General features: G+C 43.6%; 6 protein-coding genes, 1 long non-coding RNA gene and 1 pseudogene across 11 annotated transcripts in view; all 8 read left to right on the forward strand.

Moving 5' to 3' along the window:
- Positions 1-10,039: 10,039 nt before the first annotated feature.
- Positions 10,040-15,838, forward strand: LOC116502454 (annotated as a pseudogene).
- A 7,348-nt stretch (positions 15,839-23,186) lies between these two features.
- Positions 23,187-33,861, forward strand: LOC116502455 (zinc finger protein 135-like). The gene is made up of 5 exons (XM_032208343.1): positions 23,187-23,223; positions 26,641-27,920; positions 28,196-28,215; positions 33,218-33,325; positions 33,691-33,861. The coding sequence occupies exons 2-5, from the start codon at positions 27,152-27,154 to the stop codon at positions 33,859-33,861; spliced, it is 1,068 nt and encodes a 355-aa protein (XP_032064234.1). The 5' UTR covers positions 23,187-23,223; positions 26,641-27,151.
- A 7,082-nt stretch (positions 33,862-40,943) lies between these two features.
- Positions 40,944-44,406, forward strand: LOC116523858. The gene is made up of 2 exons (XR_004257161.1): positions 40,944-41,031; positions 44,343-44,406. It is a non-coding gene; the product is annotated as an uncharacterized LOC116523858 (long non-coding RNA).
- A 213-nt stretch (positions 44,407-44,619) lies between these two features.
- On the forward strand, positions 44,620-55,683 carry LOC116523848 (zinc finger protein 180-like). The gene is made up of 2 exons (XM_032238937.1): positions 44,620-45,705; positions 55,050-55,683. The coding sequence occupies exons 1-2, from the start codon at positions 45,019-45,021 to the stop codon at positions 55,440-55,442; spliced, it is 1,080 nt and encodes a 359-aa protein (XP_032094828.1). The 5' UTR covers positions 44,620-45,018; the 3' UTR covers positions 55,443-55,683.
- On the forward strand, positions 49,011-69,842 carry LOC116523840 (zinc finger protein 84-like). Of its 4 annotated transcripts, none has more exons than XR_004257157.1 (2): positions 49,011-49,096; positions 53,984-54,112. XR_004257157.1 is itself a non-coding variant. In XM_032238927.1 (2 exons), exon 2 carries the CDS (start codon positions 67,036-67,038, stop codon positions 68,407-68,409), a length of 1,374 nt encoding a protein of 457 aa, XP_032094818.1. In that variant the 5' UTR covers positions 49,011-49,096; positions 66,524-67,035; the 3' UTR covers positions 68,410-69,842. The 4 variants fall into 4 exon arrangements, 3 of the variants coding, with proteins under 3 accessions (XP_032094818.1, XP_032094819.1, XP_032094820.1); XM_032238927.1 differs by lacking the exon at positions 53,984-54,112 and adding an exon at positions 66,524-69,842; XM_032238928.1 differs by lacking the exon at positions 53,984-54,112 and adding an exon at positions 66,524-69,842 and having other exon boundaries at positions 49,011-49,092.
- Positions 69,843-74,159: 4,317 nt separating this feature from the next.
- LOC116502456 (gastrula zinc finger protein XlCGF17.1-like) lies at positions 74,160-80,654 on the forward strand (the record flags this gene model as incomplete). Its single annotated transcript, XM_032208345.1, has 2 exons — positions 74,160-74,244; positions 79,217-80,654. A coding segment is annotated over exon 2 (1,101 nt), but the record flags the coding sequence as incomplete, so codon positions are not given.
- Positions 80,655-90,821: 10,167 nt separating this feature from the next.
- On the forward strand, positions 90,822-101,565 carry LOC116502457 (zinc finger protein 391-like). The gene is made up of 6 exons (XM_032208346.1): positions 90,822-90,903; positions 93,955-95,195; positions 98,509-98,614; positions 98,686-98,777; positions 100,801-100,876; positions 101,154-101,565. The coding sequence occupies exons 2-6, from the start codon at positions 94,346-94,348 to the stop codon at positions 101,563-101,565; spliced, it is 1,536 nt and encodes a 511-aa protein (XP_032064237.1). The 5' UTR covers positions 90,822-90,903; positions 93,955-94,345.
- Positions 90,827-110,513, forward strand: part of LOC116523850 (zinc finger protein 239-like) — a 21,225-nt gene continuing 1,538 nt past the window's right edge. The window contains exons 1-2 of one of the 2 annotated variants that reach the window (XM_032238939.1): positions 90,827-90,907; positions 109,319-110,513. The exon at positions 109,319-110,513 is cut by the window's right edge and continues 1,538 nt beyond it. In XM_032238939.1, coding sequence (XP_032094830.1) covers positions 109,968-110,513 — 546 coding nt within the window. In that variant the 5' untranslated portion in view covers positions 90,827-90,907; positions 109,319-109,967. Of the gene's footprint in view, positions 90,908-105,080; positions 105,170-109,318 lie in introns of those variants that run through there. The other variant, XM_032238940.1, reaches the window with a different exon arrangement.

A 110,513-nucleotide genomic window follows, 5' to 3' on the forward strand; every position in this document is an offset into this window, starting at 1 on the left:
ATTCCAACTTGTATATTTGTGGATAGGGTCACGATAATTGAATAATATTATTTGACCATAATTCCATCAGTCTGGCCTCCCCACCTTTCTTTTCTTAAAAAGGTTCCTGGAGAGACACCCAAGAGGAAGATGATTAAAATCAACAGTAGCTTTAACCTTATCATACCATAAAGAGCTTTGCCATCAAATGCTTTATTCATGCCTGTCAAACTCAAGGAAGCTCTTATTTTGGAGAGTCACTCAATCTTTTTGCCACAAAACACAACAAGCATCAAAGTACAATTTCAAATCTGATCAACTCAAACCTCTATCCTTATCACCTTGCAATAATTTATGTTTAATTTTTGGTTTTTTCCCTTGCCATATAAACCTAGAGATGTCCATCTGCCATTGTTTAAATTGAATTTCAGTTATAATATTTAAAGTGTTAAAGAGAAATAGCATATTTGATAAAACATTTATCTGAATTACAGAGATGCTATCCAATAATTGCAGTATGAAGAATTTGTGATGGACCCAAACAACAAGGGTATTTTATGATTCAATGTATTTGAACTTGGATTTCAGTAATCTTCCATGTGTCACTGAATCATAATTAACATTAGAAGATATTTCAGCATTGTGGCCTGTTTGCTTTTTATTTGTAATGTATACTTTTTCAAGTCTTCTGCAACCATTTTATAATGATTGTAAACTTATACTTTTATTTAAATCTTACAGGTGAAGAGGATACTAATAAGAGCACTCTGGACAACTAGGAATAACCAGCAACTTTGAAAATGAAAGTAAATTGAGCCTTTAGAAAAGCACACAATTCTTCTCTTTCCCCAGCTGGTGAGAGAAAATGGGGAGAAAATCCAGAAGAGATTTCGAAGTGGAAAAAGTAGAGTATGCAGAACTCAACAACAGATTACATGAAAAGATCAAAGAGATTATTATTTCCATTTAGAACAAGAAGGAAATATCTAGACGTGACTGAGGAGGAAAAGACAATTGGATAGCCACAAAAGGTAGACAGTAGTCAGGCCTTGCCCGATGAGGGAAAAATAGTAGCTTGAATAAAAGCTCCATGCAACAAAAGATCACACGTATTTTTGAACCCGTCAAGAACCTCAAGGGTGGAAAAGCTCCATAGATGTGCCTGTTGTGGGAAAAGCATACATAGCAAATCACATATTATGCATAAGAGGATCCACTCTGGAGGAAAGCCATACAAATTATTCGTATGTGAGAAAAGATTTAGTTAGATCATCTGCCTTGTGGTTCATGAAAGGACCCACACAGGAGAGAAGCCCTATAATTACTCCCAATGCAGTAAACGCTTTTGCAAGCATGGCAACTTGATGATACCTCAAAGGATTCACACGAAGGGAAAACAATTGAATGTGCTGATTGCTTGAAAACATTCACTCAGAATTCCAACCTGGTGGTATATTACAGAATGCACACAGGAAAGAAATCATATCACTGTCCTGATTGTGGTAAAAGTTTCATTACAAATTCCCAGCTGGTGATACACCAGAGGACTCACACAGGAGAGAAACTCTTTGAATGCTCTGATTGTGGGAAAGGTTTTGGTCAGAATTCCAACCTGTTGGAACACCAGAGGACTCACACAGGAGCAAAACCCTTCAAATGTCCTGATTGTGGGAAAGATTTTAGTCTGAGTTCCAGCCTTGTGAGACCAGAGGACTCACACAGAGGAGAAACACTTTGAATGCGCTGATTGTGGGAAACATTTCAGTCAGAATTGAGCTGATGAACCACCAGAGGACTCACACAGGAGAGAAACCATTTGAATGTCCTGATTGTGGGATAGGTTTCAGTCATAATTCCAGCTTGGTGAATCATCAGAGCATTCACACAGGAGAGAAACCCTTTGAATGTTCTGATTGTGGGAAATGTTTCACTCGGAATTCAAGCCTGGCAACACAAACAACTCACACAGGAGAGAAACCCTTTGAATGTCCTGATTGTGGGAAATGTTTCAGTCAGAATTCTAGGCTGGTGGAACACCAGACTCACACAGGAGAGAAACCCTATGAATGTCCTGATTGTGGGAAACGTTTCAGTCAGAACTATGAGCTGATGAACCACCAGAGGACTCACACAAGAGAGAAACCCTTTGAATGTCCTGATTGTGGGAAACGTTTCAGTCAGAATTATCGGCTGGTGAATCACCAGAGGATTCACACAGGAGAGAAACCCTTTGAATGTCCTGATTGTGGGAAACATTTCAGTCAGAATTCCAACATGGTGAACCACCAGAGGACACACTCTGGGGAGAAACCCTTTGAATGTCCTGTTTGTGGGAAAAGTTTCAGTCATAATTCAAATCTCGTGATTCATCAGAGGACTCACACAGGAGAGAAACCTTATGAATGTCCTGATTGTGGAAAATGTTTCAGTCGGAATTATCAGCTGGTGAACCACCAGAGGACTCATACAGGAGAGAGACCCTTTGAATGTCCTGTTTGTGGGGAAAGTTTCATTCAGAATTCCTACCTGTTGGAACACCAGAGGATTCACACAGGAGAGAAACCCTTTGAATGTCCTGATTGTGGGAAATGTTTCAGTCATAATTACAGCTTGGTGAACCACCAGAGGACTCACACAGGAGAGAAACCCTTTGAATGTCCTGTTTGTGGGAAAAGTTTCAGTCATAATTCAAACCTGGTGATTCATCAGAGGACTCACACAGGAGAGAAACCCTATCAATGTCCTGATTGTGGGAAACGTTTCAGTCAGAATTATCAGCTGGTGAAACACCAGATGACTCACACAGGGGAGAAACCCTTTGAATGTCCTGATTGTGGGAAACATTTCAGACAGAATTATGACCTGGTGAACCACCAGAGGACACTCACAGGAAAGAAACCCTTTGAATGTCCTGATTGTTGTAAACGTTTCAATTGGTTCTGCAGCCTGGTAAACCACCAGACTCACACAGGTGAGAAACTATTTGAATGTCCTGTTTGTGGGGAAAAATTCTGTGAGAAGGCCAAACTGGTGAAACACCAGAGGACTCACATGAGAGAAACAATATGAATGTCAAGATTGTTGAAAACTTTCAGTCGGAATTCTGATGTACTTATACACCAGAGGACTTATACAGGAGTGAAGCCATACTGATAATCACCAGAGGACTCATGCAAGGGAGAAACCCTTTGAATGTCCACAATGTGGGAAAAGTTTCAGTCAGAATTTCAACCTGGTGAACCATGAAAAACCCACACAGGAGAGAAACTCTTTGAATGTTCAGATTGTGGGAAGAGGTTTGGTCATAATTCACAGTTGTTGATACACCAGATGACTCATACAGGAGAAAAGCCATACCAGTGTCCAGATTGTGGGGAAAGTGGCAGTCGGATTTCCAACCTGGTGATACACTACAGAACTAACACAGGAGAGGAAGCCTTTGAATGTCTGGGTTGTGTGAAAAGTCACAGTTTTAACCTTGTGAGACACCAGAGCATACATAACATACAAGAAAGAAACTATACAAATGACCTATAAGTAATGTAGGTTTAAATACAAGAGAGAAGTTAAGGAAATAGACATTAGGCAAAAGTTGATAAGTTTAGAGAAGGCTTAAATTTCACTTTTGATCTCTCATTGGAAGTGTAGAAATTGACTGTTTAAGTTCTTCCCTGATTCATTTTACTGAAGGATATCTCAGAAGTAGACCTTTGGTTGGAGAGAGAAAATGGAAAATATAAATATGATAAAGATGTATTGTGTGAAGGTTTTTTAGGGGGGTTATCAAGCTTTTTCCTCTCAACAGGATCCCTCCAAGCTTTGCCCACTCCACAGAGTCCATATAGGCATTTCTTTCCTCACAGAGTCCCACAGGTCTTTCTTGCGCCCATAGAATCCCCACAGGCCTTCTCCTCTCACTCAGTCCTCACACACCTGCTCGCCACAGGCCTTTCCCCACCCATAGAGTCCCCAAAGGCTTTTTTTCCTCTCCTGCTGCATCCCCTTTTTAGGCATGACCCACACCCTACCAGGCCTCACAACCTCCTCCTCCATACTCTTTGAAGGTCTCTGAACCTCAAGTTGGTGAATAAGGCCCGGACACGCATCCTAGGGCCACATGGCTATGTCCTGGAAGCAGCCATTTTTTCAGTGTGCCTGGGATTTAACCCTGGGCCATGTGATGGGCTTTTGTGAGCAACTGCCATTTTGTCACACCCTGCCTCTGGGCCAAATGGCGATTGCTTCTGTCTCATTTTCACACAGGAAAGGGAGAAACTACTCTGTTTCGCTAACTTTACAGTGTGCAAACTACATTAAGGGATTGTGAGTGCACTGAATATGATAGCTGCCTCCAGGAGGTCTCTAAAAGGTAAGCGTTTGATGGGTGAGGGGTGTTAGGGAATAGGCCCAAGGCCCAATGAAAAAAGCAATGTAAATTTCCAAATGAAAAGGCTATTCTGCCTTGCAGGTGAACCTGATGGAGAAGAACTGTAAGAATATTGAGTTGAATAGAAAAGGGATTGTGGCTTTTGTTAAGTCCTCGTGGTTACGATCGTGGGGCATCAATCAAAGAAGGAACCGTTCCTATTGGTTCCGACACCTGTGCTGGCCAGCGGGAGAATTGCAGCCATCAGATTGCTTAACCATCTGACAGCTATGGTATAAATAGCTGTCAGATGGAAGGAGAGTTGTTCTAAGCTGTTATTGTGGTTGTCAATAAACACGTTAATGGTTCAAACGTCTCTGTTTCCCTCAGTTGCTCAGTACTGAGCACTGGTGACGAGGGTGTGATCTCCCTAGAACTGCACACCTCCCACTCATTCAACACAAGTTGAATTAGATCAAGAAGATAATCACCTCAGGCTCGTTGCTATGGCGGCTATTAACCATTTCCCTGCATTAGTACCAGGACAGGAATCCTAGGATGTCTTTCATTGAGAGGTTTGAATACTTCCTGCAGGCGAATGACTTTGCAGGCAATCGGATGACAGAAAATGGGGCTATTTTTTAAGCTCCTGTGGGCCAGAGATGTTCTCAACAGCCTGAGCTGTCAGTTCCTGCTCCAATGCACGCTATATTGTGGGATGTCTTGCTGAGGAAATTGAAGGGACACTACGCACCAGCACTGTTGTGCATAGCAAGGTTGCATGCATTCCACCAGTGCACACAGCGTGAGGGCAAAACCGTCAGCCAATATACCGCATCTCTGTGAAATGCCGCTATACAATGAGAATTCCAGGATCTGGATGAGGCGCTGCTATAACAGTTGGTTTGCGGGGTAAGGGATCTGCACCTTCAACGCTGCCTCTAGCCCACTAGCCCACTCGGAGTTCACGCTGTAGGTTGCCATGGATGAGACTCGCGCGACGGAGCTGTCAGACCGGTCCATGGCTGAAATCCAAAGATACTACACAGCTCACAGCCAAGCCTCAATTTCAGCCTTGGTTCACCAGCAAGAGACCGAGGATGACAAGTCGGGGGAGGATGAAAAAGTGAGGGGCTATCACCTTAAGATCTCTGCAGACTGGCTGCTTGAGGTGTGGTGGGAAACACCTGAGGTCTACCTGCAAGTTCAAGGCGGCCACCTAGCTTACATCTGCAAGGCCAACCTCCCCTCAGCAGACCAGCCAGGGACTTGCTTCCTCTACAGACAACATGATGGATGACCCCCCACAGACCCCAAGAGGACTGTTATGCCATTACTGGCAGCCAGGATCAGCCTGAGTGATCACTCCACTACTTTGGATGCTACAGTTTGAGCCGTGCAGTGCTTGTTCACTACCCATGGTCTGCTGGACACTAGAGTGTCCAACAATGGTCCACAGCTGACCTTGGCTTTGTTTCAATCATTCCTAGCAGGATTGGAAATTAGGCATGCACTAGTACCACCCTACCACCCAGCCAGTAATGGATGGGCCAAGCGAGCAGTTTGCTTGGCCAAGGAAGTCTTGGGACAGATAAGTCCCAGAAACGTGGCGGGGAAAATTACACTTTATTTATTCACACAACACATAACTCCCTGCCTAGTGTCCAGCAAAAGTCCAGCAGTTGCTGATGGGCTGGTGACTGAGAACCATTCTAGACAGACTACATCCAACATATGCAGCAGACTGTTCACAGGGGTTGCCAGGGAATGCCCAGCAGTTTCAACCTGGGGACTGGGTATATGCGAAAAACTCCATTTGGAACCCAAATGGATACCTGGGCAAATTACACAGGTAATTAGACTCTGTTCTTAATAGCTCCGGTTAAAAGAAGGTCAAATACGATGGCGACACATAGATCAGATGCAGCGCCATGACCAGCCAACAAGCACAGACGCAGGGCCACTGCCCCCAGACACAATTCCACCAGATGCCAGAAGCCGCCTATCGGCCCGACTGCATTTCTCCAAGTGAGGCTACAATGCCGTCGCGCAATGTGTTCTCGTCAGAAAACTCACCTGCTAATTCCGGAAGGCCTACGAGGGAAGAATCTCCAGCCATGGTTAACGTGCAGGTCCCTGTAGTAGAAGGAGAGCCAGGATATGCTTTTCCGGCACCCGCCCAGGAACTGAGACGCTCTGGGCAGAGGCGCTGTCGGCCCGCCTACTTACGGGACTACTCCTGTGCAATCTGGGGGAAGGAGTGTTAAGTCCTCATGGTTATGACCATCATGGGTGTCAATCAAAGAAGGAACCATTCCTATTGGTTCCGACACGCATGCCAGTCGGTGGGAGAATTGCAGCCATCAGATTGCTTAACCATCTGACAGCTATGCTATAAATAGCTGTCAGATGGAAAGAGAATTGTTCTAAGCTTTTATTGTGGTTGTCAATAAACGCTTTCAAAGCTCAGTACGAAACAACTTTGATGACAGGATCTCCACATTTATTAGCAACTCCTGCTGTGATCTGGTTTTCTTGGAGGTGCCTGCTTTTTCCCTTTGATGGCTGCTGGGTGATAGCAGCATCCTGACATATCTATTGTATCCCCTTGGTGGTGGCGATGTGAGAAAAAAATTGAATGGAAGAAAATCTTTTAATTTTAATAATTGTTTTTGTAATGTAAGAACAATCAATAGCTTTTGGCAAGGAAAAAATTGGGTAGCTTCAGTGCTGCTATGATTGTTAGGGCAAAGCCAGGCACTCAGAATGGCCTCTAACTGCCAGATGTGCAGTGAAGAAGTTTAATAATAAACTTTAAAAAATTGTAACATAAAACACTTTTCTCAATTATTCTTCAGTGGTGAGGTCTCCACACATACAGTGGGTTTCTAATACTCTACAATTGTTAATCTACCTGTAATCTGTCTCTTTGGCATTCTGCACATCCATAACCAATCTGTCTTCATTTCCCTCATAATAAATTTAAATTTTCAGTTTCAATGGTACCTCCATCCTGCCACTCTGTGCCTCTGATGTGTGATGTAATTAGGCTTCTCCCTCTTAATTTGTTGCATTGCTATTTACCTCAGTCCTAAACTCTATGAAAGAATGGCATTTCTTTGCAGAGTTAAAAATTAGAATGTCTAAACTGGATCTGTTTTGATTGGCATTCTTCTCAGATTCTACTGCTATATTCAGGGATGGTCTTCTCCACCATTGCCAGTCTGGGAGATCAACATTAGGAGGTTTCAAACAGGACAACTAGGATAGGTTTCCCTTGTAACTTTACAACCCCTAAAGCAGCCATTGGATGTGCCAGTTTTGTGTAGCTTTTGAAACACATAATATTACAGAGGATCTGTCCGACTTCCCTAATGATTCTCCCAGTTCTGAACCGGATCCAACAAACATTATGAAAGTCGAAGTCCACGTGGATGGAGACAGAGCCAATAGATGAAATGGCAACTATTAAAAATCTTACGTTATTAAATCTGCATTAAAATGGCAGTGCAGGATACTGTTCAAAAAACATTAACATGGTGTCCAATCCGCCTGGTGCTTTGGCGGAAATTCTATTGGTTCTTTTTACAAATATTTCTTTTAAAAATATCTTCTGCCATTAGCCCTCTTTTTTAGACCCTATTTTGAAGGCCCTGCTGCATATTGGTCTCTCTCTGTGACCAGGATTCTATTCCCTACTATCCTTTCAGAACTGAAGAGGCTTCTTGGAGAAGGGAAACATCTTCAAAGAAAAAACAAGTAAGAAAGTCGAATTGCCTTCTGAAAAAGCGCCTTTGACACATCTAAGGACAGGACATAATAGGATTAACCAACCACCATTAGAATAGCAAAAGACACACAGCTCACTACATTGCACAACCCCAGCAGCATCACAGAAACCTATAAAGATCCATCCGCCCATTCAACCAGTAGGTCAGCTGCCCTGGAACACAGGTTGGTTCTGCTCATCAATAAACGGATCCCCTTTCTTAAACAGCCTCCATTTTATTCCCGGCTTGGGACTAGGCATGGATTTTCCTTCTAACAGGAGGTAGAGAAGTTTGTTGTTTTTTTTTTATAAATCTGGACTGAGATTCACTAAAAAATCAGGAATCTCTAGATCAGCTTTTTACAAAGTAGCGCCTCCAAGGGTTTTGCCCAAGGTATCTGCCTCGGAATAATCAAAGGGAAAATCTACCTCCTCTGGAAATTGGGAAGGTTGCTCAGAGCAATTCTTTAGGCTCTGCAAGAATGAAGATAAAAAGATACAAAAGGTAATCCTTGACATACAACCACCATAAGAACTACATGAATGTTTAGGGCTCAGCCTGTAGCTAATCTTCACAAGTGTCACCTTTCACTATTTCACTTGCATCGGTTGCAAAGGTCGGTTGGTAGGAGTGGAAAATGACTTGATGGCATGTAATCCGTGCAAACCTCTTGCAAACGCCTTCATAGGCAGAGACGGGACGAGCCTGTTTTACCCCCTCCCATCGGGAGATGGCGGTCAGATGGGCAACATTGGCGCCTAGAAATCTGTGGAGGCATCTGGGGTTGAGCTTTAGGGAGTTAAAACCATCGAGCTGCATTGCTAGAAAGGAGGGGAGAGAAGTGCAGGATCTACAGGATCGGTGACGGGAGGAATAAAAGCGGGGCAACTTCTGTCGAAGCAGCAGCAACCGGTGGGTGAGTTGAGGACAGGTTGGAGGACAAAACAAGGCACTACGAATGGGCTCTAACTGCCATATGTGTAGTGAACAAGTTTAATAATAAACTTTAAAAAATTATACACAAAACCCATTTCTCAATTCTTTAGTGGCGAGGTCTCCACACATACAGTGAGTTTCTAATACTCTACAATTGTTAATCTACCTGTAATCTGTCTCTTTGGCATTCGGCACCTCTATAACCAATCTGTCTCCTTCAGCTTCATTTCTCTCCCCATTATAAATTTAAATTTTCAGGTCCAATGGTACCTCCATCCAGCCACTCTCTGCCTGTGATGTGAGATGTAATTAGGCTTCTCCCTCTTAATTTGTTGCATTGCTATTTACCTCAGTCCTAAATTCCACAGTTAATCCTTGACATGCAACCATATTTGAGCTGGGCTCAAACAGAAAAGAAAGGGGGAGGACGCCTATTCTTGAAAGCTCCTGAGAGCAGGGCAAGAAGGAACAGAGGGAGACACATCAGAAAGGGATCCAACCTGGAATTAAGGAGAAACTTCCTGTCAGTGAGAACATTGATCAGTGGAAATGCTTTGTCTCCAGAAGTCTCGGCTCCTCCATCGGGGAGCTTTTTAAGAGAGACTGGAGAGCCATTTGTGCGGAGTAGCACAGGGATCCCTGCTTGGAGAATTGATCCCTTCCGACTCTTCTGCTGTAAGAACTTCATGAAGGTTTAGGGCTCAACCTGTAGATAATCTTTACAAGTGTCACCTTTCAATATTTCACTTGCATCGGTTGCAAAGGTCGGTTGGTAGGAGTGGAAAATGACTTGATGGCATGTAATCAGTGCAAACCTCTTGCAAACGCCTTCATAGGCAGAGACGGGACGAGCGGGTTTTACCTCCTCCTATCGGGAGATGGCAGTCAAATGGGCAACGTTGGGGTTGAGCTTTAAGGAGTTAAAACCATCAAGTGCTGCATTGCTAGAAAGGAAGGGAGAAACGTACAGGATCTAGAGGATCCGTGGCGGGAGGAAGAGAAGCCGAGTGATTTCTGGGCTCCTGCAAGAGTCGAAGCAGCAGCAGCTGGTGGGTGAGTTGAGGACAGGTTGGAGGAGAGGCTGGGAGCAAGAAAGGCTGCTTGATTTTCTCCGCAGCGTAGAAGCAGAGAAGCAACTGAAGAAAGACAAAGGCAGTTGGATGTGACCTTGGCGATCATGCAGTCCGACCCGCTGCTCAAGCATGAGAACTGAGACCATTTCAGCAAATGGCTCTCCAGTATCTCCTTCTAAGCTTCCAGGGAGGAGCACCCACAACTTGGGCATGGAAGCCGTTCCATTGGTCGCTGTCATGAGATTTATTCTTGAGGGCGAAAAATGGGTGCATCACACGGCAAAGCAAGCAAGAGGGAGGTCGGGGGTTGTGCTCATAGAATTATGGGTGTGGCCATGGTCACTCACGACCCGCTTGAACTCCCCTGAGTTTTGGCAGATGATGGAAAAAATGTTAGCCATCAGTGGTCTAGAGTCTAGATCTAGAAGATCTCCAAGATCCCCTCCAACTCTGTTGTTCTGTTATGGACCTCCTGGTGTTTTGCAATAATATTGGAAATCCCCAGAAATCATTGGGGATTTTTGCTTTTTTGTTTCCATGCTAGCCAATAAGGGTGGCATTTGCCTATTGGTGCCTCATTCATGTATTAATCTGGATCAACTGTGTTTAAACCAGCACTTTAAAAAATGGTTTCAGAACCTTTGGGATGTTCAGCTGTATAAGTAGTCCTCACCTTCCCAGCTAGACCCTTGTTAAGCAAAATCAGTGCGGATGCCAGCAGAAAGTTGCAAGCTATAAGGTGAACTTGCCTTTAAAAGCCCACAGTGATTTGCTTAACAACTGCAGAGGAACAGATGTAAGTTGGAACGTCCTATGATATCATCTTCCTGCTCAGGCTGCTTAGTGACAGAGATGCCTTTCCCAAATGCAGTCAGTAAGTGAGGACTGCTTCAATAGGAATGTCACCAGAGTGGTTGTGGACAGTATTTTCTGCCCTTTCTTGGAACTGAGGATTTCCATGACAAAACTGGTGCTTCAAATCAAGCAGAATCTTTAGGCATCATTTATCAATTAAAGCCCCCACATCTCTAAAATTAGCACAGACGGTTTGACTGAAACCATTATGGGATTTGGGTAGCAGATGGATTTTCCACAGCTTTATATTTGGTATAGAGCTTTGTGCTTGAGCAGGGGTTTGGACTAGAAGACCTCCAAGGTCCCTTCCATCTGTAATTCTGCTATATCCTTCCATTGTTCAAGTATTATATTACATCCAAAGTTCTTTGCCCACTGAATTGTACAATGCTTTACTTACTCATTCTGCAAGCTCAATGTCAGGGTTCCCAGTAAAATCTTCAACCAATGAAGACTCCAAGGTAGGCAATTCCTCAAAGTTCCAATCTATTGAAGATGTCATATTGGCTCATCTGGGAAAACCCAAATCTGTAAGCTTCTGGTTTTCCACATTCAAAAAAAGTCAGAGTTCCTTCCCCTGCACCCACATGTCCATCACACGATCCAATCACTCCACCTACCCAAGTGGAGACATCCCCAAGTCATGCCTATCCATGTGCAGGCTGAACATCCTTGACTCCCAGAGAAAGATGCTGTTATGGCTATAATTCTCAACCATCTCACAATCCCCCCTCGATTGTCCAGGCACTAAATGTGGCAGCCCTAAAGATCCAAAAGAAAAGAAGGGCCCCAGGGCTGACATTCAATTTCAATAGCAGTTTATAAATCTTAGTAATAATATGTTCAACCATTCATTTCCATTTCATTTTTCATGAAATTCCATCCATTGCTCTTTTTGTCTAGTTCAAATTTTTCTTTCAATTGTAAATATAGAAATCAATGGCAAACATCCTTCTGATTCCAACTTGTAGATTTGTGGATAGGGGCACGATAATTGAACAATATTATTTAACCATAAATCAACCAGTCTGGTTTTGCCAGCCTTTCTTTTCTTAAAAAAGTTCCTGGGGAGACACCAAAGAGGAAAGAATGATGACTACAATCAACAGTTGCTTTAACCTTATCATACCATAAAAAGCTTTGCCATCAAATGCTTTATTCATGCCTGTCAATCTCAAGGAAGCTTTTATTTTGGAGAGTCATTCACTCTTTTTGCCAAAAAACAACAAGCATCAAAGTACAATTTCAAATCTTGTCAATTCAAACTTCTATCCTTATCACCTTGCCATAATTTATGTTTAATTTTGGTTTTTTCCCTTGCCATATAAACCTAGAGATGTCCATTAAAGTGTTAAAGATAAATAGCATATTTAGTAAAACATTTATTTGAATTACAGAAATGCTATCCAATAATTGCAGTATGAAGAATTTGTGATAGACTCAAATCAACAAGTATATTTTATGATTCAATGTATATTTGAACTTTGATTTCAGTAATCTCCAATGTGTCAAATGAATCATAATTAACATTAGAAGCTATTTCAGCCTTTTGGCCTATTTTGTTTTTACTTGTAATGTATACTTTGTTCACATCTTCTGCAACCATTTTATAATGATTTTAAACTTACACGTTTATTTAAATCTTACAGATGAAGAGGATACTAATAAGAGCACTCCGGACAACTAAGAATAACCAGCAACTTTGAAAATGGAAGCAAATTGAGCCAAAAAGTAGACAGTAATGCAGGCCTTGCCCAGTGAGGGAGAAAACAGTAGCTTGAATCAAAGCTCCATGCAACAAAAGATCACACATATTTTTGAGCCCTTCAAGAACCTCAGAGGTGGAAAAGCTCCATGAATGTGCCTGTTGTGGGAAAAGCGTACATAGCAAATCACATATTATGCATACCAGGATCCACTCTGGAGGAAAGCCATACAAATTACCTGAATGTGGGAAAATATTTAGTTAGATCAGCTGCCTTGTGGTTCATCAAAGGACCCACACAGGAGACAAGCCCTATAACTACTCCCAATGCAGTAAACGCTTTTGCAAGCAGGACAACTTGATGATACATTGGAGGATTCACACGGGAAAACAATTGAATGTGCTGATTGTTTCAAAACTTTGCGTCAGAATTCCAACTTGGTGGTACACTGGAGGATGCACACTGCAAAGAAATCAGATAACTGTCTTGATTGTGATAAAGGTTTCATTACAAATTCCCAGCTGGTGATACACCAGAGGACTCACACAGGAGAGAAACCCTTTGAATGTCCTGATTGTGGCAAACGTTTCAGTTGGAATTCCGCTTTGGTTGAACACCAGAGGACTCACACAGGAGAAAAACCATTTGAATGTCCTGATTGTGGGATAGGTTTCAGTCAAAATTCAAGCCTGGTGAATCATCAGAGCATTCACACAGGAGAGAAACCCTTTGAATGTTCTGATTGTGGGAAATGTTTCAGTCGGAATTCAAGCCTGGCAACACACAAAATGACTCACACAGGAGAGAAACCTTTTGAATGTCCTGATTGTGGGAAACAATTCAATCAGAATTCCAGGCTGGTGGAACACCAGAGGACTCACACAGGAGAGAAACCCTATGAATGTCCTGATTGTGAGAAACGTTTCAGTCAGAACTATGAGCTAATGAACCACCAGAGGACTCACACAGGAGAGAAACCCTTCGAATGTCCTGATTGTGGGAAATGTTTCAGTCAGAATTATCGGCTGGTGAACCACCAGAGGACTCACACAGGAGAGAAACCCTTTGAATGTCCTGATTGTGGGAAACGTTTCTGTCAGAATTCCAGCTTGGTGAACCACCAGAGGACACACTCAGGGGAGAAATCCTTTGAATGTCCTCTTTGTGGGAAATGTTTCAGTCATAATTCAAACCTGGTGATTCATCTGAGGACTCACACAGGAGAGAAACCCTATCAATGTCCTGATTGTGGGAAACGTTTCAGTCGGAATTATCAGCTGGTGAACCACCAGAGGGCTCATACAGGAGAGAAACCCTTTGAATGTCCTGTTTGTGGGGAAAGTTTCATTCAGAATTCCTACCTGTTGGAACACCAGAGGACTCACACAGGAGAAAAACCCTTTGAATGTCCTGATTGTGGGAAATGTTTCAGTCATAATTCCAGCTTGGTGAACCACCAGAGGACTCACACAGGAGAGAAACCCTTTGAATGTCCTTATTGTGGAAAGCGTTTCAGTCAGAATTCCAGCTTGCTGAAACACCAAAGGACCCACACAGGAGAGAAACCCTTTGAATGTCCTGATTGTGGCAAACAATTCAGTTGGAATTCCGCTTTGGTTGAACACCAGAGGACTCACACAGGGGAGAAACCCTTTGAATGTCCTGATTGTGGGAAAAGTTTCAGTCTAAATTCAAGCCTGGTGGACCACCAGAGGACTCACACAGGAGAGAAACCCTTTGAATGTCCTGATTGTGGGAAACGTTTCAGTCATAATTCCAGCTTGGTGAAACACCAGAGGACTCACACAGTCACGGGAGAAACCATATGAATGTCTACAGTGTGGGAAACATTTCAGTGAGAATTCCAAATTGGTGAAACACCAGTGGGCTCACATGAGAGAAACGATGTGAATATTCAGATTGTAGAAAACATTTCAGTCGGAATTCTGATCTACTGATAACACCAGAGGACTGATACAGGAGTGAAGCCATATGAGTTGTCCAGATTGTGGAAATAGTTTCACTTACTGTTCTGACCTAGTGAAACACCAGAGAGGTCACACAGGAGAGAAATTTTATGAATGTCCAGTGTGTGAAAAGTTTCAGTCCTAATTTCAACCTGGTGAATCACCAAAGGACACACACAGGAGATACATCCTTTGAATGTCCTGATTGTGGGAACAGTTTTAGTCAGAATTCACACTTGGTGGTACATCAGATGACTCATACAGGAGAAAAGGCATATCAGTGTCCAGATTGTGAGAAAAGTATCAGTCGGCTGTCCAACCTGGTGATATACTAGAGAACTCAAACAGGAGAGAAACCCTTTGGATGTCTGAATTGTGCAAAAAGTCACTGTTTTAACCTGGTAAGACACCATACGATACATACAGGAGGGAAACCATATAAATGACCTATCTTTAATGTAGGTTTACACACAGGAGAGAAAGTCAAGGAAATCCACATTAGGCAAGAATTGATGAATTTAGAGAAGACTTAAATTTCATTTCTGATCTGCCATTGGAAGTGAAGGTGAAAAAATTACTATTTAAGTTCTGTCCTTATTCATTTTTTTGAAAAATATCTCAGAGGTACATCTGGGAGGGGGCGGAGCTACAACTAGTGCAGCCGGAGCATGTTACAGTAGCGCCTCCCAGTTTTATTTTATCAATTTTTAGTACTCCCATTGGATCCTTTTTTATTTAATTAACATTTTTTGATGGAGATAAACAGCGTAGACCATAAAACAGACAAAAGTTTTTGTTGCTGCCATGATTTAAAAACAACAAGGAATTGAGGAGCACTTTGTTGGCAAGAGATCTGAAAGTAAAACTAACCTCCCCCCCTTCCCAACAATCTGGAGAGATTAGAATGGGACCTGCAAAAAGACTAGACTTTCCCGACCTTAGGGAGGTGGGCAAACTGAAAGGCAGCTCTTCTCACAAACAACTAATCCAATTACATCTTCCATACAGGATGTATGGAGTTTGAGTTAAAGGCTAAAAAGGCAAAGAACAACCAGATAATTCAGAGTATGGAGAGTTTACTTTGGGAAAATTCACCGGAGTTTATGGCAAAGCAATGCCTTCTCTCAGCGCAAACGGTGGTTTCAATATTCGAACAACTAATTGCCATCCAACACGATTTTGAGAATAGACTTTTTTGGAGTATAAGATGCACCGGAGTATAAGCGTACCAAGATTTCGAAGAGGCAAATAAAAAAAAAGTAGGTAGGTAGATAAAGGGATATAGATGATAGATATATAGATAGATAGATAGATAGATAGATAGATAGATAGATAGATAGATAGATAGATAGATTATAGACAGACAGACAGACAGACAGACAGACAGATAGATAGATGGAGAGAGAGAGGTAGGTAGGTAGGTAGGTAGAGGGAGGAAGGAGAGAGAAATACAATAGGTTTAAAGGCTAAAAAGGCAAAGAACAACCAGATAATTCAGAGTATGGAGAGTTTACTTTGGGAAAATTCAAACGGAGTTTATGGCAAAGCAATGCCTCTCTCAGCACAAATGGTGGTTTTTTCATATTCGAACAACTAATTGCCATCCACACGATTTTGAGACATTAAAAAAAGACTTTTTGGAGTATAAGACGCACCGGAGTATAAGCGCACCAAGGTTTCGAAGAGGCAAATAAAAAAAAAGTAGGTAGGTAGATAAAGGGATATAGATAGATAGATATATGATAGATAGATAGATAGATAGATAGATAGATAGAGAGAGAGAGAGAGAGAGAGAGAGAGAGAGAGAGGGAGGGAGATACAGTAGGGAAGTAGGGAAAGAGAGAGTGTAGGTAGGTAGGTTGGTAGGTATGTAGGTAGAGGGATAGAGAGAAATAGAAAGAGAGATACAGTAGATAGGTAGGAGAGAGAGAGAGAGTAGGTAGGTAGGTAGATAGAGGGATAGAGAGAGAGGGAGGGAGAAAATAGTAGGTAGGTAGGTAGAGGGAGGAAGAGAGAGAAATACAATAGGGAGGGAGGGAGGGAGAGAGATAGGTAGGTAGGTAGATGTTTCCAGGTATAACTTATCCATGTGCTGACAATCTGCAGCACCTAACTTTGTTCCTGCTGGCACAGCATTTGATCACATAATTCTCATCAATCAGTTAAAGAGCTTTCCAAACCGGGAGGGGGGGGGAGTTTTTGCACTTTGGAAACCTCCCCAAAACGGCCCATTTTTCGCAAAAATGGGCCTGTTTTTTTTCAAATAAAAGGCATAAATAGCCTAGGTGGGCTTGCAGAGTGCTGGGTGGGGGGGACTAGCAAAAAAATGTCCCATTTTCACAAAAATGGGCCCATTTTTTGTAAAAGTAATTGCATGCATAGTCTTAGGAGGCTTAAAGAGTGCTGCTGGAGGGGGGGGAGTAATGCACATTTTTGGCTCATTTCTGCCCTCCCAGCTCCCAGGAGGTCTCTGAAAGCATTCATAAGGATATACACAGCCATTTTGGTGAGGGGCAGGGCTCCAGGAAGGCAAAAAATGCTGTATTCAATGCATAAGGCGCACCCACATTTTCAGCCTCTTTTTTGAGGAAAAAAAGATGCGACTTATACTCCGAAAAATACGGTAGCTGTTTTCTTCAAGTACAATATCGGGCCCCAGGCACCCGCACTAAAGTTCTTACAGAAGACTTGGTTAACTCCCAAATGCAGAATAAGGAAGAGGAAAGAGCAAAGAGCCAGAAAAAAACAGTTAGTGTCACATAAAAAGTGGCAGTCCATTCAGAACAACATTTCCTTCCCAGACAAGGCAACGAGAGGGAAATGTAACAATAGAGAAGCCGCATGAGAAGTCAGGAAGGCATTCCCCCCTCCCCCCCAAATTACAAAATCACATCGCTCACTACAACCCAACGGACTTAATTACGGATGTTAGATACCAGAAGTGCAATACTAATTCCCTAAGGCAGCTTCTTCACTGTCACAGGGGTCTGATTGATCTCCATGCTGTCGAGTGGCTCCCTGAGGCCCCAAATTGGAAGCGGATTCTCCTGTCTTTCAAACAGCCCACCATACCACAGATGCTATTCAAGATGAAGGCACAATTTAGCCTCCTTTCAAATCTTTCCCATCAGAATATTCGGTGAGGAAAGGGTTACTCCGTTAATTGTTAACATGAGAGCTCCGAGGGTGGCTGTCTCCTCCTCATTTTCAACCTTGGGAAAGGGAGAGAAAGACAGTGGGACTCAACCAGCCTTGTCCGGTGAAGAGATTCTTAACAGCACAGAAACTGGTCTCATTAATGCTTTTGGTGCTCTCCCAAGGAAAGAACAGACAATAATATTATTCAACTTAGAAAATTTAAAGAAATCTTTATGGTCACAATAGACACAGCAGAGCCCCTTATAGATCTTGTCCCCCCAGTAATTGAGCCTCTCACTTCTCTCACACTCGGCTATTGCAGGCAAAACAAGCTGGTCCTTAACTTTGATAATTCAAAAAATTTAGTTTTTGCTAAAAGGCCTAGCCAATACCCCTGGAAAATATAAGGACATCGTTTGGAACAGGTTAGAACATTTAGATACCTTGGGGTGGTTTTCCACTCGCAAAGGACATGGATTCACACCTGGATCATACATTGCAAGCAACCAATAGGTCCTCAAACGCAATTAAACACATTTTTTACACAGGCGGAGGTCATTTAGTACCTGCTGCCTTAAAACTTTTGAGACCAAAACATTGGCACAAATTCTGTATGGGGCACAAACAGGAATCCTTGCAGAGAAAGACTGCTAGAAACCATGCAAACCAAATTCCTGGAGCCATCTTAGCTGCACCCAAAGGAACTCAAATGCCCAGTTAAGAATTGAGCCAGGCATGCCTCAAATTCAGGTAAGAGCGTGGAAGGATGATGATCGTTCATTGGCTTAAAATGCATTTCTTTCCAGAGGGACTGTCCCCCACTAGTGTTGACTGACATCCTCCCCTCCCCCTGGAAACAGGCAATTGATCACAAGCAGGGCTCTTATGGGCTGTCACTAGTATTCTTAATGTCTCTAGGCTTTGATCAAGCAAAGCAGTATGTTGAATGTTTGAATGTTTATTTTATTTATATGCTGCCCTTTTCCCCCGAAGGGGGACTCAGGGCGGCTCACAACTCAAACCAGGGAAGGGGGGGATACAGACAAATTAAGAACAACACAAAAACAATACATGATTTAAAAACACGCAACAATCATACCATTCGAAATGGGGGCAATGGTTCTTTAGCCCCAGGCCTGTCGGAAAAGCCAAGTTTTAAGGGCTTTGCGGAAGGCCTGGAGGTGGTGAGGGTGCGACTCTCCACGGGGAGTTTGTTCCAGAGGGTCGGAGCAGCCACAGAGAAGGTTCTGCGTATCATCCGCATACTGGGTGGTATTTTATCCCGTGCCGTCGAATGATCTCATGGTTTCAGGTAGATACTAAACAGGAGAGGGGACAGGACCAAACCCTGCGATACCCCATAAGTCAGGGGCCTAGGGGGTTGATCTCTGCCCTCCGACCAACACCGACTGCGACCTGTCCGAGAGGTAAGAGGAGAACCACCGTAGGACAGTGCCTCCCATCCCCACCTCCCGCAGTCGTCGCAGAAGGATACCATGGTCGATGGTATCGAAAGCCACTGAGAGGTCAAGGAGCACTAGGACGGAGGCATAACCTCCATCCCTGGCTCTCCAGAGATCATCGATCAAGTAGTAATCAATAGAATGAAGGACATGGAATTCCAAGAAGAACTAAATAGGTTGCCTCTCCACAGCAGGGACAGAATCAAACAGAGTGTTTGGGAATCTGCAAGATATCTAAATGACCTGATCTCCCAAAACAAAGAATAGGATTAGGATTAGGATTTATTCATTTATATGCCGCCCTTTTCCCCGAAGGGGACTCAGGGCGGCTCACAACTCAGTCAAGGGAAAGGAGGTACAAACAGGGATAAAAAGACAAACAAACAATACATAATTTAAAACAACAACCATACCATTCGAGAAGGGGGGCAGAAGCTCTTAGCCCCAGGCCTGCCAGAATAGCCAGGTTTTAAGGGCTTTGCGGAAGGCCTGGAGGGTGGTGAGGGTTCGAATTTCCATGGGGAGTTCGTTCCAGAGGGTCAGAGCAGCCACAGAGAAGGCTCTCCTCCGGGTAGTCACCAGTTGGCATTTGCCGGCAGATGGAATTTGGAGGAGGCCTAATATGTGGGATCTGATCGGTCTATTGGAGGTGATTGGCAGCGGGCGGTCTCTCAAGTACCCAGGTCCAATACCATGAAGGGCTTTATAAGTGATGACTAGCGCCTTGAAGCGTATCCGAAGACCAATAGGCAGCCAGTGCAGCTCGCGGAGGATAGGTGTTACGTGGGTGAACCAAGGTGCACCCACGATCACTCGCGTGGCTGCATTCTGGACAAGCTGAAGTCGCCGAATGCTCTTCAAGGGCTGCCCCATGTAGAGCACATTGCAGTAGTCCAGTCTAGAGGTCACAAGGGCACGAGTGACTGTTGTGAGGGGCCTCCCGGTTCAGGTAGGGATGCAACTGGCACACCAGGAGAACCTGGCAAATGCCCCCTGGTCACAGCCAACAGATGGTGTTCGAGAGTCAGCTGTGGGTCCAGGAGGACTCCCAAATTGCGAACCCTGTCTGAGGGGCGTACTGTTGACCCCCCAGCCTGAGAGATGGAAAACTTGGCCAATTAGTAGGAGGGAAACACACCAGCCACTCGGTCTTATCCGGATTGAGTACAAACTTGTTAACCCCCATCCAGACCCTAACAGCCTTGAGGCACTGGCACATCACGTCAACTGCTTCACTGAGTTGGCACGGGGCGGACAGATACAACTGTGTATCGTGTACTGTGTTCTGTGTACTGAATAGCTTTCTTCAGAGCCAGATTTAACATTCTTCCTTCAGCACTCCTCCAGGGCAGGTATGAGAGAACACCAATAGCAGACAGCTTTGTATATGTGGTAAAGAAGTTGAAGATACTCATATTTTCTATTACACTGTGAGCTATTCAGAGTTTGTAGGTCTGCACATGTTCTCCCCTTATTAGAGAGATTGCCAGGGAGGGCAGACAATTTTTATGTAGGCTTTCACCTCCAGGACACAAACCCGGCTACCAAGTATACTGTGGCAAAATTCTGTGATGCTGCAATGTCCACACGAATTACAGTTGTCATCTTGTACCAATTATTTGGACATATCTCTAACAATTTCTGGACCATTGTTTTTACTCCCATACTTATCGGGTTTTCACCCAGGTAAACCTGGGAGTGACCCGACGATTTGAGAACATGTATGTTATTGTCCACCTTTAACATCAATACTTTTTAATTATATTTAATGTCAGTAGTTTTTAACATATTGTAAAAAGTAATGTTGTATGCTGGTCTTTGACCATAATAAAGATTTATACTTATACAGGTGTGATTGGACAAAGAAATGGAAAACATAAATTTGATAAAGATGTACTCTGTGTGTGTGTGTGTGTGTGTGTGTGGTTTTTTTTTTTTTTTTTGGTTCTCAAGTCTTTTCTCTCCACAGGATCCCTCCGACCTTTGACTCTCCCATAGGGTCCATATAGGCATTTCTTTCCTCCACAAAGTCCCACCGGCCTTTCCCTCCCCACAAGGTCCCCACAGGCCTTCTCCTCCCTCACAGGTTCCCCAGAGGCCTTTCCCCACCCACAAGTTCCCAAAGGCTTCCCCTCCCGCAGCATCCCCGCAGACCTTACATCTGACTTCCACCCCACCAAGCCTCACAGCCTCCTCTTCCAAGGAGAATTGCAGCCATCAGATTGCTTAACCATCTGACAGCTATGCTACAAATAGCTGTCAGATGGAAAGAGAATTGTTCTAAGCTTTTATTGTGGTTGTCAATAAACATGTTAATGATTCAAACGTCGCTGTTTCCGTGATTTCGCTCAGTACGAAGCAGCTGACAGGATCTCCACATTTATTAGCAACTCCTGCTGTGATCTGGTTTTCTTGGAAGTCATTTCATTTTTATTTTTTTTCATTTTAATTTATTTGTATGCCGCCCTTTTCCCTGAAGGGACTCAGGGCGGCTCACAACTCAAAGGGAGGGGAAAAAACAAACAAGTTACAAAAACATAAAACCATACAGAGTTAAAAACACAACAATCATGTTGTGCCTGCTTTTTTCCCTTTGATGGCTGCTCGGTGATAGCAGCATGCTGACATATCTATTGTATCCCCCAAATTGGGTAGCTTCAGTGCTGCTACGATTGTTGGGGCAAAGCAAGGCACTCAGAATGGCTTCTAATTGCCAGATGTGCAGTGAACAAGTTTAATAATAAACTTTAAAAAATTGTAACACAAAACCCTTTTCTCAATTCTTCAGTGGCGAGGTCTCCACACATACAGTGGGTTTATAATACCCCATAATTGTTAGTCTACCTGTAATCTGTCTCTTTGGCATTTGGCACCTCATTAAGAAGACTGGGTGAGGCTATTCACAAATAAAAGACCTTCATCTCCAGCAATGGGATTAAAATTTACATTCTCCACCACCCAAGAACAGGAGTCTTTACAGATTCTCAGTCATCCAGACCATGGTTGTCCCAAAGGTGCTTTTTCGGGAGGGAATTGGGCTTTCTTGTTTATCTTTTTCTTTTGAAAATGTTTCCTTTCTCATCCAGGAAGCTGCTTCAGCTCTGACAGGATTATATTCCCCACTATCCTGTCAGAGCTGAAGAAGCTTCTTGGATGAGAAGGGAAACATCTTCAAAAGAAAAAACAAAGCAAAAGTCCACCTGCCTTCTGAAAAAACACCTTTGGCACATCTAAGAACAGGACATGAACTTTTAGGACATAATAGGATAACCCACCACCATTAGAATAGCAAAAGAGACAGAGCTCACTACATTGCACAACCCCAAACAGAAAGGAAAGAGGGAGGACGGCTATTCTTGAAAGAGAATAGCCGTCTGAGAGCAGGACAAGAAGGAACAGAGAGAGACACATCAGAAAGGGATCCAACCTGGAATTAAGGAGAAACTTCCTTTCAGTGGAGAACGATTGATCAGTTGAAATGATTTGTCTCCAGAAGTGTCGGCTGCTCCATTGGAGCAGTTTTTTAAGAGGAGACTGGAGAGCCTTTTGTGCGGAGTAGCACAGGGATCCCTGCTTGGAGAATTGATGGCTTCCGACTCTTATGCTGTAAGAACTTCATGAAGGTTTAGGGCTCAGCCTGTAGATAATCTTCACAAGTGTCACCTTTCACTATTTCACTTGCATCGGTTGCAAAGGTCGGTTGGTAGGAGTGGAAAATGACTTCATGGCATGTAATCAGTGCAAACGCCTTCATAGGCAGAGACGGGACGAGCCTGTTTTACCCCCTCCCATCGGGAAATGGCAGTCAAATGGGCAAAATTGGGGTTGAGCTTTAAGGGGTTAAAACCATCAAGTGCTGCATTGCTAGATCGGAAGGGAGGGAAGTGCAGAATCTACGGGATCGGTGGCGGAAGGAAGAAAAGCCGAATGGTTTTCTGGGCTCCTGCAAGAGTCGAAGCAGCAGCAGCTGGTGGGTGAATTGAGGGCAGGTTGCGGGAGAGGCTGGGAGCAAGAAAGGGTGGTTATAGTTTATAGTTTATTTATTTGTATGCTGCCCTTTTCCCTGAGGGGACTCAGGCAGCTCACAAGTTAGGGGAAGGGGAGGACAAACCAAGTTATAACATAAACATAAACAATACATTGTTAAAAAGAACACAAACAATCATACCATTCGGGTGGGGTTAGGGTCTTTAGCCCCAGGCCTGCTGGGACAGCCAGATTTTAAGGGCAGTGCGGAAGGTCTGGAGGGTGGTGAGGGTACGAATCTCCACGGGGAGTTCATTCCAGAGGGTCAGAGCAGCCACCGAGAAGGCTCTCCTCCGGGTACTTGCCAGATGACATTGGCTCGTTGATGGAATTTGGAGGAGGCCTAATCTATGCGATCTGATCGGTCTAGTGGAGGTAATTGGCAGTAGGCGGTTCTCTCAAGTACCCAGACCAAATACCATGAAGGGCTTTGTAGGTGACAAGTAGCACCTTGAAGTGCACCCGGAGAACAACAGGCAGCCAGTGCAGCTCGCGGAGGATAGGTGTTACGTGGGTGAAGCGAAGTGCACCCACGATCACTCGCGTAGCCACATTCTGGACCAGCTGAAGTCGCCGGATACTCTTCAAGGGCAGCCCCATGTAGAGCACATTGCAGTACTCCAGCCTAGAGGTCACAAGGGCACGAGTGACTGTTGTGAGGGCCCTCCCGGTTCAGGTAGGGGCCCAACTGGAGCACCAGACGAATCTGGGCAAATGCCCCCCTGGTCACAGCCGACAAGTGATGCTCAAAGGTCAGCTGTGGATCCAGGAGGACTCCCAAGTTGCGGACCCTATCTGAGGGGCATATAATTTGACCCCCCAGCCTGAGAGATGGTTGATTTCCTCCGCAGCGTAGAAGCAGAGAAGCAACTGGAATGAAGACAAACGCAGTTGGATGTGACCTTGGCGATCATGCAGTCCAACCCACTGCTCAAGCATGAGAACGTAGACCATTTCAGCAAATGCTCTCCAGTATCTCCTTCCAGGCCTCCAGGGAGGAGCACCCACAACTTGGAAGGGAAGCCGTTCCACTGGTCGCTGTCAGGAGATTTCTTCCTATTTCTAGGATGCTTCTCTCCTTCCTTGGTTTCCATCCATTGCTTCTTCTTTTGCCTTCTGGGGCTTGCAAAAGAAGTTCATCTTCTCTTCCTTGTGGCTGCACTTCAAGTATTGGAACATGTCACCTCTAATCCTTCTTTTGACCAGACTGGACCTACCCAAATCCTACAACTGTTCTTCATGTGTTTTTCACATCAAGCCCCGGGTCATGTTTGTTGCTCTTTCGTGTCGTCTCTTCAAACGTACCTTCCTGTTCATAAGTATTAAATCCAGTATAGCTGAGCCTCTAATTATCTCTTGCATGACAGAGTTGTCAGGTTCCTCAGAAACCTCTAAGAAGCAACTGCACAGCCATTTATCCAGAATGGTATGGGCTCTCCTGGCCTAGCAGTGAATTAGCCTAGGCCCGTGATGGTGAACCTATGGCACACGTGTCACAGGTTGCATGCAGAGCCGTTTGTTAGGGCACATGAGGCGTTGTCCTGTCAGCTTACTTCAGCCTGGTGGGGGATAGTGAAATCTCCTGAGGGCAAACAAACACTGAAAATAAAGCCTCAGAGAGGAGTGGAGGGCATTTTCGCCATCCTCAGGTTCCGAGAAAGCCTCTGGAGCCTGGGGGGGGGGGGGGGGGGGCAAAAAATGGGTGCATCACATGGCAAAAGCAAGAGGAAGGTCGGGGGTCGTGCTCATAGAATTATGTGTGTGGCCATGGCCCCTCACGACCCCTTTGAACTCCCCTGAGTTTTGTCACATGATGGGAAAAATGTTAGCCATCACTGGTCTAGTGTCTAGATCTAGAAAATCTCCAAGATCCCTTGCAACTCTGTTGTTCTGATATGGACCCACTGGTTTTTTGGCAGTAATATTGGAAATCCCCAGAAATCACTGGGAATTTTTGCTTTTTTGTTTTTGTTTCCATGTCTAGCCAACAAGGGTGGCATTTGCCTATTGGTGCCTCATCAATGTATAAAACTGGATTAACTGTGTTTAAAACAGCATTTTTTTTTAAAAAAATGGTTTTCAGAACCTTTGAGATGTTCACCTGTATAGGTAGTCCTTACTACTTGTTCCCTGAGCCTTCAATGGCACTGTTACAATGGCACATATACATCTGCTCCACAAATTAGTGCTGATTGTAGCGCTTGTTCAGTGACCTCAACAAGTCAGCAGTTCCTGTGGTTATGAAGGTGCAAGAACAATTTGGGTTCTGTCAACTGATGCACATTTATGATGGTTTCAGCATCCCACACTTGGGATCCCCATTTGTGACCGTCTCAGCTAGGCCCTTGTTAAGCAAAATCACTAGTGATGCCAGCAGGAAGTTGCCAGTCACAGTCAGGTGAAATTGTCTTTAATAACCCATAGTGATTCACTTAACAACTGCAGAGGAACAGATGTAAGTTGGCACTGTCCTATGATATCATGCTTCCTGATCTGGCTGCTTAGTGTCCATCACATGATCTAATCACTCCACCTACCCAAGTGGAGACATCCCCCCGTCACGCATATCCATGTGCAAGCTGAACATCCTTGACCCCCAGAGAAAAGATGCTGTTATGGCTATAATTCTTAACCATCTCACAATCTCCCTCTCGATTGTCCAGGCACTAAATGTGGCAGCCCTAAAGATCCAAAAGAAAAGAAGGGCCCCAGGGCTGACATTCAATTTCAATAGCAGTTTATAAATCTTAGTAATAATATGTTCAACCATTCACTTCCATTTCATTTTTTCACAAAATTCCATCTTTCTTTCAATTGTAAATATAGAAATCAATGGCAAACATCCTTCTGATCCAACTTGCAGATTTGCGGATAGGGGCACGATAATTGAACAATATTATTTAATCATAAGTCAACCAGTCTGGTTTTGCCACCCTTTCTTTTCTTAAAAAAGTTCCTGGGGAGACACCAAAGAGTAAAGAATGATGACTACAATCAATAGTTGCTTTAAGCTTATCATACCATAAAAAGCTTTGCCATCAAATGCTTTATTCATGCCTGTCAAGCTCAAGGAAGCTTTTATTTTGGAGAGTCCCTCACTCTTTTTGCCACAAAACAACAAGCATCACAGTACAATTTCAAATCTGGTCAAGTCAAACCACTATCCTTATCACCTTGCAATAATTTATGTTTAATTTTGGGTTTTCCCCCTTGCCATATAAACCTAGAGATGTCTATCAGCCATTGTTTAAATTGAGTTTCAGTTATAATATTTAAAGTGTATTTTATGTATACTTTTTTCACATCTTCTGCAACCATTTTATAATGATTTTAAACTTACACTTTTATTTAAATCTTACAGATGAAGAGGATACTAATAAGAGCACTCCGGACAACTAGGAATAACCAGCAACTTTGAAAATTAGAGCAAATTGAGCCAAAAAGTAGATAGTAATGCAGGCCATGCCCAGTGAGGAAGAAAACAGTAGCTTGAATCAAAGCTTCATGGAACAAAAGATCACACATATTTTTGAACCCTTTGAGAACCTCAAGGGTGGAAAAGCTCCATAGATGTGCCTGTTGTGGGAAAAGCGTACATAGCAAATCACATATTACGCATAAGAGGATCCACACTGGAGGAAAGCCATACAAATTAACTGAATGTGGGAAAATATTTAGTTAGATCAGCTGCCTTGTGGTTCATCGAAGGACCCACACAGGAGAGAAGCCCTATAACTACTCCCAATGCAGTAAACGCTTTTGCAAGCATGACAACTTGATGATACATCGGAGGATTCACACGGGAAACAATTGAATGTGCTGATTGTTTGAAAACTTTCCGTCAGAATTCCAACCTAGTGGTACACTGGAGGATGCACACAGGAAAGAAATCATATCACTGTCCTGATTGTGGTAAAAGTTTCATTACAAATTCTCAGCTGGTGATACACCAGAGGACTCACACAGGAGAGAAACCCTTTGAATGTCCTGATTGTGGGAAATGTTTCACTTGGAATTCCCACCTGGTGATACACCAGAGGACTCACACAGGGGAGAAACCCTTTGAATGTCCTGTTTGTGGGATAGGGTTCAATCATACTTCCACCTTGGTGGATCATCAAACTATTCACACAGGAGAGAAACCCTTTGAATGTTCAGATTGTGGGAAATGTTTCACTCGGAATTCTAGGCTGGTGGCACACAAGAGGACTCACACAGGAGAGAAACTCTTTGAATGTCCTGATTGTGGGAAACGATTCAGTTACAATTACAGGCTGGTGGAACACCAGAGGACTCACACAGGAGAAAAACCCTTTGAATGTCCTGATTGTGGGAAACGTTTCAGTCATAATTCCAGCTTGGTGGATCATCAAACTATTCACACAGGAGAGAAACCCTTTGAATGTTCAGATTGTGGGAAATTTTTCACTCGGAATTCTAGGCTGGTGGCACACAAGAGGACTCACACAGGAGAGAAACTCTTTGAATGTCCTGATTGTGGGAAACGATTCAGTTACAATTACAGGCTGGTGGAACACCAGAGGACTCACACAGGAGAAAAACCCTTTGAATGTCCTGATTGTGGGAAACGATTCAGTTACAATTACAAGCTGGTGGAACACCAGAGGACTCACACAGGAGAAAAACCCTTTGAATGTCCTGATTGTGGGAAACGTTTCAGTCATAATTCCAGCTTGGTGAAACACCAGAGGACTCACACACTCAGGGGAGAAACCATATGAATGTCTACAGTGTAAAAAATGAAAAAATGGTTTGATAAAGATTGCATACAATTAAAAAGGATATATAATATGGAGTACAGGAAAAGTAAAAATGCCCCTTTTGAGGATCACACTCACTACTTAAAGCAGCTGAAAGCACAATATAAGAATTTTTATGTTGGCTTTCTCCCCCAGGCCACAAACCCGGCTACCATGTATCCAGTGGCAAAATTCTGTGATGCTGCAATGTTCACAAGAAAAAAAATTGGTTATCGAAGTATAGTTGTCGTACCAATTATTTGGACATATCTCTATCAATTTCTGGACCATTATATTTACTCCCATACTTATCAGCTTTTCACCCAGGTAAACCAGGGCGTGACCGAAACAATTTGAGAACATGTATGTTATTATCCACTTTTAAGGTTAAAACAGAGAGGACTCACGCAGGAGAGAAAACCTTTGAATGTCCTATTTTTGGGAAAGGTTTCAGTCAGAATTCCTGCCTAATGAAATACCAGAGGACTCACACAGGAGAGAAATCAGTTAAGTGTCCTGATTGTGGGAAATGTTTCAGTCGGAATTCCCACCTGGTGGTACACCAGAGGACTCACACAGGAGAGAAACCCTTTGTCAGCATGACTTCATTCAGTAATCAGGAAAAAAACCACTCGACTTCATTTGAATTGAAATCAAGTGTACTTTTACTAATTAATAATGAACAGTTGCGAAGCAAAGCTGAGTCTGGTTAATTAGGCGCGAAAGCTAATAATATAATGTATAATGCATTCCCCTCCCCTTGGCATCCCTGTGCACAGTCCAATCATATTGCCCGCAAATGTCAGGTGTGAGATAACTTCGAAAGGCATCATCAGGATGGAATACTGGACCGTTGGCCTTGGCGGAAAACTCCCTTCCTCCACATGCGCAGTAAGGTGGTCAGTTCAGCGTCTAGCAACTTTCTCCAGCACATCAATGATTCCCCTCCCAAATACCATGCCCCACTCCCCGTTTCAACGGCAGCCGAAGCAGCAGCAAAGCAGAGGCTGACATCCGACCCTCCTCCAGAAAAGGGTGGTCAGACCTGCAGAAACAAAAAAAAACACAAACAAACAGATGAGCAACATGAGACAAAAGGGGAAAAGGGGAGAGGAAGAGAGAGAGAAGAGAGAAGAAAGGTTTTTTTTTAGGATAATGGTCAAATCAGGGCTTATCAGGATAAGTAGAGTAGAACTTGTGGAGTAGACGAGGTGCCCGAATATGGGACCCGTCAACCCATTCGGTGTGAGAAGGAGGAAAATGCTTCCAAGCCACCAGGTATTGGATACGGTTCCGGCGTTGACGAGAGTCCAAAATCTCGCGAAGTTCGAAGTGTTGCTCACCCTCAATCAAAAGCGGAGCGGGTGGAGGAGGGATAGGTGGATGCAATGACGAAGTGCAGACAGGTTTCAGGAGGTTAACATGAAAAACAGGGTAAACCCGGTTGAGGAGCCGAGGTGGCGCAGTGGTTAAATGCAGCACTGCAGGCTACTTCAGCTTACTGCAGTTCTGCAGTTCGGCTGTTCAAATCTCACCGGCTCAAGGTTGACTCAGCCTTCCATCCTTCCGAGGTGGGTAAAATGAGGACCCGGATTGTTGGGGGCAATATGCTGACTCTGTAAACCGCTTAGAGAGGGCTGAAAACCCTATGAAGCGGTATATAAGTCTAACTGCAAGTCTAACTGCAAGGTGTTTGGGCAGCTGCAGCCGAACAGAAACAGGGTTAATGACCTTGACAATGGGAAACAGGCAAACATACTTAGGCCCCAATTTCTTCGACTTCTGTGGAGTTTGAAGAAATTTGGTGGACAAATAAACTTGATCACCAACTTTGTAGTCATACGGCTTAGTCCGTTTCTTATCAGCCTGTTTCTTATGAGCGTGGTGCGCAGCATCCAGAGTTTGGAGAGCTAAAGGCCAAAAGCGCCGAAGGCGGTCACTCCACTCCGACAGTGATGACACTTGGGGCTGCTCAGGAGGAACCTCAGGAATGGGTACAAAATCCTGGCCAAATACTACCCGGAATGGGGTGAACCCAGTGCTGCTATACACAGAATTATTGTAAGCCACCTCCGCATGCGGCAACAAATCCACCCAATCATCTTGCTGGTAGTTGATGAAACAACGTAAATATTTTTCTAGTACAGAATTAGTCCTCTCACAAGCCCCATTAGTCTGAGGGTGGTGGACGGAGCTTAATATGCTTCCCTTAAGTCCAACTTAGTGAAGATGCGTCCCTTCCCCAATTGGGCCAGCATGTCCTTCATCAGTGGCAACGGGTAGAGGTTCTGAGATGATATCGCGTTCAAGTTTTTAAAATTCACACACAATCTCAGGGCGCCATCTTTCTTCTCTCTGAACAGTACAGGAGCCGCTACCTTGGGTCTCGCCGGTTCAATGAACCCCCTCTCCAAATTCTTATTGATGAAGTTTCTCATTTCCTCCATTTCCCTAGGGGACCTTGAATATACTTGGGGCTTTGGAAGCTTCACCCCAGGTAAAATTTCAATGGTGCAATCAGTGGGCCTGTGGGGGGGTAGTTTATCAGAAGATTTTTCACTAAAAACTCCTCTAAGATCCCAGTACTCTTTTGGTATTCTTTCCTCCCCTTCGATTCTCTCCTGCCCCCTGGCTGCCAATGTGGGGCTAGTAGCGGCAGAATCTGGAGTCTCAACCTCCTGTTCAGGGGGTATGTCTGTGCGAATGTGCAGCCAACCCTTTCTCCAGTTAATTCGACGGTTCCATTTACGAAGCCAGGGGAGTTCCAAAATAAGGGGCCGGTCCATACCAGGTGCCACAATAAAAGTTATTAACTCCTGATGGGTCTCCATTTTCATCTCCATGGGCTCAGTAGAAAAATGAGCAGGGTCGCCTCCCGCAATAGAACCATCAATTTGGTAAAAAACAATAGGGGTTTTCAAAGTCCTCAATCTTAAGCCTAGTTTCTCCACCATTTCTGGACTTATCATGCAGCGGGAACGTCCCGAATCAAGGAGAGCTAAAAGTTTTTCAGTTATGCCAGAAGATGGCACTCTCATCTCAATTGGGATAAGCATGGGCCCTGTTCTGGAACTTACCCAGTGATGAGATTCCTCCTCATCCGATTCGTCAGACGAGCTGGGGCTCACGCTTCCCTCCTCCTCCAGCTGGAAGTGCTGGGGAACATTCTCAGCAACAAACGCAGCCTCCCTTCTCTTTCCTGGCGGTTTCACTGCTTTCCCCTCTCTCCGGGAAGGTGCGGCAGTGTGAGCCGATTTTACACGGCAATTTACAGGCCTTCCTTCCCACAGCGGAAACAAGTGAAAGGCTTGGCTTTGCCTGCGAAACCTCTTCTTCCCTCACTCCTGGGGTGGAGGGTTTTTTTGGGGCTGCTGGGGGTGGGGATTTCTCCACATCTCCCTCTTTCATGCATTGAAGCCTGGCTAAATCCAACTCCACATCTGCAGCATGCTCATACCAAACGGTTATACAACGGGGAAGGCGTCTGTTTATGCACTGTTGGTATATCTTTTCATTCAATCCCTCACCAAATTAATCCAACAACACCTCTTCCGACCACCCACTCATATAAGCTGACAACTCCTGAAATTCCTGGACATAATCTGGCACAGTTTTATTTCCCTGCTTCAGAGCCATAAATTTCAGGCGCCCGCGTCTCTCAGTCAAAGGGTCATCAAACCTCCTTCTCATGGCTGCCATAAAGTCATTAAAAATTCCTCAGGAGAGGGGAATTGCCTTTGTGGAGGCCGACCATCCATTCGGCTGCCTTTTTCTCTAAGGACATTAGCACCATCCTCACTTTCATCTGTCTCTAAATCAGGTCCATAGATTTCCATATAATTCCAGACCTGAATTACCCCAAGTCCATCTGGGACGAACAACAGGGTCTTCCACTCTTGTTCAGCCAGTCTTTTGGCTAATGATGGTCCCGCCATTGCCCCCTCCTCTTCCTCTTGGTCATGCAAAGACATTTCTTTTCCTTCTTGTGAGGGCACCCTCCTCGGTAGGTTTTAGCTAGGAGACTCAGCTTACTGTCAGCATGACTTCATTCAGTAATCAGGAAAGAAAGGACTCACACAGGAGAGAAACTCTTTGAATGTCCTGATTGTGGGAAACGATTCAGTTACAATTACAGGCTGGTGGAACACCAGAGCACGCACACAGGAGAAAAACCCTTTGAATGTCCTGATTGTGGGAAACGTTTCAGTCATAATTCCAGCTTGGTGGAATGAACAGTTGCGAAGCAAAGCTGAGTCTGGTTAATTAGGCACGAAAGCTAATGTATAATGCATAATGCATTCCCCTCCCCTTGGCATCCCTGTGCACAGTCCAATAATATTGCCCACAAATGCCAGGTGTGAGATAACTTCGAAAGGCATCACCAGGATGGAATGCTGGACCGTTGGCCTTGGCGGGAAACTCCCTTCCTCCACATGGGCAGTAAGGTGGTCAGTTCAGCGTCTAGCAACTTCCTCCAGCACATCAATGATTCCCCTCCCAAATACCATGCCCCCCCTCCCCGTTTCAATGGCAGCCGAAGTAGCAGCAAAGCAGAGGCTGACACCCTTTGAATGTCCTAATAGTGGGAAATGATTCAATCAGAATTCCAGGCTGGTGGCACACCAGAGGACTCACACAGGAGAGAAACCCTATGAATGTCCTGATTGTGAGAAAAGTTTCAGTCAGAATTATGAGCTAATGAACCACCAGAGGACTCACACAGAAGAGAAACCCTTTGAATGTCCTGATTGTGGGAAATGTTTCAGTCAGAATTATCGGCTGGTGAACCACCAGAGGACTCACACAGGAGAGAAACCCTTCGAATGTCCTGATTGTGGGAAATGTTTCAGTCAGAATTATTGGCTGGTGAACCACCAGAGGACTCACACAGGAGAGAAACCCTTTGAATGTCCTATTTGTGGGAAAGGTTTCAGTGAGAATTCCTGCCTAGTGAAACACCAGCGGACTCACACAGGAGAGAAAACCTTTGAATGTCCTATTTGTGGGAAAGGTTTCAGTCAGAATTCCTGCCTAATGAAACACCAGAGGACTCACACAGGAGAGAAACCCGTTGAGTGTCCTGATTGTGGGAAATGTTTCAGTCGGAATTCCCACCTGGTGGTACACCAGATGACTCACACAGGAGAGAAACCCTTTAAATGTCCTATTTGTGGGTAGGGTTTCAGTTGGAATAATGACCTGATGTACCATCAGAGGATGCGCACAGGAGAGAAACCATTTGAATGTCCTGATTGTGGGATAGTGTTCAGTCATAATTCCAGCTTGGTGAACCACCAGAGGACTCACACAGGAGAAAAACTGTTTGAATGTCCTGATTGCAGAAAATGTTTCAGTCAGAATTCAGTCCTGGTGATTCATCAGAGGACTCACACAGGAGAGAAACCCTTTGAATGTCCTGTTTGTGGGAAAATGTTTCAGTCATAATTCCAGCTTAGTGAACCACCAGAGGACTCACACGGGAGAGAAACCTTTGGAATGTCCTGTTTGTGGGAAAATTTTCAGTCATAATTCCAGCTTGGTGAAACATCAGAGGACACACTCAGGGGAGAAAACATTTGAATGTCTACAGTGTGGCAAACATTTCAGTGAGAATTCCAAATTGGTGAAACACCAGTGGGCTCACACAAGAGGAACAATATGAATATTCAGATTGTAGAAAACATTTCAGTCAAAATTCTGATCTACTGATACACCAGAGGACTGATACAGGAGTGACACCATACGAGTGTCCAGATTGTGGAAATAGTTTCACTTACACACAGGAGAGAGATTCAAGGAAATCCACATTAGGCAAGAATTGATGAGTTTAGAGAAAGCTTAAATTTCATTTCTGATCTGTCATTGGAAGTGAAGGTGAAAAAATGACTATTAAGTTCTGTCCTTATTCATATTGAAAAATATCTCAGAGATACAGCTGGGAGGGGGCGGAGGTACAACTAGTGCAGCCGGAGCGTGTTTGCAGTAAAGCCTCCCGGTTTTATTTTATTTTATCAATTTTCAGTACTCCCATTGGATCCTTTTTTATTTAATTAACATTTTTTGGTGGAGATAACAGCGTAGACCATAGCACAGACAAAAGCTTTTGTTGCTGCCGTGGATTAAAAAGGCATGGGAAGAAGAAAGAAACACCATGGCATCAGCCGAGATCTCTCCTTCCAGTGAAAACAGCAAAACAACCAGGAATTGAGGAGCACTTTGTTGGCAAGAAATCTGTAAGTAAAAGTAACCTGCCCCCCATTCCCAACAATCTGGAGATATTAGAACGGGATCTGCAAAAAGACTTGGGAAAACAGCAGTTACTAGACTTTCCCGACCTTCGGGAGGGGGGAACAAACTGAAAGGCAGCTCTTCTCCCAAACAACTAATCCAATTACATCCTGTATGGAGTTTGAGTTAAAGGCTAAAAAGGCAAAGAACAACCAGATAATTCAGAGTATGGAGAGTTTACTTTGGGAAAATTCAACAGAGTTTATGGCAAAGCAATGCCTTCTCTCAGCGCAAACGGTGGTTTCAATATTTGAACAACTAATTGCCATCCAACACAATTTTGAGACATTAAAAAAAGACTTTTTCAGAGTATACGACGCACCAGAGTATAAGCACTCAAAGGTTTTGAAGAGGCAAATTAAAAAAAAGTAGGTAGGTAGATAAAGGGATAGAGAGAGAAAGAGAGAGAGAGAGAGAGAGACGGTAGGTAGGTTGGTAGGTAGGTATCTAGAGGGCTAGAGAGAAATGGAGAGATACAGTAGATAGGGAGAGAGAGTAGGTAGGTAGGTAGATAGAGGAATAGAGAGAGAGGGAGGGAGAAATATAGTAAGGTAGGTAGGTAGGTAGGTAGGTAGAGGGATAGAGAGAGAGAAATACAGTAGATAGGGAGAGAGAGAGAGTAGTTAGGTAAGTAGGTAGATATAGGGGTAGAGAGGGATAGAGAAATACAGTATGTAGGGAGAGAGAGAGAGAGAGAATAGGTAGGTAAGTATATGTTTCCAGGTGTCCTTATCCATGTGCTGACAATCTGCAGCACCTAACTTTGTTCCTGCTGGCAAATCATTTGATCCACATAATTCTAATCAATCAGTTAAAAGAGTTTTCCAAAAGGGGGAAAAAGGGTTTTGCACTTTGGAAACCTCCCAAAACGGCCCATTTTTGGCAAAAATGAGCCCGCTTTTTTTTAAAATAAAAGGCATAAATAGCCTAGGGGGGGCTTGCAGAGTGCTCCTAGGGGGCTGGCGGGGGGGAAACTAGCAAAAAGTCCCATTTTTCACAAAAAATGTGACTGTTTTTTTTGGTAAAAAGAAATAGCATGCATAGCCTTCTGGAGGCTTATAGAGTGATGCTGGAGGCTGGGGGGGGCAAAAACGGCCCATTTTTTGCTCATTTCTGCCCTCCCCAGCCCCCAGGAGGTCCCAGAAAGCATCCATAAGGGTATTCACAGCCATTTTGCTGTATTCAGTGCATAAGGCACAGCCACATTTTCAGCCTCTTTTTTGAGGAAAAAAAGATGTGTCTTATACTCCGAAAAATACGGTAGCTGTTTTCTTCAAGTACAATATCGGGCCCCAGGCACCCGCACTAAAGTTCTTACAGAAGACTTGGTTAACTCCCAAATGCAGAATAAGGAAGAGGAAAGGAGCAAAGAGCCAAAAAAAAACCAGTTAAAGTCACATAAAAAGTGGCAGTCCATTCAGAACAACATTTCCTTCCCAGACAAGGCAACGAGAGGGAAATGTAACAATAGAGAAGCCGCATGAAAAGTCAGGAAGGCATTCCCCCCTCCCCCCCCAATTACAACAATCACATCGCTCACTACAAACCCAATGGATTGTTTTTAGAATTCATATGAACAGACTTAATTACGGATGTTGGAATACCAGAAGTGCAATACTAAATTCCCTAAGCCAGCTTCTTCACTGTCACAGGGGTCTGATTGATCTCCATGCTGTCGAGTGGCTCCCTGAGGCCCCAAATTGGAAGCGGATTCTCCTGTTTTTCAAACAACCCACCATACCACAGATGCTATTCAAGATGAAGGCACATTTAGCCTCCTTTCAAATCTTTCCCATCAGAATATTCGTTGAGGAAAGGGTTACTCCGTTAATTGTTAACATGAGAGCTCCCAAGGTGGCTGTCTCATCCTTATTTTCAACCTTGGGAAAGGGAGAGAAAGACAGTGGGACTCAACCAGCCTTGTCCGGTGAAGAGATTCTTAACAGCACAGAAACTGGTCTCATTAATGCTTTTGGTGCTCTCCCAAGGAAAGAACAAGACAATATATTATTCAAGTTAGAAAATTTAAAGAAATCTTTATTGGTCACAATGGACACAGCAGAGCCGCTTATAGATCTTGTCCCCCCAATAATTGAGCCTCTCACTTCTCTCACACTCGGCTATTGCAGGCAAAACAAGCTGGTCCTTAACTTTGATAAATCAAAAAAATTAGTTTTTGCTAAAAGGCCTAGCCAATACCCCTGGAAAATAGAAGGAAATCGTTTGGAACAGGTTAGAACATTAGATACCTTGGGGTAGTTTTCCACTGCAAAGGACATGGAAGGCACACCTGGATCATACATTGCAAGCAACCAATAGGTCCTCAAATGCAATTAAACACTTCTTTTGCACAGGCGGAGGTCATTTAGTACCTGCTGCCTTAAAACTTTTGAGACCAAAACATTGGCACAAATTCTGTATGGGGCACAAACAGGAATCCTTGCAGAGAAAGACTTGCTAGAAACCATACAAACCAAATTCCTGGGAGCCATCTTAGCTGCACCCAAAGGAACTCCAAATGCCCAGTTAAGAATTGAGCCAGGCATGCCTCAAATTCAGGTAAGAGCGTGGAAGATGATGATCATTCATTGGCTTAAAATGCATTTCTTTCCAGAGGGACTGTCCCCCACTAGTTTGAGATTTGAGAAGTTTATTTATATGCCGCCCTTTTCCCTGGGGGGACTCAGGGCGGCTTACAACTCGAAAAAAGGGGGGGGGAAACAAACATTTAACACGTAGGACAGTACGTCATTAAAAAAAAACACAACATTCATACCATTCGGGTGGGTTACAGTCTTTAGCCCCAGGCCTGACGGGCTAGCCAGTTTTTGAGGGCTGTGTGGAAGGTCTGGAGGGTGGTGAGGGTGCAAATCTCCACGGGGAGATCGTTCCATAGGGTTGGAGCTGCCACCGAGAAGGCTCTCCTCCGAATGGTTGCCAGTCGACATTGACCTGCAGATGGAACTCGGAGGAGGCCTAATCTATGGGATCTAATAGGTCGAGTGGAGGTGATTGGCAGTAGGCGGTCTCTCAAGTACCCAGATCCACTACCATGAAGGGCTTTATGGGTGACAAGTAGCACCTAGTGTTGACTGACATCCTCCCCTCCCCCTGTAAATAGGCAATTGATCACAAGCAGGGCTCTTATGGGCTGTCACTAGTATTCTTAATGTCTCTAGGCTTTGATCAAACAAAGCAAGTAGTAATCAATAGAATGAAGGACATGGAATTCCAAGAACTAAATAGGCTGTCTTTCCACAGTAGGGACAGAATCAAACAGGGTGTGAGGGAATTTGCAAGATATCTAAATGACCTGATCTGCCCAAAACAAAGAATAGCTTTCTTCAGAGCCAGATTTACCATTCTTCCTTGAGCACTTCTCCAGGGCAGGTATAAGAGAACACCAATAGCAGAACAGCTTTGTATATGTGGTAAAGAAGTTGAAGATATCTCATATTTTCTATTACACTGTGAGCTATTCTGAGTTTGTAGGTCTGCATATGTTCTCCCCTTATTAGAGAGATTGCCAGGGAGGGCGGACAATTTTTATGTAGGCTTTCGCCTCCAGGACACAAACCCGGCTACCACGTATGCCGTGGCAAAATTCTGTGATGCTGAAATGTCCACAAGAATTTGAGTTGTCATCTTGTACCAATTATTTGGACATATCTAACAATTTCTGGACCATTGTTTTTACTCCCATACTTATCGGCTTTTCACCCAGGTAAACCAGGGAGCGACCCGAACGATTTGAGAACATGTATGTTATTGTCCACTTTTAACATCAATACTTTTTAATTATATTTTAATGTCAGTAGTTTTTAACATATTGTAAAAAGCAATGCGTATTGCTGGTCTTTGACCATAATAAAGATTTATACTTATACAGGTGTGATTGGACAAAGAAAATGGAAAATATAAATTTGATAAAGATGTACTGTGTTTGTGTGTGTGTGGTTTTTTTTGTTTTGTTTTTGGTTCTCAAGTCTTTTTCTCTCCACAGGATCCCTCCGACCTTTGACCTCTCCCATAGGGTCCATATAGGCATTTCTTTCCTCCACAAAGTCCCACCGGCCTTTCCCTCCCCACAAGGTCCCCACAGGCCTTCTCCTCCCTCACAGGTACCCCAGAGGCCTTTTCCTCACCCACAGGTACCCCAAAGGCTTCTCTCTCCCGCAGCATCCCCGCAGACCTTAGGTCTGACTTCCACCCCACCAAGCCTCACAGCCTCCTCTTCCAAGGTCTCCGAAACTCAAGTTGGTGAAGAAGGCCAGGAGACGGATCCCAGGGCCACATGGCTATGACCTGGAAGCAGCCATTTTTTCAGTGTGCCTGGGATTTAACCCTGAGCCATGTGATGGGCTTTTGTAAGCAACTGCCATTTTGTCACACCTGCCTCTGGACCAAAATGGCAGTTGCTTCTGTGTCATTTTCACACAGGAGAGGGAGAATACTTTATCTCAAGCTACTGAGGAACAACAGGAGGCTCATTCGCAATAACTATTTATTTAAACATTAACAATTAAATTGACAGCATGAACGGGGCTTCCTCTGTCTGACAGCTATTTATACCTCCAGCTGTCCGACAGATAGCCAATCGGAAGCCTGCGATTCTACAGCAGCCTGCCGGTGCATCAGAGCCAATAGCATTTCTCCCGGCTCTTTTATAGCTGTGCGGTCACGCCCCCAAAGACTTAAGAGAGAAACTACTCTGTTTCGCTAATTTTATACTGTGCAAACTACATTAAGGGATATTGGATGCACTGAAAATGATGGCTGCCTCCCGGAGCTCTCCAAAAGGTAAGTGTTTGATGGGTGAGGGGTGTGTAGGGAATAGGCCCAAGGCCCAATTAAAAAAAGCAATGCAAAGTTTCAAATGAAAAGGCTATTCTGCCTTACAGGTGAACCTGATGGAGAAGAACTGTAGGAATATTGATTTGAATAGAAAAGGGATTGTGGCTTTTGTTAAGCCCTTGTGGTTATGACCACGGGGCGTCAATCAAGGAAAAAAACAGTTTCTATTAGTTCCGACAAGAGTGCTGTCTGGCGGGAGAATTGCAGCCATCAGATTGCTTAACCATCTGACCGCTATGCTACAAATAGCTGTCAGATGGAAAGAGAATTGTTCTAAGCTTTTATTGTGGTTGTCAATAAATGCGTTAACGGTTCAATCATCTCTGTTTCCCTCATTCGCTCAGTACGAAGCAGCTTTGATGACAGGATCTCCACGTTTATCTCCACGTTTATTAGCAACTCCTGCTGTGATCTCGTTTTCTTGGAAGTGCCTGCTTTTTCCCTTTGATGGCTGCTGGGTGATAGCAGCAGCCTGACATATCTATTGTATCCCCCAAAAATGGGTAGCTTCAGTGCTGCTACGATTGTTGGGGCAAAGCAAGGGACTCAGAATGGCCTCTTAACTGCCAGATGTGCAGTGAACAAGTTTAATAATAAACTTTAAAAAATTGTAACACAAAACCCTTTTCTCAATTCTTCAGTGGCGAGGTCTCCACACATACAGTGGGTTTCTAATACCCCATAATTGTTAGTCTACCTGTAATCTGTCTACCTGTAATCTGTCTCTTTGGCATTCGGCACCTCATTAAGAAAGACTGGGTGAGGCTATTCACAAGTAAAAGACCTTCATCTCCAGCAATGGGATTAAAATTTACATACTCCACCACCCAAGAACAAGAGTCTACACAGATTCTCAGCCATCCAGACCATGGTTGTCCCAAAGGTGCTTTTACGGGAGGGAATTGGGCTTTCTTGTTTATCTTTTTCTTTTGAAAATGTTTCCTTTCTCATCCAGGAAGCTGCTTCAGCTCTGACAGGATTATATTCCCCACAATCCTCTCAGAGCTGAAGAAGCTTCTTGGATGAGAAGGGAGACATCTTCAAAAGAAAACAAATAAAAAAGTCCACTTGCCTCCTGAAAAAGCACCTTTGGCACATCTAAGAACAGGACATGACCTTTTAGGACATAATAGGATTAACCCACCAGCATTAGAATAGCAAAAGAGACAGCTCACTACATTGCACAACCCCAAACAGAAAGGAAAGGGGGGAGGACGCCTATTCTTGAAAGCTCCTGAGAGCAGGACAAGAAGGAACAGAGGGAGACACATCAGAAAGGGATCCAACCTGGAATTAAGGAGAAACTTCCTGTCAGTGAGAACAATTGATCAGTGGAAATGCTTTGTCTCCAGAAGTCTCGGCTGCTCCATCCGAGGAGCTTTTTAAGAAGAGACTGGAGAGCCTTTTTTGCGGAGTAGCACAGGGATCCCTGCTTGGAGAATTGATCCCTTCCGACTCTTCTGCTGTAAGAATTTCATGAAGGTTTAGGGCTCAGCCTGCAGATAATCTTCACAAGTGTCACCTTTCACTATTTCACTTGCATCGGTTGCAAAGGTGGGTTGGTACTTGGTAGGAGTGGAAAATGACTTGATGGCATGTAATCCGTGCAAACCTCTTGCAAACGCCTTCATAGGCAGAGACGGGACGAGCCTGTTTTATCCCCTCCCATCGGGAGATGGCAGTCAAATGGGCAAAATTGGGGTTGAGCTTTAAGGGGTTAAAACCATCAAGTGCTGCATTGCTAGATAGGAAGGGAGAGAAGTGCAGGATCTAGAGGATCCGTGGCGGGAGGAAGAGAAGCCGAGTGGTTTCTGGGCTCCTGCAAGAGTCGAAGCAGCAGCAGCTGGTGGGTGAGTTGAGGACAGTTTGCGGGAGAGGCTGGGAGCAAGAAAGGCTGCTTGATTTCCTCCGCAGCGTAGAAGCAGAGAAGCAACTGGAAGGAAGACAAACGCAGTTGGATGTGACCTTGGCGATCATGCAGTCCAACCCCCTGCTCAAGCATGAGAACGTAGACCATTTCAGCAAATGGCTCTCCAGTATTTCCTTCCAGGCCTCGAGGAAGGAGCACCCACAACTTGGGAAGGGAAGCCGTTCCTCTGGTCGCTGTCAGATTTCCTCTTATTTCTAGGATGCTTCTCTCCTTCCTTGGTTTCCATCCATTGCTTCTTCTTTTGCCTTCTGGGGCTTTGCAAAAGAAGTTCATCTTCTCTTCCTTGTGGCAGCACTTCAAGTATTGGAACATGTCACCTCTAGATCTTCTTTTGACCAGACTGGACCTACCCAATTCCTACAACTGTTCTTCATGTGTTTTCACATCAAGCCCCGGGTCATGTTTGTTGCTCTTTCCTGTCTTCTCTTCAAAGGAACCTTCCTGTTCATAAGTATTAAATCCAGGATAGCTGAGCCTCTAATTATCTCTTGCATGACAGAGTTGTCAGGTTCCTCAGAAACCTCTAAGAAGCAACTGCACAGCCATTTATCCAGAATGGTATGGGCTCTCCTGACCTAGCAGTGAATTAGTCTAGGGCCGTGATAGTGAACTTATGGCACGCGTGTCACAGGTTGCATGCGGAGCCATTTGTTAGGGCACACGAGGCGTTGTCCTGTCAGCTGACTTCAGCCTGGTGGGGGATAGTAAAATCTCCTAAGGGCAAAAAACCACCGAAAATAAAGCCTCAGGGAGGAGTGGAGGCCATTTTCGCCCTCCCCAGGTCCTGAGAAAGCCTCTGGAGCCTGGGGGGGGGGGAGGGTGAAAAATGGGTGCATCACACGGCAAAAGCAAGAGGGAGATCGGGGGTTGTGCTCATAGAATTATGCGTGTGGCCATGGCCACTCACGACCCCCTTGAACTCCCCTGACCTTTGTCACATGATGGGAAAAATGTTAGCCATCACTGGTCTAGTGTCTAGATCTGGAAGATCTCCAAGATCCCTTGCAACTCTGTTGTTCTGATATGGACCTGCTGGTTTTTTGGCAGTAATATTGGAAATCCCCAGAAATCACTGGGGATTTTCCCTTTTTTGTTTTTGTTTCCATGCCTAGCCAACAAGGGTGGCATTTGCCTATTGGTGCCTCATCCATGTATAAATCTGGATCAACTGTGTTTAAAACAGCACTTTTAAAAAAAAATGGTTTCAGAACCTTTGTGAGGTAGTCCTCACTTACCATTTGTTCCCTGAGCCTTCAGTGGCACTGTTGCAATGGCACATATACATCTGCTCCACAAATTAGTGCTGATTGTAGCGCTTGTTCAGTGACCTCAACAAGTCAGCAGTTCCTGTGGTTATGAAGGTTCAAGAACAATTTGGGTTCTGTCAACTGATGCACATTTATGATGGTTTCAGCATCCCACACTTGGGATCCCCATTTGTGACCTTCTCAGCTAGGCCCCTGTCAAGCAAAATAAGTAGTGATGCCAGCAGGAAGTTGCCAGTCAAAGTCAGGTGAAATTGTCTTTAACAACCCACAGTGATTCGCTTAACAACTGCAGAGGAAGAGATGTAAGTTGGCACTGTCCTATGATATCATGCTTCCTGATCAGGCTGCGTAGTGACAGAGATACCTTTCCCAAATGGAATCAGTAAGTGAGGACTGCTTCAATAGGAATGTCACCAGTGTGGTTGTGGACAGTATTTTCTGCCCTTACTTGGAACTGAGGACTTCCGTGGCAAAACTGGTGCTTCAAATCATGCAGAATCTTTAGGCATCATTTTATCAATTAAAGCCCCCACATCTCTAAAATTAGCACCGAAGGTTTGCCTGTAACCATTTTGGGATTTGGGCAGCTTTCAGGTAAAAAACAGATGGATTTTCCACAGCTCTATATTTGGTATAGAGCTTGGTGCTTGAGCAGGGGGTTGGACTAGAAGATCTCCAAAGTCCCTTCCATCTGTAATTCTGTTATATCCTTCCATTGTTCAAGTATTATATTACATCCAAAGTTCTTTGCCCACTGAATTGTACAATGCTTTACTTACTCATTCTGCAAGTTCAATGTCAGGGTTCCAAGTAAAACCTTCAACCAATGAAGACTCCAATGCAGGCAATTCCTCAAAGTTCCAATCTATTGAAGATGTCATATTGGCACATCTGGGAAAACCCGAATCTGTAAGCTTCTGGTTTTCCACATTCAAAAAAAATCAGAGTTCCACCCCCTGCACCCACATGTCCATCACACGATCCAATCACTCCACCTACCCAAGTGGAGACATCCCCAAGTCACGCCTATCCATGTGCAGGCTGAACGTCCTTGAGTCCCAGAGAAAAGATGCTGTTATGGCTATAATTCTCAACCATCTCACAATCCCCCGCTCGATTGTCCAGGCACTAAATGTGGCAGCCCTAAAGATCCAAAAGAAAAGAAGGGCCCCAGGGCTGACATTCAATTTCAATAGCAGTTTATAAATCTTAGTAATAATATGTTCAACCATTCACTTCCATTTCATTTTTCACGAAATTCCATCCATTGCTCTTTTTGTCTAGTTCAAATCTTTCTTTCAATTGTAAATATAGAAATCAATGGCAAACATCCTTCTGATTCCAACTTGTAGATTTGCAGATAGGGGCACGATAATTGAACAATATTATTTAACCATAAGTCAAACAGTCTGGTTTTGCCACCCTTTCTTTTCTTAAAAAAGTTCCTGGGGAGACACCAAAGAGTAAAGAATGATGACTACAATCAACAGTTGCTTTAACCTTATCATACCATAAAAAGCTTTGCTATCAAATGCTTTATTCATGCCCGTCAAGCTCAAGGAAGCTCTTATTCTGGAGAGTCCCTCACTCTTTTTGCCACAAAACAACAAGCATCAAAGTACAATTTCAAATCTGGTCAACTCAAACCACTATCCTTATCACCTTGCAATAATCTATGTTTAATTTTGTGTTTTTCCTCTTGCCATATAAACCTAGAGATGTCCATCAGCCATTGTTTAAATTGAGTTTCAGTTATAATATTTAAAGTGCATTTTATGATTCAATGTATATTTGAACTTGTATCACTGTAATCTCCAATGTGTCAAATGAATCATAACTAACATTAGAAGCTATTTCAGCCTTTTGGTACATTGGCTTTTTACTTGTAATGTATACTTTGTTCACATCTTCTGCAAACATTTTATAATGATTTTAAACTTACACTTTTATTTAAATCTTACAGATGAAGAGGATACTAATAAGAGCACTCCGGACAACTAGGAATAACCAGCAACTTTGAAAATTAACTACTCCCAATGCAGTAAATGCTTTTGCAAGCAGGACAACTTGATGATACATCGGAGAATTCACACAGGAAAACAATTGAATGTGCTGATTGTTTGAAAACTTTCCGTCAGAATTCCAACCTAGTGGTACATTGGAGGATGCACACAGGAAAGAAATCAGATAACTGTCTTGATTGTGGTAAAAGTTTCATTAAAAATTCTCAGCTGGTGATACACCAGAGGACTCACACAGAAGAGAAACCCTTTGAATGTCCTGTTTGTGGGATAGAGTTCCGTCATAAATCCAGCTTGGTGAATCATCAGACTATTCACACAGGAGAGAAACCCTTTGAATGTCCTGATTGTGGGAAATGTTTCAGTCGGAATTCTAAGCTGGTGGCACACCAGAGGACTCACACAGGAGAGAAACCCTTTGAATGTCCTGATTGTGGGAAACGATTCAGTCAGAATTACAGGCTGGTGGCACACCAGAGGACTCACACAGGAGAGAAACCCTTTGAATGTCCTGATTGTGGGAAACGATTCAGTCAGAATTACAGGCTGGTGGAACACCAGAGGACTCACACAGGAGAAAAACCCTTTGAATGTCCTGATTGTGGGAAATATTTTAGTATGAGTTCCAGCCTTCTGAAACACCAGAGGACTCATACAGAGGAGAAACACTTTGAATGCACTTATTGTGGGAAACGTTTCAGTCAGAATTGTGATCTGATGACCCACCAGAGGACTCACACAGGAGAGAAACCCTTTGAATGTCCTGATTGTGGGAAATGTTTCAGTCGGAATTCCCACCTGGTGATACACCAGAGGACTCACACAGGAGAGAAACCCTATGAATGTCCTGATTGTGAGAAATGTTTCAGTCAAAATTATGATCTAATGAACCACCAGAGGACTCACACAGGAGAGAAACCCTTTGAATGTCCTGATTGTGGGAAATGTTTCAATCTGAGTTCCAACCTTCGGAGACACCAGAGGACTCACACAAGAGATAAATTTTTTGAATGTCCTGATTGTGGGAAACGTTTCTGTCATAATTCCAGCTTGGTGAACCACCAGAGGACTCACACAGGAGAGAAACCCTTTGAATGTCCTGATTGTGGGAAGCGTTTCAGTCAGAATTCCAGCTTGCTGAAACACCAAAGGACCCACACAGGAGAGAAACCCTTTGAATGTTCTGATTGTGGCAAACGATTCAGTTGGAATTCTGCTTTGGTTCAACACCAAAGGACTAACACAGGAGAGAAACCCTTTGAATGTCCTGATTGTGGGAAATGTTTCAGTCATAATTCCAGCTTGGTGAAACACTAGAGGACTCACACACTCACGGGAGAAACCATATGAATGTCTACAGTGTGGGAAACATTTCAGTGAGAATTCCAAATTGGTGAAACACCAGTGGGCTCACATGAGAGAAACGATGTGAATATTCAGATTGTAGAAAACATTTCAGTCGGAATTCTGATCTACTGATAACACCAGAGGACTGATACAGGAGTGAAGCCATATGAGTGTCCAGATTGTGGAAATAGTTTCACTTACTGTTCTGACCTAGTGAAACACCAGAGAGGTCACACAGGAGAGAAATTTTATGAATGTCCACAGTGTGTGAAAAGTTTCAGTCCTAATTTCAACCTGGTGAACCACCAAAGGACACACACACAGGAGATACACCCTTTGAATGCCCTGATTGTGGGAACAGTTTTAGTCAGAATTCACACTTGGTGGTACATCAGATGACTCATACACGAGAATAGCCATATCAGTGTCCAGATTGTGACAAAAGTATCAGTCAGCTATCCAACCTGGTGATATACTAGAGAACTCAAACAGGAGAGAAACCCTTTGGATGTCTGAATTGTGCAAAAAGTCACTGTTTTAACCTGGTGAGACAGCAGAGGATACATACAGGAGAGAAACCGTACAAATGACCTATCTTTAATGTAGTTTTACACACAGGAGAGAAAGTCAAGGAAATCCACATTAGGCAAGAATTGGTGAGTTTAGAGAAGATTTAAATTTCATTTCTGATCTGTCATTGGAAGTAAAGGTGAAAAAATTACTATTTAAGTTCTGTCCTTACTCATTTTATTGAAAAATATCTCAGAGGTACATCTGGGAGGGGGCGGAGCTACAACTAGTGCAGCCGGAGCGTGTTTACAGTAGCGCCTCCCAGTTTTATTTTATTTTATCAATTTTTAGTACTCCCATTGGATTTTTTAAAATTTAATTAACATTTTTTGATGGAGATAAACAGCGTAGACCATAACACAGACAAAAGTTTTTGTTGCTGCCATGGATTAAAAACAAGGAATTGAGGAGCACTTTGTTGGCAAGAGATCTGAAAGTAAAACTAACCTCCCCCCCCCCTTCCCAACAATCTGGAGAGATTAGAATGGGACCTGCAAAAAGACTTGGCAAAACAGCAGTTACTAAACTTTCCCGACCTTTGGGAGGGGGGGGACAAACTGAAAGCCAGCTCTTCTCACAAACAACTAGTCCAATTACATCCTATATGGAGTCTGAGTTAAAGGCTAAAAAGGCAAAGAACAACCAGATAATTCAGAGTATGGAGAGTTTACTTTGAGAAAATTCAAGAATTGCAGCCATCAGATTGCTTAACCATCTGACAGCTATGCTACAAATAGCTGTCAGATGGAAAGAGAATTGTTCTAAGCTTTTATTGTGGTTGTCAATAAATGCGTTAACGGTTCAATCATCTCTGTTTCCCTCATTCGCTCAGTACGAAGCAGCTTTGATGACAGGATCTCCAGGTTTATCTCCACCTTTATTAGCAATTCCTGCTGTGATCTCTTTTTCTTGGAAGTCCCTGCTTTTTCCCTTTGATGGCTGCTGGGTGATAGCAGCATCCTGACATATCTAGTGTATCCCCCCAAAATGGGTAGCTTCAGTGCTGCTACGATTGTTAGGACAAAGCAAGGCATTCAGAATGGCCTCTAACTGCCAGATGTGCAGTGAACAAGTTTAATAATAAACTTTAAAAAATTGTAACACAAAACCCTTTTCTCAATTCTTCAGTGGCGAGGTCTCCACACATACAGTGGGTTTCTAATACCCCATAATTGTTAGTCTACCTGTAATCTGTCTCTTTGGCATTCGGCACCTCATTAAGAAAGACTGGGTGAGGCTATTCACAAGTAAAAGACCTTCATTTCCAGCAATGGGATTAAAATTTACATTCTCCACCACCCAAGAACAGGAGAATTTACAGATTCTCAGTCATCCAGACCATGGTTGTCCCAAAGGTGCTTTTACGGGAGGGAATTGGGCTTTCTTGTTTATCTTTTTCTTTTGAAAATGTTTCCTTTCTCATCCAGGAAGCTGCTTCAGCTCTGACAGGATTATATTCCCCACAATCCTCTCAGAGCTGAAGAAGCTTCTTGGATGAGAAGGGAGACATCTTCAAAAGAAAACAAAGAAGAAAGTCTACTTGCCTCCTGAAAAAGCACCTTTGGCACATCTAAGAACAGGACATGACCTTTTAGGACATAATAGGATTAACCCACCAGCATTAGAATAGCAAAAGAGACAGAGCTCACTACGTTGCACAACCCCAGCAGCATCACAGAAACCTATAAATATACATCCGCCCATTCAACCAGTCGGTCAACTCCCTTGGAACCAGAGGCTGGTTCTGCTCATCAATCAATTTTTTTTAGTTTACTTTAAAATATGATTGTTAAAGATTTATATTCTGTATTTGCTCTGGGAAGTTGGGGAGGGGGGGGATGGGTTCGGGTGGGGGAGGGGAGGTAAATATTTGTAAAAGCTTTTTAAATTTTCAATTTAAAAACAAAAAAGAACTAGGCCTGGATTTTCCTTCTAACAGGATGTAGAGCAGGGTTTTTTTTAAAATCTCCACCGAGATTCAAGCTAAAAGAGATCAGGAATCTCTAGACCAGCTTCTTACAAAGTAGCGCCCTCCAAGGGATTTGCCCAAGGTGTCTGCCTCGGAATAAACAAGATACCACAGGTAATCCTTGACATGCAACCATATTTGAGCTGGGCTCAAACAGAAAGGAAAGAGGGGAGGACGGCTATTCTTGAAAGCTCCTGAGAGCAGGGCAAGAAGGAACAGAGGGAGACACATCAGAAAGGGATCCAACTTGGAATTAAGGAGAAACTTCCTGTCAGTGAGAACAATTGATCAGTGGAAATGCTTTGTCTCCAGAAGTCTCGGCTGCTCCATCGGAGGAGCTTTTGAAGAGGAGACTGGAGAGACATTTGTGCGGAGTAGCACAGGGATCCCTGCTTGGAGAACTGATCCCTTCCGTCTCTTATGCTGTAAGAACTTCATGAAGGTTTAGGGCTCAGCCTGCAGATAATCTTCACAAGTGTCACCTTTCACTATTTCACTTGCATCGGTTGCAAAGGTGGGTTGGTACTTGGTAGGAGTGGAAAATGACTTGATGGCATGTAATCCGTGCAAACTTCTTGCAAACGCCTTCATAGGCAGAGACGGGACGAGCCTGTTTTACCCCCTCCCATCGGGAGATGGCAGTCAAATGGGCAAAATTGGGGTTGAGCTTTAAGGGGTTAAAACCATCAAGTGCTGCATTGCTAGATCGGAAGGGGGGGAAGTGCAGAATCTACGGGATCCGTGGCGGAAGGAAGAAAAGCCGAATGGTTTCTGGGCTCCTGCAAGAGTCGAAGCAGCAGCAGCTGGTGGGTGAGTTGAGGACAGTTTGCGGGAGAGGCTGGGAGCAAGAAAGGCTGCTTGATTTCCTCCGCAGCGTAGAAGCAGAGAAGCAACTGGAAGGAAGACAAACGCAGTTGGATGTGACCTTGGCGATCATGCAGTCCAACCCCCTGCTCAAGCATGAGAACGTAGACCATTTCAGCAAATGGCTCTCCCGTATTTCCTTCCAGGCCTCGAGGAAGGAGCACCCACAACTTGGGAAGGGAAGCCGTTCCACTGGTCGCTGTCAGATTTCCTCTTATTTCTAGGATGCTTCTCTCCTTCCTTGGTTTCCATCCATTGCTTCTTCTTTTGCCTTCTGGGGCTTTGCAAAAGAAGTTCATCTTCTCTTCCTTGTGGCTGCACTTCAAGTATTGGAACATGTCACCTCTAGATCTTCTTTTGACCAGACTGGACCTACCCAATTCCTACAACTGTTCTTCATGTGTTTTCACATCAAGCCCCGGGTCATGTTTGTTGCTCTTTCCTGTCTTCTCTTCAAAGGAACCTTCCTGTTCATAAGTATTAAATCCAGGATAGCTGAGCCTCTAATTATCTCTTGCATGACAGAGTTGTCAGGTTCCTCAGAAACCTCTAAGAAGCAACTGCACAGCCATTTATCCAGAATGGTATGGGCTCTCCTGACCTAGCAGTGAATTAGTCTAGGGCCGTGATAGTGAACTTATGGCACGCGTGTCACAGGTTGCATGCGGAGCCATTTGTTAGGGCACACGAGGCGTTGTCCTGTCAGCTGACTTCAGCCTGGTGGGGGATAGTGAAATCTCCTAAGGGCAAAAAACCACCGAAAATAAAGCCTCAGGGAGGAGTGGAGGCCATTTTCGCCCTCCCCAGGTCCTGAGAAAGCCTCTGGAGCCTGGGGGGGGGGGAGGGTGAAAAATGGGTGCATCACACGGCAAAAGCAAGAGGGAGATCGGGGGTTGTGCTCATAGAATTATGCGTGTGGCCATGGCCACTCACGACCCCCTTGAACTCCCCTGACCTTTGTCACATGATGGGAAAAATGTTAGCCATCACTGGTCTAGTGTCTAGATCTGGAAGATCTCCAAGATCCCTTGCAACTCTGTTGTTCTGATATGGACCTGCTGGTTTTTTGGCAGTAATATTGGAAATCCCCAGAAATCACTGGGGATTTTCCCTTTTTTGTTTTTGTTTCCATGCCTAGCCAACAAGGGTGGCATTTGCCTATTGGTGCCTCATCCATGTATAAATCTGGATCAACTGTGTTTAAAACAGCACTTTTAAAAAAAAATGGTTTCAGAACCTTTGTGAGGTAGTCCTCACTTACCATTTGTTCCCTGAGCCTTCAGTGGCACTATTGCAATGGCACATATACATCTGCTCCACAAATTAGTGCTGATTGTAGCGCTTGTTCAGTGACCTCAACAAGTCAGCAGTTCCTGTGGTTATGAAGGTTCAAGAACAATTTGGGTTCTGTCAACTGATGCACATTTATGATGGTTTCAGCATCCCACACTTGGGATCCCCATTTGTGACCTTCTCAGCTAGGCCCCTGTCAAGCAAAATAAGTAGTGATGCCAGCAGGAAGTTGCCAGTCAAAGTCAGGTGAAATTGTCTTTAACAACCCACAGTGATTCGCTTAACAACTGCAGAGGAAGAGATGTAAGTTGGCACTGTCCTATGATATCATGCTTCCTGATCAGGCTGCGTAGTGACAGAGATACCTTTCCCAAATGGAATCAGTAAGTGAGGACTGCTTCAATAGGAATGTCACCAGTGTGGTTGTGGACAGTATTTTCTGCCCTTACTTGGAACTGAGGACTTCCGTGGCAAAACTGGTGCTTCAAATCATGCAGAATCTTTAGGCATCATTTTATCAATTAAAGCCCCCACATCTCTAAAATTAGCACCGAAGGTTTGCCTGTAACCATTTTGGGATTTGGGCAGCTTTCAGGTAAAAAACAGATGGATTTTCCACAGCTCTATATTTGGTATAGAGCTTGGTGCTTGAGCAGGGGGTTGGACTAGAAGATCTCCAAAGTCCCTTCCATCTGTAATTCTGTTATATCCTTCCATTGTTCAAGTATTATATTACATCCAAAGTTCTTTGCCCACTGAATTGTACAATGCTTTACTTACTCATTCTGCAAGTTCAATGTCAGGGTTCCAAGTAAAACCTTCAACCAATGAAGACTCCAATGCAGGCAATTCCTCAAAGTTCCAATCTATTGAAGATGTCATATTGGCACATCTGGGAAAACCCGAATCTGTAAGCTTCTGGTTTTCCACATTCAAAAAAAATCAGAGTTCCACCCCCTGCACCCACATGTCCATCACACGATCCAATCACTCCACCTACCCAAGTGGAGACATCCCCAAGTCACGCCTATCCATGTGCAGGCTGAACGTCCTTGAGTCCCAGAGAAAAGATGCTGTTATGGCTATAATTCTCAACCATCTCACAATCCCCCGCTCGATTGTCCAGGCGCTAAATGTGGCAGCCCTAAAGATCCAAAAGAAAAGAAGGGCTCCAGGGCTGACATTCAATTTCAATAGCAGTTTATAAATCTTAGTAATAATATGTTCAACCATTCACTTCCATTTCATTTTTTACAAAATTCCATCTTTCTTTCAATTGTAAATATAGAAATCAATGGCAAACATCCTTCTGATCCAACTTGTAGATTTGCGGATAGGGGCACAATAATTGAACAATATTATTTAATCATAAGTCAACCAGTCTGGTTTTGCCACCCTTTCTTTTCTTAAAAAAGTTCCTGGGGAGACACCAAAGAGTAAAGAATGATGACTACAATCAATAGTTGCTTTCACTGTTCCCTCTAAGGTGCGTGGCTGCGCGGCCGCGCACGTGGCAAGAAACCCCCGCGCAGAGGTTTCTAACTGCCGCGCAGAGATTTCTATCAAAGCAAACGTGGGGAAGGCCTTTGCAGGCGGCTAGAACTGGCCGCCCGCAAAGGACTTCCCCAGACTGGGAGAGATATTTAAAAAAAACGGCGGTCCTTCTAGCTTGCTTTGTTGCTTGGTTTGCTGCAGCGCTGGGGAGCCATGGAGAGGGCGAGTCAGAGGCAGCCCAGCACCTGGCGTCCCCCCCCCCCCGCCTCGGCGGCACCGAGATGGCTCTCCTGGACGTCTGACCTGCCGGTATCTCCCCCCTCCTCCGCTTTCCGCTTTCCGGAAGCCCATCGCTTTGGGCGTTTCAGGCTCTTTTCTTTCCTCCCATCCCTTGCCCTGCTTTCTGCTCGAACGGAATATCTGTTGCTGCCTCCTCCTCCCCCAACAGCACTGCCGGATTTGCTGCCCAATGCTGCGGCTGAGGTGAAGCCGCCAAAGCTCCCGCCAGCACCCCTGCTTAGGTGAGGTGTTCCGAGCGGAGGGGGAGGCACCGCCGCCGCTGCCATGGGCGGGGGCGCCTGCGGGAGCTTTGGCGGCTTCACCTCGGCTGCAGTGCTGGGCAGCAAATGTGGTGGTCCTCTTGGAGGAGGAGGGGGAGGCAGCAGGGCTGGGGTAGAGAATGCTGATAAACGGGGTTTAAACGACTTCCCAGCCAGGGAAAATGACTCTGAATGTCAAAAAGAACCAAAGTGGGTAACACTTTAATTTCACTCATCAAAATGAGGAGTGGGTCACATGGACTAAATGAACAAAAAATGTACAAGGAGGGAGAGCTAGAAGGTATGGGGAGTGGTTTCTTCATCCTTGATTTATGTCCCTGGGAAAATAAGACCTTTAGAGTCCCCTCTGCTGATAGGTATGGAGATGGCTGCGAAGTTCTTGAGATGTTTAGGAGTTATTCTGGGGGGGGGGGGGGGGCTCGTCGGCATCTTCAGCGGCAGCCCTGCCCCCTGTGAAAAAACCCGAAGATGGAGCAGATCCACTCAGATGATGTCACCGCAACATGACTGGAGGAGGAATTCTGGGAGTTGAAGTCCACAGTCTTAAGCTGTCAGGTTTGAAGATCCCTGTGGTTTTTTTCCCCTAAAGGGTTATGGGTGCAAGGATCTTGTAACTTGACAGCTTTAAGACTTGCATGCTTCACTGCCAGAGTTTCTGAGCCAACATGACTGGAGGAGGAATTCTGGGAGTTGAAGTCCACAAGTCTTAAAGCTGTCAGGTTTGAAGACCCCAGAGGTTTTTTTTTCTAAAGAGTTAGGGGTGCGAGGGTGTTGTAACAACAGCTTTAAGATTTGCGTGCTTCAAAAGCCAGACTTTCTGAGCCAACATTTTGGTTGCTAAACAGGACCGTTGTTAAGTGATACTGATATTATATAACACTTTTAATTAAGCGGGTACCTTGAATAAACATAACTTTGAGTTTCAAATAATACTGATTTCGTTGTTGTCTTAGGTGACATCTGTTAAAAAAATTCAGGTGCTCAGGCATGAAAATGTACCGCTCAAACACTGTACTTTTCCGCTCACACTGAAAAAAAATTAGAGGGAACATTGGTTGCTTTAAGCTTATCATACCATAAAAAGCTTTGCCATCAAATGCTTTATTTATGCCTGTCAAGCTCAAGGAAGCTCTTATTTTGGAGAGTCCCTCACTCTTTTTGCCACAAAACAACAACCATCAAAGTACAATTTCAAATCTGGTCAAGTCAAACCACTATCCTTATCACCTTGCAATAATTTATGTTTAATTTTGGGTTTTCCCCCTTGCCATATAAACCTAGAGATGTCTATCAGCCATTGTTTAAATTGAGTTTCAGTTATAATATCTCTGTAATCTCCAATGTGTCAAATGAATCATAATTAACATTAGGAGCTATTTCAGCCTTTTGGTACATTTGCTTTTTACTTGTAATGTATACTTTTTTCACACCTTCTGCAACCATTTTATAATGATTTTAAACTTACACTTTTATTTAAATCTTACAGATGAAGAGAATACTAATGAGCACTCCGGACAACTAGGAATAACCAGCAACTTTGAAAATTAAAGCAAATTGAGCCGAAAAGTAGACAGTAATGCAGGCCTTGCCCAGTGAGGAAGAAAACAGTAGCTTGAATCAAAGCTCCATGCAACAAAAGATCGCACGTATTTTTGAACCCTTCGAGAACCTCAAGGGTGGAAAAGCTCCATAGATGTGCCTGTTGTGGGAAAAGCGTACATAGCAAATCACATATTATGCATAAGAGGATCCACATTGGAGGAAAGCCATACAAATTACCTGAATGTGGGAAAATATTTAGTTAGATCAGCTGCCTTGTGGTTCATCGAAGGACCCACACAGGAGAGAAGCCCTATAACTACTCCCAATGCATGCTTGTTTTGCAAGCATGATAACTTGATGATACATCGGAGGATTCACACTGGAAAACAATTGAATGTGCTGATTGTTTGAAAACTTTCCGTCAGAATTCCAACCTAGTGGTACACTGGAGGATGCACACAGGAAAGAAATATCACTGTCCTGATTGTGGTAAAAGTTTCATTACAAATTCTCAGTTGGTGATACACCAGAGGACTCACACAGGAGAGAAACCCTTTGAATGTCCTGATTGTGGGAAATGTTTCAGTTGGAATTCCCACCTGGTGGTACACCAGAGGACTCACACAGGGGAGAAACCCTTTGAATGTCCTGTTTGTGGGATAGGGTTCAATCATACTTCCAGTTTGGTGGATCATCAGACTATTCACACAGGAGAGAAACCCTTTGAATGTTTAGATTGTGGGAAATGTTTCACTCGGAATTCTAGGCTGGTGGCACACCAGAGGACTCACACAGGAGAGAAACTCTTTGAATGTCCTGATTGTGGGAAACGATTCAGTTACAATTACAGGCTGGTGGAACACCAGAGGACTCACACAGGAGAAAAACCCTTTGAATGTCCTGATTGTGGGAAATATTTTAGTCTGAGTTCCAGCCTTCTGAGACACCAGAGGACTCATACAGAGGAGAAACACTTTGAATGCACCTATTGTGGGACAGGTTTCAATCAGAATTATGACCTGATGAACCACCAGAGGACTCACACAGGAGAGAAACCCTTTGAATGTTCAGATTGTGGGAAATGTTTCACTCGGAATTCTAGGCTGGTGGAACACCTGAGGACTCACACAGGAGAGAAACCCTTTGAATGTCCTATTTGTGGGAAAAGTTTCAGTCATAATTCAAGCCTGGTGTACCACCAGAGGACTCACACAGGAGAGAAACCCTTTGAATGTCTTGATTGTGGGAAAAGTTTCAGTCATAAATCCAACTTGGTGGACCACCAGAGGACTCACACAGGAGAGAAACCCTTTGAATGTCCTGATTGTGGGAAACGTTTCAGTCATAATTCCAGCTTGGTGAAACACCAGAGGACTCACACACTCAGGGGAGAAACCATATGAATGTCTACAGTGTAAAAAATGAAAAAATGGTTTGATAAAGATTGCATGCAACTAAAAAAGATATATAATATGGAGTACAGGAAAAGTAAAAATGCCACTTTTGAGGATCACACTCATTACTTAAACAGCTGAAAGGACAATATAATAATTATATTGGCTTTCTTCCCCAGAACACAAACCCGGCTACCATGTATGCAGTGGCAAAATTCTGTGATGCTGCAATGTTCACAAGAAAAAAAATTGGTTATAGAAGTATAGTTGTCGTACCAATTATTTGGACATATCTCTATCAATTTCTGGACCATTATATTTACTCCCATACTTATCAGTTTTTCACCCAGGTAAACCAGGGAGTGACCAAAACGATTTGAGAACATGTTATTATCCACTTTTAAGGTCAAAACAGAGAGGACTCACACAGGAGAGAAGACCTTTGAATGTCCTATTTGTGGGAAAGGTTTCAGTCAGAATTCCTGCCTAATGAAATACCAGAGTACTCACACAGGAGAGAAATCCGTTGAGTATCCTGATTGTGGGAAATGTTTCAGTCGGAATTCCCACCTGGTGGTACACCACAGGACACACAGGAGCGAAACCCTTTGTCAGCATGACTTCATTCAGCAATCAGGAAAGAAACCACTCAACTCCATTTGAATTGAAATCAAGTGTACTTTTACTAATTAATAATAAACAGTTGTGAAGCAAAGCTGAGTCTGGTTAATTAGGCGCGAAAGCTAATAATATAATATATAATGCATTCCCCTCCCTTTGGCATCCCTGTGCACAGTCCAATCATATTGCCCGCAAATGTCAGGTGTGAGCTAACTTCGAAAGGCATCACCAGGATGGAATACTGGACCGTTGGCCTTGGGGGGAAACTCCCTTCCTCCACATGCGCAGTAAGGTGGTCAGTTCAGTGTCTAGCAACTTCCTCCAGCACATCAATGATTCCCCTCCCAAATACCATGCCCCCCCTCCCCGTTTAAATGGCAGCTGAAGGAGCAGCAAAGCAGAGGCTGACAGCCGACCCTCCTCCAGAAAAGGGTGGTCAGACCTGCAGAAACAAAAAAACAAACAAACAGACAAGCAACAAGACAGAAAAGGGGAGAGGAAGAGAGAGAGAAGAGAGAAGAATTTTTTTTTTTTAGGAGAATGGTCAAATCAGGGCTTGTCAGGATAAGTAGAGTAGAACTTGTGGAGTAGACGAGGCACCCGAACATGGGACCCGTCAACCCATTCGGTGTGAGAAGGGGGAAAATGCTTCCAAGCCACCAGGTACTGGATACGGTTCCGGCGTTGACGAGAGTCCAAAATCTCTCGACCTTCGAAGTGTTGCTCACCCTCAATCAAAAGCGGAGCGGGTGGAGGAGGGATAGGTGGATGCAACGACAAAGTGCAGACAGGTTTCAGGAGGTTAACATGAAAAACAGGGTAAACCCGGTTGAGGTGTTTGGGCTGCAGCTGCAGCCGGACAGAAACAGGGTTAATGACCTTGACAATGGGAAACAGGTGAACATACTTAGGCCCCAATTTCTTCGACTTCTGTGGAGTTTGAAGAAATTTGGTTGACAAATAAACTTGATCACCAACTTTGTAGTCATATGGCTTAGTCCATTTCTTATCAGCCTGTTTCTTATGAGTGCGGTGCGCAGCATCCAGAGTTTGGAGAGCTAAAGGCCAAACGCGCCGAAGGCGGTCACTCCATTCCGACAGTGATGACACTTGGGGCTGCTCAGGAGGAACCTCAGTTATGGGTACAAAATCCTGGCCAAATACTACCCGGAATGGGGTGAACCCAATGCTGCTATGCACAGAATTATTGTAAGCCACCTCCGTATGCGGCATCAAATCCACCCAATCATCTTGCTGGTAGTTGATGAAACAACATAAATATTGTTCTAGTACAGAATTAGTCCTCTCACAAGCTCCATTAGTCTGGGGGTGGTGGGCGGAGCTTAATATGCTTCCCTTAAGTCCAACTTAGTGAAAATGCGTCCCTTCCCCAATTGGGCCAGCATGTCCTTCATCAGTGGCAACGAGTAGAGGTTCTGAGATGATATCGCGTTCAAGTTTTTAAAATTCACACACAATCTCAGGGCGCCATCTTTCTTCTCTCTGAATAGTACAGGAGCCGCTACCTTGGGTCTCGCCGGTTCAATGAACCCCCTCTCCAAATTCTTAACGATGAAGTTTCTCATTTCCTCCATTTCCCTAGGGGACATTGAATATACTTGGGGCTTTGGAAGCTTCACCCCAGGTAAAATATCAATGGTGCAATCAGTGGGCCTGTGGGGGGTAGTTTATCAGAAGATTTTTCACTAAAAACTCTTCTAAGATTCCAGTACTCTTTTGGTATTCTTTCCTCCCCTTTGATTCTATCCTGCCCCCTGCCTGCCAATGTGGGGCTAGTAGCGGCAGAATCTGGAGTCTCAACCTCCTGTTCATGGGGTATGTCTATGCAAATGTGCAACCAACCCTTTCTCCAGTTAATTCGACGGTTCCATTTACGAAGCCAGGGGAGTCCCAAAATAAGGGGCCGGTCCATACCAGGTGCCACAATAAAAGTTATTAACTCCCGAGGGGTCCCCATTTTCATCTCCATGGGCTCAGTAGAAAAATGAGCAGGGTTGCCTCCCGCAATAGAACCATCAATTTGGTAAAAAAAACAATAGGGGTTTTCAAAGTCCTTAATTTTAAGCCTAGTTTCTCCACCATTTCTGGACTTATCATGCAGCGGGAACATCCCGAATCAAGGAGAGCTAAGAGTTTTTCAGTTATGCCAGAAGATGGCACTCTCATCTCAATTGGGATAAGCATGGGCCCCGTTCTGGAACTTACCCACCGATGACATTCCTCCTCATCCGATTCGTTAGATGAGCTGGGGCTCATGCCTCCCTCCTCCTCCGGCTGGAAGTGCTGGGGAACATTCTCAACAGCGAATGCAGCCTCCCTTCTCTTCCCTGGCGGTTTCACTGCTTTCCCCTCTCTCCGGGGGAGTGGGGCGATCTGAGCCCATTTTATGCGGCAATTTACAGCGCGATGGCCTTCCTTCCCACAGCGGAAACAAGTGAAAGGCTTGGCTTTGCCTGCGAAACCTCCTCTTCCCTCACTCCTGGGGTGGAGGAGTTTTTTGGGGCTGCTGGGGGAGGGATTTCTCCACATCTCCCTCTTTCATGCATTGAAGCCTGGCTAAATCCAACTCCACATCTGCAGCGTGCTCATACCAAACGGTTATACGACGGGAAGGCATCTGTTTATGCACTGTTGGTATATCTTTTCATTCAATCCCTCAGCAAATTAATCCAACAACACCTCTTCCGACCACCCCCTCATATAAGCTGACAACTCCTGAAATTCCTGGACATAATCTGGCACAGTTTTATTTCCCTGCTTCAGAGCCATAAATGTCAGGCGCCCGCGTCTCTCGGTCAAAGGGTCATCAAACCTCCTTCTCATGGCTGCCATAAAGTCATTAAAAATTCCTCAGGAGAGGGGAATTGCCTTTGTGGAGGCCGACTATCCATTCGGCTGCCTTTTTCTCTAAGGACATCAGCACCATCCTCACTTTCATCTGTCTCTAAATCAGGTCCATAGATTTCCATATAATTCCAGACCTGAATTATAGGTATGTAGAGGGCTAGAGAGAAATAGAGAGATACAGTAGATAGGTAAGGAGAGAGAGTAAGTAGGTAGGTAGATAGAGGAATAGAGAGAGAGGGAGGGAGAAATATAGTAAGGTAGGTAGGTAGGTAGGTAGGTAGAGGGATAGAGAGAGAGAAATTTAGATTTAGATTTAGATTTTATTAACATTTGTAGGCCGCCCTTTTCCCTGAGGGGACTCAGGGCGGCTCACATAAAATCAGGGAGGGGAAATACAACGATGACATAGACACATATAATAAAAGTAATAAGCAACATACACTCATCATTCGGGAGGGGCAACTATCCTTGTCCCCAGGCCTGACGGGCTAGCCAGTTCTTCAAGGCTGTGCGGAAGGCCTGGACGGTGGTGAGGGTACGAATCTCCACGGGGAGTTCGTTCCAAAGGGTCGGGGCTACTACTGAGAAGGCCCTCCTCCTTGTAGTTGCCAGCCGGCATTGGCTGGCCGATGGAATACGGAGGAGGCCCAATCGGTGAGATCTAATTGGTCGCAGGGAGGTAATTGGCAGGAGGCGGTCTCTCAAGTATCCAGATCCACTACCATGCAGGGCTTTATGGGTGACTAATAGCACCTTGAAGCGCACCCGGAGATCGACAGGTAGCCAGCGCAGCTCGCGGAGGATAGGTGTTATGTGGGTGAACCGAGGTGCACCCACAATCGCTCGCGCGGCTGCATTCTGTACTAGCTGAAGTCGCCAGATGCTCTTCAAGGGCAGCCCCATGTAGAGCACGTTACAGTATTCCAGCCTAGAGGTCACAAGGGCCCGAGTGACTGTTGTGAGTGCCTCCCGGTTCAGGCAGGGTCGCAACTGGCGCACCAGGCGAAATACAGTAGATAGGGAGAGAGGGAGAATAATTAGGTAAGTAGGTAGATATAGGGGTAGAGAGGGAGAGAGAAATACAGTAGGTAGGTAGGGAGAGAGAGAGAGAGAGAGAGAGAATAGGTAGGTAGGTATATGTTTCCAGGTATACTTATCCACATGCTGACAATCTGCAGCACCTAACTTTGTTCCTGCTGACACAGCATTTGATCCACATAATTCTCATCAATCAGTTAAAGAGTTTTCCAAAAGGGGAAAAAAGGTTTTTGCACTTTGGAAACCTCCCCCAAATGGCCCATTTTTCGTGAAAATGAGCCCGTTTTTTCAAAAATAAAAGACATAAATAGCCTAGGGGGGCTTGCAGAGTGCTCCTAGGGGGCTGGGGGGGGGAACTAGCAAAAAGTCCCATTTTTCACAAAAATGTGACCATTTTTTGTAAAAAAAATTGCATGCATAGCCTTCTGGAGGCTTATAGAGTGGTGCTGGGGGCTGGGGGGGCAAAAACGGCCCATTTTTTGCTCATTTCTGCCCTCCCCAGCCCCCAGGAGGTCTCTGAAAGCATCCATAAGGGTATTCACAGCCATGAAAAAAGGTGTCTGTCCCCCACTAGTGTTGACTGACATCCTCCCCTCCCCCTGGAAACAAGCAATTGATCACAAGTTGGGCTCTTATGGGCTGTCACTAGTATTCTTAATGTCTCTAGGCTTTGATCAAACAAAGCAAGTAGTAATCAATAGAATGAAAGACATGGCATTCCAAGAAGAACTAAATAGGTTGCCATTCCACAGTAGGGACAGAATCAAACAGGGTGTGAGGGAATTTGCAAGATATCTAAATGACCTGATCTGCCCAAAACAAAGAATAGCTTTCTTCAGAGCCAGATTTACCATTCTTCCTTCAGCACTTCTCCAGGGCAGGTATAAGAGAACACCAATAGCAGAACAGCTTTGTATATGTGGTAAAGAAGTTGAAGATATCTCATATTTTCTATTACACTGTGAGCTATTCAGAGTTTGTAGGTCTGCATATGTTCTCCCCTTATTAGAGAGATTGCCAGGGAGGGCAGACAATTTTTATGTAGGCTTTCGCCTCCAGGACACAAACCCGGCTACCACGTATGCCGTGGCAAAATTCTGTGATGCTGAAATGTCCACAAGAATTAGAGTTGTCATCTTGTACCAATTATTTGGACATATCTAACAATTTCTGGACCATTGTTTTTACTCCCATACTTATCGGGTTTTCACCTAGGTAAACCAGGGAGTGACCTGAACGATTTGAGAACATGTATGTTATTGTCCACTTTTAACATCAATACTTTTTAATTATATCTTAATGCCAGTAGTTTTTAACATATTGTAAAAAGCAATGCGTATTGCTGGTTTTTGACCATAATAAGGATTTATACTTATACAGGTGTGATTGTACAGAGAAAATGGAAAACATAAATTTGATAAAGATGTACTGTGTGTGTGTGTGTGGTTTTTTTTTTGGTTCTCAAGTCTTTTTCTCTCCACAGGATCCCTCCGACCTTTGACCTCTCCCATAGGGTCCATATAGGCATTTCTTTCCTCCACAAAGTCCCACCGGCCTTTCCCTCCCCACAAGGTCCCCACCGGCCATCTCCAGCAATGGGATTAAAATTTACATTCTCCACCACCCAAGAACAGGAGTCTACAGATTCCCAGTCATCCAGACCATGGTTGTCCCAAAGGTGCTTTTTTGGGAGGGAATTGGGCTTTCTTGTTTATCTTTTTCTTTTGAAAATGTTTCCTTTCTCATCCAGGAAGCTGCTTCAGCTCTGACAGGATTATATTCCCCACAATCCTCTCAGAGCTGAAGAAGCTTCTTGGATGAGAAGGGAGACATCTTCAAAAGAAAAAAAATAAAAAAGTCCACTTGCCTCCTGAAAAAGCACCTTTGGCACATCTAAGAACAGGACATGACCTTTTAGGACATAATAGGATTAACCCACCACCATTAGAATAGCAAAAGAGACAGAGCTCATTAATCCAGGTAGGGAGAGAGAGAGAATAGGTAGGTAGGTAGGTAGATGTTTCCAGGTATACTTATCCATGTGCTGACAATCTGCAGCACCTAACTTTGTTCCTGCTGGCACAGCATTTGATCCACATAATTCTCATCAATCGGTTAAAAAGCTTTCCAAAGGGGGGGGGGGTTCTGCTCATCAATCCATTTTTTTTAGTTTACTTTAAAATATGATTGTTAAAGATTTATACTCTGTATTTGTTCTGGGAAGTCGGGGAGGGGGGATGGGTTCGGGTGGCGAGGGTGGGGGAGGGGAGGTAAATATTTGTAAAAGCTTTTTAAATTTTAAAAAAAGAACAAATAAAGGGATCCCCTTTCTTAAACAACCTCCATTTTAGTCCCGGCTTGGAACTAGGCCTGGATATTCCTTCTAACAGGATGTAGAGCAGGTTTTTTTTTTAAATCTCCACCGAGATTGATGCTAAAAAAGATCAGGAATCTCTAGACCAGCTTCTTACAAAGTAGCACCCTCCAAGGGATTTGCCCAAGGTGTCTGCCTCGGAATAAACAAGATACCACAGGTAATCCTTGACATGCAACCATATTTGAGCTGGGCTCAAACAGAAAAGAAAAGGGGGGGGGGCAGCCTATTCTTGAAAGCTCCTGAGAGCAGGACAAGAAGGAACAGAGGGAGACACATCAGAAAGGGATCCAACCTGGAATTAAGGAGAAATTTCCTGTCATTGAGAACAATTGATCAGTGGAAATGCTTTGTCTCCAAAAGTCTCGGCTGCTCCATCCGAGGAGCTTTTGAAGAGGAGACTGGAGAGCCATTTGTGCGGAGTAGCACAGGGATCCCTGCTTGGAGAACTGATCCCTTCCGACTCTTATGCTGTAAGAACTTCATGAAGGTTTAGGGCTCAGCCTGTAGATAATCTTCACAAGTGTCACCTTTCACTATTTCACTTGCATCGGTTGCAAAAGTCGGTTGGTAGGAGTGGAAAATGACTTGATGGCATGTAATCCATGCAAACCTCTTAAAAACGCCTTCATAGGCAGAGACGAGAGGAGCGTGTTTTACCCCTTCCTATCGGGAGATGGCGGTCAGATGGGCAACATTAGGGTTGAACTTTAAGGAGTTAAAACCATCAAGTGCTGCATTGCTAGAAAGGAAGAGAGAGAAGTGCAGGTTCTACAGGATCGCTGAGGGGAGGAAGAGAAGCCGAGTGGTTTCTGGGCTCCTGCAAGAGTCGAAGCAGCAGCAGCAGCAGCTGGTGGGTGAGTTGAGGGCAGGTTGCGGGAGAGGCTGGGAGCAAGAAAGGCTGCTTGATTTTCTCCGCAGCGTAGAAGCAGAGAAGCAACTGGAAGGAAGACAAACGCAGTTGGATGTGACCTTGGCGATCATGCAGTCCAACCCCCTGCTCAAGCACGAGAACTGAGACCATTTCAGACAAATGGCTCTCCTGTATCTCCTTCCAAGCCTCCAGGAAGGAGCACTCACAACTTGGGAAGGGAAGCCGTTCCACTGGTCGCTGTCAGGAGATTTCTTCCTATTTCTAGGATGCTTCTCTCCTTCCTTGGTTTCCATCCATTGCTTCTTCTTTTGCCTTCTGGGGCTTTGCAAAAGAAGTTCATCTTCTCTTCCTTGTGGCTGCACTTCAAGTATTGGAACATGTCACCTCTAATCCTTCTTTTGACCAGACTGGACCTACCCAATTCCTACAACTGTTCTTCATGTGTTTTCACATCAAGCCCCGGGTCATGTTTGTTGCTCTTTCGTGTCTTCTCTTCAAAGGAACCTTCCTGTTCATAAGTATTAAATCCAGTATAGCTGAGCCTCTAATTATCTCTTGCATGACAGAGTTGTCAGGTTCCTCAGAAACCTCTAAGAAGCAACTGCACAGCCATTTATCCAGATTGGTATGGGATCTCCTGACCTAGCAGTGAATTAGTCTAGGGCCGTGATAGTGAACTTATGGCACGCGTGTCACAGGTTGCATGCGGAGCCATTTGTTAGGGCACAGGAGGTGTTGTCCTGTCAGCTGACTTCAGCCTGGTGGGGGATAGTGAAATCTCCTGAGGGCAAAAAACCACCGAAAATAAAGCCTCAGGGAGGAGTGGAGGCCATTTTCGCCCTCCCAGGTCCTGAGAAAGCCTCTGGAGCCTGGGGGGGGGGGAGGGTGAAAAATGGGTGCATTGCACGGCAAAAGCAAGAGGGAGATCGGTGGTTGTGTTCATAGAATTATGGGTGTGGCCATGGCCACTCACGACCCCCTTGAACTCCCCTGAGTTTTGTCACATGATGGGAAAAATGTTAGCCATCACTGGTCTAGTGTCTAAATCTAGAAGATCTCCAAGATCCCTTCCAACTCTGTTGTTCTGATATGGACCTGCTGGTTTTTTGGCAGTAATATTGGAAATCCCCAAAAATCACTGGGGATTTTTCCTTTTTTGTTTTTGTTTCCATGTCTAGCCAATAAGGGTGGCATTTGCCTATTGGTGCCTCATCCATGTATAAATCTGGATCAACTGTGTTTAAAACAGCACTTTTTTAAAAAATGGTTTCAGAACCTTTGGGATGTTCAGCTGTATAGGTAGTCCTCACTTACCATTTGTTCCCTGAGCCTTCAATGGCACTGTTGCAATGGCACATATACATCTGCTCCACAAATTAGTGCTGATTGTAGCGCTTGTTCAGTGACCTCAACAAGTCAGCAGTTCCTGTGGTTATGAAGGTGCAAGAACAATTTGGGTTCTGTCAACTGATGCACATTTATGATGGTTTCAGCATCCCACACTTGGGATCCCCATTTGTGACCTTCTCAGCTAGGCCCTTGTCAAGCAAAATAAGTAGTGATGCCAGCAGGAAGTTGCCAGTCACAATCAGGTGAAATTGTCTTTAATACCCCACAGTGATTCGCTTAACAACTGCAGAGGAACAGATGTAAGTTGGCACTGTCCTATGATATCATGCTTCCTGATCTGGCTGCTTAGTGACAGAGATGACTTTCCCAAATGGAATCAGTAAGTGAGGACTGCTTCAATAGGAATGTCACCAGTGTGGTTGTGGACAGTATTTTCTGCCCTTACTTGGAACTGAGGACTTCCATGGCAAAACTGGTGCTTCAAATCATGCAGAATCTTTAGGCATCATTTTATCAATTAAAGCCCCCACATCTCTAAAATTAGCACCAAAGGTTTGACTGTAACCATTTTGGAATTTGGGCAGCTTTCAGGTAAAAAACAGATGGATTTTCCACAGCTCTATATTTGGTATAGAGCTTGGTGCTTGAGCAGGGGGTTGGACTAGAAGATCTCCAAAGTCCCTTTTATCTTTAATTCTGTTATATCCTTCCATTGTTCAAGTATTATATTACATCCAAAGTTCTTTGCCCACTGAATTGTACAATGCTTTACTTACTCATTCTGCAAGTTCAATGTCAGGGTTCCAAGTAAAACCTTCAACCAATGAAGACTCCAATGCAGGCAATTCCTCAAAGTTCCAATCTATTGAAGATGTCATATTGGCACATCTGGGAAAACCCGAATCTGTAAGCTTCTGGTTTTCCACATTCAAAAAAAGTCAGAGTTCCATCCCCGGCAATCACATGTCCATCACACGATCCAATCACTCCACCTACCCAAGTGGAGACATCCCCCCGTCACGCCTATCCATGTACAGGCTGAACGTCCTTGACCCCTAGAGAAAAGATGCTGTTATGGCTATAATTCTCAACCATCTCACAATCCCCCTCTCGATTGCCAGGCACTAAATGTGGCAGCCCTAAAGATCCAAAAGAAAAGAAAGGCCCCAGGGCTGACATTCAATTTCAATAGCAGTTTATAAATCTTAGTAATAATATGTTCAACCATTCACTTCCATTTCATTTTTCACGAAATTCCATCCATTGCTCTTTTTGTCTCGTTCAAATCTTTCTTTCAATTGTAAATATAGAAATCAATGGCAAACATCCTTCTGATTCCAACTTGTAGATTTGTGGATAGGGGCATGATAATTGAACAATATTATTTAACCATAAATCAACCAGTCTGGTTTTGCCACCCTTTCTTTTCTTAAAAAAGTTCCTGGGGAGACACCAAAGAGTAAAGAATGATGACTACAATCAACAGTTCCTTTAACCTTATCATACCATAAAAAGCTTTGCCATCAAATGCTTTATTCATGCCTGTCAAGCTCAAGGAAGCTCTTATTTTGGAGAGTCCCTCACTCTTTTTGCCACAAAACAACAACCATCAAAGTACAATTCAAAGTACAAATCTGGTCAACTCAAACCACTATCCTTATCACCTTGCAATAATTTATGTTTAATTTTTGGTTTTTCCCCTTGCCATATAAACCTAGAGATGTCCATCAGCCATTGTTTAAATTGAGTTTCAGTTATAATATTTAAAGTGTATTTTATGATTCAATGTATATTTGAACTTGTATCTCTGTAATCTCCAATGTGTCAAATGAATCATAATTAACATTAGAAGCTATTTCAGCCTTTTGGTACATTGGCTTTTTATTTGTAATTTATACTTTTTTCACATCTTCTGCAACCATTTTATAATGATTTTAAACTTACACTTTTATTTAAATCTTACAGATGAAGAGGATACTAATAAGAGCACTCCGGACAACTAGGAATAACCAGCAACTTTGAAAATTAAACCAAATTGAGCCAAAAAGTACACAGTAATGCAGGCCTTGCCCAGTGAGGAAGAAAACAGTAGCTTGAATCAAAGCTCCATGCAACAAAAGATCACACGTATTTTTGAACACTTCGAGAACCTCAAGGGTGGAAAAGCTCCATAGATGTGCATGTTGTGGGAAAAGCATTCATAGCAAATCACATATTATACATAAGAGGATACACACTGGAGGAAAGCCATACAAATTGCCTGAATGTGGGAAAATATTTAGTTAGATCAGCTGCCTTGTAGTTCATCGAAGGACCCACACAGGAGAGAAGCCCTATAACTACTCCCAATGCAGTAAACACTTTTGCAAGCATGACAACTTGATGATACATCGGAGGATTCACACGGGAAAACAATTGAATGTGCTGATTGTTTGCAAACTTTCCGTCACAATTCCAACCTGGTGGTACATTGGAGGATGCACACAGAAAAGAAATCAGATAACTGTCTTGATTGTAGTAAAAGTTTCATTACAAATTCTCAGCTGGTGAGACACCAGAGGACTCACACAGGAGAGAAACCCTTTGAATGTCCTGTTTGTGGGATAGGGTTCCGTCATAAGTCCAGCTTGGTGGATCATCAGACTATTCACACAGGAGAGAAACCCTTTGAATGTTCAGATTGTGGGAAATGTTTCACTCGGAATTCTAGCCTGGTGGCACACCAGAGTACTCACACAGGAGAGAAACCCTTTGAATGTTCAGATTGTGGGAAATGTTTCACTCGGAATTCTAGGCTGGTGGCACACCAGAGGACTCACACAGGAGAGAAACCCTTTGAATGTCCTGATTGTGGGAAATGTTTCAGTGTGAGTTCCAGCCTTCTGAAACACCAGAGGACTCACACAGGAGAGAAACCCTTTGAATGTCCTGTTTGTGGGATAGGGTTCAGTCATAATTCCAGCTTGATGAATCATCAGACTATTCACACAGGAGAGAAACCCTTTGAATGTCCTGATTGTGGGAAATGTTTCGCTCTGAATTTTAGGCTGGTGGCACACCAGAGGACTCACACAGGAGAGAAACCCTTTGAATGTTCAGATTGTGGGAAATGTTTCACTCGGAATTCCAACCTGTTGGCACACCAGAGTACTCACACAGGGGAGAAACCCTTTGAATGTCCTGATTGTGGGAAATGTTTCAGTCGGAATTCCCACCTGGTGGCACACCAGAGTACTCACACAGGGGAGAAACCCTTTGAATGTCCTGATTGTGGGAAATGTTTCAGTCGGAATTCCCACCTGGTGATACACCAGAGAACTCACACAGGAGAGAAACCCTATGAATGTCCTGATTGTGAGAAATGTTTCAGTCAGAATTATGAGCTAATGAACCACCAGAGGACTCACACAGGAGAGAAACCCTTTGAATGTCCTGATTGTGGGATATGTTTCAGTCTGAGTTCCAGCCTTCTGAGACACCAGAGGACTCACACAAGAGATAAATTCTTTGAATGTCCTAATTGTGGGAAATGTTTCTGTCATAATTCCAGCTTGGTGAACCACCAGAGGACTCACACAGGAGAGAAACCCTTTGAATGTCCTGATTGTGGGAAGTGTTTCAGTTCTAATTCCAGCTTGCTGAAACACCAGAGGACCCACACAGGAGAGAAACCCTTTGAATGTTTTGATTGTGGCAAATGGTTCAGTTGGAATTCTGCTTTGGTTCAACACCAAAGGACTCACACAGGAGAGAAACCCTTTGAATGTCCTGATTGTGGGAAACGTTTCAGTCATAATTCCAGCTTGGTGAAACACCAGAGGACTCATACACTCAGGGGAGAAACCATATGAATGTCTACAGTGTGGGAAACATTTCAGTGAGAATTCCAAATTGGTGAAACACCAGTGGGCTCACATGAGAGAAACGATGTGAATATTCAGATTGTAGAAAACATTTCAGTCGGAATTCTGATCTACTGATAACACCAGAGGACTGATACAGGAGTGAAGCCATATGAGTGTCCAGATTGTGGAAATAGTTTCACTTACTTTTCTGACCTAGTGAAACACCAGAGAGGTCACACAGGAGAGAAATTTTGTGAATGTCCACAGTGTGTGTAAAGTTTCAGTCCTAATTTCAACCTGGTGAATCACCAAAGGACACACACAGGAGATACACCCTTTGAATGTCCTGATTGTGGGAACAGTTTTAGTCAGAATTCACACTTGGTGGTACATCAGATGACTCATACAGGAGAAAAGCCATATCAGTGTCCAGATTGTGAGAAAAGTATCAGTCGGCTGTCCAACTTGGTGATATACTAGAGAACTCAAACAGGAGAGAAACCCTTTGGATGTCTGAATTGTGCAAAAAGTCACCGTTTTAACCTGGTAAGACACCAGAGGATACATACAGGAGACAAACCATACAAATGACGTACCTTTAATGTAGGTTTACACACAGGAGAGAAAGTCAAGGAAATCCACATTAGGCAAGAATTGATGAGTTTAGAGAAGACTTAAATTTCATTTCTGATCTGCCATTGGAAGTGAAGGTGAAAAAATTACTATTTAAGTTCTGTCCTTATTCATTTTTTTGAAAAATATCTCAGAGGTACAGCTGGGAGAGGGCGGAACTACAACTAGTGCAGCCGGAGCATGTTTACAGTAGCGCCTCCCAGTTTTATTTTATCAATTTTTAGTACTCCCATTGGATCCTTTTTTATTTAATTAACATTTTTTGATGGAGATAAACAGCGTAGACCATAAAACAGACAAAAGTTTTTGTTGCTGCCATGGATTAAAAACAACAAGGAATTGAGGAGCACTTTGTTGGCAAGAGATCTGAAAGTAAAACTAACCTCCGCCCCCCCGCCCCCCTTCCCAACAATCTGGAGAGATTAGAATGGGACCTGCAAAAAGACTTGGGAAAACAGCAGTTACTAGACTTTCCCGACCTTCGGGAGGGGGGAACAAACTGAAAGGCAGCTCTTCTCACAAACAACTAATCCAATTACATCCTCCATACAGGATGTATGGAGTTTGAGTTAAAGGCTAAAAAGGCAAAGAACAACCAGATAATTCAGAGTATGGAGAGTTTACTTTGGGAAAATTCACCGGAGTTTATGGCAAAACAATGCCTTCTCTCAGCGCAAACGGTGGTTTCAATATTCGAACAACTAATTGCCATCCAACACGATTTTGAGACATTAAAAAAAGACTTTTTTGGAGTATAAGACGCACCGGAGTATAAGCGCACCAAGGTTTCGAAGAGGCAAATAAAAAGAAAGTAGGTAGGTAGATAAAGGGATATAGATAGATAGATAGATAGATAGATAGATAGATGATAGATAGATAGATAGATAAATAGATAGATGGAGAGAGAGAGAGAGAGAGAGAGAAATACAGTAGGGAAGTAGGGAAAGAGAGAGTGTAGGTAGGTAGGTTGGTAGGTATGTAGGTAGAGGGATAGAGAGAAATAGAAAGAAAGATACAGTAGATAGGTAGGGAGAGAGAGAGGTAGGTAGGTAGATAGAGGGATAGAGAGAGAGGGAGGGAGAAAATAGTAGGTAGGTAGGTAGGTAGAGGGAGGAAGAGAGAGAAATACAATAGGGAGGGAGAGAGATAGGTAGGTAGGTAGATGTTTCCAGGTATACTTATCCATGTGCTGACAATCTGCAGCACCTAACTTTGTTCCTGCTGGCACAGCATTTGATCCACATAATTCTCATCAATCAGTTAAAGAGCTTTCCAAACCGGGAGGTGGGGGGGAGTTTTTGCACTTTGGAAACCTCCCCAAAACGGTCCATTTTTCGCAAAAATGGGCCTGTTTTTTTTTCAAATAAAAGGCATAAATAGCCTAGGTGGGCTTGCAGAGTGCTGGGGTGGGGGACTAGCAAAAAGATGTCCCATTTTTCACAAAAATGGGCCCATTTTTTGTAAAAGTAATTGCATGCATAGTCTTATGGAGGCTTAAAGACTGCTGCTGGAGGGGGGGAGTAATGGACCATTTTTGGCTCATTTCTGCCCTCCCCAGCTCCCAGGAGGTCTCTGAAAGCATTCATAAGGATATACACAGCCATTTTGGTGAAGGGGCAGGGCTTCAGGAAGGCAAAAAATGCTGTATTCAATGCATAAGGCGCACCCACATTTTCAGCCTCTTTTTTGAGGAAAAAAAGATGCGTCTTATACTCCGAAAAATACAGTAGCTGTTTTCTTCAAGTACAATATCGGGCCCCAGGCACCCCCACTAAAGTTCTTACAGAAGACTTGGTTAACTCCCAAATGCAGAATAAGGAAGAGGAAAAGAGCAAAGAGCCAGAAAAAAACAGTTAAAGAGTCACATAAAAAGTGGCAGTCCATTCAGAACAACATTTCCTTCCCAGACAAGGCAACGGGAGGGAAATGTAACAATAGAGAAGCCGCATGAGAAGTCAGGAAGGCATTCCCCCCTCCCCCTCCCAATTACAAAAATCACATCGCTCACTACAAACCCAACGGATTGTTTTTAGAATTCATATGAACGGACTTAATTATGGATGTTAGAATACCAGAAGTGCAATACTAAATTCCCTAAGGCAGCTTCTTCACTGTCACAGGGGTCTGATTGATTTCCGTGCTCTCGAGTGGCTCCCTGAGGCCCCAAATTAGAAGCGGATTCTCCTGTCTTTCAAACAGCCCACCATACCACAGATGCTATTCAAGATGAAGGCACATTTAGCCTCCTTTCAAATCTTTCCCATCAGAGTATTCGGTGAGGAAAGGGTTACTCCGTTAATTGTTAACATGAGAGCTCCCAAGATGGCTGTCTCCTCCTCATTTTCAACCTTGGGAAAGGGAGAGAAAGACAGTGGGACTCAACCAGCCTTGTCCGGTGAAGAGATTCTTAACAGCACAGAAACTGGTCTCATTAATGCTTTTGGTGCTCTCCCAAGGAAAGAACAAGACAATATATTATTCAAGTTAGAAAATTTAAAGAAATATTTATTGGTCACAATAGACACAGCAGAGCCGCTTATAGATCTTGTCCCCCCAATAATTGAGCCTCTCACTTCTCTCACACTCGGCTATTGCAGGAAAAACAAGCTGGTCCTTAACTTCAAAAAATTTAGTTTTTGCTAAAAGGCCTAGCCAATACCCCTGGAAAATAGAAGGACATCGTTTGGAACAGGTTAGAACATTTAGATACCTTGGGGTGGTTTTCCACTCGCAAAGGACATGGAAGGCACACCTGGATCATACATTGCAAGCAACCAATAGGTCCTCAGACGCAATTAAACACTTCTTTTACACAGGCAGAGGTCATTTAGTACCTGCTGCCTTAAAACGTTTTGAGACCAAAACATTGGCACAAATTCTGTATGGGGCACAAACAAGAATCCTTGCAGAGAAAGACTTGCTAGAAACCATACAAACCAAATTCCTGGGAGCCATCTTAGCTGCACCCAAAGGAACTCCAAATGCCCAGTTAAGAATTGAGAAAGGCATGCCTCAAATTCAGGTAAGAGCGTGGAAGATGATGATCATTCATTGGCTTAAAATGCATTTCTTTCCAGAGGGACTGTCCCTCACTAGTATTGACTGACATCCTCCCCTCCCCCTGGAAACAGGCAATTGATCACAAGCTGGGGCTCTTATGGGCTCTCTCTAGACTTTGATCAAGCAAAGCAAGTAGTAATAATCAATAGAATAAAGGACATGGAGTTCCAAGAAGAACTAAATAGGCTGTCTTTCCACAGTAGGGACAGAATCAAACAGGGTGTGAGGGAATTTGCAAGATATCTAAATGACCTGATCTTTGCAAAACAGAATAGCTTTCTTCAGAGCCAGATTTAACATTGTTCCTTCAGCACTTCTCCAGGGCAGGTATAAGAGAACACCAATAGCAGAACAGCTTTGTATATGTGATAAAGAAGTTGAAGATATCTCATATTTTCTATTACACTGTGAGCTATTCAGAGTTTGTAGGTCTGCACATGTTCTCCCCTTATTAGAGAGATTGCCAGGGAGGGCAGACAATTTTTATGTAGGCTTTCTTCTCCAGGACACAAACCCGGCTACCACGTATGCCGTGGCAAAATTCTGTGATGCTGCAATGTCCACAAGAATTTGAGTTGTCATCTTGTACCAATTATTTGGACATATCTCTAACAATTTCTGGACCATTGTTTTTACTCCCATACTTATCGGCTTTTCACCCAGGTAAACCAGGGAGTGACCCGAACGATTTGAGAACATGTATGTTATTGTCCACTTTTAACGTCAATACTTTTTAATTATATTTTAATGTCAGTAGTTTTTAACATATTGTAAAAAGTAATGCGTATTGCTGGTCTTTGACCATAATAAAGATTTATACTTATACAGGTGTGATTGGACAGAGAAAATGAAAAACATAAATTTGATAAAGATGTACTGTGTGTGGGTTTTTTTTTGTTTTTTTTTGTTTTTGGTTCTCAAGTCTTTTTCTCTCCACAGGATCCCTCCGACCTTTGACCTCTCCCATAGAGCCCATATAGGCATTTCTTTCCTCCACAAAGTCCCACCGGTCTTTCCCTCCCCACAAGGTCCCCACTGGCGTTCTCCTCCCTCACAGGTTCCCCAAAGTCTTCCCACCACCACCATTAGAATAGCAAAAAACACAGAACTCACTACATTGCACAACCCCAGCAGCATCACAGAAACCTATAAATATACATCCACCCATTCAACCAGTCGGTCAACTGTCATGGAACCAGAGGCTGGTCCTGCTCATCAATCTTTTTTTTTTAGTTTACTTTAAAATATGATTGTTAAAGATTTATATTCTGTATTTGCTCTGGGTAGTCGGGGTGGGGGGATGGATTTGGGTGGCTAGATTGGGGGATTTTTTTTAAAAAAAATCTCCACTGAGATTGATGCTAAAAAAGATCAGGAATCTCTAGACCAGCTTCTTACAAAGTAGCACCCTCCAAGGGTTTTGCCCAAGGTGTCTGCCTCAGAATAATCAAGATACCACAGGTAATCCTTGACATGCAACCATATTTGAGCTGGGCTCAAACAGAAAAGAAAGTGGGGGCAGCCTATTCTTGAAAGCCCCTGAGAGCAGGACAAGAAGGAACAGAGGGAGACACATCAGAAAGGGATCCAACCTGGAATTAAGGAGAAACTTCCTGTCAGTGAGAACAATTGAGCAGTGGAAATGCTTTGTCTCCAGAAGTCTCGGCTGCTCCATTGGAGCAGTTTTTTAAGAGGAGACTGGAGAGCCTTTTTTGTGGAGTAGCACAGGGTTCCCTGCTTGGAGAACTGATCCCTTCCGACTCTTATGCTGTAAGAACTTCATGAAGGTTTAGGGCTCAGCCTGTAGATAATCTTCACAAGTGTCACCTTTCACTATTTCACTTGCATCGGTTGCAAAGGTGGGTTGGTAGGAGTGGAAAATGACTTGATGGCATGTAATCAGTGCAAACCTCTTGCAAACGCCTTCATAGGCAGAGACGGGACGAGCCTGTTTTACCCCCTCCCATCGGGAGATGGCAGTCAAATGGGCAAAATTGGGGTTGAGCTTTAAGGGGTTAAAACGATCAAGTGCAGCATTGCTAGATAGGAAGGGAGAGAAGTGCAGGAGCTAGAGGATCGGTGGCGGGAGGAAGAGAAGGCGAGTCGTTTCTGGGCTCCTGCAAGAGTCGAAGCAGCAGCAGCTGGTGGGTGAGTTGAGGGCAGGTTGGGGGAGAGGCTGGGAGCAAGAAAGGCTGCTTGATTTTCTCCGCAGAGTAAAACCAGAGAAGCAACTGGAAGAAAGACAAAGGCAGTTGGATGTGACCTTGGCGATCATGCAGTCAAACCCCCTGCTCAAGCATGAGAACTAAGACCATTTCAGCAAATGGCTCTCCAGTATCTCCTTCCAAGCCCCGGGTCATGTTTGTTGCTCTTTCGTGTCTTCTCTTCAAAGGAACCTTCCTGTTCATAAGTATTAAATCCAGTATAGCTGAGCCTCTAATTATCTCTTGCATGACAGAGTTGTCAGGTTCCTCAGAAACCTCTAAGAAGCAACTGCACAGCCATTTATCCAGAATGGTATGGGCTCTCCTGACCTAGCAGTGAATTAGTCTAGGGCCGTGATAGTGAACTTATGGCACGCGTGTCACAGGTTGCTTGCGGAGCCATTTGTTAGGGCACATGAGGCGTTGTCCTGTCAGCTGACTTCAGCCTGGTGGGGGATAGTGAAATCTCCTGAGGGCAAAAAAACAACGAAAATAAAGCCTCAAGGAGGAGTGGAGGCCATTTTCGCCCTCCCCAGGTTCCTAGAAAGCCTCTGGAGGGGGGAGGGTGAAAAATGGGTGCATCACACGCAAAAGCAAGAGGGAGATCGGGGGTTGTGCTCATAGAATTATGGGTGTGGCCATGGCCACTCACGAACCCCTTGAACTCCCCTGAGTTTTGTCACATGATGGGGAAACTGTTAGCCATCACTGGTCTAGTGTCTAGATCTAGAAGATCTCCAAGATCCCTTGCAACTCTGTTCTGAAATGGACCTGCTGGATTTTTGGCAATAATATTGGAAATCCCCAGAAATCACTGGGGATTTTTGCTTTTTTGTTTTTGTTTCCATGTCTAGCCAATAAGGGTGGCATTTGCCTATTGGTGCCTCATCCATGTATAAAACTGGATTACTTGTGTTTAAAACAGCATTTTTTTAAAAAAATGGTTTTCAGAACCTTTGGGATGTTCAGCTGTATAGGTAGTCCTAACTTACCGTTTGTTCCCTGAGCCTTCAGTGGCACTGTTGCAATGGCACATATACATCTGCTCCACAGATTAGTGCTGATTGTAGCGCTTGTTCAGTGACCTCAACAAGTCAGCAGTTCCTGTGGTTATGAAGGTGCAAGAACAATTTGGGTTCTGTCAACTGATGCACATTTATGATGGTTTCAGCATCCCACACTTGGGATCCCCATTTGTGACCTTCTCAGCTAGGTTCTTGTCAAGGAAAATAAGTAGTGATGCCAGCAGGAAGTTGCCAGTCAAAGTCAGGTGAAATTGTCTTTAACAACCCACAGTGATTCGCTTAACAACTGCAGAGGAACAGATGTAAGTTGGCACAGTCCTATGATATCATGCTTCCTGATCAGGCTGCGTAGTGACAGAGATGCCTTTCCCAAATGGAATCAGTAAGTGAGGACTGCTTCAATAGGAATGTCACCAGAGTGGTTGTGGACAGTATTTTCTGCCCTTACTTGGAACTGAGGACTTCCATGGCAAAATTGGTGCTTCAAATCATGCAGAATCTTTAGGCATCATTTTATCAATTAAAGCCCCCACATCTCTAAAATTAGCACAGAAGGTTTGACTGTAACCATTTTGGGATTTGGGTAGCTTTCAGGTAGAAAACAGATGGATTTTCCACAGCTCTATATTTGGTATAGAGCTTGGTGCTTGAGCAGGGGGTTGGATTAGAAGACCTCCAAAGTCCCTTCCATCTGTAATTCTATTATATCCTTCCATTGTTCAAGTATTATATTACATCCAAAGTTCTTTGCCCACTGAATTGTATAATGCTTTACTTACTCATTCTGCAAGTTCAATGTCAGGATTCCAAGAAAAACCTTCAATCAATGAAGACTCCAAGGTAGGCAATTCTAGTTCCAATCTATTGAAGATGTCATATTGGCACATCTGGGAAAACCCGAATCTGTAAGCTTCTGGTTTTCCACATTCAAAAAAAGTCAGAGTTCCACCCCCTGCACCCACATGTCCATCACACGATCCAATCACTCCACCTACCCAAGTGGAGACATCCCCCCCATCATGCCTATCCATGTGCAGGCTGAACGTCCTTGACTCCCAGAGAAAAGATGCTGTTATGGCTATAATTCTCAACCATCTCACAATCACTGTTCCCTCTAAGGTGCGCGCCTGCGCGGCCGCGCACGTCACAAAAAAATCCCGCGCAGCAGTTTCTATCTGCCGCGCAGAGATTTCTGTAAAGGAAACGTGGGGAAGTCCTTTGCAGGCGGCTACAACTGGCCGCCTGCAAAGGACCTCCCCAGACTTGTTTTGAAGAGCACGGCTCTTCAAGTCCATGTTCGGGGCGGGGGATCCCTTGGAGAGGGGATTCCTTCCTGAGAGACCCCGCCCAGAAAATGCGGAGAGCGGCAGTGGAGACCCGGGGCTGCTTCTGCTGCGACTGCTGGACTGTGTGGGGCTGGGAAGGGGGCGGGAAGAGCGGCGGGGCTGGCGGTGGCCGGCGGTGGCAGGCTGGTTGGCTGCCTTTCCACCGCTGCCCCCTCTGTGCGCGGCTTTCAACCTGCTCCCCCGACTCGTAACTCCTCCTGTTTTCCCCCTCCCTCTTACATGCCCCCTTGGTGCAGCGGGCTACTGCCGGCGAAAGGAGTGGGGCGGGCGACATTGCACAACTGGGTAAATTATAAACCACAGATTTTAATCCTATTTAATTTTTAATGGTATCAAATTTAGCTATAAAGTGGCCTTACCTACTTTTTTTTCCCTGGGCCTGCTAAATTCTGGTCCCTGGTGATACAATGAGTTAAATGCATTCTGGCCTGGATTTCCTATTGTGCAATTTGTGTCATGGACTTAATCATTTTAAATTCCATAAAATGCCAGTACACATCCTTTCTGCCAAGAGATCAGAAAAAACAATGCTCGAATCTTCTGATATTTAAATGATTTATAATGTTGTTTAGATATATAATTTGGATTACATTTGAAAGCTATGCATTGATTAAATACTACAGAATACAAGCAGTTCTTTCTTTTTTGGTTTTAGAAAAGGATAATTCCCCTTTTAGCCAGGCTTTTTGAATTAGATTATGGTGATGTTAACACCAGTTTTTAAGTAGATTTCAAATTTTAAAAAAAAAATCTTTTAGCTGCTTTGAATACCTTGGAGTTGAAAAGACGGGGTACAAACTCAAATAACAAAAAAATAGTACATTCATTTTGAAAAATAAATGCAAGACTTGATTAATTTCATATCTTTATTTAAAATAGTTTTGGCATGGCATATGGTTTTATTGATTCAGTTGGAAATGATGTGGATGTTGTATCTGATTCTGAGGTATATATATTGTTAAGTAACATAACATATAGCATATAGTCCAAACTTGCTAGACTATTTAATTGATCTTACTACTTTAAAGGGGGAGAGGTTCATGATAAATTATTTTATTACATTTATGTTGCATTTATATATTATATTTATTACATTTATATTTCACATTATATATTTGTATTGTTATTTTAGTGTTTATTGTCAATTTTGATAGATATTATATTGATATATCAATACTGATTTTACTCATACTAAATAATTACTGCTATTATTTATCAGCATTAAATATTTACAGTTTTTAATATTGAGTTAGTCGTATTTTAGAATAATAGGATTATCTTTTAATAGGATAATTGGCAAAATCTAATTCAAATGTGATGGGTTGCATTCCAAAGAATGTGAGAGGACAGGTTGCCTGCAAAATGCCAGGACCCAGGACCCTGTTGGTGCCATGTCTCTCTCTAGCCAGTCTAACAATGTAAAAGCTGAGCAGAAGTCTTTTTTTTTTCAGGGTGAGCGGAAAAGTATAGTGTTTGAGTGGCACTTTTCATGCCTGGCATTCATCAGGCTGAAACCTCGCTCGCAATCGGCGCTTGACGCTTAGAATGTTGCGCAAATGTCCAGCAGACGTGACAGCAGTTCAAACTGTTGCTCTCTTAGGTGCTCAGGCATGAAACTGTGCCGCTCAAACACTATACTTTCCTGCTCACACTGAAAAAAAATTAGAGGGAACATTGCTCACAATCCCCCTCTCGATTGTCCAGGCACTAAATGTGGCAGCCCTAAAGATCCAAAAGAAAAGAAGGGCCCCAGGGCTGACATTCAATTTCAATAGCAGTTTATAAATCTTAGTATTAATATGTTCAACCATTCACTTGCATTTCATTTTTCACGAAATTCCATCCATTGCTCTTTTTCTCTAGTTCAAATCTTTCAATTGTAAATATAGAAATCAATGGCAAACATCCTTCTGATTCCAACTTGTATATTTGCGGATAGGGGCACGATAATTGAACAATATTATTTAACCATAAGTCAACCAATCTGGTTTTGCCACCCTTTCTTTTCTTAAAAAAGTTCCTGGGGAGACACCAAAGAGTAAAGAATGATGACTACAATCAACAGTTCCTTTAACCTTATCATACCATAAAAAGCTTTGCCATCAAATGCTTTATTCATGCCTGTCAAGCTCAAGGAAGCTCTTATTTTGGAGAGTCCCTCACTCTTTTTGCCACAAAACAACAAGCATCAAAGTACAATTCAAAGTACAAATCTGGTCAACTCAAAGACACTATCCTTATCACCTTGCAATAATTTATGTTTAATTTTTGGTGTTTCCCCTTGCCATATAAACCTAGAGATATCCATCAGCCATTGTTTAAATTGAGTTTCAGTTATAATATTTAAAGTGTATTTTATGATTCAATGTATATTTAAACTTGTATCTCTGTAATCTCCAATGTGTCAAATGAATCATAATTAACATTAGAAGCTATTTCAGCCTTTTGGTACATTGGCTTTTTACTTGTAATATATACTTTGTTCACATCTTCTGCAACCATTTTATAATGATTTTAAACTTACACTTTTATTTAAATCTTACAGATGAAGAGGATACTAATAAGAGCACGCCGGACAACTAGGAATAACCAGCAACTTTGAAAATTAAACCAAATTGAGCCAAAAAGTACACAGTAATGCAGGCCTTGCCCAGTGAGGAAGAAAACAGTAGCTTGAATTAAAGCTCCATGCAACAAAAGCTCCATAGATGTGCTTGTGGGAAAAGCATACATAGGAAATCACATATTATGCATAAGAGGATCCACACTGGAGGAAAGCCATACAAATTATATGGGAAAATATTTAGTTAGATCAGCTGCCTTGCGGTTAATCGAAGGACCCACACAGGAGACAAGCCCTGTAACTATTCCCAATGCAGTAAATGCTTTTGCAAGCAGGACAACTTGATGATACATCGGAGAATTCGCATGGGAAAACAATTGAATGTGCTGATTGTTTGAAAACTTTCCGTCAGTATTCCAACCTGGTGGTACATTGGAGGATGCACACAGGAAAGAAATCAGATAACTGTCTTGATTGTGGTAAAAGTTTCATTACAAATTCTCAGCTGGTGATACACAAGAGGACTCACACAGGAGAGAAACGCTTTGAATGTCCTGTTTGTGGGAAATGTTTCACTCGGAATTCTAGGCTGGTGGCACACCAGAGGACACACCCAGGAGAGAAACTCTTTGAATGTTCATATTGTGGGAAATGTTTCACTCGGAATTCTAGGCTGGTGGCACACAAGAGTACTCACACGGGAGAGAAACCCTTTGAATGTTCAGATTGTGGGAAATGTTTCACTCGGAATTCTAGGCTGGTGGAACACCAGAGGACTCACACAGGAGAGAAACCCTTTGAATGTCCTGATTGTAGGAAATGTTTCAGTCTGAGTTCCAGCCTTCTGAGACACCAGAGGACTCACACAAGAGATAAATTCTTTGAATGTCCTGATTGTGGGAAACGTTTCAGTGAGAATTATCGGCTGTTGAACCACCAAAGGACTCACACAGGAGAGAAACCCTTTGAATGTCCTGATTGTGGGAAACGTTTCAGTCAGAATATAAGCCTGGTGATTCATCAGAGGACTCACACAGGGGAGAAACCCTTTGAATGTCCTGATTGTGGGAAACGTTTCAGTCGGAATTCAAGCCTGGTGATTCATCAGAGGACTCACACAGGGGAGAAACCCTTTGAATGTCCTGATTGTGGGAAATGTTTCAGTCATAATTCCATCTTGATGAAACACTACAGGATTCACACAGGAGAGAAACCCTTTGAATGTCCTATTTGTGGGGAAAGTTTCAGACATAATTCAAGCCTGGTGGACCACCAGAGGACTCACACAGGAGAGAAACCCTTTGAATGTCTTGATTGTGGGAAACATTTCAGTCGTAATTCCAACTTGGTGGACCACCAGAGGACTCACACAGGAGAGAAACCCTTTGAATGTCCTGATTGTGGGAAACGTTTCAGTCATAATTCCAACTTGGTGAAACACCAGAGGACTCACACACTCGGGGGAGAAACCATATGAATGTCTACAATGTAAAAAATGAAAAAATGGTTTGATAAAGATTGCATGCAACTAAAAAGGATATATAATATGGAGTACAGGAAAAGTAAAAATGCCCCTTTTGGGGATCACACTTACTACTTAAAGCAGCTGAAAGCACAATATAAGAATTTTTATGTTGGCTTTCTCCCCCAGGACACAAACCCGGCTACCATGTATGCAGTGGAAAAATTCTGTGATGCTGCAATGTTCACAAGAAAAAAAAATTGGTTATAGAAGTATAGTTGTCGTACCAATTATTTGGACATATCTCTATCAATTTCTGGACCATTATATTTACTCCCAAACTTATCAGCTTTTCACGCAAGTAAACCAGGGAGTGACCGAAACAATTTGAGAGCATGTATGTTATTATCCACTTTTAACGTCAATAGTTTTTAATTATATTTTAATGTCGGTACTTTTTAACATATTGTAAAAGGTAATGCGTATTGCTGGACCATAAAAAAGATTTATACTTGTACAGAGGTACAGCTGTGATTGGACAGAGAAAATGGAAAATATAAATTTGATAAAGATGTACTGTGTGATTATTATTATTATTATTGTTCTCAAGCCTTTTCCTCTCCACAGGATCCCTCGAAGCTTTGATCTCTCCCACAGGGTCCATAAAGGCATTTCTTTCCTCCACAAGGTCCCCACCGGCCTTCTCCTCCCTCACAGGTTCCCCACAGGCCTTTTCCCCACCCACAGGTTCCCCAAAGGCTTCCCCCTCCCGCAGCATCCCCGCAGACCTTAGGCCTGACTTTCACCCCACCAAGCCTCACAGCCTCCTCTTCCAAGGTCTCCGAACCTCAAGTTGGTGAAGAAGGCCAGGACACGGATCCCAGGGCCACATGGCTATGTCCTGGAAGCAGCCATTTTTTCAGTGTGCCTGGGATTTAACCCTGGGCCATGTGATGGACTTGCGTAAGCAACTGCCATTTTGTCACACCTGCCTCTAGGCCAAAATGGCGGTTGCTTCTGTGTCATTTTCACACAGGAGAGGGAGAATACTTTATCTCAAGCTACTGTGGAATGACAGGAAGCTCATTCGCAATAATTATTTATTTAAACATTAACAATTAAACTAACAGCATGAACGGGGCTTCCTCTGTCTGACAGCTATTTATACCTCCGGCTGTCAGACAGATAGCCAATCAGGAGCCTGCGATTCTCCTGCCAGCTTGCCGCGGCATCAGAGCTAATATGAATTGCTCTTGGCTCGTGTGTAGCTGTGCGGTCACCCCTCTGAGGACTTAAAACTCCTTCCCCCCGGATTGGACAGACATAGTTCTGTAAGCAGGCGGGCCTGCGTCGGACCTGCCTAGAACATCTCAATTCCTGGGCAGGGGACTGTGGAGTATGTTGCCGTTCGGGTTCCTCCTGTGTTGGCCCAGGGCCACCGTCTGCAATTGGAGACTCCACTATCCGAGGTCTACCGGAACTAGCAGGTAAGTTTGCCAACAAGAAGAAATTGGGTCGTAATGATGGGTTTTCTATGGAGAGTTTTAGGTCCTGCCAGCAGGCGGCATTCCCAGGCTGTCCAGGTTGTGGTTGAACGGGTCATGGGGATAACTCTTATGGTTGGCTTTGTAGGACTCAGCGTCACAGTTGCTCTATCTGGAACAGCGTGTTGATTTTTGGTAGAAAGGCTGGATCCAAGCGTAGAACGACCCTGCTTGGGTTGAATATGCAGAGATCTGCCCGAACAGACAGAGCCGCCAACTCGGAAACCTGCCTGGCCGATGTAATCACCACCAAGAACACTGTCTTAAGAGTGAACAGAGGAAGACTGATGGAAGTAATAGGTTCAAAAGGAGAGTCCATAAGTGCCCTGAGCACCAACGACAGATCCCAAGTAGGGTAACGGTGCACGGTCGGAGGTCGGATGTTGGCCGCCCCTTTCAGGAAGGCCTTGACTTGAGAATGCTGTGACAAGGAACACCCCTGACCTCCCCCAATCACTGTGGCAAGGGCTGTGACCTGCCTGCGAAGCGTATTGGGTGCCAAACCTTTATTAAGAACAGATTGCAGAAAATCCAACACTCGGGGCACCGAATCCTGGAGGGGGTCTGCCCCCGTCCAGCGGCACCACCTGCAGAAGGCCTGCCAGGTAGCCTCGTAAATTCGAGTGGTGGAAGGCCGACGGGCCGCCTGAATCGTGGTGATGACTTCGTTGGAATACTGAAGGTTCATCAGAATCATCCGCTCATGTGCCACACGGCTAATTGCAGCAACTGGGGGTTCGGATGAATGAGGGCCCCCTGATGGAGCTGGATCTGATCGTCCGGTATCCGCCATGGGCGAGAGATCGACAGGTGTACCAGGTCCGCATACCAGGTTCGCTGAGACCACATTGGAGCCACCAGGAGGACTTCCGCTCGCTCCAAGAGAATCTTCTGGATGACCGCCGGGATCACTGGAAGAGGCGGGAAGGCATAAAGGAGGCCGGCCGGCCATGGACTGCGCAAGGCATCCACTCCCTCCGATCCGGGAGTCACATACCTGGAGAAGAAACGGGGCAGCTGCGCATTGTGAGGTTGCGCGAACAGGTCCACCATCGGACAGCCGAACCGGAGGCAGATCTGCTGGAAGAGGTCGGGATGTAACTGCCACTCCACATGATCCACTGTGGCTCTGCACAGCCAATCCGCCTGGACGTTGGCTACGCCCAAAATGTGTTCCGCCCGAAGGTACAACAGTCTGGACTCTGCCCAATGATGCAATTTTTCCGCCTCCATCATGAGGGCTCTGGAATGCATGCCCCCATGGCGGCTGATATGCGCCTTGGAGGCCACATTGTCTGTCAGGGTCAGTACGTGTTTGTGAGTCACAATGTCCTGAAATTCTCGCAGGGCCAGTCTGATGGCCCGCAGCTCTAGCCAATTGATGCTGTTGGATAACTCCCGGTCCGACCAACGCTCTTGCGCCACCCGATCTACTGGAAATGACAGCCCGCAAATTGGAAGCGGAGGAACCGTCGATGAGCTGGATGAATGGGCACATGGAGGTACGCCTCCTTGATGTCATCATGTCGCCCTGGCGGATGGAGGCTAGAATGCTCTTTAACGACTGCATCTTGAACCGCTGATATTTGATGTACCAATTGAGTCTTTTTAGATCTAGAATGGCTCACCACCCTCCTGAGCCTTTGGGTACCAGAAAGAGGATCGAGTAAAACCCTAGACCTTCCTTCCCTGCAGGAATTTGTTCTATTGCACTGATTGAGATGAGATAATGTATTTCGGCTTCCATGAGACTCCGCTTTACTGAGCACCTGGGTATGGGACACCTGATGAACTGTCTTGGGGGGATGGAGAGAGGCCTAGCCTCACCACCTGAAGGGCCCAGGCGTTGGAGTTGGTTTCCGCCCACTGATGAGTGAAGGCCAGCAGACGCCTGCCCACTGATTCGTCCCCCTGTGAGTCACTGGTACCTCCGAAAGGACCGGTTCCCTGAGCCACGAAAGGATCTCCTGTTGTGGGATTGCATCTGGTGCTGTTGGCGCCCCCTATCCCTGGCCCCCCCACAGTCCTGGCCATGGTCCTGGGACTGGTGAAACCCCCTGTTGTAACTGGAAACAAATGGGGCTGCTGAGTAACCAGAATAGCCTCCCCGAAAGGACTGGCGTCTGTTATATGGATGCTGCCTCCTGGTATTGCGCCCCCCTGAAGAGGGAAGCACCTTGCGCTTGTCCCTGGTCTCTATAAGTATGGGATCAAGAACGGATCCAAACAAAGCCCCGCCCTTGAAGGGCGTGGATGCCAGGCGCCATTTAGACTTAATGTCGGCCTGCCAATGGCGAAGCCACAAGAGGCAACGAGACGCCACATTGGACACCACAGCGCGAGAAGCGAACTTGGCAGCATTAAGTGTGGCATCCGCCGAAAACTCCAAGGCAGCCATGATTTTAGTAACGTCCTGGTGAAGACGTACTACATCAGGGGATAGCCTCTCTTGCAACTGTTTAAGCCAGAGAACAGAAGTTCTATTAAAGAACAATGTTGCAGTAGCAGCACGCAAGGCCCAGGCCACAGCCTGATGAGTTTTCCGAATTACTGTCTCAGCTTTACGGTCCTCTGCCTGTAAACCCTCAGAGATTTCAGATGGAATCAGGGCAGGAGATGCCAGGGCTGCTACTGGCAGGTCTACTGTTGGGAATTGTAAAATGTTTTCTAGGTCAGGGGTAGAAGTGTACAACTTCCTATCCCCGTGGCTGGGTGGGGTAACTGCAGTCGGTTGATCCCACTGCTTCTGAATGAGATCCATGAACAGTTTTGGGGAAGGAATCACTTCTTGCAAGGAGACTGGTTCTGCAAAGAAGCGCTCAGTAGTGTCAAGGCCTACAGCCGAACTGTCCTTGGAAGCAGCCTCTCCCATGTGGGTAGTGGCCTTAGCTTTAAACAACAAAGATTTGAAAAGAGTAGGCCTAAATAGGCTAGAGGAATTAGGCTGATCAAAGATCAGACCTTCATCATCAGAGAACTCCCTATCAATCAGCTCCCCTTCCTCCACCAAGGCCGAATCCTCACTATAAGTAGAGGGGGGAGGAGAAGCAGAAGAAGGCCCTGCTTGCAGATCAGGCAGATCTACCTGAGGAGGAGGGATAGGAGGGCCACTATGTGAACTAGCAATCACCGGGGCCTGGTGCCTTCGAAGCAACTCGGCATCCACCCCCCTGGAAATGGCTGCAGAGATCATCTGGTAAATATCAGGGGATAGGCCCTGATCATAGCCTTCCATAGGCCTTAAGCCTGCAGCAGTTAGAGTAAATGTAGCTGAAGGCCCAGCACGAGGCAACAAGAAGGCCGAAGCAGCCTGGGCCTCAGGCAATACAGAGGGGGGTTGGAGCCCCACCCACCCCCAGTCCAGTTTCAGAAATAGCGGGGAGGGATCGATCCAGGGACCAGGTCTGATGCCCTGCTGACTGGGGAACAGGCGAAATATGCTGAGGTAAAGGCGCGGGGGGTGAAAACCTGCCCTCCCCCGAAGCTTTGGAAGTTGATTTAGATTTATCTTTCTTTTTATGGCTTTTATCAGGGAGGCCTCCCTGGGCCTCTGGCTGGTTGTTCTAGATGCGGCCCTGCCAGGCCTCGAACTAACCCCCGCCTGGGCAGTACCCTGGTTATCAACAGAGGGCTCAACTGTACCTCCCAGAGAAGAATGATCAGCCATTGCAATGATTAGATGCAAAAAGACTCAAAGGGGTCAAAGCACAGCGTTCACTTGCAAAACAAAGGACCTCGCGGTCAGCTGCAATGCCAGGAACTTTCCCAGAGTAAACAAAGCCGAAGTGAATTAGAAAGGGAGGGCCGATGAGTCAGCGATCTCCTTTTAAAGCGCGGGGAAGGCAACGTCCAACCCCCTTGGTGCCTGCGCTCCAAACGGTCCCAAAACGGCGGCCGCAACTCCGGCGCCAAATTTCAAATCAGCGGGGAACGAAAAAGTGCTTCCTTGGCTTTCCCAACCATAAAACGGCCAGCGCTGCAAATCGCTCCCTCAGAACAGCCCACAGGGTAGCGGTGGGGAAAAAGCCACGCCGCGCACGGTGAGCTGACCCACTCGTATACAGCAGGAGCCTTGCTGCGAACAGCAGGCGTTTGCTGGCTCCGATAAAACAGCTGTTTGGCGGTTAGGGACGATGGAAGCCGGCATACCCCAGCGACCCGATCCCAAGTCCAAAACACAACGAAAGTCAGTTGCCAACGCCCTGTGAGGCTTCAATAGCCTGCAATTAGCACCCATTAGCTAGCAATTAGCAAGGGCAATTCAAATACCTGAGCGAATTAACGAGGCACGAGGGAACTGGGTAGGCAGCGAACTGCCGCCTCTTCCCTGTCCATACACAAGCTTCCTCCAATCCAAGAAATGCAGTCAAACGAAAAAATCCAAGATAAAGTATAAATTTGTCTCATTAGTCAGGAGAAGAATTGATATACGTCTCTTACGGCTGGACTGAGTTAAGAAACTGAGCCCATCCGGTCAGAGGAGGCATGGTCAGCAATTTACATAACTCAGTCTCTAGGCTAATGGACAAAGTTAACCCATGCTTGGATTCCCCAAGCAGCACACAGGAGAAAGGGCCTGGTTACTTGGGTAATAACCCCAGACACCCACCTGGGATCTCCCAGGCAGTTTCAGGCAAACACTGCATCCCTAGGCCTGAAACTTCTATGTTGACCTGATTCTGGTTGCGGTGAGTTTGTTTCATATATAGGGTGCAAACGGTCCAGCACCGTACGTAGTTGCCGACCCATTAGCAATTCGGCCGGACTTTTGCCTGAGTCTGGACAGGGAGTGAAATGTTAAATTGATAACATTGTGATTTTTTTCTATTCAGTTCGTAGGACCCATTCTGTGCAATGCCTCCTTAGCCGACCTCACCGCCCGTTCGATCCTGCCTTTGGTGGCAGGATGATTAGGAGCCACAAGTATGTGTCTAATGCCTCATCTGGCCATGAAGTCCTGGAACACACTTGATGTTGGCTGGGGGCCTTGGTAGCAAACAATTGGTCCAATACTCTGATAGTTGTTTCTGACGTAGTTGACTGCATTGGTGTTATTTCCACCCAGTGTGAAAATGCATCTACGACAACTAGAATATTTAACCCATGGACTGGGCCCGCAAAGTCCACGTGGATGCGGGACCATGGTCTATGCGGCAACTCCCATTCCCGTGGAGGTGAGGCTGGCGGTGTGGGGCTTGACAGCTGACATGGTTGACAGCTGTCAACCCACTCTGCAATAGCAGATCCATTTTGGACCACCGGACGTAGCTGCGGGCCATGGCCTTCATCCGTAATACGCCCGGATGGCCCTCATGGAGGTATTCCATTACCTTATGGTGTAGTAAAGGTGGAACAATCACCCTACTTCCCCATAATAAGCAATCTCTCATTTCTGAGAGCTTGAGCTATTGACGGTGATAAGGCAGGAATTCCTCAGGTATTCCTACAGATGGCCACCACCTGCGGACCCAATCAAGGACTCTGGATAGTACTGGGTCTAGCCTAGTATGATAGGCAATATCTGACTGTCAACAATAACTCCAGGTCCTCTATCAAGAGGACTGATGAAGTTGGGGCTGGATCAGGATCTAAGGACAGCAAGGGACAGCGGCTGAAAGCATCCACATGTCCCATGTTCTTATCAGGACAGTATTATAATCGGTAAGAATATGCAGGCAAGAAGACTGTCCAACGCAACATGCATGGGGACATGATAGTCAGTGTTTGGCGGTCCCCAGCTATTATACCTAATAATATCCCATAAGGGGAAGCATCGTACGGTAAAATGAGTGGCAACCTCTCGCTGTACTGTATAAGCACAGCAGATGACATAAGCAGAGACATGACAGCCGTGAACGCATGCACTTTGTGGCTGTCCCATTCCCAGGCTGCCGAACTGTCAAGTAGCCTGTGCAAAGGGTCCGCAACGGAAACCTTATGTGGTGAGAATACGGCATAAAAATTTAGGAGGCCTAAAAAAGCTTGTAATTCAGCCATTACTTGGTGCAAGGGCATTTTTAATAGCATCCACTTTGGCCTGAGTGGGATGGATTCCTTGGGCAGTAATGTGATACTCGCGTTAACAGTTCAAACGTCTCTTTCCCTCAGTCGCTCAGTATGAAGCAGCTTTGATGACAGGATCTCCACGTTTATTAGCAACTCCTGCTGTGATCTCGTTTTCTTGGAAGTCCCTGCTTTTTCCCTTTGATGGCTGCTGGGTGATAGCAGCATGCTGACATATCTCTTGTATTCCCCAAAATTGGGTAGCTTCAGTGCTGCTACGATTGTTGGGGCAAAGCAAGGCATTCAGAATGGCCTCTAACTGCCAGATGTGCAGTGAACAAGTTTAATAATAAACTTTAAAAAATTGTAACACAAAACCCTTTTCTCAATTCTTCAGTGGCGAGGTCTCCACACATACAGTGGGTTTCTAATACCCCATAATTGTTAGTCTACCTGTAATCCGTCTCTTTGGCATTCGGCACCTCATTAAGAAAGACTGGGTGAGTCTATTCACAAGTAAAAGACCTTCATCTCCAGCAATGGGATTAAAATTTACATACTCCACCACCCAAGAACAAGAGTCTCTACAGATTCTCAGTCATCCAGACCATGGTTGTCCCAAAGGTGCTTTTACGGGAGGGAATTGGGCTTTCTTGTTTATTTTTTTTGCTTTGAAGATGTTTCCCTTCAGCTCTGACAGGATTATATTCCCCACGATCCTTTCACAGCTGAAGAAGCTTCTTGGAGGAGAAGAGAGACATCTTCAAAAGAAAAAACAAAGAAGTGTGGGAAGTTATCATCCAGCCCTCTCCCAGAAAAAGGAAATATCCTAGGAAATATTGAAAAGGCAGAATATTTCTCTGGATATGAAAAGAAAGAAACATGTTTTAAAAGACAGAATAGTTGCCTGTAGCTTCCTGCCCATCCCCACTGTTAATGGGCCAGGCTAGTCCACATTACATAATAAAGACTTCTCCCAGGGGGGAGGGGAGTAAAGGCATGATAATTTTACTCAACTTACTTTACTCAACTGGCCTCATGGCATCTGAGAAGTCATCCATAACTGGAATCAAAACACAGCCTAGAGAGTAGCCCCTGCATGGCCCCATGGGAGTCTGACAACCAATCAGAATACATTTCTTACACAGGAACAGGAAACAGAGAGGTGGGAGTAAACAGGGTATAAAAAGCCTAGCAAGCCCCTCCCTCAGCCCTTCTCTTCTTCTTCACCAACATTGAAACATGTGATCACCTTTTCTGTTCAGGGCTCAAGCCATGTGGCCCTGTCCAACAATATACCATCATTCCAAGCAGCCTCCATGTCTCCAGTGTCTTCTTCCCCACTTGGAGCTGAACCCAGAAGGACATTTCTTTCAACAGAAGAAAGTCCACTTGCCTTCTGAAAAAGCACCTTTGGCACATCTAAGAACAGGACATGACCTTTTTGCACATAATAGGATTGAACCACCACCATTAGAATAGCAAAAGAGACAGAGCTCACTACATTGCACAATCCCAGCAGCATCACAGAAACCTATAAATATACATCCACACATTTAACCAGCTGGTCAGCTGCCCTGGAACCACAGGCTGGTTCTGCTCATCAATCAATTTTTTTTAGTTTACTTTAAAATATGATTGTTAAAGATTTATACTCTGTATTTGCTCTGGGAAGTTGGGGAGGGGGGGATGGGTTCAGGTGGTGAGGGTGGGGGAGGGGAGGTAAATATTTGTAAAAGCTTTTTAAATTTTCAATTTAAAAACAAAAAAGAACTAGGCCTGGATTTTCCTTCTAACAGGATGTAGAGCAGATTTTTGTGTTTTTTTTTTAAATCTCCACAGAGATTCATGCTAAAAGAGATCAGGAATCTCTAGACCAGCTTACAAAGTAGCGCCCTCCAAGGGTTTTGCCCAAGGTGTCTGCCTCGGAATAATCAAGATACCACAGGTAATCCTTGACATGCAACCATATTTGAGCTGGGCTCAAACAGAAAAGAAAGGGGGGAGGACGCCTATTCTTGAAAGCCCCTGAGAGCAGGACAAGAAGGAACAGAGGGAGACACATCAGAAAGGGATCCAACCTGGAATTAAGGAGAAACTTCCTGTCAGTGAGAACAATTGATCAGTGGAAATGCTTTGTCTCCAGAAGTCTCGGCTGCTCCATCCGAGGAGCTTTTTAAGAAGAGACTGGAGAGCCATTTGTGCGAAGTAGCACAGGGATCCCTGCTTGGAGAATTGATCCCTTCCGACTCTTATGCTGTAAGAACTTCATGAAGGTTTAGGGCTCAGCCTGTAGATAATCTTCACAAGTGTCACCTTTCACTATTTCACTTGCATCGGTTGCAAAGGTCGGTTGGTAGGAGTGGAAAATGACTTGATGGCATGTAATCCATGCAAACCTCTTAAAAACGCCTTCATAGGCAGAGACGGGACGAGCCTGCTTTACCTCCTCCTATCGGGAGATGGCAGTCAAATGGGCAACATTGGCGCCTAGAAAGCCGTGGAGGCATCTGGGGTTGAGCGTTAAGGAGTTAAAACCATCAAGTGCAGCATTGCTAGATAGGAAGGGAGAGAAGTGCAGGATCTAGAGGATCCGTGGCGGGAGGAAGAAAAGCCGAGTGGTTTCTGGGCTCCTGCAAGAGTCGAAGCAGCAGCAGCTGGTGGGTGAGTTGAGGGCAGGTTGGGGGAGAGGCTGGGAGCAAGAAAGGCTGCTTGATTTTCTCCGCAGCGTAGAAGCAGAGAAGCAACTGGAAGAAAGACAAAGGCAGTTGGATGTGATCTTAGCGATCATGCAGTCCGACCACCTGCTCAAGCACGAGAACATAGACCATTTCAGCAAATGGCTCTCCAGTATCTCCTTCCAAGCCCCGGGTCATGTTTGTTGCTCTTTCGTGTCTTTTCTTCAAAGGAACCTTCCTGTTCATAAGTATTAAATCCAGTATAGCTGAGCCTCTAATTATCTCTTGCATGACAGAGTTGTCAGGTTCCTCAGAAACCTCTAAGAAGCAACTGCACAGCCATTTATCCAGATTGGTATGGGCTCTCCTGACCTAGCAGTGAATTAGTCTACGGCCGTGATAGTGAACTTATGGCACCCGTGTCACAGGTTGCATGCGGAGCCATTTGTTAGGACACATGAGGCATTGTCCTGTCAGCTTACTTCAGCCTGGTGGAGGGTAGAGAAACTTCTGAGGGCAAAAAACCACCGAAAATAAAGCCTCAGGGAGGAGTGGAGGCCATTTTCGCCCTCCCCAGGTCCTGAGAAAGCCTCTGGAGCCTGGGGGGGGGGGGGCGAAAAATGGGTGCATCACATGGCAAAAGCAAGAGGGAGATCGGGGGTTGTGCTCATAGAATTATGGGTGTGGCCATGGCCACTCACGAACCCCTTGAACTCCCCTGAGTTTTGTCACATGATGGGAAAAATGTTAGCCATCACTGGTCTAGTGTCTAAATCTAGAAGATCTCCAAGATCCCTTGCAACTCTGTTGTTCTGATATGGACCTGCTGGATTTTTGGCAATAATATTGGAAATCCCCAGAAATCACTGGGGATTTTTCCTTTTTTGTTTTTGTTTCCATGTCTAGCCAATAAGGGTGGCATTTGCCTATTGGTGCCTCATCCATGTATAAAACTGGATTACTTGTGTTTAAAACAGCATTTTTTAAAAAAAATGGTTTCAGAACCTTTGGGATGTTCAGCTGTATAGGTAGTCCTAACTTACCATTTGTTCCCTGAGCCTTCAGTGGCACTGTTGCAATGGCACATATACATTTGCTCCACAAATTAGTGCTGATTGTAGCGCTTGTTCAGTGACCTCAACAAGTCAGCAGTTCCTGTGGTTATGAAGGTGCAAGAACAATTTGGGTTCTGTCAACTGATGCACATTTATGATGGTTTCAGCATCCCACACTTGGGATCCCCATTTGTGACCTTCTCAGCTAGGCCCTTGTCAAGCAAAATCAGTAGTGATGCCAGCAGGAAGTTGCCAGTCACAATCAGGTGAAATTGTCTTTAATACCCCACAGTGATTCGCTTAACAACTGCAGAGGAAGAGATGTAAGTTGGCACTGTCCTATGATATCATGCTTCCTGATCTGGCTGCTTAGTGACAGAGATGCCTTTCCCAAATGGAATCAATAAGTGAGGACTGCTTCAATAGGAATGTCACCAGTGTGGTTGTGGACAGTGTTTTCTGCCCTTACTTGGAACTGAGGACTTCCATGGCAAAACTGGTGCTTCAAATCATGCAGAATCTTTAGGCATCATTTTATCAATTAAAGCCCCCACATCTCTAAAATTAGCACCAAAGGTTTGACTGTAACCATTTTGGAATTTGGGCAGCTTTCAGGTAAAAAACAGATGGATTTTCCACAGCTCTATATTTGGTATAGAGCTTGGTGCTTGAGCAGGGGGTTGGACTAGAAGATCTCCAAAGTCCCTTTTATCTTTAATTCTGTTATATCCTTCCATTGTTCAAGTATTATATTACATCCAAAGTTCTTTGCCCACTGAATTGTACAATGCTTTACTTACTCATTCTGCAAGTTCAATGTCAGGGTTCCAAGTAAAACCTTCAACCAATGAAGACTCCAATGCAGGCAATTCCTCAAAGTTCCAATCTATTGAAGATGTCATATTGGCACATCTGGGAAAACCCGAATCTGTAAGCTTCTGGTTTTCCACATTCAAAAAAAGTCAGAGTTCCATCTCCTGCACCCACTTGTCCATCACATGATCCAATCACTCCACCTACCCAAGTGGAGACATCCCCCCCATCATGCCTATCCATGTGCAGGCTGAACGTCCTTGACTCCCAGAGAAAAGATGCTGTTATGGCTATAATTCTCAACCATCTCACAATCCCCCTCTCGATTGTCCAGGCACTAAATGTGGCAGCCCTAAAGATCCAAAAGAAAAGAAGGGCCCCAGGGCTGACATTCAATTTCAATAGCAGTTTATAAATCTTAGTAATAATATGTTCAACCATTCACTTCCATTTCATTATTCACGAAATTCCATCCATTGCTCTTTTTCTCTAGTTCAAATCTTTCTTTCAATTGTAAATATAGAAATCAATGGCAAACATCCTTCTGATTCCAACTTGTATATTTGCGGATAGGGGCACGATAATTGAACAATATTATTTAACCATAAGTCAACCAATCCTGTTTTGCCACCCTTTCTTTTCTTAAAAAAGTTCCTGGGGAGACACCAAAGAGTAAAAAATGATGACTACAATCAACAGTTGCTTTAACCGTATCATACCATAAAAAGCTTTGCCATCAAATGCTTTATTCATGCCCGTCAAGCTCAAGGAAGCTCTTATTTTGGAGAGTCCCTCACTCTTTTTGCCAGAAAACAACAAGCATCAAAGTACAATTTCAAATCTGGTCAACTCAAACCACTATCCTTATCACCTTGTAATAATTTATGTTTAATTTTGCGTTTTTCCCCTTGCCATATAAACCTAGAGATGTCCATTGTTTAAATTTAGTTTCAGTTATAATATTTAAAGTGTATTTTATGATTCAATGTATATTTGAACTTGTATCACTATAATCTCCAATGTGTCAAATGAATCATAACTAACATTAGAAGCTATTTCAGCCTTTTGGTACATTGGCTTTTTACTTGTAATATATACTTTGTTCACATCTTCTGCAACCATTTTATAATGATTTTAAACTTACACTTTTATTTAAATCTTACAGATGAAGAGGATACTAATAAGAGCACTCCGGACAACTAGGAATAACCAGCAACTTTGAAAATTAGAGCAAATTGAGCCAAAATGTAGACAGTAATGCAGGCCTTGCCCAGCGAGGAAGAAAACAGTAGCTTGAATCAAAGCTCCATGCAACAAAAGATCACACGTATTTTGAACCCTTCGAGAACCTCAAGGGTGGAAAAGCTCCATAGATGTGCCTGTTGTGGGAAAAGCATTCATAGCAAATCACATATTATGCATAAGAGGATCCACACTGTAGGAAAGTCATACAAATTACCTGAATGTGGGAAAATATTTAGTTAGATCAGCTGCCTTGTGGTTAATCGAAGGACCCACACAGGAGACAAGCCCTATAACTACTCCCAATGCAGTAAATGCTTTTGCAAGCAGGACAACTTGATGATACATCGGAGAATTCACACGGGAAAACAATTGAATGTGCTGATAGTTTGAAAACTTTCCGTCTGAATTCCACCCTAGTGGTACATTGGAGGATGCACACAGGAAAGAAATCATATAACTGTCTTGATTGTGGTAAATGTTTCATTACAAATTCTCATCTGGTGATACACCAGAGGACTCACACAGGAGAGAAACCCTTTGAATGTCCTGTTTGTGGGATAGGGTTCCGTCATAAATCCAGCTTGGTGAATCATCAGACTATTCACACAGGAGAGAAACCCTTTGAATGTCCTGATTGTGGGAAATGTTTCAGTCGGAATTCTAAGCTGGTGGCACACCAGAGGACTCACACAGGAGAGAAACCCTTTGAATGTCCTGATTGTGGGAAACGATTCAGTCAGAATTACAGGCTGGTGGAACACCAGAGGACTCACACAGGAGAAAAACCCTTTAAATGTCCTGATTGTGGGAAATATTTTACTATGAGTTCCAGCCTTCTGAAACACCAGAGGACTCATACAGAGGAGAAACCGTTTGAATGTCCTGTTTGTGGGATAGGGTTCAGTCATAATTCCAGCTTGGTGAATCATCAGACTATTCACACAGGAGAGAAACCCTTTGAATGTCCTGATTGTGGGAAATGTTTCAGTCGGAGTTCCAACCTGGCGACACACAAAAGGATTCACATAGGAGTGAAACCTTTTCAATGTTCAGATTGTGGGAAAGGTTTTCCTTGGAATTCTAAGCTGGTGGAACACCAGAGGACTCACACAGGAGAGAAACCCTTTGAATGTCCTGATTGTGGGAAATGTTTCAGTCTGAGTTTCAGCTTTCTGAGACACCAGAGGACTCACACAAGAGATCTTTGAATTCTTTGTTTTTTATTAAAGTTTTTTTAATTTTTAATTTAAAACAAATACAACATCCTTCTTTACATGCTATAGAAAGTGTATCAGTTGGTTACAAATAGCTTTTGCGCATCTCTTCCACAGTCAAGAAACATAGTTCATGTTAACTCGAGCATTTTAACTCAAATATTCATACATGTCACCATCATCATATATCCATTTTCATTTGATTATAATTATTATTTTTAAAAAAAGATAATGATAATAATAATTTTTGTTTCTTAAACAATACATGCCCACACCAGTGGGGAAAGAAAAAATCGAAGAAAAAGAAAAGAAAAGAAAAAACAAAAGAAAAACAACAAAAAAAGGGGTAACAGGTATATATATATATAAAAAGTATAACAGCTGGTTACAACATGTTTTGGTGCATCTCTTCCATTAATTCATATTATAATTAATTCATATCATAATTCATATTAATTCAAATATCTTAACTCATATGTTTACCGTATTGACATCATTATACCTCCACTTTTAGTTGACTACAGTTATTTAAACATCCTTCATCCTTAACTATGCCAAAGGTTTAGTCCATAGCCACATGCTGACATCTCATTTACTTGTTTGTAAAATCCTCTATTAACATCAAATCCACATATCCTGTTTTAGCTGAACATCCATAATATTTAATACCAAAAATTCCATCTTCCATGCAATGTAGTTTATTATCATTCTCCTTCTTTATGTAATTATATCGTATATCGTAACATTTTCCCCATATTAGTTAACATTTAACTGTATATACTTTATTTTATTTTTTAATAGTAACAATTATTGTGATTAATAACCTTTGTATATGGTCCAAAAATATTTCCAACCTTCCCTTCTCATATCCAATTATTATTTATCATATCAACTCCACATTATATACATTACTATCAATATCAATTATTATTCAGCCATATCTATTACAAATAAGAATAATTAGATTTAGCTAATTTCAAATTGTATTCTTCCATCTATCAGCCTATGTCTCTCCAATAACAAAACCTTCTCAATCCTATTGCCATTCGTCGAACAGATTTACCAAATGTTTTTATAAGCAAGTCCAAACAGGGATATCTTCACACCTTTTTACTCAGGATGCCTCTGATGAAATAATAACGTTGTCCCAGGCTTGTTAAACTTTTCAATTTGTTTTTAATTCTCAAGGGTGGAATTAAAAATTCTGCAAATGATGTTTCATAAAGTGTAGATTCTTTAATGCTTCTCATTCCTCCTGCGCTCTGTCTTTTAAAATAAATCTTCTGTATGGCTGCATCTCTTTCTCCCTCCGAAATAACCCAGACGCCCTGCATGTCAGCAAGTTGACAGGCTTCATTTCCCACATTCTTCATTTGTATTTCAAGAACATTCAAACATTCAATGTTCTCACTTTTTTCTTCATATTTTAATATCAAATGGTCCAATTTTTTTTTCAAATCTTTCATATGAGTCAAACAACTTTTGAAATGCAGAGAAAAACATTTGAAACGAACTTTTCGGAGTATATATCGACGCCATGTTGTGACGCAGTCTAAAATATTTGCAAGTAAAAACACACTGGGAGCTGTGCGATCTTATCTGATCTTAGACCAACACAGTCAAGCAATACAAGTGTCAGATCGTAAAAAGCCAATTTATAGTAAGTTAATTTACAGCCCACTTAAAGAGAGTCAGAGAAAATATTAAAGTAGATCTTTAAAACATTTAAGAAATAGGGTAACCACCGGCCATAAATCCATTAAAAAAAAAACAATTCGTCGCTAGATTCTTCTGTTCTTTGGTTTTAATTAGCTTAGATCTTAGTGCGGACCGTCTCTCTTTGAGTAATAAAATCAGCTTACCAGTTGAAATCACTTCTACCATTCTTAGGGGCAACCTGCAGTTTCGGTTAGCATACAGCTAATCCAGAAGGAGCTGGCAAAAGGGGTTGAATTCCAAGCCCCCCCCCCGAGACCTGCGAACGTCTCTGAGGTCACTGGATCTCCCCAAACCTTCACTGTCTCTTCGGGACAGCTAGGATCGAAAACGACCCGTCCAAATTCCTTCGGAATAGGGGATTTCAGGAATAGCCTGAAACTCCGTCTTCTCACTGCTAAGCCCCGCCTTCTTCCTAGAGATCTTTTAATTCTTTGAATGTCCTGATTGTGGGAAACGTTTCAGTCAGAATATAAGCCTGGTGATTCATCAGAGGACTCAGACAGGGGAGAAACACTTTGAATGTCCTGATTGTGGGAAACGTTTCAGTCAGAATTCAAGCCTGGTGATTCATCAGAGGACTCACACCGTGGAGAAACCCTTTGAATGTCTTGATTGTGGGAAACGTTTCAGTCGTAATTCCATCATGGTGAAACACCAGAGGACACATTCAGGGGAGAAACCATATGAATGTCTACAGTGTGGGAAACATTTCAGTGAGAATTCCAAATTGGTGAAACACCAGTGCGCTCACATGAGAGAAACAATATGAGTATTCAGATTGTAGAAAACATTTCAGTCGGAATTCTGATCTACTGATATACCAGAGGACTGATACAGGAGTGAAGCCATACGAGTGTCCAGATTGTGGAAATAGTTTCACTTACACACAGGAGAGAAAGTCAAGGAAATCCACATTAGGCAAGAATTGATGAGTTTAGAGAAGGCTTAAATTTTATTTCTAATCTATCATTGGAAGTAAAGGTGAAAAATTGACTATTTAAGTTCTGTCCTGATTCATTTTATTGAAAAATATCCCAGAGGTACAGCTGGGAGGGGGCAGAGCTGCAGCTAGTGCAGTCGGAGCATGTTTACAGTAGCGCCTCCTGGTTTTATTTTATCAATTTTTTGTACTCTCATTGGATCCTTTTTATTTAATTAACATTCTTTGGTGGAGATACAGCGTAGACCAATTACCTGAATGTGGGAAAATATTTAGTTAGATCAGCTGCCTTGTGGTTAATCGAAGGACCCACACAGGAGACAAGCCCTATAACTACTCCCAATGCAGTAAATGCTTTTGCAAGCATGACAAGTTGATGATACATCGGAGAATTCACATGGGAAAACAATTGAATGTGCTGATTGTTTGAAAACTTTCCGTCAGTATTCCAACCTGGTGGTACATTGGAGGACGCACACAGGAAAGAAATCAAATAACTGTCTTGATTGTGGTAAAAGTTTCATTACAAATTCTCAGCTGGTGATACACCAGAGGACTCACACAGGAGAGAAACTCTTTGAATGTCCTGTTTGTGGAATAGGGTTCCGTCATAAATCCAGCTTGGTGAATCATCAGACAATTCACACAGGAGAGAAACCCTTTGAATGTTCAGATTGTGGAAATGTTTCACTCGGAATTCTAAGCTGGTGGTGGCACACCAGAGGACTCACACAGGAGAAAAACCCTTTGAATGTCCTGATTGTGGGAAATATTTTAGTCTGAGTTCCAGCCTTCTGAAACACCAGAGGACTCATACAGAGGAGAAACACTTTGAATGCACTTATTGTGGGACACGTTTCAGTCAGAATTGTGAACTGATGACCCACCAGAGGACTCACACAGGAGAGAAACTCTTTGAATGTCCTGTTTGTGGGATAGGGTTCAGTCATAATTCCAGCTTGGTGAATCATCAGACTATTCACACAGGAGAGAAACCCTTTGAATGTCCTGATTGTGGGAAATGTTTCAGTCGGAATTCCAACCCGACGACACACAAAAGGACGCACACAGGAGTGATGAAACCCTTTCAATGTTCAGATTGTGGGAAATGTTTCACTCGGAATTCTAAGCTGGTGGACCACCAGAGGACTCACACAGGAGAGAAACCCTTTGAATGTCCTGATTGTGGGAAATGTTTCAGTCTGAGTTCCAGCCTTCTGAGACACCAGAGGACTCACACAAGAGATCTTTGAATTCTTTGAATGTCCTGATTGTGGGAAACGTTTCAGTGAGAATTATTGTCTGTTGAACCACCAAAGGACTCACACAGGAGAGAAACCCTTTGAATGTCCTGATTGTGGGAAACGTTTCAGTCAGAATATAAGCCTGGTGATTCATCAGAGGACTCACACAGTGGAGAAACCCTTTGAATGTCTTGATTGTGGGAAACGTTTCAGTGAGAATTCCAAATTGGTGAAACACCAGTGCGCTCACATGAGAGAAACGATATGAGTATTCAGATTGTAGAAAACATTTCAGTCAGAATTCTGATCTACTGATATACCAGAGGACTGATACAGGAGTGAAGCCATACGAGTGTCCAGATTGTGAAAATAGTTTCACTTACACACAGGAGAGAAAGTCAAGGAAATCCACATTAGGCAAGAATTGATGAGTTTAGAGAAGGCTTAAATTTTATTTCTAATCTATCATTGGAAGTAAAGGTGAAAAATTGACTATTTAAGTTCTGTCCTGATTCATTTTATTGAAAAATATCCCAGAGGTACAGCTGGGAGGGGGCAGAGCTGCAGCTAGTGCAGTTGGAGCATGTTTACAGTAGCACCTCCTGGTTTTATTTTATCAATTTTTTGTACTCTCATTGGATTCTTTTTATTTAATTAACATTCTTTGGTGGAGATAACAGCGTAGACCATAGCACAGACAAAACTTTTTGTTGCTGCCGAGGATTAAATAGGCATGGGAAAAAGAAAGAAACGCCATGGCACCAGCCCGGGATCTCTCCCTCCAGTGAAAACAGCAAAACAACCAAGAATTGAGGAGCATTTTGTTGGCAAGAGATCTGTAAGTAAAACTAACTTCCCCACCCTTCTCAACAATCTGGAGAGATTAGAATGGGACCTGCAAAAAGACTTGGCAAAACAGCAGTTACTAAACTTTCCCGACCTTCGGGAGGGGGGAACAAACTGAAAGCCAGCCCTTCTCACAAACAACTAGTCCAATTACATCCTGTATGGATTCTTAGTTAAAGGCTAAAAAGGCAAAGAACAACCAGATAATTCAGAGTACAGAGAGTTTACCTTGGGAAAATTCAACGGAGTTTAGGCAAAGCAATGCCTTCTCATAGTGCAAACGGTGGTTTCAATATTCAAAGAACTAATTGCCATCCAACACGATTTCGAGACATTGAAAAAAAGACTTAGCTGTTTTTCTTCAAGTACAATATCGGGCTCCAGGCACCCCCACTAAAGTTATTACAGAAGACTTGATTAACTCCCATACGCAGGATAAGGAAGAGTAAAAGAGCAAAGAGCCAGAGAAACAGTTAAAGAGTCGGATAAAAAGTGCCAGTCCACTCAGAAAAACAGTCCCTCCACAGACAAGGCAACGAAAGGGAAATGCAATAATAGAGAAGCTGCGCAAAAAATCAGGAAAGCATCCCCCACCCCAATTACAACAATCACATCGCTCACTACAAACAAAATGGATTGCTTTTAGAATTAATATGTACGGACTTAATTACGGATGTTGGAATACCAGAAGTGCAATACTAAATTCCCTAAGCCAGCTTCTTCAATGTCACAGGGATCTGATCTCCATGAAGTGGCTCCCTGAGGCCCCAAATTGGAAGCGGATTCTCCTGTCTTTCAAACAGCCCACCATACCACAGATGCTATTCAAGATGAAGGCACATTTAGCCTCCTTTCAAATCTTTCCCATCAGACTATTCGGTGAGGAAAGGGTTACTCCGTAAATTGTTAACATGAGAGCTCCCAAGGTGGCTGTCTCATCCTCATTTTCAACCTTGGGAAAGAGAGAGAAAGACAGTGAATCAACATCACGGAAACTTGTCTCATTAATGCTTTGGTGCTATCCCAAGGAAAGAAAAATACAATATATTATTCAAGTTAGAAAATTTAAAGAAATTCTTATTGGTCACAATGGACACAGCAGAGCTGCTTATAGATCTGGTCTCCCCAATAATTGAGCCTCTCACTTCTCCTCCAGAGGACGAGGCATGAACGAGGTATTTTCCATCATGGAAAATACAAGCCAAGATCCAAAGGGGCAATTAGAGGTCCCAGTAGAGATGGAGATGCTTTCATACCTGTGTGAATATCCCATGACACCTTCAGCACCAACCCAAGAAACTGAGAGACGACCCATGTCAGAGCCACCATCTCAAAGAATGATGTACGACATAATAACTCCTTGCTCTACACCCAGAGAAGAGGTATCGGAATGGCAAGCTCTGTTAGCTGGTGCTAAAACCTCTTACCCTGATCAAGTTCCTCAGGAGAATACACAGGACTTAGATGGGACACCCCTGCTTTTAGAGAAGTCCAATTCTGTGCGTGATGACACTTCAATCCATGGCAACAACCAGAGAACCTCTCTTTGTATAAATCAAATTTCCTGATGAGCTGCAAAAGATGACCCACTTTCCCTTATAACCTGGAATGTAGTGGGTTGGTCTGTCCAATTCTTTTTTGACTATATATCACAATTTGACATCTTATTCTTACAGGAAACCTGGGCCCCCGCAGAGATTCAGTTAGATGGTTATTGGGTTAACTCAATCCTGGCTGTCCCAAGGAAGTTTTGGGGGAGAGCTAAAGGGGGTATTGTGATATTAGGTAATACATCCTTGCAATTTAAATGTGTATCACTGTCACAAAACAAATCATTGTCTGGATTTGTTTTCCCATTTTGTCTCTCATAGTTGAGGTCTACCTATGATGTCAATAGCAATAGCAATAGCAGTTAGACTTATATACCGCTTCATAGGGCTTTCAGCCCTCTCTAAGCGGTTTACAGAGTCAGCATATCGCCCCCACAGTCTGGGTCCTCATTTTACCCACCTCGGAAGGATGGAAGGCTGAGTCAACCCTGAGCCGTTGAGATTTGAACTGCCAAACTGCAGCTAGCAGTCAGCTGAAGTGGCTGCATTACAGCACTCTAACCACTGCGCCACCTCGGCTCTTACAGGCCTCAATTACAGGCCTCTCTCACCTTTTTAAGTGGGAGAACTTGCACAATTGGTGGCTGACTAAATACGTTTTTGCCCCACTGTATCTACTGTATTTCTCTCTCTCTCTCTCTTTCTCTCTCCCTCCCCCCCTCTCTCTCTTTCTTTCTCTCTATCCCTCTACTTAACTTCCTACACTCTCTCACTCTCCCTCCCTCCCTACTGTATTTCTCTCTCTTCAAAACCTTGGTGCGTCTTATACTCTGGTGCGTCTTATACTCTAGTGCGTCTTATACTCCAAAAATACGGTAAATGGAATGAGAAAAGTGCTAATGAAGTTATCAAATGGATATTAGTCCCAGGAACCATAGAGCTATGCACATCTCTACTAAGGAATAAGTTTGGAAGATCTTACTTAGAGTGGTTTGAAAATTTAAATTTAAATTTGAATTCGGTTCTCATTAACAGAACTCACTCCAAAAGGCCGGTTTCAAAGAATAAAAAAATGGTTTGATAAAGATTGCATGCAACTAAAAAGGATATATAATATGGAGTACAGGAAAAGTAAAAATGCCCCTTTTGAGGATCACACTCACTACTTAAAGCAGCTGAAAGCACAATATAAGAATTTTTATGTAGGCTTTCTCCTCCAAGACACAAACCCCGCTACCACATATGCAGTGGCAAAATTCTGTGATGCTACAATGTCCACAAGAAAAAAAAATGGTTATAGAAGTATAGTTGTCAACTTGTATCAATTATTTGGACATTATCTCTATCAATTTCTGGACCGTTATATTTACTCCCATACTTATCAGCTTTTAACCCAGTTAAACCAGGGAGTGACCGAAACAATTTGAGAACATATATGTTATTATCCACTGTTAATCTCAATAGTTTTTAATTATATTTTAATGTCAGTACTTTTTAACATATTGTAAAAAGTAATGAGTATTGCTGGTCTCTGACCATAAAAAAGGTTTATACTTATACAGAGATACAGCTGTGATTGGAGAGAGAAAATGGGAAATATAAATTTGATAAAGATGTACTGTGTGATTTTTTAAATTTTTTTTTTTTTTTTTTGGTTCTCAAGCCTTTTCCTCTCCACAGGATTCCTCGAAGCTTTGACCTCTCCCATAGGGTCCATTTAGGCATTTCTTTCCTCCACAAAGTCCCACCGGCCTTTCCCTCCCCACAAGGTCCCCACCGGCCTTCTCCTCCCTCACAGGTTCCCCACAGGCCTTTTCCTCACCCACAGGTTCCCCAAAGGCTTCCCCCTCCCGCTGCATCCCCGCAGTCCTTAGGCCTGACTTCCACCCCACCAGGCCTCACAGCCTCCTCTTCCAAGGTCTCCGAACCTCAAATTGGTGAAGAAGGCCAGGACACGGATCCCAGGGCCACATGGCTATGTCCTGGAAGTAGCCGGGTTTTTTCAGTGTGCCTGGAATTTAACCCTGGGCCATGTGATGGACTTGTGTAAGCAACTGCCATTTTGTCACACCTGCCTCTAGGCCAAAATGGCGGTTGCTTCTGTGTCATTTTCACACAGGAGAGGGAGAATGCTTTATCTCAAGCTACTGAGGAACAACAGGAGGCTCATTCGCAATAACTATTTAAACTTTAACAATTAAACTGACAGCATGAACGGGGCTTCCTCTGTCTGACAGCTATTTATACCTCCGGCTGTCCGACAGATAGCCAATCAGGAGCCTGCGATTCTCCTGCCAGCTTGCCGGTGCATCAGAGCCAATAGGAATTGCTCTTGGCTCGTGTGTAGCTGTGTGGTCACCCCTCCGAGGACTTAATACTCCTTCCCCCCGGATTGGACAGACATAGTCCCGTAAGCAGGTGGGCCTGCGTCGGACCCTCCCAGAGCATCTCAATTCCTGGGCAGGGGGCTGCATTCCAAATATCATGCAGAATTAAATTAGAATCCAAGGCAGAGCTATCCTTAAGGTTCCAATTTAATAAGACAGACATGTTGGCACATTACTCTGGAATTCCAATACTGGAAATGACATCAGAATTCCACCCAGTTAAAAGTTCATGATCTTGTCCCCACACCCACAATCCATCACATGCTCCAATCTTCTTCCACACTGGCGTCTCCACTCAGCTGTTTCCGGTCAGGTGTGAAAGTGCGGAAACAAATGTGACCTTGGCTTCTAGTAAAGAATGAAAATAACACATTCCACAATCCTACTCCTTCTATTCCCCCCTCCCATCGACTATACTTAAAGAAACAGCATAATGAAATAAGAGAAAGTGTGGCAGGCCAAAATTCTAAAAGGAATATAAATGCATGCCTGACAGGCGGCCTCTCCTCAGAAGAAAAACGTTTCCTGAAAAGAGAACAACATAAAAGTTAACATACAAAAAATAACCACCAACTTCCACCCCTAGGGGACCCTTTGGCTTATCGGGAAACTTGTGGTGGAATTGATCTACTAACTTCTCCACTTTTAAGTTCCCACTTTTCACCCAAGTGGCTTCAGACAAAGGGTAACCCTTCCATTGCACTAAATACTACAAGCGACCCTATTCAACCTAGAGTCTACAATCTTTTCCCCCTCAGATTGGGTTTCCCCTTCTATCACTATAAATGGTGTTTCCCCTTCTATCTCTATAGGAGGAGAGAAAGCTTGGGTGGATTCTCTTATGCTAGACCCATTTACTGGTTTCAACAAGCTACAATGAAATTCCGGGCCAAATTTCCCTAGACTTCTGGGTAGACTGAGCTGAACTGTAAATTGGTTAACTATCTTCACTATAGGGAATGGACCTAGAAATTTTGGACCAAATTCCTTGCTAGACATTCCTAATCTTAAGTATTTGGTAGAAATGGGACGAGCCTGTTTTACCTCGTCCTATCGGGAGATGGCGCTCAGATGGGCAACATTGGGATTGAGCTTTAAGGTGTTAAAACCATCAAGTGCTGCATTGCTAGAAGGGAGGGAAGAGAAGTGCAGGATCTACTGGATCGCTGACGGGAGGAAGAGAAGCAGAGTGGCTTCTGGGCTCCTGCAAGAGTCGAAGCAGCAGCAGCTGGAGGGTGAGTTGAGGACAGGTTGGGGGAGAGGCTGGGAGCAAGAAAGGCTGCTTGATTTCCTCCGCAGCGTAGAAGCAGAGAAGCAACTGGAAGAAAGACAAACACAGTTGGATGTGACCTTGGAGATCATGCAGTCCAACCTCCTGCTCAAGCATGAGAACTTAGACCAAATGGCTCTCCAATATCTTCTTCCAAGTCTCCTAGGAGGAGCACCCACAACTTGGGAAGGGAAGCCGTTCCACTGGTCGCTGTCAGGAGATTTCTTCTTGCTTCTGGGATGCTTCTTTCTTCATTGGTTCCATTTAAGAAGAAACTGGAATGGTATGGGCTTCCCTGAGTGAGCAGGGAATTGGTCTAGATCTAGAAAATCTCCAAGTTCCCTTCCAACCCTGTCATTCTATTATGGACCGGCTGTTTTTTTTTTTGTCAATAATATCGGGAATCCCTAGAAATCTTTCTAGGATTTTTGCTTTTTTGTTTCTATGTCTAGCCAACAAACATGGTATTTCCTTTTGGTGCCTCATCCCTGTATTAATCAGGTTTAACTATGTTTAAACCAGCACTTTTAAAAAATGTATTTGAGAACCTTTGGGGGGATGTTCAGCTGTATAGGTAATCCTCACTTACCATTTCTTCCCTCAGCCTTCAAAGTTACAATGACACTGTAAAGGCACACATACATCTGGTCCACAAATTAATGGTCATTGTAGCACTTGTTCAGTGACCTGAACAAGTTAGCAATTTCTGTGATTATGAAGGGGCAAAAAAATGAGTTGCAATAATTTGGGTTCTGCCAACCGGTGCACATTTATTATGGTTTTAGCATCCCACACTCGGGATCTCCATTTGTGACTTTCCCAGCTAGATCCTGTCAAGAAAAATCAGTGGGGATGCCAGCAGGAAGTTGCCAACCATAGTCAGGTGAAATTGCCTTTAAAACCCCATAGTGATTCACTTAACAATGGCAGAGGAACAGATATAAGTTGGCATTGTCATGTGATATCATGCTTCCTGATCGGGCTGCTTAGTGACACAGGTGCCAGCCCCAAATGGAGTCAGTAAGTGAGGACTGCTTCAATAGGAATGTCACCAGAGTGGTTGTGGACAGTGTTTTCTGCCCTTACTTGGAACTGAGGACTTCCGTGGCAAAACTGGTGCTTCAAATCTTGCAGAGTCTTTAGGCATCATTTTATCAATTAAAGCCCCCACATCTCTAAAATAAGCACCGAAGGTTTAACTGTAACCATTTTGGGTTTTGGGACAGTTTCAGGCTGGAAACCCATGGATTTTCCACATATAAACGTGTTTGTAGGTGTGTGTATTTGTACTTTCTCTTTATGCATCTATCTGCAATTCTATTATCTGTCCCCAACACTTCTATATATATTTCATAATAAACCTTTAAAGTGCTAAGAATTTGTTTTTTACACAAATATTTTATTAATTCATCAAAACATACGATACAGAAGTGCAAAGAAGAAATAAAAATAATGGAAAATGGGAGGAAGAGAGGAATGTGTAGGGGAAAGGGGAATGGAAAAAGAAAAGCATTGTCTTCTGGCTCTTTTGATGCAGTAGAATAATAATATAAAACCTCAACTATTTACATTTATCTGATAATATAAACTAGCCACTTCTATAACTTACCCAATCAACAAAACCCAAAATCAAACTTTCATTTTTTTTCTATCTCAGGAACAAAGTCCAAAAGAACAAGATTAATTTTCAAATCAAATCTGTTCTTTTCTTTATTCAAAGCAGCAATTTAGCCATCTCTGCTAACTCCATCAGGTTTTGCAGCCATTCATTCATTGTGGGAGTGAAAATATTCTTCTATTTTTGTGCATATAGCATTCTTGATGCCATCAACACATATAACATCAAAGTTTCATTTTCTTTCAAGTTCTTTATCCACTAAAAGAAAACTTTCTGGTTTTATCTTTATATTCTCTTTAAGAATCTTCTACATTAAGATTCTACTCCAATATTTCAATTAAAGGAAACAACTACACAAAGCTAACAAATCAAATTAAATTGGACATGGAAATATGGAAGAATCTGCAACTTTTCTTAATGGGCAGAATAGCTGCAATAAAAATGAGCATCCTGCAGAAGATACTCCTTTTATTTCAAAACATACCCATAAAATTAGAGTAAGAGTATTTTGAAGACCTGAACAAAACAGTGTAGAAGTTTATATGGCAAGGAAAGAAACTGAGAATTAAATTGAAATTATTGCAAGAATCAAAAGAGGAAGGAGGGTTTGGTCTGCATGTCTGGGAATGATACCATCCAGCTGCTGTATTTACATGGGTAAGAGAGTACATAGCTCTAAGGAATAGGAGATTATTACTACTGGAGGGTCATGATATTCAAATAGGGTGGCATGCATTTCTTTGGTATGGGAGAAGCACATCACATCAATACTTTCAAAGGCATTGCATAACAAATGCATTATTAGTAGTGTGGAATAAAATGAAACAACAAAATTATATACTAGTCTGGCGCTCCGCTCTAGAAGCACTAATACACCCAAACCTTATAAATATGGAAAAATTGTTTTATATATAAGAATATATTAAATAAGAAGGTGAATTGAAAACCAGATTAGAATTAAAAGGACAAGGGGTGGAATTGGAGTGGTGGTCATAACTGCCCTGCAAATAAAATCATGTTATGTGAAGGATGTGAAAGTATGGAGTATCTATAGACAATTGATGATATTAGATAAATTATTAGTGAGGACTGATAATAAATTGATAAGGGTACCATCCCATAAACCCATCTTATCTTACAACAATCCTACTTCTTCTTCCTTCCTTCCCTCCTTCCTTCCCTCCTTTCTTCTCTCCTTCTCTCCTTCCTTCCCTCCTTCCTTCCCTCCCTCCTTCCCCCCTCTCCTTTCTCTCCTTCTCTCCTTCCTTCCCTCCTTTCTTCTCTCCTTCTCTCCTTCCTTTCCTCCTTCCTTCCCCCTTCCTTCTCTCCTGCATTCCCTCCTTCCTTCCCTCCTTTCTACTCTTCTTCTCTCCTTCCTTCCATCCTTCCTTCCCTCCTTTCTTCTCTCCTTCTCCTTTCTTCCCTCCTTCCTTCCCTCCTTCCTTCCCTCCCTCCTTCCTTCCCCCCTTTCTTCTCTTCCTTCTCTCCTTCCTTCCTTCCTCTCCTTTCCCTTCTCTCCTTCCCCTTCCTCCCCTCTACCTTTCCACTCTTCTTCCCTTTCCTCCCCTCTCTCCTACTCTTACATTCCCTCCAATTCTTCCTCTGCTTTTCCCTCTCTCCTATTCCTCTCCTTTCTCCTCACCTTCCTATCTTTCCTTCTACTCCTCCCTCCATCCACTCTATCCGTTGTTGTGTTTACATATTTTCCTCTTCAGGGGGTGACCTGGTTCTTTTTTTTCTCTTCCTAATTGAAAGTTATAAGATTGGCTAAAATGTTTAGTAACCCATTCCCAAAATGTTGGAAATGTAATCAATACTATATTGCACATACTATCACATGTGGTGGACCTGTAAAAAAGCAAGGAGATTTTGGCTACACATTCAGATGTGGCTAGAAAAAATGATTGGACAACATATAAAATTCAAGCCAGAATTATTTCTATTAAGTATTATAATAGAAGGTGATAGCAAAGGGTCAATATACTTAATACTTCCCATAACCAGCAAGAATGGTGTATGCATAGCAATGGAAAAGTGAAAATACCCCTTCAGAAATGGAGATAATAAGTAAGATATTAACATGTGGAGAAATGGGTAGGCTAACGTTAGAGTTAAAAACAGAATATTATGACAGAATAGATTTTAACAGTGGCTGGAAACATGAGGTGGAAGTCGGAACACGAAAAAAAATAGGCTAAGTAGATCTGAACTGAAATATGTATGTATTAGAATGAATATATTGGTCAAAAATAATTGTATAAGACCAGCACTGTGTAAGTAAGTAGTATATATGTTATTTGTCTTTCCCTTTGGTTTCTAAGGCAGATGAAAAGCCATGATGGTATTCAATATACTTATATGTAAATCATAAAAAGATATATATATATTTTAAAAGCATATTTACTTTTTACTTGTAATGTATACTTTTTTCACATCTTCTGTAGCCATTTTATAAAGAAACAATTTTAAAGTTACACTTTTATTTTAATCTTACAGATGAAGAGGATACCAACAAAAGTACTCTGGACAACTGAGAATAACCAGCATCTTTGAAAATGAAAGCAAATTGAGCCTTCAGGAAAGCACACAATTCTTCTCTTTCCCCAGCTGGTGAGAGACAAAGGGGAGAAAATCCAGAACAAATTTCAAACTGGAAAAAATAGAGTATGCAGAACTCAACCACAGATTACATATAAAGATCAAAGGAGATTAATTTTTCCATTCAGAAAAAGAGGGAAATCTCTAGACATGAGTGAGGAGGAAAAAGACAATTGGATAGCCACAAAAGGTAGACAGTAATGCAGATCTTTAGACAGTAATGGAGGCCTTGCCCTATGAGGAAGAAAACAGTAGCTTGAATCAAAGATCCATGTAACAAAAGATCACACGTATTTTTGAACCCTTCGAGAACCTCAGTGGTGGAAAAGCTCCATAGATGTCCCTGTTGTGGGCAAAGCACACAGAGCAAAGTACAGATAATGCATAAGAGGATCCACTTTTGGGGGAAAGCCATTCAAATTATCCGAATGTGAGTAAAGATTTAGTTAGATCGGCTCCCTTGTGGTTCATTGAAGGACCCACACAGGAGAGAAGCCCTATAACTACTCCCAATGCAGTAAACGCTTTTTCCAAGCATGGCAACCTGATGATACATCAGAGGACTCACACAAGGAGAAGACCCTTTGAATGTGCTGATTGTTGGAAAACTTTCAGTCAGAATTCCAACCTGATGGTATATTACAGGATGCACACAGGAAAGAAATCATATAACTGTCCTGATTGTGGAAAAGGTTTCATTGCAAATTCCCACCTGGTGATACACCAGAGGACTCACACAGGAGAAAAACCCTTTGAATGTCCTGATTGTGGGAAAGGTTTCAGTCAGAATTCAAGCCTTGTAATACACCAAAGGACTCACACAGGAGAGAAACCCTTTGAATGTTCTGATTGTGGGAAACGTTTCAGTTGGAATTCCAATTTGGTTAAACACCAGAGGACTCACACAGGGGAGAAACCGTTTGAATGTCCTGACTGTGGGAAAAGTTTCAGTCAGAATTCTGACCTGGTAAACCATCAGAGGACTCACACAGGAGAGAAACCCTTTGAATGTCTTGATTGTGGCAGAAGTTTCAGTCAGAATTCCAACCTGGCGACACACCAGAGGATTCACACTGGAGATAAACCCTTTGAA

The sequence above is a fragment of the Thamnophis elegans genome, chromosome 2 (genome assembly GCF_009769535.1).
Source record: "Thamnophis elegans isolate rThaEle1 chromosome 2, rThaEle1.pri, whole genome shotgun sequence".
Classification (NCBI taxonomy): Eukaryota; Metazoa; Chordata; class Lepidosauria; order Squamata; family Colubridae; genus Thamnophis; species Thamnophis elegans.

Excerpts from the sequence above, each read along its gene's own strand:
- LOC116502455 (XM_032208343.1), top strand. The coding sequence starts at position 27,152 with ATGCACACAGGAAAGAAATCATATCACTGTCCTGATTGTGGTAAAAGT. Across the intron at positions 27,921-28,195 it reads CCAGAGGACTCACACAGGAG|GCCACAAACCCGGCTACCAT; the intron begins AAAAACCCTTTG and ends TTTCTCCCCCAG. Across the intron at positions 28,216-33,217 it reads GCCACAAACCCGGCTACCAT|GGTTTCAGTTGGAATAATGA; the intron begins GTATCCAGTGGC and ends ATTTGTGGGTAG.
- LOC116523848 (XM_032238937.1), top strand. The coding sequence starts at position 45,019 with ATGAGTTCCAGCCTTCTGAAACACCAGAGGACTCATACAGAGGAGAAA. Across the intron at positions 45,706-55,049 it reads TCAGTCATAATTCCAGCTTG|AATTATGACCTGATGAACCA; the intron begins GTGAAACACTAG and ends GGTTTCAATCAG.
- LOC116523840 (XM_032238927.1), top strand. The coding sequence starts at position 67,036 with ATGCACACAGAAAAGAAATCAGATAACTGTCTTGATTGTAGTAAAAGT.
- LOC116502457 (XM_032208346.1), top strand. The coding sequence starts at position 94,346 with ATGCTTTTGCAAGCAGGACAACTTGATGATACATCGGAGAATTCACAC. Across the intron at positions 95,196-98,508 it reads TGGGAAATGTTTCAGTCTGA|GGTTCCGTCATAAATCCAGC; the intron begins GTTTCAGCTTTC and ends TTTGTGGAATAG. Across the intron at positions 98,615-98,685 it reads TCACTCGGAATTCTAAGCTG|TCTGAGTTCCAGCCTTCTGA; the intron begins GTGGTGGCACAC and ends GAAATATTTTAG.